Source organism: Eumetopias jubatus, unplaced genomic scaffold (assembly GCF_037043125.1).
Source record: "Eumetopias jubatus isolate StellerSeaLion01/CBP00866 unplaced genomic scaffold, mEumJub1_p1.0 scaffold_9, whole genome shotgun sequence".
Taxonomy (NCBI): Eukaryota; Metazoa; Chordata; class Mammalia; order Carnivora; family Otariidae; genus Eumetopias; species Eumetopias jubatus.
In genome coordinates this window covers 9045660-9188895 of record NW_028274815.1, presented here as the reverse complement: position 1 = coordinate 9188895, position 143236 = coordinate 9045660, and the positions used below count along the sequence as shown (strand labels likewise).

At 50.5% G+C, this 143236-nt stretch overlaps 2 protein-coding genes across 5 annotated transcripts; one reads left to right on the top strand and one right to left on the bottom strand.

Moving 5' to 3' along the window:
- The first annotated feature begins 39103 nt into the window (after window positions 1-39103).
- On the top strand, window positions 39104-46758 carry NTSR2 (neurotensin receptor 2). Its single transcript, XM_028099319.1, has 4 exons — window positions 39104-39727; window positions 43678-43927; window positions 45495-45585; window positions 46590-46758. The coding sequence occupies exons 1-4, from the start codon at window positions 39104-39106 to the stop codon at window positions 46756-46758; spliced, it is 1134 nt and encodes a 377-aa protein (XP_027955120.1).
- Window positions 46759-52471: 5713 nt separating this feature from the next.
- On the bottom strand, window positions 52472-124406 carry GREB1 (growth regulating estrogen receptor binding 1). 4 transcript variants are annotated; one of them, XM_088026161.1, is made up of 32 exons: window positions 124250-124406; window positions 119035-119154; window positions 116456-116632; window positions 109478-109660; window positions 107880-108023; window positions 106933-107061; window positions 103352-103465; window positions 102723-102866; window positions 100155-100340; window positions 96315-96665; window positions 95293-95421; window positions 94479-94607; window positions 93654-93851; window positions 92734-92914; window positions 91173-91368; window positions 89416-89552; window positions 81719-82058; window positions 80567-80682; window positions 78783-78996; window positions 77194-77302; window positions 73716-74344; window positions 71051-71153; window positions 68775-68933; window positions 67663-67805; window positions 64337-64498; window positions 62431-62635; window positions 61890-62064; window positions 59629-59847; window positions 58633-58768; window positions 55949-56149; window positions 55353-55491; window positions 52472-54200 (listed from the first exon to the last, which is right to left on the bottom strand). In XM_088026161.1, the coding sequence occupies exons 1-32, from the start codon at window positions 124404-124406 to the stop codon at window positions 54037-54039; spliced, it is 5889 nt and encodes a 1962-aa protein (XP_087882287.1). In that variant the 3' UTR covers window positions 52472-54036. The 4 variants fall into 4 exon arrangements, with proteins under 4 accessions (XP_087882287.1, XP_027955272.2, XP_087882288.1 ...); XM_028099471.2 differs by having other exon boundaries at window positions 77182-77283; window positions 78797-78996; XM_088026162.1 differs by having other exon boundaries at window positions 59629-59850; window positions 77194-77283; window positions 78797-78996.
- Between the last annotated feature and the right edge of the window lie 18830 nt (window positions 124407-143236).

The following is a 143236-nucleotide window of genomic DNA, read 5'->3' as shown; positions in this document are numbered from 1 at the left end:
TCTCTCTCAAATAAATAAATAAAATCTTTAAAATAAATCAATAAAGCGCCGACACAGTGCTACCTCCCCCAGGGCTGCTAGGAGAGTCTACTGAGAGGTGTACTTGGAGGTGACCAGCACGTACTATGTACTCAGTGAAGCTGAATTTGAATCTCAGTTGCGTCTTTATGAAGATCGAGATCCAAGTCCCTGGCTCAGTGCTCCACCCCTGGCCCACCATTTGCTGGAGTTCCCACTTATGGGACCCGGGTCCAAGTTCAGCTTCAGCTCTGCGTGGCTCCAGAGGTCTTGCTGCACTTGCACCGCTGGACAAACGCTTGGACAGTAGGTTCCCACAAGCGCAGAGGGGAAAAGGGCGGGGGTTGGGGGGAGTCTTCAGACAAAAATGCTTCCAGATTACCAGGTGGAGAGTCCACAGCGATGGTCCAGGCAGTTCCGAGTTTACAAATGGGGCATGTTGAAGTTCATTTGTGAACTTATTTTGGAGTAGAGAATAACATTTTCATCCTGAAACGGTCCTATCAAAGTGAGTTCACTTTTCCGGGGAAGGGAAGGCAGAGGAATGCACAGCACCCCTTACAGCTGGAGTCTTAGGGGCACCGAGTTCCATGTAGAAAGCCTACTTTTATGGGAAAAGTCATTCAAACTCCCACCGAAGTTTCCAGGAACACAAGGGACCCCCGTCCGGGATACAATGGAAGGCTGATTGCTCTGGGGCTCGGGCAATTCCGGCTTTAGTTCTGTTTCTCACCTGCAGAGGGGAGGTCAGAGAGGCTTGGGCGAGACACTTCCTTCTCTGGGTCTCAATTTTTCCAGCAGTCACAAGATGCAGTTGTACTAGGCGACTCTTATGCTCTTTTTTATCTCCAAAATTCTGTAAGTCCAAATGTGCCTGCCCTCCTACATCGTGATTCCAATGACAAATTCCCCTTTCTTTTCTCGGTCAGTACAACTTGAAGTAGAAGAAGATGGCCTTGTTCTGGTTGGGGGGGAGGGTCCGATGGGGTGAAGTGGATGACACTACAGGGAGTGCTGAAATTAGACCAAGTCAGGCCCCAACCTGCCCCCGGCCCCCCAGCAATGGTAAGAGTGTCTGTAGTCAAGGGGATTGGATCTAAGCCCTGGATACAATATTTAATAATGCTTGGTGTTGAGTAGGTCACTTTGTGTCTTCGAAATTCCTTTCCCCCTCAATTACAAAATGAGGGAAAGAATACTGCCTCCACCTTCAAAGTAGCAAGGGCATGTCAAGTGCTTCCGAAGTCCCGGCTCTCTGACCCACTCTCTGAGCTCCCGGGATTACACTGGGCCCACTCGGATAATCCAGGATAATCTCCCTATTTTAAGGTCAGTGATGAGTAACTTTAATTCCATCTGCAACCTTAGTTCTTTTTCTCCATGTAATTAATACATTCACAGTTCCAAGGCTTAGGACATGGATATCTTTGAGGGACCACTATTATCCTGCCTGGCACAGCCTCCTAATGGGATCGCCCACATTCCTGTTTGCCATCCTGCAGTTCAATCTCCATGCTGCAGCCATGGTCATCTTTTTGACAATCTGGTTCTGTCACGTAAAACCATTCAAGTAAATATATAAAACGTATACAACATTTTAAACCCTTCCTTAACTTGGTGAACAAAGTTCCCACCCGCCCGTCCAGTGTCATCTCCCACTTGCTCCCTGTGATCTCTCTGCCCCAGTCACACTGGCCTTTTAACCCCTCCTATTCAACCTACTCCCTCCAGCCCACAGGGCCTTTGCATGTGCCATTTCCTCTGCCTGAGACACATTTCAGCTGGTTAGCTACTACTCACTGCCAGAGCAGACCACAGACAAGTGTCACCTCCTCAGAGAGGCTGTCCCTGGCCTCCTCAACTTGATCACATCATCACTGCACCCCCTCACAGCACCCTTATCACTTCTCCATAGCAGTCAACGCCGTTTGTAAAGCTACGTTTGTTTGCCTAACTATTCAGCTAATGACAGCTTCCTCCATAAGGGGCAGTGCCTGATGTCCCTATCATATCCCCAGCAGTGTCTGGCACGTAGTAGCTACTCAATAAATACTTGCTGAATGGAAGAATAAAAGCATGATCTTCTCCATAGACACATGAGGACACTGGAGCCCAGAAGGTCAAGGGACTTAGCCAAGGTCACGGAGCTAGCAATCGAGGGTATGTGAGCGGGGATGTGACCCAGGTTTGACTGATTTCAAAGCCAGGGCATCATTCCATCCGCATTTCAGGCTACTGGTGTGGATGGGGGCTATGCGTGGCCCGATGTTTGTACTTTTCCTAAGGGAAAGAGGAAGGCGGTGTTGGTCCCTGAAGCTCTCCGGTGGCTTCGTGTCTTGGATCACTAAGAGGAAGTTTTCACCTGTTCCTGGCACATCCTCCTGGCCATGTGTGTGAGAGCTGAGCTCCCCCAGGCCTCACCACTGACCAGCAGTGGCTGCCCTGTCCCAGGGCTCAGTGTTCACCCAGACATTTAACACAGAGGTGCACCTGTCTCTGGAGGGTGCTCAGCCCCTGGGGCCCGGGCAGAGGAAACCACATGGATTACAGGCCTGCAATGGGGAGCCAGGGCTCAGAGGACCCAGGACTGTGGGACCCCAGCTGCGTGACCATGACCAGTTCGGCCCCTTCCATTGGCCTCAGTATCCCTGTGTGTACCACGAGGCGGCTGGAGCGGACAGGTTATGTCCCCTTCCTGCTCTGACATTCTGTGTTCTCCTGGGCATCCATGCTATGGTCTGTGACTCCAGACTCTGAGCACACCCCGTACAGGGACCTGAAAAGGGGACCCAATTTAACTTCCCAGATAGAAATCCCTCCCCAGAAGGACGTGACGCCGTCACAGGCTCTCCCCCAAGCCTCGCCCTCCATCACACCCACTGGAAAGACAAGCAAAGGAGGCGGCACACTGCCCAGCTCTGTCAAGGTCACGGCCCTCACCACCGCCACCACCCCCGGCCCAGATGCCACGCCCAGGAGGGTGCTCAGTAAGAAGGCTCCAGCCTCACTTGGGATGGGTAGGATGTGTCCGTGCACACTCGTGTGTGCGTCCGATTGCGGATGGCCTCGCATTCCCCCTGCCCTGCCCACCGCAGGCCCAGTCCAACAGCCCGGCCCTCCCATCTGGGCTAGCTTGAGTGCCCTGCGTGCTCAACAAGACACAGGACAGGTGAAGCTTTACAACTCCAGAGGCTGGGTCATGCGAAGACTTCCCGTGACCCCCTCAATCTTCCACAGGCTCTTTCTGGGGGATGTGGCTGCCACATAAAAGGTTGGCCGGCCCCGTCTGCAGTCCCACTGAGCCGGGCCTTCCAGCCGCGCGAAGGAAGCCTCCATCACCACCTGACCAGGCCACACACTTCAGGCTCCACTGGCTCGGCTCAGGAACACACGGGAGCCAAAGAATCATCCAACCAAGTCCTGCCCTAATCTGGACCCATGAACTCATTCAATCTGAGAAAGTAGTTGTTTTAAGCTGTTAGGCTTTGAGGCATTGTGGTTTGGAGGAATAAATGACCAGAACAGGGCATGTGCCTCGGGGGACAGGGGGTCTGTCTTGCACTTCTCTGCGTGTTTATGTATAAAATTGCATCTGCGTATCTGCGGCCAGCGAGGGATTGGGCCTGTTTATGCCAGCGTGTCTGTGCGTTTGCTTGTGTCTACACGGTTTGTGTTTCTGTGTGTTTGATGTGTGGGTGTGCGTTTATGAGGTGGACTCCTCCGCGTGAAATCTAATCCCATATTTAAGTGTGTCCTTGCCTGTTTATGAAAAGAACCCACACAGACCATAAATGTGTGCACACGTGTATGTGTTGCTACTAGGACAAGACTGATTGGAAAACAAGAAAGGAGCCTCTCATTAGAGGACTCTAATGGGAAAGTTAATTTAAATTAAATTGATATAAGCTATCACTGAGTACCCGCTGTTTGCCAGGCACTATGCCAGGAGCTAGGCATCCAGAAGCAAGGAAGAGCCAGTACAATGCTCTGGGCAGGGCCAGGGGCACAGGGGAGATGCCAGGGAGGGTCAGGCCAAGGTCAGACCCCAGGGTTCTCAGTGCAATCACACGAGGCTTCTTGAGCCCCCGAAGCCCTGGCCTCCCAAGTCTGGAAGATTGCTCACCCTGAGTCCGTGAGTGGGCAGCTCAGGGCCACGCCATCCCCCAGCCGGGCCACAGTCTCCAACAGCTTCTCAGGGGACGGTAGTGAGCGCGGCACAAAATCAGCTCCATGGTGGAGAGACAGACTTGGAAACATTAGAGAAAATTGAGATAAAAACAATCTTCCTTCAGAAGTGGGGCGCCTGGGTGGCTCAGTTGGTTGAGCGACTGCCTTCGGTTCAGGTCATGATCCCGGAGTCCCGGGGTCGAGTCCCGCATCGGGCTCCCTGCTCGGCGGGGAGTCTGCCTCTCCCTCTGACCCTCTTCCCTCCCGTGCTCTCTATCTCTCATTCTCTCTCTGTCAAATAAATAAATAAATAAAATCTTTTTAAAAAAAGGATTTTAGAAAACAATCTTCCTTCAGAGCTTCTCAGCGCCCTTACAACATCCCTGTACATCACCAGTCTCCACGAGGGAATTAGAGTGTAGCATTTCCCCAAACCACATAATCTTGAAACCCCCTTTTCACTGAACAAATGGTGGTTTTCGTAAGTCAGGTAACTTATTTTGGAGAAATGATGCTGCAGAAGTTACAGGTGTTGGGTCCAACCCTGGGGGTCATTCACCCACCCTTCCCAACTCCGTCGACCACCCCCCGCCCCCCCCCCCCCCGTGGTGGAGGTTACCGTAGCAGCTTCCAGAAATCCAAGTCTGAATGAGGAGACTCAGGGGAGGAGCGAGGGGAGGGAGGGGCGGGGGAAGGGGTAAAATAAACAGCAAAACAAGAGTGAATGTTTCTGAACTGAGGCCAAAGGGAGGGAGGCCGACCCAGCCGCCCCCCGATAGCCCCCCAGCATACTCCTCACACAGTTTTTCCTGCAGAGACGCTGGGCACCCACGAGGGTCCCCCTCCGAGCTAGGTTCAGCCAAGTAAGCCAAGGCCTGTCTTTCTCAAGCATCCGCATTCCTTGGTGTATTAACCATGTCTTTTATTTTCCGTATTTTGTTGCTTGAATATTTAGGGCCTTTCTGACCATGGGGAGACTGCCTCTCCAGGCTAGCCGAGGAGAGAAACCAGCACCATCCCCGTACCACAGAACACTTACTCTTAGGATTAGAAAGAAGTATCAGCAATTTTTATTTATTTTCTTAAGAATAAAAAACTTTGGGGGGCATCTAGTGGGGGTACAGTCGGTTAAGGATCTGATGCTTGGTTTTGGCTCAGGTCATGATCTCAGGGTGGTGAGATCGAGCCCCGCGAGTGGCTCCATGCTCAGCAGGGCGTCTGCTCGAGATCCTCTCCTTCTGCCCCACCCCCACTCACGTGGCGCACGAGTGCTCTCTCTCCCAAATAAATAAATATTTAAAAAAAAAGAATAAAAAACTCTTTACTAGTGACTCATGAAATCCTGCTTTCCATGGCTGGCTTCTCTGGGTCCCAGAGCTTGATGACATTTATGAGCAAGCCTTTCCTATACAAACCAACCGATCCAGAGCCCATAACTCAACCACCTCAGTGATGAGGCACTCACCCACTCAGTGGCCAGCCACCTGCCCTGTTCATGGCAGGGCCAGCTTCCAGACCACCAGGAACAGCCCTAAGGCCCAGAGCCTGCGGAAATCATTCACACTAGCCAGTCCTGCCTGTCGATTCCTTCCCTTGGAAACCACAGTAAAGGCTCCTGCCCACATTTTTCTCCTTGTTCTCTGGCTTCTTCACCCGCCTGGTGCTTCCACGGGAGGCCCTGTGGGGAGTGTCATGCTTCCTGTTTCTAGGGCTCTGTGAGTATTCTCAAATTCTTCCTTCATGCCAGTCATTTCCGTGTCCGTGTGTCTTGCCATACCTGAGTAAAACAGCTCTTGGGCACACTTAAAACATTTGTCATCCCAATGCCACAAAACCAGAAGGTGAAACTCAGCAGAAACAGCCCTGACAACCTCGAGGCATTGACATCTCGGTGGGGGATGGGGGGAGAGGGGAGGCTACACAAAATAGTTAAGGAACAGCTTTAGCACAGCCACTGATGAAAGCAGGCAGGCACATCAGCCCTGGATGCACCGATGAGTGATACAGGTAACTTTCCATCGGGGGACCACAATATAGAATCTACAATCTGACAGGCTTGAGCTCAAATCCTAGACCCCTCACGAACTAAATGTGTAGCCTTGATCTAGTCTTTTTTTTTATCTAGTCATTTAACTTTTATGTCCTTCAAGCTTTTCAGCTATAAAATGGGGATCAGAATACATTGTAATTATGAGGATGAAATATGGATGAAGTTAAACCACTTAACACAGAAACCTTTATATATTATGCATTCAATAAACACCGTATTTTATTATTATCATTATTATTACTACTACTACATATAAGCAAATGGTGTAACTAAAGGTATGATGCAGTTACTCATTTTTGAGATTTTGTTTATTTTTTTGTCAGAGAGAGAGCGAGCGAGCACACAAGCAGGGGGAGTGGGAGAGGGAGAAGCAGGGTCCCCGCTGAGCAAGGAGCCCGACGTGGGACTCGATCCCAGGACCCCAGGATCATGACCTGAGCCGAAGGCAGACGCTTAACCAACTGAACCACCCAGGTGTCCCACAGTTACTCATTCTTATCGAGAGTCCACTGTGTGCCACCTGGGCCAGGTGCTGTGGACGAACTTGAATGTAGAGAAACCAGTGAGGACTGGATTAGTCAAGTCCGCTCCTACATTAATTAAGCACCTGCTACATGCCATGCCCTGGGCTAAGTACTGAGCTCATCACTGGAGCAATTACAAAGATGGCTAAGACCTAATCACCTGAGTTATTCATAGTCTGGCGGAAAAACTGGTGCAGAAATCAATCTGAATAATCCAACCTAATGGGTGCTATCGTGGAGGCAGAAACCAAGCACTGGGGTAGCCCCAAGGGAGGACAATCTCCTAGGGAAAGATGAGGGAGGGTCGGGAGTCATCGCAGAAGAGCTGGGCATCGACGATCAAGCAGGAGTTCGCGACAAGGGAGGATGTGGCAAGCAGAAACAAAGTTGCGGGCACACAGACACACAAATACTGGCATTATTGTAAGCCAGTGGGGGGCCAAGAGCACAGAGCGAGCGTGGAGAGTGGAGCTAAGCAACAGCGCGGACTCTGGAATTCAGGAAGAGGAGCTGAGGACTGACACGGAAGGAAGCAGGGTGTCACTGAGGTGTTTGGCCCTAAGTGACCGTGTGAGACCAGCCGAGGCTACAGAGGGTCGGCCTGGACGCCCAGGAATGCGCAACGGCTCTGGGAGCAGGGAGTCGGCCCCTAAGGAGACCCACCCCCCCGGTGTGTGCCCACCCAGCGCTGAGAGCCGTGCTGGGTCTCGAAGCCTCACCAGCTCCCTGTGAGAGAGTTTCATCAGCATCAACCTAGAAATGAAGAAGCCGAGTCTCCAGCCAGCTTTCTATGACCTGCCCAAGGTCACACGCGATGGCAGTGGCCAACGGATGAATGAACCCAAGTCTGTCCAACCCCAAAGCCTCTGCTCTTCCCTCCCCTCCGAGTGCCTCCAGAGGGGCCGGGGAGCTGCTGCAGTGGCCCATGGGGAGGGCACGAAGGGGTGGCAGTGGGCCAGGCCAGAGAGAGCACACAATGGGACAGAGGTCAGGAGGAGAGCCTGGGAAGGCCACACAAGCAGGGAGAGACCCCCATGGGCACTATGCCACCTGGCGGAGGTCGGTCAAGCCTGAAGGGACCCCCCGATGCAGCGCTGTGTTTCTGTCCTTGGGCAGATGCTGGGGGCCACAGTTGGGGGAGAATGAATTGAACCGCAGGTGACCTCTAGACACCAAGCCCCCAGCACTCAAGTCACACCTGACACATGGTGACCCTTAGAAGCTACCCTTAGAGGGACTTCATCCTGTGCGTCAAGGTGATGGCCAGCAGCCACACCTTCAGGCTCCTCAGTGTGGAATAAGAATACTCACCCACCGTGTGCCTGGAGCTCCCATATTCAATCCCTATCATTCCCTATTGTTCCTCTCTCCTCGCTGTGGGTACTACCATCGTGGTTTGTATTGGAGACGCTGAGTTTCAGAAAGGTTGCATAATTTTCCCCAAGACCACACAGCTGACGTGCCCTTTCCACCCTAAACCCTCATCTGGCTGGCCGGCTCCTACTCACCCTGCATCTCCTTCGGGACACCCAGCCACCTCCCGCGGGTGCGACCAGTCAGGTCCTCATCAGCATCTCATATCACCTTGCTCACACCTCAGTGCTGGCGCTTGTCACACCGCCTGGCTGGCCTGTCCCCCACCACACTAGGGGATCCCCCAAGAGGGGCCACCAGCCTTATTCTTCCTGTTCTTTAGAGCCTGGCACACCGTGGCCGCTCAGTGACCAGTAGCTGAATGACAGGTGCATGAATGACAGAACGGGTGAGTAATGTGACGGCAGCATGGTCAGCCAGCAGGTAGACTACACTTAGAGCTTACAGACCATAAGCCTACAGTTTTTCAACGTGTCTGAGAGGGCCTACCTGAGGGCTCTGCATTTTACACGAGTCGGAGCTTCAGGTGAAGGTAAGAGGCAGCACCAGGAAGTGGCGTGAAGGTCTGGATCGTTTCCTCCCTATGCTGCCATCTTTCTCCTAAACACCCTCCAGGGACTCCAGACCCCCTTAAGTCAGGAAGGTGGCTGAGCCTGTGGTGTGGCCCAACCCTAACAGGACTTTCCCAAAGGCTTGGAAGCCACGTGGGCCATTAAGTCACATCTTAATTCACACCAAGTTGAACTTGGTAGAATAACGCACTTCATTCTTTTCAGCTACATATAATGACTTGGTCTCAGGAAGGAAGTTCTCCCTAAAAAGGTCTTTATGGATGCATTTTTAGAAAGAGATACAGACAACACAATATTTTGCATATACACAAGGGTTCAAAGCTGTCTGAGGACCACCTATTCATGAACGTGACTTAAAAGAGGCTCAGAGTGTGTGGGGAGAGTATGAACTTGGGCCGTGGACTGGAGCAATGGCCTTGGGCACGTAGTTGGTACTCCAAATTAGCAGCTCATATACAACATCTATAGTCGTGACAAAGCTCTGTGCACAAAATGTGCAAAGCCTTGGCAGTGTCCAGAATATCCCAGGTTTCACGTGACAAGGATCCTCATACACAAGGTTTATTCCCTTTAAAAAGAGCCAGCAGCCATCCCACTGAAGAGCACAGGGCATTTCCGAACAAGAGGAGAAAGGAATTCTGCCCATGTTCCAAGCTTTGGATGTAGAGCATCAGGCACATGAAGAGCTGAATTTCGAGCATGAATATCAGCCCCAAAGCGGGTGGGTTTCCCTACGGAAACAATAAACTTGAACATGAGGAAATTGCTGCATCTGGAGATAGATATCCGATCCACTCAATAGTGTTCTCGAATTTCTCAGAAGAGGAGGGTGTCTGGGAGCCAGTCACAGCGGCCTGGATTCTGGGAGGGACTTTTAAATAAAGAACTGAGGAAGCCCCTGACCTGGAGTACATCCAGTCCCTTCTACGAAAGCATCTGCCCTCCTGAGAGCTGCCGTGAAGCTGGACGCTGGCCAAGTTGGAGATCAGGCCGCAAACAAGAGGCCGTGACCTCAGAGGAATCAGGACTTGGCAGGACAGAGCGTGCCCCGACTCCTCCAGGCTCACCCCAACACCCCGGAGCTCAGCTGACCAGCCCACGGCCAGCCACGTCCCCACCGACTCAGGGTTGTGGGGAGGGGCATGTGAGAGGGACAGGTCATCTGTCACTGTGGTCAGTACTGAACACAGTGACACCCTCCGACCACCACCGGCCTGCCTTCAGTCAGCCAGGACGGCAAGCAAAGCCAGGAGCTCCTGGGTTGGCGAATCACCCAAAGCTGAGGGAAGCACGACAAGTCGGGCCTGCCCTCTCGTCTCACTGCCTCGTGGCGTGAGGTGGGGCTTGCTCCTGGCCTGGTGAGAGAGGCCTTGGTACCCAGGTCCGCCGGGACCCACAGCCAGCAAGGCCGACCTAATTAGGTGGGAGTCAGGTTTTCAGCCAGCACGGCAGCCAACCAGACCCTTCTCTACTCACCCCACCCCTGAACAGTGGCCTTTCCTTGTCCCCAGGCCTCAGCTCAAAGAAGGAAACACAAGTCCCCAAGGTTCAGCAAACACAGCTTGCCAGGACGGGGGAGGCAGGAGGAATTCCTGAGTCCTCATGCACCCTCTCAGGCCGGCTGCGAGCTTTCCGGACGAAGCCCATACTAGCCCAGAAGGGTCAGGGCTGCTCCTGCCTGGCCCCTGCGTCAGCCGCAGGCCTCCAGGGGCTACTGCTGCCCTATCCTGCCTTGGAGCAGGGCTCAGGGCTCAGGGCTGCCTCAAACACGTGAGCTGGGCGAGCTTTCTGGAAGAGGCAGGGGGCTGGCCTCCAGTTTCAGCGCTGCCTATGTGAATGACAGCACTGCTTAAAAAGCAAAGAAGGAATACGCCAGAGCTCCACAGAAACGGGCATCACCCTTCTTGGGACCCTAGGGGCCTCTGCGGCTGTTCCCACGAGACGCAGCTCCATTCTCGGGAGCAAACACCTTGTCAGGGCCAGAGGCTGGAGATGCTGACCTGGAGAACCTCAGGAAAGGGAGCACGGTGTAGCAGGAGCCCAGGGACGGTGGCCCAGGGGAGCACAGCAGAGCTCAGTTGGGAAGGCGAATCAGGATTCGGGAGGCTGCCCAGGGAAGGCAGCTGAATCGCTGGAGAGGGCCCCAGGGTGCCAAAGCTCAGAGTAGCAGCTCCTGGAGGCCTGGGACCCAAGGCAGGGCCAAGAAGAGGTGCCCTGGGGCCACTCTGGGCTAATGGTGGTGTGGATAAAGCTAGAAGTCGGGCTTGGTCCTCCTTCTCCCTCCTTTGGCCGGCGGGGATCTGTGTATCACGACTTAGAAATTCAGCCTGCCTTCCCAGCAGGAGGCATGGAGCGAAGCACTCTGTTCATCCCAGCTGACCTCTCAATACAGCACTGATTCGCCCCTCTCTACCGGACTAATCCAATCAACCACAAAATCCTCTTGCTTTGTTTTGTTTGTTGCATATCCCAGACCATCTCGTGACCTGATCCCCCATCCGCCTGTTGGCCTTTCCAGCAATCTCCTCTAAAGGGTCTTCTGCTCGATTTCATTTCTTCAATTCCGCTCTTCATGTTCCCTCTTGATTCCCCTCAGTCAGGGGTCTGCCCCGCCCCTGCCACCCCACCAGAACGGTCCCCAGCAACGTCACCAACAGCATCCATGTTGCTCAATCCAGTAGGAAATCCTCGGCGCACAATCTTGCTTTTGATCCATTTGACACAATTTCTCACTCCCTCTTTCTTGAAGGATTTTCTTCACCTGGCTTCCAGGATATCAGACTCTCTGGGTCTCCGTTCTTCTCCACCTACAGTGAGTCCTTGGCGATCTATCCAGTCTCATGGTTTTAAATACCCTCCAAAGGCTCATGACTTCCAAACATATACTTCCGTGTGTATGATTTCTCTCTGAACTCCAGATTCATGTACCCACAGCCTGTTTGACATCTCCATTTATGATATCTGGCAGGTGTCTCAAACTCAGTAAGTCCAAACCTCAGCTGACCCCCACACTGTTCTACCTGCAGGGTCCCCTCATCTTGGCTGATGGTAACTATATCCTTCCAGATGCTCAGGCCAAAAACCTTGGAGCAAATTCACTCCTTCTTTCACGCCAACGCCTAATTCCTCAGGAAATCTTGATGGCTCTGTCTTCAAGACATGTCCAGAATCTGGCCACTTATCACCACCTCCCCAGCTCTCACCTTAGGCTGACCCCCTTCTCTCTCTTCTGGTTTACTGCAATGGTTAACTGGTTAACCATTCTGGTTAACTGTAATTTACTTCTTGGTTTATTCCCAACTGGACTTCCTGCTTCTCGTCCTATAAACTATGCTCCACACTGTAGCCAAAGAGGTCAGAAAACATCATTGCTTGGCCCACACCCTGCAAGGGCTCAGAGTATAAGCCAAAGTCTTCACAATCGCCTGCAGAGCCCTATATGCTCCCTCCACCTCCAACCTTCATCCCCGGCTCCCCTCCCCTGATGCTCCTCTCAGCCATGCTCCACCACAGGGTCCTTGCACTGGTTTGTTATTCACTCTACCTGGAACATCTTTCCCTCAAAATCAAATGACCAGCTCCTCAACGCCTTCAAATCTTTGCTCAGATAATACCTTCTTACCAAGGCCATTCCTGACCACAGTCTGCCCTCCCACTTCAGAATCCCTGAGCCTTGTACCCAGTTTCATTGCACTTTTAACCTCTAACACATTATGTAACTGACATATTTATTATCCTTCTTGCTGATGGCCTGTCCAGAATGTGAACCCCATGAAGCCAGGGCTTTATTTTTTTATTTGCTTTGTTTTGGCCAGATTTGTTCACTGATGCGTCCCAAGTTTCTAGCCAGTACTTGCCACATGATAGGCTCTCAATAAATACTGAGCAACTGAATTGAATAAATTACATCCTCATGATTGCCTTGCACCTTGGTTTTAGGGTCCTTATTTTATGGGCAGGAACACCAAACAATGAAACTCCATGGTGTCACAGATGATGAGCTGCCATGGAAATTCACAGAGGCTGAGAAAATGACTGGAAAGTGGTACCTAGAACATTTCAACTATAATAATCTTTTTTTATTGATGAAGGAAGTAGTAGGGATGCAGGTCTTCATTACAGTAATCTCCATAACTTTTGTGTATATAAAAGGTTTCCTATTTTTAAAAACTTAATCGATATTCAAAAAGTTAACCATTCCTATTATGTGCTCATCCGTGTTAGATGCTGGGCTGGGAAGCAGATGGGGAGCACAGAGAGCCATGGTTCTGTCCTCCAAGAGCCTGATACGCACAGTGTGGGAACACCATAACTTCTAGAACAGTACACAGCAAGGATGGAGCATGGGAGGAAGCCAGTTCAGGATTCATGGCAGACGAGTGACACACACACTTGCTGGTATGGAAGTTCAGAGGACCCGGAGATGGCTGTGGTCTGAGGGGCTGGAGGACCTTCACAAAGACTGAGAGCTGAGCTCAGTTCCAAGGGTAGAAGGACCTCACAGAGAGTGGGAGCTGTCGCAGGGCACTGTCTCTGAATCCTCACGTGAACCCCTCGTGTAGGCTTATGCGAGGATAACAGAGCATCTTTTGAAAGGTCACTTGACCATAATTTCTTCACCCATTCACTGAGTGGTTCGTTCTAGACACTCTACAAAGTCTTTTCTGCTTCAAGGATTCTATAATTCTCTGTGCCAAAATGGTGAATTCATTCAATGCTCGGCGTTGGGCACGCAGAAATTTAGAAACTGTATGGCCCTTGCCTCAAAGAATTCACAATGTAATATGGGAGTCTGGCATGAGTTCCTCTGACAACCTTAAGAAGGGAATACAGCGAAGAGGAGGAAACAGGCTCAGAGAGGTATCAAGGATCAAACACAACCCCTGCCTCGGGACGCTCCCATTCCAGGGATGGAGCCAATGTGAACAAGGGGCACAGGTCTCACAACCTCTCACACTCCGAATCGCCTGAGTCAGCTGGGGGCGCCTGTTAAGAATGCAGATTCTCAGGCGCCCGGGTGCCTCAGTCGGTTAAGTGTCCCACTTTTGGTTTCAGCTCAGGTCATGATTTCAGGGTCATGGGATCGAGGCCCATGTTGGACTCCCCACTTAGTGCAGAGTCTGCCTGAGAGTCTCTCTCTCCCTCTGCCCCTCCCCCTGCTCTCTCTCCCTCTCTCTCTAATAGATAAACAAATAAAATCTTTTAAAAGAAAGACGGCAGATTCTGATTCAGTAGTCTTGGGTGGGGTCTGAAAGTTTGCATTTCTGATTAGCTCCCAGGTGATGCTGATGCAGATGCTGGTCTGAGGACCACACTTTGAAAAAGCACAGGACTCTAGATTCAAACTAGCTCAGACCGCTGACCAGATCATTCAGCAGAGAGCCTGGCTCACATTTAGATTATTCTAGAATCTCTAGATCAGTGCTTCCCAAACCTGACTGCACATCAGTCAGATGGGCAACGGGTTAAACGTGACCAAGGCTCAATGCCAGAAATTTTATTTCATAGGGATGGGATCTGGAATTCTGTAGTCTTGTTTGTTTGTTTGTTTGTTTGTTTGTTTGTTTGTTTCCAAACAAATTGCTCAGGGATTCTGGTGCACAGCCCTTTTGGAAGATGACTGCCTACCTGGCCTTCCTGAGACGCCCCAGGACAGGCTCTCTGCATTCTCTATTTCTCTGACTCTCTAGCTCCACCTACTGTACCCATCGTGACTTTATCTTCAACTGGACACTAGTCCTGAGAAAGCCTCTGGGGTTTGATTTGAAGTGTCTAAGGAAGGCTGGTCCCTGACCCAAAATAAGACTTCTCAAAACATTAATAAAATAAAATAAAATAGTCAAGTAAAGTAAATAAAATAAAATAAAGTAAAACAAAACAAAACAAAATAAAATATAAATAAGACTTGTCTCCCACGTTAGCCGGACTCGATGCCTTAAATTTCTCAGGCCGCGATATAACCCCAAGATCTCAAGGGCGGAGCCAGAGTCCTACTTGTCTATGTATCACGGGGCTTCATAAAGAGTACAAAGTACAGACCAAATCAGTGGTGGTGGAATTTAAATGAAAACTGAGTTAAGCATTGCCCTTCCCCCTGACTATTTGTATCAAAGGAAAACATCTGGAGGAGAGCAATTTAAACCATTTGTCCTGTGATTTTCCTCTGGGGCACCAAGTGGGCAACACCTGAGCGCTGTGGGCCTGAGGGGAGGAGAGGTGGAAATGTGGGAGAGGGGAAGCAACAGGGAGACCTCTGCAGAGCATTGGCTGTGTCCGAGAGCCGCTGCTGAGCGCTTTACAAACATTACGACTCAGGATCTAAGCCGGCATGCTGATCAGAATTGACCGGGGAGCTCACTAACATTACTTGGTCCCCGGCCCCACCCAACCCTGATGAGTCAGAATCTCTAGAGGCAGAACTCAGGAACTCTTCAGAGCTCCCCGGGGATTGGGGCATTTGGGAAGCCCTGCATTGCCCTCCCAGCGGGCCATTCAGGTACAGAGGGACTTACTGAGTCACGTCACGCGGCCTGTAGGCGCCAGAGCAAAAACAAAGAGAAGGAACTGGGACCCAACTTTCCAGTGGCATTTTCATAGGAAGTAAAAATATTCAAAATCCCCGGGGGGAGTAAGAGCTGGTGACTTTTTGCTTTGAATATGCCAGTGTTTCCTTGGGATACACAGTGAGGCAATATTCCCATTTAGGGCATGTTCACCGTGTGGCCTTGAACTTGCGTGCTCCAAGTGAGTCACTCTCAGTGTCGGGAAGCCAGGGACATTGACAACCTGTAAGACAGCAGCAGCCACCGCCAGAATTCCCAGGGAACAGCGCTGGTAAAGAAAATACATTTTATTTTCCCTAGGATAGTTAGGGTGGCAGATCAGGGGAATATCACACACACACACACACACACACACACCGGACATGTAATGGTTTCAACAAGGCATTTGATAAAATCTTTCATGATACCCTAAAGGATAGTTGGATAACTTGGGTTGGGTAATATTTTAATACGTACAGCTACTTACACTAACATTCCTAGGGAACGTGAAAATCAGCTTGGATGGAGACCGCGAACGTCGTGTGCCACCGGCTCTAGTCGTGCCCTTTCCTGCTTAAACATTTTATCGCTGTTGGGTTGAGACAGAAAGCATGTCTGTGATTTATAGTCAAGACAGTACGGTGAATTTGCACTGAGTGATCCCACCCTCTGATCCAAACCCAAGTATATAAAAGGATAAGGCAAAATCACACAGTGAGGCTCAAAAACAGTGTTTTCATGAATCACAGACAGACTAAAAAATGGAAAGCCGCAGGCCCAGGAGGCACTGGTCCTGAAGCAGAGGGTGTGGCCAGCACCTGCGAAGGGTCATGTGGGATGGGACACAGGAGCCCTGCTGAAGCCTGTCCTGGGACTCCGTCCCCGCTGTGGGCAAAAGAGACTTGAACATTTCTGTAGCCTAACTGCTTCGGGCCAAGGCTATGGAGGGCAGCGGGAGGACGATGACAGAACTTTTCAAACCGGAAGCAAACTGAGTGGCTCTCTGGCTCAGCCTCTGTCTAAAGTGAGCCCAGGAGCACCACGAGAAAGGAGATCTGCAGTGCTGTCGTGAGGCCTGGCTCTGGGCTGTGCCCCTGGGGCCTGGGAGAAAACTAGTCAAGGGTGTGTCCAGGGTGCCAGCCTGAGGGTGTGCCTCTCACATCACCCAGCCCTGATGCTGGAGAAAAAACTGGGGAGGGAGGCGGGTATGAGAGGAAAGAAAACAATAACAAATTTAAAAATGAAACAAAACCAAGGGTTTGTGGGGGGGATGGGCTAGCCCGGTGACGGGTATTAAAGAGGGCACGTACTGCGTGGAGCACTGGGTGTTACGCACAAACAATGAATCATGGAACATGACATCAAAAACTAATGATGTAATGTATGGTGATTAACAGAACATAATAATAAAAAAAGCAAAAAAATAAAAATTAAAAAAAATTAAAAATAAAAATGAAGTCATTCAAATTGAGCCCCAAACCAAAACTTCTGATACTTATGAAGAAATATAATGCTAAGAAAGACAGCCAAAAATACAAAAACAAACCAAAAATCATTAAGAATATGGATTCACACCAAATTCATTTCACTGAACAGCCTCACACTGACTTTAAATAAGCATAAGGCTTAAAGATACCAGTTGAGGAATAACTTGCATTAAGAAGAGAAATTATGAAACAGGAAGATATAAAAATTCAAACAAAACCAGTAGCTAGGACCAGTTAGAAGTCTTGGAAATGAAAAACATAGTCACTGGAATTAACATTAAAAGGGGCGCCTGGGTGGTGCAGTCAGTTAAGCATCTGACTCTTGGTTTCTGCCCAGGTCATGATCTCAGATCCTGGGACAGAGCCCAGAGTTGGGCTCCGCTCTCAGGAGGGAGTCAGCTTGAGACTCTCTCTTTCCCTCTCCCTCTGCTCCTCCCCCCAACTCACACGCTCTCATAAATAAATCAAATAAATCTTAAAAAGAAAAAGCCAGTAAAAGAGGGAAATAAGGAACTAGAATATAATAAGGAAGAACTCAACAAGCACTGCACATCAAAGAGAAAAAGAAAGAAAGAAAAGAGCAGGAAAGGGTTGAGGATACGGTGAGAGGCTACCGTTTGTGGCTAAGAAGTCTTCCAGAAAACAGAATAAGGAAATCACAGAGGAGAGGCTTTTGAAGAGATGTCTGGTATTCTTCCAAAATTGATGAAAGACCTGAGTGATGAATGACACTAGACTCTGAGCACTGAGAAAGACAGATAAAAATAATTCTACACATGTTGTCCTGACACAGCAGAACATATGAGGCAAAGGATAAACTTTAAAAGTCTCGTGGAAGACTAGTATTTTTTAAATACCATACTAAAGGAAAACAACTGTCAACGTATCAACACAGAATTTTATACTCAGCTAAACTACTATTCAAGCAAGACACCTTCAGTATACAAAAACTAAAGGAATTTATCTCCTATAAACCTGCACTAAAAGAACCGTCAAGTGATGTACACCAGCAAAAGGAAAAGTGAATCCAGATGGCAGGTGTGAGATACAAGAAATAGCAGGAAGCACACATATGGACCCAAGAGGTTGGAAATTTTCATTATTAAATTTTATACCGAAAAATAATTAAAATTTTTAGAATTTCTTTTAGGCCAAAACCAAAGATCTGAACAAAAGTAGCAAGAGAGGAATGCATTCAGTGGTGGTTAAAGTAAGGTAAGGTCTGGGTGATATTTGGCAGAATAGAAAGAACAAATAATTTTAGGGGCGCCTGGGTGCAGTCCGTTAAGTGACTGCCTTCGGCTCAGGTCATGGTCCCGGGGTCCTGGGATCGAGCCCCGCGTCGGGCTCCCTGCTCGGCGGGAAGCCTGCTTCTCCCTCTCTTTGTGCCCCTCCCCACACCTCATGCGTGTGTGCGTGCGCTCTCTCTCTCTCTCTCTCTCTCTCTCAAATAAATAACTAAAATCTTTTAAAAAAGAAGTAACAAATAATTTTAAACTATATTCAACAATAAGTTAAGTGGGTGTATCCAAAAATTAACGAGAATCACTAAAAGAATGGGAATTCAATCTACAGTCATGAAATCTTCTGAGGAAAAATGGAAAACGGAATGGAAAAAATATATTTTTTCAATTATCAATCCAATAGAAGTCAGGAAAGGAAAGCAGATTTTCAGATGTAATAAAATCAGTACGTTGGAGAACAAAATTAAAGCACAAAAGGACTTTCATAGGTCTAAAATTGGTGAAATGATATTTAAGGCAGATATAGTAAGTCTCAAAAAGTCAGCTGTGTAACTACTAGATAAGAAAGCCCTAGCCACCAGCAGTTAACTATGAATGATTTGATCTTAGAAAACAGAAAGAGATGTATGAGATCCAGAACAAGGAAGACCAGAGGCCATTCATTAGCCACTACACTGGTCAGACAAAGCTTTAGGAAGAACACTGAGCAGCTAGAGTCTTCCCAAAGAGTGCAAATGGATATCAATAGAACCAGAAATCTATCTCATGACAATTAGCCAGTAGAAGGAACTGGGCATATGTAGTTTGGAGAAGAAAAGACATAGTAGGGTCATGAATATTGTCTGCATATCTCAGAAGGACATAGTCACCTAAAAAAATTATATATATATACACATATAAATATATATTTCTGTTTATTATATAATGATATAATGTAAAAATTATATATAAGTATATTTTACATGTGTTTATGTATTTAGTATATTTACATATATTTTACTACAGGTATTTATTAGATATATTTATTTTATTAATATGCATTTTATGTATTAGAAAGAGAGAGAGAGAGCTGATCGTGGAGCATCAGAGGGTCCAGCTAAGATCATGGGTTGACGATGCTCAACCTCCCACTTCCATTTACTGAGCCTCTTCTCACACCCAGAACCTGTTAGGTGCTAGGAGACTAGAGATCTGCAAGGCACCGTTTCTGTTCTTCAGAAGTTCATACTCCAGTAGAGGAAAAAAAAAACAACTGTAGAATCAATCAATACAACGAAGGAAGTAAGCCCTTAGACTGACGGACACAAACGACAACAGGCAGCGGGGAACGTCAGCTTCATTTGGTCTCCAAAGGCAGAAGAGGAAATTGGACCTTGAAGGACAAGTAAGAACTCTCTGGACAAAGAGCTAGGGAGGGAACATCATGAACAAGGGGCAAAGGTGTGACCTGCCGGTGAAAGCCTGAGAGCCCAATGTGATGGGAATTATGTCTCAGCCCCCAGCACAATTACCAGCAGAACTTCTAAGAAAAACAGAGATGCCTGGACCCAACCCCATAGGTTCAGATTCTGTATTATTTGGGAAGTCCATGACTCTGATGTCCGGGACCGAGAGCAACTTAGAGACTCGTGTGAGGCCAGCTTTGCATGTGAGGCTAGATCAGATGACCAGCCAGCAAGGCCTCTTCCAATCCAACATTCGAGGCTCTTCTCATCAAAAAGTTTCCAAGGACGGGGCCCATGGAGAGCAGCGTCTCTCTGCCAGTCCCGCCCGCATCCGCCATCACATTGAAGAGGCACCGGGCACTAGGCTTCATTGGAAAGTGACCAGCCTTCAAGTGAGATGGTCCCTGCGGGAGAATCACGCTCCAGCCCGGGGCATCAGGGCTAAGCAGAGACATGCGGGCTGGGAGAACTGGCTCCCAAGACGGTGGGAGTTCATTCCTACAGATGTTCTCCCCAGGAAACCAGGGACGCAGCCTTCCTGGTGGAGAGACCACGGTCTTTTTAGCAGGATGCCCAGGCTGGAATTCCGGTTTCGCTGCTGGTTATCATCTCTCTAAGCTCCCCTGTGTATAAACTGAAGCTGATAACCCACTGATTATTATTATTATTAGGAGGAGGAGGAGGATTGATAAGACAAAAGGGAAAATGTCCCCCAGGTGCCCAGCATATAAAAAGCACTCAGTTAACACCACCAATACACCTGGACACTTACCACTGTGAAAGCACTTTCATTTATCTATAAACTGGGAATAACTCACGTTTGCAAAATGCTATTATACCAGGCAGCTCTTCAATGTTCACCATGCAAGACTTACTGTTCTCTCTCTTTCCATCTGGTGACCTCTAACCCATTAGGCATTTCTAACTGGATAAAAACCAGAAACCTGATCCCATCTTGCTTCACCATTAATTTTGAAGTGTCTATCAAACGGCTATTAATAAACTCAATTTCTGCTTAGGTCAAATCAGGGGAAGACGCCAACTCACCAAGTCCCCATTGCCTTTATTTTGAATGACTTTGAAATTCAAATCACCGTGTCCTTAGATAAAGAGAAATTCACTCAAGAATTTCAACAGAACTCTCCCATTGCTGGCAGAAAATGTTTTATGTAATAACTCATTTCTCATTTGCCGCCCCCACTTGAATGGGACAGAGGGGACCTGATCCTTGCCCAAGTGCCCGTCCCGGGACCCCAGTGTGACAGCGCCCTCTGGGGGAGTGGGTTCTTTCTGGGCCACCAGCTGACAGCAATTCAATGCTCCCTACAAAGGGCTGCTCTTTTCGGGGGGGTAAATTAGGAAAAAACAGGGCCTGAAGGATGTAACAGGGCATGAAAACAGGGTCCTCCCAGACAAGCCCATGCGGCAAGGCTTGGTCCACCAATCTGAAGCCTGCACACCGTTAGTCTAAGTTGCTCCGGAAAGAATTCCAGCCTGTGATGGGGTGCCTGGCTGGCTCAGTCGGTTAAGCAACCTACTCTCGAATCTCAGGTCAGGTCTCGATCTCCCGGTCATTGTGAGTTCAAGCCCTGTGCTGGGCTCCGTGGAGCTTACTTAAAAAAGAAAAGAAAAGAAAAGAAAAAAACAATTCCAGCCTGTGATTTCAGAGTGATCAAGCTGGTCTCCAGCATTTTCATGGAGCCCGGGGGTGGCCGTGGAGGGAGGGAGGGCGGGGCTGAGCAGGAGGCGGTTGGTGTGGGGAGAGGCCAGGGAACTTGAGATGGGAGGGCCCCAAGCTCACCATCTTTGCAGGCTCACCAGGTGCCCCATGTTTATTCCAAGTTCAGGGAGCCGTCTGCAGATATTCTCATTGCCCACAAGCGTTCCAGGTGAGGGAGTGCCGGTGCTGGAAATCATGGTCAGGCCGCTTCCCGGGCCACAGTGCACCTGAGCCCCTCGGCAGAGCCAACGAGAAGGACCCTTCTGGATGAACAGATTTCACAACGTTGTCCTTCCTCCCGACGGTGTCAGCCAGCCTCAATCCCAGAGCCCCGCAGGCTTGGGGAGCGAAGCGGAGGTTGGCTTTCAGCCTCCACGTGCCCCTCAGCCCGTGCTCCGGACAGCCCACAGACCCCAGGATACTCTGCGGCAGCCCTGCCTTGCCCTCGTTTTCCAAAAGTGCCTGATGAACGCAGCCTCCCCCGCGAACGACAGTCAGTGAGGCTACTGCCTTAGAGAGGGCACCCCATGCCTGCGATTGTGCACGCAACGCCTCCTGTGAGCTGCAGACAGCCCCCGGCACCGGGAGCGGGGGGTGTCATTGCCCTAAAATGAGAGCAGCCCTGCCCAGGGCCATACAGCGAGCCTAAAACCCGGACCCCTGGACTGTTCAAATTCTCAATGCTCCTCTCCTGCTGAATACGATTACCCTCTGTGTTCATTCCAGTAACAATAAAGTGTTCAGAAGTTCACGGGCAACCCCCTCCTGCCCCACCTGGCAGGGGCTGCTACAGGAGACATCACATCCTTCTGCCTCTCCTGAGCCCCGGCTCCAGACCCCCGACCAGGGACCTCAGCAGTCACGTCCCCATAACGTCCAGTAACAGCCTGCTTTCGTGTCAGTCCTGTCTAAATAAAATTTTAAAAAATAGGTATTTTTATTCCAAACTTTTGGTTATGAATGGCTTACATTTGTTATCAAATCCAAAAAGGATCTCGAGCAGCTTAGAAAGAAAAAAACATCAAGTCATAGAACTGTTTGAAAACAGATCAAAAGCAGTGAGATGGAGACGGATTTAGAAGAAGGGGAGCGAACAGAGAGAATTATTCCCGAAATCTAGACTCCACATAATCCTGCAGTTGAGCACTGAATGTAACTCGGCCCCTGGCCTCCAAGGGCCAAAGGGGAAAGATGAGTAACAAGGCTCTCTGTTACAAGAGCCATACCAGTTGGTCCGCACAGATGCAACTTCCAACCACACACCCCGTGAGGCCTGTATTTGAGGGGCCTCACACAGGGCAGACAATAACAGGAGGACGGCATCTGAGCCCATGGAGCCTCGGGCACAGGCATCTTCTTGTTCACCCACATGGGATGGGTATGCTCTTCCTGGTGGGCACGCGCTCTGCTCAGGGCGCCCGGGCGGTGATCATCCACCCCAATCCTATGCCCATAAATCAGACCAGCTCACCCATAAAACACACCATACAACACTTGTCCTCTGGCCAATATCCACCAGCCTCAGGAATTAGGGAGTAACTCATCTGGGCCAGACAATCCGGCACCAGCCTGCCTCTTTCCCAGAGTCTATCTGTCCTAACATTCTGGTCTTCAACTCCCATTTGGGACTAACTCCAGAGCCATCTCCGGGCTCCTCCTGGGGCCTATGTGAACTGTGTCTCCTCCCTCTCCAAGTGCAGCCCACCCACAATGGGCAGTGCGTCCCCAAAGGGCAGCCTGATGGCTGTGGACAATTTCAGAGCTAAAATGGGATAGGCGGTGGGGCGGGGGAGGGCGGGTAGGGTCTGGGCACATAAGTGAAGACCAGACCAGGCAAAAGCTCACCATCAAATGATAAGGACTCGGATGGGCTCACCTTGTCATTTCGTTCATTCACCTTCCTTCCACAAATGCCAAGCACTTGCTGGGGGGCGGGGGAGGGGGGGCGCCGCGGGGAACCAGTCTTGGATAACTCCAGTGAAAGTTAGTGCGTGCCAAGTTCCCAAAGGAAGCTGATGGTTGAGAATGGAAGCACCACTCCCAGCTGGGGTTTCAAGGCAAAGCTGCATTTGGACAAGACCTTGAAGGGTCAGGAGGCCACCAGTGGTGGTGATCCCTCCTCCAGGTTCTCTACTAGCTAAGCATAAACCGTGAATGAAGAAACAGGGTCAGATAAGCAGAGGCATGGGGAGAAAACTCAAGGAACGAAAGGAGTAAGGGAAGGGAAACATCTGGAAAGAGCAACAAGACCAAGTGTCTCCCAAATACAAGTGCAAAGAGAAGTTCAAAGTGAATTTATGTACTTCTCCTGCATGGAAGGTCAAGAAACTAGGATTTTAGTCTTAGAAAACATGCCAAGAGCCCTCGGAGGGTTCAGTTTCCCCATCTGCGAAATGAGGGACTGCACCAGCTCTGGGGTTCTTAAACTCTCTACTTCAAAGACTGAAATTACATTTCTAGCCTAGACCTTCCCTGGCTTCTACTCCAAACCCTTCTCACCCCTCCCCTGCAACTACTGCGATTACCACAACAGCCTCGGAACTGGTCCCACCAGCCAAGGGCCAGGAGCCTGGACCCCATCATGTGCACAGTCCAAGGCTGCCCCAAGTCCCCCACGACCTCCTGTCTCATTGGATCAAGCCCAACACCCTTCCGATGCTCGGCTGGGATGGGGGGAGGACCTCTGACATGAGCTCCTCCTTTCTGCTCCAACCACACTGGCTTCCTTGCAGTTCCTCAACCCGGCCTAGAAGCTTCCACCCCAGGGCCTGGACACCTACTGTGCGCTCCCCTCGCTCCCTCACCTGCTTCCAGGCTGTGCTCAAGTGTCACCTTCCCAGGGGGGTCGGCCCTAACCTCTCCCTTAAAGCCACATCCTTCTCCCATCTTGTCCCCCTCCCCCGTTCAAGTCCCCCCATCACCCCCTCTCCATCTGCTACATGTTTTACTTATTCTTTTCTCCTCCACCTGGAATGTCAGCTCCAAGAGGGCAGGGATATTTGTTCGTTCATCCACTGCTCCACCTCTAGTGCCTAGGAACATAGCAGAAACCTGCCATGGTAACGAATATTCATTACCAGAGTGAACAACGGAACAAAAAGACAATAATCTTATACACTATTATAATCTTTTTCATAAAAGAAAGATACCTTAACATCCCCCAAATAGGATATGCATTCTCTCATGATAAATAATAATCTTTCCCAAGAAAACGTCACATCAACATTGTCCTGCTCTTTCTTCACCGAGCATCACTGAAGACTTGGGCACCAGCACCCCCTCACCCGCCCCAGCTCTGCATCACAGTGGCTCTTCCCTGAGCAAAAAGACAAGACGGTCACGTGCCCCGACCGGCCCTTGCTCCCGCAGACGTGCCTGCTGACGTCAGAGGCATTCTTGGCTCTGGAAGAAGGCAGGAGTTCCAGCTCAGGACGCCGGCTCAGATCCAGGGCCACCACTCAGGTCCCTGAGGGCCAGCGTGACCCCAGCCTGTGGCTCACGAACCATTCCGTCCCCACTGAGTTGTCAGTGCATTTATACTTTCTGCACAGCTCCTTCCAATATCTTTGTCACGCAGCTGCTGAGAGAACACTAAGAAGATGGTCCAAACCCCACCCCCTCTACCCGCACAATAAGCTAGCAAAGCAGAGTTGTTAGCCCAAGGGTAAAAACGAAGAACCTTGTTCCCAGAGGTCCTTGCTCACGGCCACTTAGGGGTACCAATGGTCTCGCCTACCCCTCTGGCCAGGGCTGGACCTGGGTGGGGGCTCAGGGATGAGTGGGGAAGCTGAGAGCAGCTTCGTCAAGGCGGGAAGGGGCGGCGGGAAGGGGCGGTGGGGAGCAGGTGATGGGTACACTTGGAAGGGCGGCCCTGCCCAGGTCTTCCCTCCTCCGCAGAGCCAGACGTGTGCGCCTGTGGCTCCTTCTTTCTTCCCAGCCCCTATTCCCACCCCTGCGGCTCAGCCCCAGGCCCACCTGCCTCCACAAGCCGGCCTCCTGAGCTGCCTCGCTGCGGCGGCTCCCGGCTCTGCACGCACCAGCCCTCTGTGTCCCGACCTCATCATGTGGGGCGTGCTCGCTCAGCCCCTTCCCTCGGGCTTTAGGTCCCATCGTTTCACGTTTTAACGGATCAGAACACAAAAATAGACGTGATTCGCATAACATGATGCACATTAGTTCATGTAGTTCTCAGCTTGCTGCCTCGCCTTTAAATTCGACCCCATCTGCTCTTCTTCTATAGCGCGCACAGGGCCGAGAGCACGCATGGCAGACCCCCGATGGTTAAACCGTATTTGTAGGGGCTCCACAGTCTGCAACGTTCTGTGACTCACATAACTCATTGAGCCTCACAGGACCAGGCAGGGCGGGGAAACTGAGTCTCTAATCAAGTGACCTTGTCCAAGGTCACATACCTAGTCATTTGGAATGCTAGGGTTGCACCCCGGTTTTCCAAACTCTATGGCTCTTGGGCATCTCAGCATATTGCTTCTCAATAGTGCATATACATGGGCAAAAAAAATACACTTCTTTTTGGCAAAGAGTGGAGCCCTCATCATATATATACTTTCAATTTAAATGCATTTAGTTATTTATACCGTTGGCAACATAGAGAGGGAGGGAAAGAAAAATAGTAATAATTTCAAGAGTGCATGGCGATTCCTCTTTCACTCCAGGGGATAATTCCCCAGAAAGGTCTGGAATAGACAGTATAGAGCTGCTGTTTCCCCAACTGTCTCACTTCCCCGGTGGGTCTCATAGAGTAAACATCTCACCCTCCTGATGTGAGTATAACGCTCTAGGAGAGAGATCATGTTGTGCCAAAAAGCCCCCGTGCCAGGCTCCGCAGAAGGAACAGAAATCTGTTCCAAGGCTCCAGAAAACAGCCCCGTGTTGCATCTGATAAGCGACAACACCGGTTACGTGCATACTGAGTGCTTCACAGATTTTAACCCACTTAGTCTCAGGAAATCCATTTTGCAGATGAAGAAATGAGGCTACGGAAGGTCAGTCACCAGCCAGCAGGCTCAAGAGCTAGGCTGTGAACCCGAACAGGGAGTCCGTTTAATCTCCTCCCCCAAACATCATTGCTGACGTGCCCAGGGATGGCGGCTGCAGGGGACCCACATCCTAACAGACTTGGACCACGCACAGTTTCTGCCTGTCGCGCTGACTTGAGATCCTAATCTTTGCATGAAACACGTCGCCCACCATACAAAGCCCCCACCCACCTCCAGCCCTGACCAGAGGGGTGGGGCAGGCGACTGGGACCCCTGAGTGACCGTGAGCAAGGACTTTTCGGAACGAGCTGTGGGTTAAGGGACTGCACCAAAGCCAGGCACAGGTGTGGTCTTACATGTACGTGCCAGGCAGGGTGATCATTCCATTCCAGACACTTCTGAGAGCAAAAGGGGGTACAATACATAATTACATCAGAACAACAGATTCGAACCCGATTGACCCAGGCTGACACAGCTCTGCACTCGGTGCTGTGGGGACACCAAGACAGAGACACCCTCGCCGCCCTGGGGAGCTCCCAGCTCAGCGGGAAGGAGTGGGTAAGAGTGGGTAGGTAAGTACTGAACATAACCGGCAGAGAGGGGAAGGTTCTAGCTGCAGGCAGACTTTAAAAGCAATGTCTGGGGCCTGTCGCCCTGCGAATCCGATTTCATAAAGGGAAACAAATCAGTCTCCATCAGAAACATGCAGAACATGGGGTAAATAAAATGCGGGTGCTACCTAATGCAAGGGGGGCAGCCTCAATGGCTACATGAAGTTTTTCAGAGATCGTGGCATCGGCACTGGGCCTCAAAGGGTGAGTGGGACGGCAGGGGGCTGAGAAAGAGGAGGGGCGGTCCCTGTCTCTGTGTGAGATGCAGAGCGTGTGCTGACAGCAGTTTGCAGCAAGGAGTCAAATCACAAAAAAAAAAAAAAATGATGGTGAGGAATTCAGATTGGACCCAGTGATTGCTGGCTTTGTGCACCACTGAGTTACCATGTTCATCCTAACTTCTGAATGCTCACAAGTAAAAGTCACATGGGCCTCACGCCCGGCTGTTGGTGGTTTCGCTGTTTGTAATGGCAGAGTACTGCCTCCAGGGGGCGCTCCGAACCCCCCACCACTCCACCTGAAGGAGGGATGGAGGGGTGGCCCGGACCCTGAGAGGAGGGGAAAGGCGGCCAGAACTCTCCTTCCTAGGAGGGAGGGCCATGAGGATCGCTTCCTACAGTTTTTCTCTCTGCCCCTCTCCCCCATGAACACACACCAGGCTGGGAGGGTTCAGGCCCACCCGAGGCTCTTGAGTGGGTTAACAGGTGTGTCAGGTCAGCTGGGGCTTTGGGGAGAGGTGGACCCTTTCCCTGAGTCTGCCTTTCTATGCCCCCACCACGGTCAGGGGCTTGGGCCCCAGAAGTCCCGGAAAAAAGGGGGCCCTTGGGGGTACTGTCTGGCCTCTGCCTAGGCCTCCAATCAGCATTGCCAAAGAAGTCCAGGCAGCAAACATACTGTGGCAGTTGAAACCCAGATCCCAGCCCCAAGTCTATAGGGGCTGGAGGTGGCAGGATGGGTCTGGGTTCCTGATGATCACCTCCCTGAAGACCCAGCTAACTCCACTGGCTCAGCACCTCTGAAGAAAGGCACTTGGTGGGCAGCACTTGAGAACGGAGAACACAGCCAAGAGAAGGAAGGGGGGGCCAGCTTTGGGGAAGCCTTGAATGCCAAGCTAAAACACCTGGAATGAAGACTGCACTCCAGATTCTCCATATTAGGAGACAAAGTGTCTGGATTTGTGTACTTCCTCCTTACATTGCTTACTAAGACCAACGATCCAAGTGTAACTGATCTGATTTCTCTTCAACATGATACTTGCAGCCCAACCTATAACTACGGGCTATTTTTTTTCAGGCTTAGTGTCATTACTAGTAATAGCTCCATTTACCAAGTACCTGTGACTATTATATCATTAGGTCGCATACACCCCATTATACAGATGAGAAAACTAAGTCTCCAGGAAATCAAAACTTGTAAGTGGCAACACTGGGGCTTGAGCCCAGACCCTATGGCTCCTGTACAACCCACCCCCCCGCCATGGTTGCACATTGGGTCCCACATATTTGGCCACTGCTTGCTTACTTTCACAGCCTGGGTGCCTGACCAAGATGAAAAGCACCATGCACGCCCCTGCTAAGGAGTGATAAACTCCCCAATGGCCTGAGGAAAAAAACCTGCAGACTTAGCTTGAGGAGAACACCCTGTCCTCTCAAACCCAGCCTTCTTTTCACGCTCAGTCTAGAAGGCTCCACCCTCCCAGCCCCCCCCCCACCACCACCCCCTGTACTCTGTTTATTGCAACCCTACTCTCCTCCAAGGCTTGGCTCCAGTGTCAGCTTCTGAGGCGCCTTCCCTGGCCCTGCCAGTTGGACTTGCTCCTGATCTGCGCTCCTGTGAACTTGGCAGCTGGTGGAGAGCAGGCCCACCCACTCACATTCTGCCTTGACCTCCTGCCAGCAGAGACCAGGTCTCACCCATCCCTCTGTGCCCCATAGGGCTCTGCATATGCTCAGGGCCTGGAGATGAAGCCCACAGTCCCTGGGAATGCTAATGGCCAATGCCACAGGTAGGTGGTACCAAGCTAACAGGTGTCCCCGAGGGCTCAGACCTCTATCAGCTGCCCTTCTCCAGCCCTAGGAATGAAAGCACCCCACTATGGCTGGGTCACTTTTACCCTTTCCAGAAGCAGCCAGCCCAGCCTGGGCTCCCAGCCCTGGCAGCGACAGCTCCGGCCTCACCCGCCCTGCTTGGCCAGCTCTCCAGACAGCAGCCTCCTCCTCAGGCTTCCCACACTGCAGTCAGTCCACCTGAGTGTCCGCCTCAACCTCCTGCTTTGCGTTCCAGTTCTGCTTCGCTGCAGCCTGACTTTGGACTTGGCCCTCCCCTGCCCTCCACAGGCTAGTCCGGGACCAGTGCCCCCCACAGCAGCAGGAGGCCAGCCCGCTCACTGGCTAGCTTCCTGGCATCCCCATGCTGCAGCCGCCCTCCGCGCCGCAGGTCAGATTCTCCCAGACACCTGCACAGCCTGCGCCTGGGGCCCCTGCAGCCCCTGCGTTTGGGGGCAGAGACTCCGCAGGAGCCAGGGCAGTAGCTCCAGGGTCCACCGGCCCGTCACTCTCTCCCACCAGAGAGGCCTCCCCAGCTCCCCCCACCCCACCCCACCCCAGGCAGAAAGTCACACAGGAGGTGCCACACAGCTTGGGGCTTTGGCATCAAGTGCTCAGGGCAGGGTGGGGGCTAAGAGAGTTACAGAATAAAAAAGGAAAAGAGGTGGATTTGAAATCCTTTCTGTGGCTTAACTAGAATGAGCCTTTAGGGAACTGAAGCGTGACCTCTGTTTACAAAGTTCCTAGGCTCCCCGAGCTGTGGATGATTGGCATTTCGCTATCTTATTTACTATCCTATAATGAACATGCTTTTATAATCAGGAAATGTAACTAATAACCAAAACATACAAAGAACGGATACTGTCAAGAGCATCCCCAGATCACAGCGTCTATAGAGTGCCCAGGATTCGAGAACAGGGCCTGTGCTGGCCCCAGGGGACCCGCTTCCTCTCCCCACCTCCCAGGAGCCCCCGAGCTCCTGTGGGCAAGTCCCAGATTCACGGCTGGTTTCCTCGACTGTCAAATGGGAATGACAGTGTCTGCACGGCCCGTACAAGAGAGATGCCCACAATAATAAGACCTGTGACCCAGGGCGGCAGAGACTAGGTGTCCCCATCATGGACGTGGGCAAGCACTATGGGGAAGCAGTGCTGCCCTCGCACCTCGCAGAAGATGGGGCTGCTCTGGGTGAGAGAGCCATTCCAGGAATGGAAACAAGACCCGGCCATCTTGCTCTCCAACTACCCACAGAACCAGTCTAGTTAATCAGAGTGTGGGTGCTGTTGGTCTACACCCCACTCCTTGGGGTTGGCCCCATTCCTGTCCTCAGCCTGCCTCTTGAGAGAGGGTCAGTGATCAGCCTCGGGCTGTCTTCTGCCAGCATCTGTCCACTCTTGGATAGAAAATATTCACCAAAGGGGCCAGCTGCAAATGGTGTCCAAAGTGGGAGCAGAACCCGGGCCCCCTTTCTCGGTCCAGCACCCCCACTGCATTTCAGCCCGAGCACCCACAGCAACTTCCCAGCAGGGCCTGTTTCCCCTGGAGGGGAAGGAACCACCCTGAGGATGCACGTGACCAAAGTGACAGGTGCTTTGGGGAACCCACAGCCTCGTGCATGCCACACCCCTCACTCTATTTCCCTCAGAGGCAGAAAGCCCCAGTTCTCTCTGCTTCCAAGGCACGCAGAAACTTCCAGCACAACCCCAGCCTTGTGCGGCTAAAGACAAGAAGCAGAGAGTCATGGGTGTCCCAGATACCATTCTGGGTGGGGGGTGGGGTGTTCACACATTATCTTCACGGCCACCAAACCCCCCGGCCTCTGGAAGAAACAGCAAGTCATGAATTCTCACCAAAGCCACAGCCCCAGTGCCCACTTCTACTTGGGGTTATCTGAGCACCCTCTACTGCTTTGGGGCTTAAACTGAAAATAACTACTTCTGAACCGAAGCCCTGGCATCTAGGGTGAGCTCCAAGAGGGCAGGATGGTACTACCTCTGGCTTTGGAGGCCGGTGGGGGCCTACAGCACACACATCACAGCCTCTGGGACACCATGGTTACATGACTGCACGAGAGCAGGTCACTTCAACACTCGGGGCCTCTCCTCCTCGCCCGCACCCACACGGAAGACAGCATGAGTGCCCAGCTGTCTGCCTGGCGGGCAGGAAGCCCGCAAAACACCCTGCGCCCCTGTCTTGACAATCGAAGCAATCACTGTTCATTTTCCATCCAAGGCACAGAAAAAAAGCCTTTAAATTCTTGAGTAAATTCTAAAACCTCCTCTATAAATGCCGTCTCCATGTCACAGGATCCCCTGGGGAGCAGCTGGTCCCACCTCTTATTTGGAGAAATGTGACTGCCTCAATCCTAAGTGAGAGCCTCTGGGCACAGCCAGTCCCCCATGGCCCCACCAGTGCTCCCAGCGGGGGGTGCAGTGCAAAACTGGCCAAGCCCTGGCCCTTACCCACGACCAAGGTGATTCCGGGGAGCTCTTGCCCGGCGGGGGCTCCCAGGTAGACCCACCACGGTCCTGCTCCTCCATGGCCTGCCTGCAGGATGCCAGCTGTCTCCTCGCCCAGCTCCAGAGATCAGTGACCCAACGTGACTGATTTCACCCTCTCTCTGGAGCTGGGAGGCTGAGGGGGGGGGCGGGGGGGGGGCGGACGGAGCCCAGAGCAGGCGGCTTCCCTTTACAGCCAGGAGCCTGGCCAAGTCACAAGGCTCAAGAAAAGAGCAGAGTGTTGAATTGCAAATCCTCTCCCACCTGGGGACTGGCTAGCAAACAACCCGAGACACCTCCTGTTTCCTGAAGGATGCAGGGATTCCCAGCACACGCCAGTCTGCGTGAGCTTGGTGGAATAGGGGCGGGAGCCCTGACCCCGGCTCTGGTCAGTGAGATGGACTAAGTCCCCCCAGGGCACAGAGCTCTAAGGGGCCGAGGTGGGGGGCTGAGGGCAGCAGGTGCTGGCGAGACCACCTCCCGTGCTGCCCGAAGTGCAGGGAGCAGCGTGTTCACCTCCACCTCCACCACCGGGTCCCACCCCGCCCGGGGGATCCTTTCTCTCTGTTCCTCCAATCCTGTTCCTGTGAGTTGCCTGGGCACACCTCGGGGAATCAGGAAGGCTGGGTTCCTGGAACACCCGCCCCCCCAGAGGCCACGTCTGTCCCCTCCATCACACGCAGCAGCATCAGGCATGGCGACAGCTCACCTATTTTGAACACCTTCCCCCCTCCAAGCTAAGTACTCCAACCGCCTTCTGGTATATATTGTACACAGCCACCCTATAGGGTTACAGACACAACATGGGAGCTTGAAGAATGGCCGTGGGTCACAAAGTGGGCAGTGGCAAAGTAGAGCCAGCCTGACTTCAAATACGGTGCTGGAAGCGTAGTTCTAATCCTACCAGGAGCCCTGGATTCATGGTGATGGGCTGGGCTCACGGAAGCCCCGGGTTTAGCGGGACCTGCAGCAGGGTTCGAGGGCGGGCATATAATGGGGGCAGTTCCTGGACAAGGCCGGGGGCGGAGGGCGTGCTGCAGGAGCAGGTGCAGGGGCTTTGACCTGGTTTGACAAGCACCTCGAGATCCCACCCAGAGGGAGAGGGTGGCCCCCTGAGAGCACATCAGGGCAAAGGAAGGAACTTTGGAATAGTGACAAGTCAGGCTCCCTGACTCAACTCTTACGAGAGAGGACCTCGCCCTCCATGCTCTGCTCCTCCGCATGTCCCTGCAACGGGGGACGGGGGACCCTGACACTAAGGCCAACCACCTCCTGATGTCTTTCAACCCCACTTCTGCAACTCCTCCCAGGCCAAGCCTTCTCTGGTTTCACTTTCATGGCTCTTTCCCTCCAGAGAGGACCCTGACCCAGAGCCCGAGCCCACCTGGGCTGGGAGGGCAAGTGAGGTTTAGAACACAGGAAAGGTGTGTCCTATCTATTGCGAGGGGTGAAAGCGCCCCTCCCTTTACAGGTTCTGGGGGCAGTGGCTTCCCCAGGTGCTGCATCCGGGGAGGAGCAGGGAGGGACTCAATCCCAGGCCTCCTGAGTCCAGGTCACCATGGTCCCGGCCACCCTGGTGCCCCTGGCCCTGCTCACCCAGAGAAGCACAGAGAGTGCTAGCAAGGGACCAATGTGCACAGCCTCAGAGCTGGGTGCCCACCCCCACCCCCGCCCCTGCCACCTCCCATAGTCTGAACACTCCGAGTGTCATTAACTATAAGGGAGAGAATCACGCTTTAAGACACTTTTACTGAGCTGGGTCACCACCACTCTTACTATTTTTAATTCATCCTGTCAAGATATTTTAAGAACCTCATGACCAACGAGTGATAAGATTGGGAGTAATTATACCTGGTCGTGTTTAGCGTTTCGCCAGAAACCTCACGGAGGTACGGGACTGCACAGACTAGAAGTTACTCTGAACACGGCAGGCCTGTGTCACGGCATCAATTAGGAGGACGCAGCCCTGTGGACACTCCGGGAGGAACGAGCCAGGGCGGGGTCCTCAGAGCTCCGAGCCCAGGCAGGCTCACGCCCTGGCCGCTGGCCGCGCGGGTCAGCCACCAGAGATCCGGCTGACACGTGTCTTGCTGCAATGTCAGGCTGCTGAGAGCCAGCACCGGTTTGGCCAGTCCGCCTAGAACTGGAGACGTGAGCACTGATGGGATGCCCAGAAGCCACAGGTGACACGTAGACCTCACAACCTGAGTCACACAGACCTGGGCTCTGGCTCTGACCCTCCCCTTAGCAGCAGTTCTGACTCAAGGCAATTCCCTCAGCTTCTAAGAGCCTTTGTTTCTTTATCTGGGAAACACAGGGATAAAAATAGAGTGTCTCCTTCCTCGGGTTGTTGTGGGGACACTTGAGGCCATGTGCAGAGAGTCCTTGACACAATGCCTACCTAGAGTGGGTTAGACTCTCAAAAAAAAGTAGCAACTATTAATCCTCACAATAACGTTGAGGTAGGCATTAATAGCTCCATTTTACAGAAGAAGAAACTGAGCCTGTGTTTATTAGGGGCTTCCGTCAGCTGTTGACTCTCCATCATTTCCTGCCCTACAGCTCCTGAGACTCCATCAGTGCCCCAAGTGGCCGTGGCCAGGACCAAGCTGAATTTCCCCTGAGACACCTCCCCGGCTGTGTGCCCCCCAGCTATGAAGAATCCCCCAGCTGCCGGGCCAGAGTCTGCGAGGCACCTGCTAACCCCCCAAGAACACTGGATTTCTCCATTCCCATTTTCCCTTAGCTCATGCTCTGACCTCTTCCTGGAACGCCCTTCCCCTCCTCTCTTTCTTTTCAAATTTGTCCACTTTCTGGGCTCATGTCAGACCTCCTTCCTCCATGGAGCCTTCCCGGATCTGTCCACCCCATAATGAGTCTTCCATCCTTTGGTGTTTGAGGGAAAGGATGAAGTCAAAACGGACATTTCTGAGCCCTTTCCAGGTGCCTAATGTTTGCTCACACACGCCATCTCTAATCATCAAGGTTTGCTTTTTCCCAGAAGAGGAGACAGGCTCAGGGAAGCTCCCCTGGCCAGGAAGAAGTGGAGAGAGTCCTCCTCATCCAACACGTAGAGCGTGCCAGGGAGGTGACTTACCTGTGAGTCTGTGTCGCATCATCCCAACTACCGTGGGGACCCCTCGACAGGCCTTCCTCCTCTTTGGCTCCAATTAGTACTTCACACAGTGGCAAGGACACAGAAAAAAGTGTCATCAGGTAGGGTTTTTTTCTTTAATAAACTTAATTTTTCTAGAGTAGTTTAGGTTGATCTGCAAATTTGATCTGAAAGTATAGAGAGTTCTCATACACTGTGTTCCCCTATATGCACACCTTCATCATCTATCATCATCCTGGCACCTGAGTAGTACAATTCTTACAACTGATGAACCTGGACTACATCAGTATCGTTCGAAGTCCACGGTTGACATTAGGGTTCATTACTGGTGTGGTACGGTCTATGGTGGTTTCGACAAACGTGTACTACCATGTATCTACCTTTTTAGTATCACACAAGTGTTGCACTGCTCTAAAAATCCTCTGTGCCCCACCTATTCACCCCTCCTGCCCTCCGTGTCTTTTCTTGGTCTGATAGCTCATGTTTAGTTTTGTAAGAAACCTCCAAACCGTCTTCCAAAGTGGCTGCACCGTTCTGCATTCCCACCAGCAGTGAGTGTTCCTGCTGCTCCGCATCCTCGCCAGCATTGGGCATTGTCAGTATTCCAGATTTTCTCCATTCTAATAGGTGCATAGTGGTACCTCGTGGTTGTTTCAATTTGCATCTCCCTGATGCCTTATGATGTGGAGCATCTTTTCATATGTTTACTTGCCACCTGTGCGTCTTCTTTGTTGAGGTGTCTGCGAAGGTCTTTGGCTCATTTTTTAATCGAGTTCTTGGTTTTCTTATAGTTGAGCTTGAAGAGTTCTGTGTGTATTTTGGATTAAGAGTCCTTTATCATGTGCACACGAGATCCATCAAGGTCCCAGTAGAAAACAGATGGGACACCTGAGCTGAGTCCTTAAGGAAACCTATTAAAGAAACTGTTGACAGGCTATGGGCAGAGTTGAGGAAGACTGCCAGGGGGCTGTGACAAGACCAGCATCAGCCAGAGGAGGGGCCAAGGCCAGCCTGGGCTGGGGGAAAGAAGAGGGGGCAGTGGCCTGAGCCCAGGTGTAGGAGGCAGGGCATCAGCCCCCAAAGGTGTCCACATCCTAATCCCCAGAACCTGTGTCTATGTCACATCCTGGAGGTCACATTACACGGCAAAGGGAAATTAAGGCTGCAGTGGAATTAAGGTTGCTGGTTGGCTGGGCTTAAAACGGGGAGACTGTTCTGGATTATCTCCAATCACCTGAGTAGTCGCCCTGAACCCCCCTCCTGCTTTGCTGCTGCAAAGCTTGGAGCACGCCCATCACCACTGCCTGTCACTGCAGTCTCTATCCTTGCCGTGTGTATCAGGTGGGCCCGATAAAATCACAGGGTCTTTAAAAGAAGGAGGAGGAGGCAGGAGAGAAGCAGAAATGGCAGCATGGGAGTGATCTGGCACGACCTTGCTGACTTGGAGAAGGAGGAGACCATAAGGCAATGACACTGGCAGCCTGCAGCAATGGGAAGGCAAGGACACAGGTTCTCTGCTAGGGCTTCTAGAAGGAACACACCCTACCCTGCCAACACCTTGATGGTGGCCCCACCAGACCTGTACTTCTGACCTACTGAACTGTAAGGTACTTACTTTGCACTGTCTGCAGCCACCCAGTTTACTGTCACTTATGACAGCAGACATCGAAGGCTAGTTCACGAAGTAGCTGGAGGAGACCTCTGCAGGGGCTTTGGTGGAGGGTGCCAAGGATTGGAGCCAATCCATGGTAATCCAGCGGGGAGGAAGTGAAAGGAACAATACCTTCAACTGTCTCCTCCCACTTTCTCATTGTCCACCACGCGCTGAACCCATGTGGAAGCCAGAGAACCCAGGGCAGAGCAGAGAAGATTGAAGAACAGATATGGAAATGCATAATGAAGGGAAGATGTGTGTGTGTGCGTGCACATGCCTGCCTATCTCTCTCTCTCACACACACACACGCACACACACACACACTCTGTGGTTGCCGTGAAGGTAAACTCTGCTTATCTGAGTCAGAAATTCCTACCATAACTCAATCCTGGAGTGAGGGAAACAGGCATTAACTCTTTTTTTCAAGGTTCAAGTAGCAAATAATCTCTCCAGGTCTTCGGTTGGCACCAGGATCCAAAGCTGCATAGGGATTGGAAGCTGTGTTAGTGCAACAAAGTACCACGAACTGGGAGGCTCCAACAATAGAAATTCAGTTGCTCACAGTTTTGGAGGCTGGAAGTCCAAGATTAAGCGCCAGCTGATTTGGCTCCTGCTGAGAACTCTCTTCCTGATGGGCAGACAGTTTCCTTCTCACCGTGTCCTCAGATGGCAGAGAGAGAGGGAGCTCTCTGGTACCTCCACTTGTAAGGACACTAATCCTATGGGATCAGGGCCCCACCCTTCTGACCTCATTTAATCCTAATTACTTCCTTACTCCTAATACAACCACACTAGGGCATAGGCTTCAGCATACGAATTGGGGGAAGGGAGACACAAAGCAGTCCATAGCAGACGCCCTTTTGATTATATCTTGCATATAACAGGCAAGAAGGTCAGGAATCTGGGCACACAAAGCAAGCAAAAGGTCCTGGCCTCAGAGACCCCCTAACCTGGCCAGGATGCCTCGTTAATACTTTACCTGATTGACACAACAGCCCAAAACAGCATCTCTCCATCTCTGGCATCCCTGGACTCAGAACTGCTGTACTTCCACAGCTGCCCACACCTGGTGGATCCCTCTAGCACTGAGTGGTTCTGAGTTATATGCTGCATAATTAAGGTGGAATCATTTAGCCTGGCGTGTGGTTCAACAGGAGAGCCAAGATGTTGATTCTAACATAGACAGCGGAGGATGTCAGGGATCAGTCTTCCAATATAGACTGAAACCAGTCTTAACACAAGTGATGTTTTGTTTTTATTCTAAGGCAAAATTAGGCTCATATGGGGATGGAAGAAGCAAGCTCTAGGCCCAGAGCACCCAGAGAGTGGATACACTCTCTGAGTAGACTTTCAGGTTAGAAGGACCACAAATGAGATTTACAAACAGAAAGCACATCGGTCACTCCGCTGTGGTCCCCTAGGTGAAGAGAGAAATTGTGAGCCCTCTGACATGGTCACAGGGGGAACCCACGAGGTGAGTCAATGGGGCCGATTCTTCCTCACTTCCACAGTAACTGCATTTTACAGGCTGCCTCTGACCAGGCTGGAGAGGCTCATCCATCGAAGCCACCGAGGAAACTCTCCTCTTTCTACCTGACAGAGGATGCTTACGGAGAGCTGTCCTAAAAAGACAATACCTCCTTCACCTCTTGGGACACTCCCACAAGGGCCACAAGTGAAAAACCAGGAAATATTCCCTTTGTCTTTGAACTTCCCTACCAGGTAGGAGTTAAGGTTGAACTCCCGTAATGACAGCCCGGGGACTCCAGTCCGGAAGACTCCTATCTGCTCAGTGCTCTAACACACTAAAGTAAGAGGCTGATGGCTCGCTGGAGACATACAGCTGGTGAATGGCAGAGCCGAGGCTCCTACCACCTCTCCTGATCCCAAGCCCCCTGTCCTCTCCACCGTTCCAGCCTAGACCTTGGGAGACTGAGTACTTAGAGAAGTCTTCCAAAGGGAAGCAGCAACTTGCCTTTTTCCAGATCCTACAGGCCTTACTGAGCTACACGAAACCCAGTAAAGAGTTAAAAATTTATTAATGTAGGATTTTTGCTTCAAAGAAAATTTGTCTAAAACTCATGTATGGAATCCTTGTTGTGGACTGAATTGTGTTCCCCAAAAATCCACTTGTTGCATCCTTAGCCCACAATGTGACTGTAAGGTTATATATCTGGATGGAAGATTAAACTATCAGTGGGGCATAGCAACTTTGCCAAACACAAAAAATCAGGAGACCTGTATTTGGCTCTAGTAAGGATCAGGGGTTCTAAGTGCAAGATAATTAAGGGTCTTTTAACTCTAAAGTTCTGGCATTTACAAGGGCTAAGGAAAGAGACCAATAAAAGGTTTTAAAGCATGTTAACACACTTCTTTTCACCTCCTCACCCTGCTCCACGGGAATGACACCCTAAAAGCCTGGAAAGCCTGATACCCTGAGGATGCATCTACCAGTGACAAAGGAATCCCTGGAGGATGTTAGTGTGGTGTTCAAACAGCCCTTTAGCAAGCAGAGTAACAGCAAAGTGCCAAAGTTCTGGCAAGTCCCTGACCAGCTGTTTCTGGGACCACATGCACACAGCAGCACAGTGCAAGCGGGCCAGGTGCCTGGTACCCACGGCATGCCTATTTATGCTGAAGGTTTGGAGCTTTCTCACAGATTGGCTCATTTAATCTTCACGGAAATTCTGCAATGTAGATAATAGTTTTTAAATGCAGAAGTGGGTTGAGAGGTTAAAAAACTTGCCCAAGTTCACACAGCTGGTAAGTCAGGCCCAAACCCCTGTATCACCTTCCACCCAGCACCCAGCGCTTCCGTGGGTTGAACTGAACGGAGAAATGTAAACGCAGCCAACAGGCTTACGTTCGCTGTCCCATCCCGCCCGGCGTTTGCTCAGGGCCACCCTTGGGAGGGGGGTGGGAGGGCGGGTCCTCCCATCCTGGAGGTTCCCGGCGAGGAGGAGGCGCTCACTCTCCTCTCTGGGCAGCTCGCCCGGTCTCCGCGCAGTGAGAAGGAGGGAGCGCCGGCCGCAGGAGCGGGATGGAGAGCAGCAACCCGCGGCCCCCGAGGCCCAGCCCGGGCCCCGCGCTGAGCCTGGACGCCCGACTGGGCGTGGACACGCGCCTCTGGGCCAAGGTGCTGTTCACCGCTCTCTACGCGCTCATCTTCGCGCTGGGCACCGCGGGCAATGCGCTGTCCGCGCACGTGGTGCTGAAGGGGCGCGCCGGGCCCCCGGGGCGCCTGCGCTACCACGTGCTCAGCCTGGCGCTCTCCGGGCTGCTGCTGCTGCTGGTCAGCGTGCCCGTGGAGCTCTACAACTTCGTGTGGTTCCACTACCCCTGGGCGTTCGGCGACCTGGGCTGCCGCGCTTACTACTTCGTGCGCGAGCTGTGCGCCTACACCACGGTGCTCAGCGTAGCCAGCCTGAGCGCCGAGCGCTGCCTGGCCGTGTGCCAGCCCCTGCGCGCCCGTCGCCTGCTGTCGCCGCGCCGGACCCGCCGCCTGCTGTCTCTCGTCTGGGCCGCCTCGCTCGGCCTCGCCCTGCCCATGGCAATCATCATGGGGCAGAAGTACGAGCTGGAGACGGCTGGCGGGGAGCCGGAGCCCGCCTCGCGCGTGTGCACCGTGCTGGTGAGCCGCGCCACGCTCCAGGTCTTCATTCAGGTAAGGGGGCGGGGGCGGGGAGGGTAAAGGGCCGGTGTTTTCACTTCTAAAAACCGCGACCGCCCCCGACTCCGAAAATTTGGGTCTCACTGCCCCATTTTACAGAGGACTTGCGGAGAGGCTTGGCAAAGATGAGGTATTAAGAGAAGTCCAGATTTGAATTCAAAACTAATTCTGAAAGTCTGCGCTCTTCCCAGCGGTGCAAGAATGATGACCAAACATCACTGGGCATAAGAATTGTGGGGGAGGGGGGCTGTAAAAATATAGATTTCATAATCCACTCCAGCCTTCTACTTTTTTATCATCAAAACTAACCATCTTCATTCAGCCTCACTGCAGAAATATCCAGTTTAATGGGATTTTGTGGAGATATAAAAGAGAAGCCTGAATATTCAGTATTAATGATTTCAGAAGAAATACATATATTAATTGTAGCCTTAACAAGAATTTGGAAAAATATAAAGTTAAACCTGATTAGGAAACATTCCACTTGGCTTCAGAAGTTGCTTACTATGGTCACTATGGAGAATTACTCAGAAGCAACAAGGTAGGATCACTAATTTTTAAAAATCCACTTCCTATATGTTTGTGGGTTGTCACATTCCTTACCCAAATCTGGACCTGATGATAAAGAAGACAAAAACAAAAGCAGAAACACACCAGCAAGCAGAACAGTAATGATACTAATGAAACTGGTCATGCAGGGACTCCAGACCGCAGTCAGAAGGAGGGGCCCCATTGACAATAGTGGGCTGCTCCTCCTACCATGTCAGGTGGACTAGTCATGCCCTGAGACCCCATCGGTCCAGTCCGCACGTTGCCTCCCCCCATGCTGGCCCAAGCATATCACAGCCACAGAGCCACGTATCTAGAGCACCCATCAAGTCTCAGCAGCCTCCATGCAGGTTCTGAGTTGGACCAGAATGATCTAGCTGAATAGTCAGAGCACCACAGCTCCTGCCTTAGGTCTGACTGTGTAGCTCCCTTCTGCACCCTGGTATGGCCGTGGCAATGAACCAGGAACCACATGCTCAAAAGGCGTGGTAGCCAAGGTCCACCAGTTTTCACAGACTAGGGTGGTAGCTTCCAGGCTGCACCTATTTTGGAGTTGGGCTTAGGGCAGGGAGAGAGCCAAGCAAGGTCTGTGCTGTGAATACGCTGCTTGCATAGTTTACATTATGTGGTGCAAACTGACCAATGTGATAGAAACTGTGAAATGTGCCAGGGGCAAGCTTCTGACATTATGCATAGTGAATTCCTTCATGGTAACAGCATTATTCGACAAATGGTATATTAAAAAATATTTAACTTGAGACATACAGTCTATGTTAACACAACAAAATAACCAAACTCAAATTAGGATTATTTCACTAAAAAGTGTCTTATCGCTCGCTGTCCATATTTATCAGTGTTTTCTGACCACAAAAAAAAAATGCTCATAGTTTTTGAAAGTACAAAAAATCATCTAGTATTTCAAAGCTCCCAAAGATTAATTACTAACTGATGAATATATTTTTACCCTAGATGTCTGCCTTGATGGGCATCAAAGTTACAATTTGTTAATAAGTATGTTGTTGCTGATAAAACCCTGCTTGGTTCTGCAACAAACTAAAATGACTGTCACTTAGTGTTTTATTTTTCTCTTGGTGCTGCTGATTTGTAAGCATGTGTTATGAAAAAAGCATGAGTGATAATTCCTTAAAAAGTAATAACTCCAGATATTTTGTACTGATTTTAAAATGTTATTAAAATGTTCAGTTTAGGGGTGCCTGGGTGGCTCAGATAAGCATCTGCCTTCAGCTCAGGTCATGATCCCAGGGTCCTGGGATCAAGCCCTGCATCGGGCTCCTTGCTCAGCGGGGAGCCTGCTTCTCCCTCTCCCTCTGCCTCTCCCCCTGCTCATGCTCTCGCTCTCTCTCTCTCTCTATCTCTGTGTCTCAAATGAATAAATAAATAAATAATCTTTTTAAAAAACAGGAAAAAAGTAAAAGAATAAAATGTTTGGTTTAGGGGCACCTGGGTGGCTCAGTCGATTAAGGGTTGGACTCTCGATTTCGGCTCAGGTTGTGATCCTGGGGTCCTGGGATCAAGCCTCGTGTGGGGTCCTATACTCAGCACAAAATCTGCTTGAGGATTCTCTCTCTCCCCTCTCCCTCTGCCTCTACCCCTGCTCCCCCCCCAAATAAATAATCTTTTAAAACAATAAAAACTTAAAATGTTCTGTTTAAAACAAAATGTTTACACAGAACCAATAAGGAAAAACCCTATAACACACAGATTCTGAATATTTTTTAAGATTTTGTTTATTTATTTGAGAGAGAGAGAGCATGAGCAGAGGGAGGAGCAGAGGGGGAAGAATCTCAAGCTGACTCTGCACTCAGTGCAGAGCCTGACATGGGACCCGATCCCATGACCCCAAGATCATGACCTGAGCTGAAAACAAGAGTTGGACGTGCAACCGACTGAGCCACCCAGGCACCCCATATACCTAGAATCTTAAAAATTAAACACTTAAAAAAACAAGGTATTATATAATAAACTCGTTTCTCAAAAGTCAAAAAATACCAACTAATAATTACGTTACAAGGCTTGTAACATAAAACACTGTTCCGTTACCGCCCCTTCACTCTTTGATTTATATTCTCTCATTGAGGGGCAGCTACCGTCCACCCTTAATTTTGCTGCTCTTTGCCTACATATTTCTAAAGAACATACCTGCTTGATTTTGCAGTTTTTACACTTCAGGCAGAGTCTTCTACCTGGAGAGAAGGAGCATCCCGCTCTCTCGCACTGCATCCCTACCCTCCTCATCCCACATCCACACACACTTCTCACGGCTCCTCCAGTGCAATTACGGCAGGGTATAATAAGGTTCGTCTTACGCTCAGTACTTACGTACTGCGACTATGCTAAACGTTCTTCACAGATGAACCACGTCATATATTTTTATTATATTTCCTTTCCAATGTTACCTTTGCTTCCTTGCCATCAATAATGGTCTTTTTTCCAATTGGCTTAGGTTCCTGTGATCTATTTCTCAGGCATGTTTTACTCCTCTACTAGAAGCATAAATACTATTTCGGTGTGTCCAGACCCATCCGGTCAACTGTCAGTTGAATCCTCCAGTCGCCCCTGCAGCCCCCTCTCCTGCTCCAATCTAACTGGATGTGCAGCGGCATCTTCTATCACTCTGCTCTTCTGTCACGTACACTATTTTTGGATCCTGGGTCTCCCTCTTTATTGGTTTACCACCTTATCTTGATGGAATATATGCTCTCATAACCTCCTGTGACCTGAGAAAAGTTCTACAGAAGGTTAAAAAAAAGTGCAATTTTGCATGTCTGAAAATGTTCCAGATTATGGAACATAACATGGCCGGGCACAGAATTCCTCAGAAGTTGTAAAGCATCACTCCACGGTTTTCCAGCTCCCATGGTTGCCTTAACGAAGTCCAATGCCATTCTGGTTCCCATCCTTTGTATGTGCCCTGTCCTATCCCTCTGGAAGTTGTCAAGGTTTTCTTTACCCACAGCGTGCTAAAAGTCCTAAGAACAGGCCTCGATGTGGGCTTATTTTCATCCATGGTTCTGGGGTCCCAAGCAGCCTTTCAATCTGGAAGCTTCTATCTTTCACTCTTAGAAAAACTTTCTTCAATGTGGTTTATTTTGAAAAACTATTTCCTCCCCTCTGTTTTCTCTATTTGCTTTCTAGAACCCACTATTACGTAGACGATGAGTGCCCTCAACTAATCCCAAATGTTCTTGTAGTCTCTCCTATTTTTATTGCTCTTTCCCATCTTTCTGAGAAGCTTCTCAACCTTATCTTGTAGCCCTGCTGTCGCCCTCCCCCCTCCTGCTGCTGCAGATTCCTGGGCCCTGGGCACAGCCTGATGACCAGAGCATCACAGAGCCTTGGTGCCACCACCATAAGCCATGGAATTACCTTTACAGGTGAATGTGCTGGTATCCTTCGTGCTCCCCTTGGCATTAACTGCCTTCCTGAACGGGGTCACTGTGAGCCACCTGGTGGCCCTCTGCTCCCAGGTGCCGTCCACTTCTGCCCCGGGCAGCCCCACCCCCAGCCACGTGGAGCTAACGAGTGAGGAGAGGAGGACGCCCCCTCTGGGGGGCCAGGCCAGCCTGGTGAGACACAAGGACTCCAGCCGGCTCCGCCGTCTCCAGCACAGCGTCCAGGTTCTCAGTTAAGTACTCAGTAACACTGCCCTGAGTGGAAGAGTTGGGGCTCCAAGGATGCCTCCCCTAGCCCCTGGCCAAGTGACCTTGAGCAAGTTACTACCTCTCTCCAGGCCTCGTTTTTTTCTCTATGCCCCAGGGGAATTGTATGACCATAGGGTTTGGTGGTATGATTAAAGGCTAGAATGGGAATTCTGTACATGAAACCCCCATCTGCTCCAGGGAGTAATGCATAAAGGCAAGCAGATACCCAGTTACCTTTCAGGGAGTCCAGCCTATGGATGGGTACAAGGAGCAGCTATAGTTAGGGACCTGCTGCCCGGGATTGGAAGACTCAGACCAGCTGGGTCCCCAGCCCAGTTCCCCGCCAACTCCCTGCTTTCCCTGATACAACATTGAACGTTGGTTGGTTTTTCTAAGTATCTAGGTCAACTTGGCCTTGCAGGGGAAACATTAAGAGGCACAGGAAAACAGGTCTCTCCAAACGCCTGCACTAATGCAGGCACTCGCTAAGGTCTGGGAAGATTGAATAAGAGATCAGGGTCTCTCATCAATGCCCCCAGTGTCATCCAGAGGACAGCAATGCAAGAGCTAAGTGTCATGTGATGTGACAAGAACAGAGGCAGCCCATGACGTGCGTGGACTTTCGTCTATAGACAACGGGCAGCAGAGAGAGTCAATGCCCAAGAATGCAAGGAGATTTGCTTTGGAGATAGGTTTTACTCATCAGTCTCTGGAGTGTAGGCTATGCTTCTCCGCTTCTGTGTGCGTGAGAGCAGTGCGGAGAGTTGTAAAACACAGGCTACAGGGCCCCATCCAGAGATTCTGATTCAGTAGCTCTGGGTGGGCCCGAGACTCTGCATTTCTACCAAGTTCCCAGTTGATGTTGATGCCCTGGTCCAGAGGCCACACAGGATTACAGAATGGATTTGCCAAGCAGGGCAGGTGTAGGGGAGGGAAGGGTAGGGACAAAGGGGCCAATTCGGAAACTGCTGTCACAGTCCAGTGGACGGGAGATATGAGCCCCTAGGGTGGGGCAGTAGAGGTGAGGAGGGAGGAATCAAGGGATGCTAAGGAAGAGCTTTTTAACATTGCATCTGGGGGTGATGGAAAAATCAACAGACTATCTGGCTTATGACTTGAGAGCTAGATGGATTGTGGACCATCAGTCAATCAGAAAAAGGGAGAGAAGAGGCTTTATGAGGCAGAAGGACATTTAAGTTCAGTTGTCTCTGCCGTTAGACACCAATCAGGTGGGAACATCTAGCCCTGGTTTTTAGAGTATATTCTGGTGGTCAGGAGGAGGTTATAGAGGTTGTAGAAGTTTCTAGAAGCATGTTGGTGTACAGGTGGGGGTTAAAGTGGGCATTCACCCAGACATCAGAGTAACATCAGGTTTGGCTTCAGATTCAGATCAGAATGTCAGATAGCCTCGAAGTTTCCTCCCAACCCCTGGATTCTGGGAACAAGTTCCAGGGAAATGCTGTGGTCACCTTGGCATCTTCCTCCGTGGAGATGGCATAAGTGGGAACGTTTGCTCTCTGTCGCTCTGTCCCTCCCGACCTGTTCTGCAGGAGCCATTGTGGCTGTGTATGTCGTCTGCTGGATGCCGTATCACGTCCGCAGGCTCATGTACTGCTACGTTTCCGATGACGGGTGGACTGGGTAGGTGCAGCGGAGGGACCCAAGAACGTAGGCAAAGGGCCACTGGGTTGGGCCTGGGACTTTCTATGCTCTCCACAGGGATTCCCGGTTGCTGGGTCTTTTGGAACTCTGGCCTCCATTCTAGCTGGTCCTGCCCCATCTGTGCCCTCAAACTCTCAGAGCTGGGGGTGGGGAACAGGGCGTTTTCTAGCAACTTCACTGAACTGATAAGGTCATGTGAGTGAGAAGTCTCAGTGGTGACCAGGGCTATGGGCATCCTGACCACAGGATGGAGAGGCCCTCGGGTGGGGGAGCAGGGGGAGGGCCTTGCTATTGCAAGGAGAGGGAAGGAAGCCTCAGAGCCTCCCTGAGTCCATGAGCTAACAAGGGCCCCTTAGACAGAGACCAGACCATGTATGCCTTTTGGGACACAACTGGAAAAGAGGAGAGAATCTACTGTCTTCCATTGGGAAATCACTATGCCTCTGATCCAAAGTGGAAAGCAAACATCCAAGAGAAGAGAGGTCCATGCAGCCTCCAAGGAAATGGCTGTGTCAACAGATGCCTCATCCTCAAGGGCAACTAGCACCCCTTACATTCAAATGCATATGCAAAGCCCGCCCCACAGCTGAGAATCCTTGTGGCGAGGAACATGGCTTCTCAGGAAGACGTTCACTTCTTAGGGAAGCCACGTCTCCTGGACCACACCCAGCAGCACGAGGCTCCCAGCGTCCCAGCGGGCTAGGCGACGGCCCTGTGGATCAGCAGGTGCACCCTTCACTGTGCAGGGCACCGGGAACTGCGCGGGGAACAGGGAATCAGAGGCTGGGTGGAGCGCACCTGCCAAGGGCAGCTGGTGTTGATGGACCATTTATCGAATTCACACCATGCTTCCCAGTAGCAGAAAACAGGCCTTCCTCACCTGGCCCTTTGGAGGAGAGATGCTTTCTCTAGAAGAAAGGGGTGCACCCCTGTGAGGAGGTGCAGATGGGTCCTCTAACACACCTCCCGGGTTTCTCTTCCAGGACACTCTACAATTTCTATCACTACTTCTACCTGGTGACAAACACGCTTTTCTACGTCAGTTCAGCGGTGACCCCTGTCCTGTACAACGTCGTGTCCTCCTCCTTCAGAAAACTCTTCCTGAAAGCCCTAGTCTCCCTGTGTCGAGAGCACCACCGCATGGAGCCATGACCCCAGGGAGCCCCGGAGCACCCCCTGAATGGACCCAGCTTCGGGCTCCGGGGATCCCCCAGACACGCCGACCTGGATGAAACAGAAGAATGAACAAAGCAAACAGTGACTGACTGCTCAGTCATCTAGCATTCAGACAAGTCATGTTACCACAAGTAACTCAAGCTCTGCAGTCAGATGCACTCACCTGGACCCCCGGCCCCGCCACTTATCAGCTGTGCATCTGCAGGCGAGCCACTTACACGCTGAGCCTCGGTCTTCCCCTCTGTGTGACGGAGATGAACAGTACCCAGCTCTTAGAGTTGTTCGAAGATTAAAGTGCTTAGCACAGTGCCTAGTGCATAATAATTAATAAATGTTGGCTGGCATATTTTTGTCATCGTTGTTACTGTTCTTATTATTGCTGTTTTTCACTCTCCTGGATGTCCACCACATTCTCCTGTAGCTTTATGCTCATCAGTTGTGGGCTCAGATGTTCTAAGAATTTCCGCAAATGACAAAGGACAGTGCTCCAGAAGCTTACTGCATTGTCACATCACATGAGCTGTAGTAACCTTCTCCAGTCTTGCCCTGTAGGACTCCGTGAGCCGTGGGAGGGCCCGGGGGCACCCACTCCCCTCCCCTGGCCTCAGGCCGGCGTGACTGCCTGACGCCAGGCATTGGGACCACGCAGGGTGGGGGACAGATGTATGACTGACCCGGAAGCAGGAGGGTGCCAAACTACTATTTCTTTTGGGGATCCTGGGAATACGCTCATGACCACTGCCACCTTCTATGTGGGAAAACAAGAGCAAAGAGAAGTTAAGGAAGGTTCTTCTCCCCCTACTTAGTAACTCAGGGACCGAAGGCCAGGCTTGGGAGAGAGCAACAAGGCTCACCAGTGCATCCTGCTGCTTCCCAAGAGTCTGATGGCCAAAGAGCAACAGAAACAAAAGGCTCAACATGAAGGAACTGAGTGAATCACGATAATCCACTCCACAAATTCTATTTGTCAGGCCACCATTAAATAATAAGTATAAATCTTATTCAGCAACATAAACATTATGGTTGTACTATTAAAAAAGAACACAATACAAAGATACATGAGGATATTATGTAGAAATTATTCAGATGCAGAGAAAAGGTCTAGAATGAAGAAGCCCTTACTGAAAATGGTGGGTTTGCTAAGGAGGCACGAGTGACCCGAGGACAGGGGTGGTTTCTGTTCTCTTCATGCCAGGATCTGAGCCTAATGACACCTGGCACGCAGCAGACCCTCAGATGTCTGGTGAAGGGTGGGGAAACCTGGATTGTTTTCTTCTAATTTGTTGGTATAATATTGTTTGTATGATATCTAAATAACAAATTTCAAGTAGAAATTAAGTTCCCCCTATCGTCTAGAGAGCCCAGAGCATGGGATGGATCCTCCCTCTGTCACTTACTAGTTGTGTGACTTAAGTTCCTTCACCTGCTTGGGCCTCATGTCGAGTCCGTGAAATAAGACATTGTAGCAATTATCCCCTGGGTTTTAAGAATTAAACGGCATCATAAATATGACAAAATGCTTGAAAGTGTAGTACCTAGCACCCGAAAGAGCTCGGTTGGTAGTGGCTGTCATTAATTTAAAGGAAGCTCTTGGTCACCAAATGCAAATGATCTAATTCTGTACTTAAACAACTTAAGCTGTTTGTGTGGTTGGCTGGACCGCTGGCTTGCTTGGCTAAGATCAAGAGACCCCAAAGGTGTTCCTTTCATCAGCCTTAGTCTTACAGCCATGACTTCCCATCAGTGCCAGAATTTTAGGACGCTTCCACCAAACTTTGAAAGATGAAGGATGCACTGCCCACCTGTATGAGTTTCCTAGGGCTGCCGTAACAAAGCACTGCAAAGTATGTGGCTTAAAACAACAGAAATCTATTCTCTCACAGTTCTCAAAGCTACAAGTTCAAAATCAAGGTGTCAGCAGGACCAGGCTCCCCAAAGGCTTGAGAAAAGAATCCTTCCTCCCTTCTTCCAGCTTCTGGTGGTTCCCAGCAATCCTCGGCTTGCCGGTTCATCATTCCGATCTGTCTTGATGGTTACATGGCAGCCTTCCTCTGCTACTCACTCTCTTAAGACACCAGCCATACTGGATTAGGAGCCCACTTTATTCCAGTATGACTTCATCTCAACTAATTACATGAGCAACAACCTTATTTCCAAATAAGATCACATTCTTAAGTATCCGGGGTTAGGACCTGGATATATTTTCGGGGATGTGATTCAACCCAAAACAGCAACCAAACCCACCCTTCTTAGTAGGGTGGATTGCCACCCTTGGGAAAGATCCTTTTATAGAGCAAGAACCAGAGTCAGCGTGGCCAGAGATCCCAAGAGAGAGAAATTAGTGCTCGTCAGAGTTAAAGAAAGAAAGGCAAAGGAAAACTGGGACAGTATATTCAGTGAATGACAAATGTAGTCATGGATTCTTGTCTCTTCTCTAGACATGAAGGGCTTGAAAACTCTGCACTGGCTTTCCAACTGTTTTGTTAATTAAAATGCTAATTCCTTCTGAGCTGGGAAGTCTGCCTAAGCAAGAAGACTAAAAAAGAAACGAAAGCCATCGACACTGGACGTGCTCTTGGTTCGTAGTCTTCCTTAAAGAGCTGTTGCAGACTCTAAAGCCAGATGTGGAAGGTTTAATGCAAATCTTGTTATTAAAAGCATTTCTAAACATTAATGCTGAGATTGCCCAGACTCAGGATGATACATAATGTAATATATTGGCTATATGCTGGCATCCGGCACTACCTCCCACAGGCGACCCAACACCTCTCCCGATGAAAGAATTTTGGATCTATACTTTTATCGTAGGGAGAGCCTTTGGAGCCAACAGTGCCTTTCTAATATGTGACATTTGGTGGAAGTAAATTACTCAAGATGGAAAGCAGCTGTGATTTTAGTGGAACAATGCTTACACCTGTAGGCATGAATCTAGATTTGTTCTGTCACTTGATAGCTGGGTGATCTTAGACAAGTCATTCAAACTCACTGAGCCATAGCTTTTTCATCTGAAGATGTTCCCATTGGAATCTACTTCAGAGTCTTGTTGACTAAATAATAAGCAATCAGTCACCTAGTTAAATGCGTGGCACAGAGTAGGTGTTCAAAAATGTTTGCTACCGACTGTTACTCATTTCAGAGCTAACACATTCTCCAGGGGGCCAGGTGACCTGGCAAAGGAATCAAGGCATGAAACCAAGTCTCTGGGTTTCAAATTCCATGCCCTCTCTCTGCCACATCCGCCGGGAGAACTCTGACATCCACGTGAACGTTGCTCTTACAGCCCAATTTCTCTTCCTTTACTGCAAGAGTTCTCAAATTGCTGTAAGTATTCAGGAAACAAGAGCCACCGTCTCTGTATTTATTATTCTTATCTGGTTTGAGGGTGACTATTATTTCTGGTCTTGCAGAAGTACAGATTTCAGTAACTTCCAATGCTCTGGCATAGTTTTAATTTTGTTATGGCAAAATACATGTAAAATGTACCATTAGTGTCATTTAGCACATTCACAATGTAATGCAACCATCACCTCCGTCCGGTTCCAGGACACTTCCTGGAATTTCTATCCCACAGGAATTTTCTCCTCTTTGGAGGGTAATGACTTTAAATCACACATGTTACTGTGTCCGTCCACTCTCGTTTCTATTGGTCTTCTGTCTGTATTTCTGGAGAGATGCCCTAGTCTCCAATCATGGTTATTCAACTATTCCATTATTACCCTATTCTTTTCCTGTTCTGGCTTCCTAGACCTCACAGCAGTTCTGGCATAGCTACAAAGTTTTGTGACCATCATGGTCTCTTTGGGTTTAACTTGAACTTTAAAGTATCTCTTCACCCACTTAATTTTCTAAAAAAAAAAAAAAAAAAAAATTATCTTTCAAAAGGGATTTTTTAAAATTTTATTATGTTATGTTAATCACCATACAGTACATCATTAGTTTTTGATGTAGAGTTCCATGATTCATTGTTTGCGTATAACACAATTTTGAAGCCCATTCTGTTAGCTTTCCTAACCCAGTCTGGGAGCTTCCAGCTGCTATTAGGTGAATTTAATCCATTTATGTTTTTTGTGACGAGGGATACGTTTGGATGTGTTTCTGTCAACCACTTTATTTACCAGGCTTCTTCTCTCTCCCCTCCCCAGCCTGTTCTCCCCTTATACCACATACACTGGGTTTTTTTGGTGTCGCTCTCCATTTACTTTTTAGATGTTGGACATCCAAAGATTACTGTTTGTTTTTTTTAACATATATTTAAATGTTTCTTTTCTGCTAACATGTTAATCAATCCCACCCCATTAAATCAAGAATTTTAGCTCAATTTCACTCGTCAGCTCCTCCATCACCGGCCACTCCCACCCCCAGCTCCCATGTTGGAAGCACCTAAGACAGAAAAGAGTCCATCGATGGGCACAAGCGCTACCATTTGCTGGGCATATTCAAGTCTTCAAGGACACAGCAGTGAACTTGTCTTACAAAGTTCTTACTTTCATGGGGAAAGACAAATAAAACACTAAACAAAATGTATTCTATTGGGGATGACCTCATTAAGGAGGGGACCTTTGAGGGATCTGAGTGATGTGAAGGGAAGAAGCGTTCTGGGCAGAGGAAACAACAGGCCTGAGGTGGGTGCTTGCCTGGGAGTAGCCAAGTGGGCCAGGAAAGCCAGACGGCTGATGTGCAGTGAGCAAGGGGAACAGTCAAGTGTTAGCACAGACCACCAACATTCCTGTTTGCTGCCTTCTCAGAGACACGACCCCCACGCCTCAGCTGCACCTTCCGGCTACTTTACTCTTGAGCTTGTCTGGTTATGTCATCTGCCTACCGAGCTTTTAGTTTTGATTTCCAAGATCTGTAATCCATCCTTTTTGTTCTGGATACCATATAATTTCACTGTGTTCTGATCTTAATCACGCTTGTTTTATAGGATTCTGTTTGCTTTGTTGACTCTTTATTGAGGTTATCACCCTTCACTATATAACGTTTGCTTTTTCAGGAGTCTTAGTTTTTTGTTGATTTCCAGACTAGAGAGTTCCTGTTTGCTTATTTTGTTTAGTGTAAACTGCCCCCACATTACTGTGGGGGACAGGACAATGCCCTGGAGAGGGGTGTGACAAAAACTTGTCTTCACAAAAGTCTGGACCCCCATGCCCTCCTCCCTGAGGCTCCACACTCTGCCTTAGCAACGGCCACCTGCTCAGCCCAGGTTGGTGGCATCTCTAAGTGTCGCAGAAGAGCTGGAAGGAATCGAAGAGCCCAGCTGCCCTAAGCTAGAATCACCCTGACAAATGCACCAGGCCCCCTTCCAGCTTCCTCAGCCACTCCGAAGCACACAGCACCCCGACCCCATCTCCCCTGCAGGTTTCTCTGCACGGTCTGAGCTTGCTTTCCTTCATTTCTGTTCTTCTGTACACCTAATTTTGTCTGCTTTTCTCTTTCAGGGACTCCTCCACATGTGAATATATGCTTATTTTTATGGATTTATTATTTCCTTTCCAAAACTGTCTTTTCTGAGATTTTAAGCAGGGAGCCCCTGGAGATCACTGGCCACACTATCTCCTCTCAAAATAATGCAATTAATACTCACCAAAGAAACCGTACATGCACTCTATGTTTTATTTATAATGCTGGGACAAACAAGAATATTTTGGGGTTTTTTTTCAAGTTTAAATTAACTAATAAAAAGGGAAGAGTAGCACAGAAGCTGCTATTTACAAAAGACAAATATAACTAAAGAAGATAAGTTTTTATTCCAAGATAGGAATAATGGCATATACAAAGTGATCGTTTTATAAACATTGAACTAATCTTTTATACTCGTGGGCTTTTTTTCTTAGGGAAAAAAAAGATTAACTCTTTGGCATCATCTTTTAAAATAATTTCTTCTTGGACTGTTATCCGTTAGAGTGCTTAAAAATGTCTGAGATGGATGTGTCGGAATGCTTTCTGATGGTTCATTTCTAAATACCTTTAAATTCTTCCTTCAGTTAGGGACACTCCGAAAGCACTGTAGTGCAGGGCAAGACAGACTCTGGTCCAGGATGCAGGAGTCTACTCGTCCATCTCTCTGCTCCTCTCCTGCACTGTGATCTTAGAGAGGTATATGCTCTCTGCATCTGAACCTTCTCGTCTTCCAAGTGGAGAAATAACTGCACCCACGCGGGCTGTTGGAAGGACTAAGCAGGATCCTAACTGTAAAAGCACACGGTCCAATGCCTGGCCTGTGGTTGGAGACTCTAACACGCTGGCTTGATACACATTCCAGCAGACAAATGGACCGGTGAGCATCATGGAACATTCCTGCTGTCTTCTCTGCTCTGCCCCCTTCCACTCTGGTCAGGGCCAAGCACTCATAAGAGAAAACAAGCTATTTAAGGAACCAAAAACTGAGCTTCAATAAATTACAGTCAAAAGTTTAGCTCTTACCAGCTATTTTCTATGTCACTTTGGTTGTCGTCTTTGTTGTTTCAAAGCAAGCAATTTGGTCCTCTTTCCTTTGTAAGGCAAAGTCTGTCTCTTCGGGGTCAACCTCAGCAACCCTAATTTCCTTTCTGAAACCCTTTTTGTTTTAAAGAAAGTTTCTTTTCACTTTTGCCCTTTCTAAGAGGTAGGGTATGGACCCTATTTTATTTTAATAGAATCATATGTGCTCTGACGTCAAACCATTTGTTTTACTTTATTAGAGTTGATGCCTTTGGGCTAGCTTCTAGAAGAGCAAACTTGTAGGCAATTACATAATTCTTAGGAAATGACCTTAGTTTCTTCCTATCTCCGACCTTTGTACTTAAAATGTTCTTCTGGAATATTGCTTTGTAGCAGGTGATAAGGAAACCCACATAGCCAAAATCCTATCCTTCACCCAAAATACTGGCACCTCTGCGAGAAAATCCAAGAGCGATCCTTTAGCACTACGGGAAAAGTCAGGTTTGTCCATGGAAGCACATGGATGACATGACAGCAGGCAACAGTTTGTTCTTCATGAAACAGGCTTCAACAGAGCCCAGGGCCACGTGGTCTGGCCCTGTACCTGGGAGGCATGGGTTTGCACTCCTGCTGGCCACCAACTCCGCCTCGATGCTCTCGCTAAGACTCCGTGCACGTCTCGGCCCAGGGTTCCCAGCACGCAGCACAAGGGGGCGGCACACCAGTCCCGGGGCCGGTCCAGTTCAAGCACCCAGGGATCTCAGATCTCCTGCAGCCTCAAGCGCATGAGGTTCTGAAGGCTCCACTCTCGCAGACAGCCTGCTGCTGTCGCCCTCAGATGTGCCGCCCCGTCAGAAAGAAGAGCGGCCGGTCCTCCTTGGCGTTGGCGGTCTGGAATTCGTCCCTCAGCCGGAACTGCCACTCATCTTCCAGCTCGAGGCGGACCACTGTCTGTCGCAGGGAGTTCCGGTCCTGACAGATGACGCACAGGGTGGCACCTGCATGCACGAGCAACGGCAGAGGCGTTGAAGAAAACAGGTGAGTTTATCCAAATGCAAGCGATCGCCTGCACTCTGCTTGCAATAAGGAAATACGATGCTGCTTGGGAGGGAAGGACCAGACCACCAGGTGGCCTCCTGTGACTTTTGGAACGCTTCATAATCTTAACAGGACACACAGTGCGACTGTTAGCTGGGGAGGCCAGAAGAAAGGTCCGGAAAGAAGTAGGGGGAAGGAAGGGGAGAGAACCGGAAGCAGACACATGGGTTTGCTTCATGCAAACCAAGTGGTCCCAGCTCCAGCCCTGGGTGAACTGCCCTGTGCTAGCCCACCTCCCAGCGGGACCCCCCCCTTCTTATCCCATGCAAGCTGCCTGCCTCCAGGCCCGACGCAGCAACCCCCGCTCCCCGCCCAGCCTTGGGAATTCTCCCTCCTCCCCGCTTCTCGAATCATCAGTCCATGACTCTGGCTTGTTTATCCGTTCATTCTGTTGGTCTGTCTCCCTCCTACCCACACATCTTGTCCTCCTGTTACACAAAATGTTTCCCGAAGGCAAAGACTGTGTTAGAAACCTCTTATTACTTCCCAAGTCTTATAGAGCATTGGTGCTCAGGAAACACCTGCTTGACAGTCAGAGTGAAGACGCCCAAGGTTAAGTGCAGATCGGTGAGGGATACCAGCTGGCTGGAAACCATTTTTGTATGTCCTATAGAATCAATGTCACTCTCAACCACTCTAGCATGACAACAGCTACAGGAGCAGGAAGGTCAGAGTAAAAGGCATGGAGAGGCAGTACCCCGAACGAGGAGGAAGAACTCGGGCACCAGGAGGAAGGAACTGAGGGAACTGCGTGCTGATGTTAAGAATCTGGGCTGAAGAGGAACACAGAAGTTGAAACTCTCTCTTTGCCTAAAAGAAAGGGGATGTGTCTTGTCTCTACCCAGGCAGGTACAAGGGAATGAGAGTCACCGAGGGATTGCATCCCAGCCTTCTTGTACTTTCCTGGATAACTGGGGCCGTCATATTTCCTCTCTGAGCCTCAGGTTACCCATGGGCAAATAAGGATGAGGACCAGAAGTCACCTCCTCAGATGCACTGGGTAATGAAAGGCATTCAAATCAAGGTCCAGAGTAAAAGGTATGAGCAGTTACCTTTCAGAAAATGAAACTTTTTCAAAAAGCTAGCTCCCACAAAAGAATCACAGAGGTATAGCAGGAGTCCACTAAACATGAAGTCAGAGCAGCTGATGTTTCGAGAGTGGGGCCTGGAGCTCACATAGCACACGGAAATCTGAAAAAGAAGAAATCCAAGAGAAACCATTGTTTTCCCTGAAATTCTCAACCACATGACGCTAGGACTTTGCAACCAACAAAGACTAACTGCTTGGTCAAGCTCAAGGCTGCTGGCACGGGGGGAGGCGGGCAGGTGCAGAGACGATACTTAGTGTTATTTTCAAATCTAAATCCTAAAAATCAATTCCGGGAAATTGCTCCCGATTATCTACTCATTAATTCATCCGAGCCCCAGAAGTGTTTTGGCATCAGAGTGGCTTTCATTCCTAATTTATGATATCGGGGCCAAAGCATTTAAACTCTCTCAGCTATAAAGGGAGGTAAACACCAGAGGCAAAGGAACTGAGTAGCAGTTACAAGTCCAAGTCCTGGACGGTGGCGCATCTGTTTTAGGAATACGGCAGACTCGCGGGCTCAGCAGCCGGGGCGGGGGGGGGGGGGGCTCTGAAAGTCACCTGAGATCCCAGGTTAAGGTAGCAGTCCACCGAGAGCACAGGGTGGCTGTGGTTCTTCAGGGAGAGAGGGAAGAAGCGGTGGCTGTGGTGCTGCAGAAACTTCTCCAGCAGCAGCTGTGCGGGGGCCGCGAGGAACGTGTGCTTGCTGTCCGGGGCGCAGATGTACTGGGCCGGCACAATGGGCACGGCGTTGTCAGACACCTGCGCGGGGAGGCATGGTGTCAGCCGCTCCCAGCCACTCCCCCCAGCCAGGCTTCTGGGAAGGAGGGGGAGTGGCCCTGGCCCGGAAGACTCTGTCGCAGGGTAGGGCTGGCAGTGGAGAACCCAACCTTCAACCATAAAATTCTCTATTAAGAAAAATTAGGCTTTTCCTCAAGTGGGCCGTGTGAAACTAATGAATGTGATCAGGAAGAACTGTCACAGTGATCACTCCATGCAGAAAACCGGCCGTCTGGTCTAGAAAAATCAAGAGAGCCCACGGAGCTTGGGAACTCTCCCCCAAATCCAAGGATGCAAACTTCTGGGAAGGTTCGGCCTCCCCCTGCCCCCAGATTGTAACCACCTCCCACCTACCCCCACTGCACTTCCTGCTGACCCCTGCCAATCCTCTCCCACCACCTCCTACTCCAGAGCCAACAGGCTTTCCCGGCTGCAGCCAGACAGACCGTCGACATAAATCAAACTCATCAAATCCTCCGCTGGACACCCATCAGTGGTTTCTCATTACTCCTACAGAAAGTCCAGAACGTTCCCACGGCCGTTAAGGCCCCGCCTACTCTCTTCAGCCCATCTCTGCCACTCTCCCTGCCTGTTATGTTTCTTCCACACTCACCTCCTCGCCCCAGCTGCTCAGCTTCTTCACCCAGATTCTTCCCTGAACCTGGATACAAAGCCGTTTCTCACCGCCCCTGGGTCTCTGCTTTAATGTCACTTTCTCAGGGACACTCACACAGACTCCCACCCCCACCCTTCACACGGGGAGGTCTCCCTGTGACACACATCACCCTAGCAGTGCTTGTCACAAGGACACCTCGCTACCTACTTAACATCTGCCTCAGCTGCAAGGCTCTACACTCCTGAGTGAAGGGACGGTGTGCTCAGTAAATACTTAAAGAGCAAATGAAAATAAGTTATTTCATTCAGATGAATGATTACCAAATGTTCCCAGCTCTCCTATATATAATCAACATGCAACTAAACCCAATGGAAAAGAAGATGATGCTCAAAATAGGAATGAAGATAAAATATATAAGCTAAAAAATGATACTGAGGGATATAAAGAAAAATTAGTTTTACGAGCATAACAGGCTCCAGGTGCCTGGGTGGCTCAGTCAGTTAAGCGTCTGCCTTCAGCTCAGGTCATGATCTCAGGGTCCTGGGATCGAGCCCCGCATTAGGCTCCTTGCTCAGCAGGGAGTCTGCTTTTCCCTCTGCCGCTCCCCACTACTCGTGATCTTTCTGTCCATCTCTCTCAAATAAATAAAATCTTTAAAAAAAAGCACATCAGGGCGCCTGGGTGGCTCAGTTGGTTAAGCCACTGCCTTCGGCTCAGGTCATGATCCTGGAGTCCCGGGATCAAGTCCCGCATCGGGCTCCCTGCTCAGCAGGGAGTCTGCTTCTCCCTCTGACCCTCCCCCCTCTCATGTGCTCTCTCTCTCTCATTCTCTCTCTCTCTCAAATAAATAAATAAAATCTTTAAAAAAAAAAGCACATCAGGCTCTTTGATAGACTTAATGTGATAAAGATCAGAATTTTAAAAATTAAACTTATAAATCTAACACAATTTCAATACAAAATCTTAGTGGTGGGGGTGGGTAGGACTTAATGATTCTCAAGTTATTCTGGAGGTACGGACCTTTTATTTAAATGTCTTCCTACTTTTTAAGAGAAATGAGCATGGACTTTCCCTTTCAAAGAAGGCTTCACTCCCTGCTGATCGGAAGGGGCAGACAGGTAGGGGTTGGGGACTGGTATCCGAATTCAGACCTGGCCCAGCTCAGGATAAGTAAGCCACCACATAAGGAGTTAGTGAAGACAAGGAAGGACAGAGGCTGGGAGGAGGCAGGTGGCATTGGGACTGGCTGATGTCCAGCACCAGGGCAACATTCAAGGTAGATGGAAGGAGAAAGCAGAGAATGGGGCTCCAGCCCAGGGATCGGAGAGACATGCCAGCCCCATATGGCTTCCTGGAAGACAGAGACCTCTGAGGGTTTGCTGCGACTTTGCACCTCAAATTCTGCAGCTAGCACGGCCGTAATCAGACCATGTTTCTCCCCACCAGGAGGCTGGCTCATGCACAGACGGCTCAGCTCCCGAGCCAGCCTGTTGGTGCGCTCGGTTGTTTGGCCAGGCCCCGTCCGGGGGCCCAGAGATGAGCAGGGCGCCCCGCCCCCCCCCCCAAGGAGCTCTGCCCAGCAGGGAAGCCAGACCACTGAGCACAGAGCACAGCCAGAGGACAGCCAGGTCGGCGGCGGGAGCGTGGGCGGGATGGATACCAGGTGCTGACGAGAATCTGAGTTCAAGAGAAACCCGACAGCATGTTTCCCTTCCCGAGGCTCCCAATTAAAACCCTTTACTAACACCAGCCAGCGATCAAGCCCACCCCACGGACCGGCCTCCCCCCAGCTCCGAGCCTGTTTGCACACCACGACAGCCCCGGCAGCAGACTCGGCGGGCGCACTCACCTTGGACGTGATGTGGAAGGACCTGTGCCCACCCACGGCAATCTGCTTCTTCATCACACTGAAGCGGTTGAATCGGCAGAGCAGGAGGCCGGCGCTGTGCACGCGCAGGTTGAAGTCCACATCGTCACACATGAACCTGCTCAGAAGCAAAGTGGGGGAGCGGATAGGACTGGATGCGGCCGCCCACCCCCCACACGCCCCACCAGCCACATGGAGGGTGTGCCCCTGTCGGGGGGGGGTGCGGTCCAGTGGTGGGGTAGGCTGCTTCCTACCATACAGAGGCATGTGAATAAGGCCAAACAAACAAGGAGAGCAGGCCCAGCTGTAGCTTGTCTGCACCAGGGCAGGCAGCATAACCAAGGGTAACAAGACAGAAGCACGCCCATGGGCTGACCCGACGCTACAGGCCCTGCATGAGGGACTCCACAAACACTGGTTAAAGAGAAAACAACAAACTGCCCAGAATAAAAACAGGAGCCACTTTTTACAGCCGAGGAAAACAAGACTCAGAAATGGAAGGCCTGTGCCTAAATTGTAAAGCTGGTAAGTGGCAGAACCCAGATTCCCAGCAGGGCGACCTAGCTTCCAGACTGACGCTCCTACGAGGGCCATCTTGGCTGTGTGCCCACTGCCTGGCCTACAGGGATGCCTGATAAGTGTTAGCAAGTGGGTTATTCTTCAGATGTGAGCGCTTCTGTGACTAGACCTGGAGAGAGTATCACACAGAAGTTACTTTTTAGTTTTAAAGCAATGTGTTCCAAGAAGGAGACAAAAAAGCAAGAGAAACAATGTAGCACATATGTTGTCACTAAATAAAGTATCACGTGGACTGAGGAAGAAAATTGCATGATCTTATGCAAATCCCCCTCCACGAAATTATACAATGCAAAATTTTTTTTAAACCTGAGAGCTGAAAGCAGGGCCAGACCAATGCTATGGGCAGGAGGGCCCTGGGCCCGCGGGCTGTGCTGACGGCCGCAGCCGGGCAGGACTCACCGATTCTGGTTGTACTGCACATTCTGGGTCAGGTCCACGTTCAGGATGATGAAGTCGTGCACGTGGCAGCGGGAGAAAGGCTCACGCACCTCACCGCTCCCCGTCTTGCTGGACCACTTCCGCATGCCAATCAGGGCGTAGTGGGTGATGTTGGGGGACGCCTCGATATGTTGCATGATGTGCTTCAAAGACACGTTTCTTTCTGACCAGGAAAATTCCCTGCTCGAAAGAGGAAGATTGATGTCCCTGGGTTGAGGCGCAGAGAGCAGCAAGGCCCTCTGGCTCTGGCCTGGGGGCTGCTTTCCAATGGGAGCTTATGTGCCGGCAGGTAGGGTTGGTGTGGCTAGAATCTGTCACGACCACCCCTGAGTTCCAGGCGCCATGCCGGGCATGTCACATCTACTATCATTTATCCTCACGGCAATCTCATGCCATGGACTATCACCCCCGTTTTACCAATGAGGAAAAAGAGGCTCTGAGTAGCTTGCCCGGTGTGACAAACGGGACTTGGATTCAAACAATACTGTCTCCGAAGCCCTTCTTCCCAACCCGTGCTAAAACACTTTGCATTTCTGGTTTGCAGACCTGAAGGTCAAGCGGTGAGGAGAGCGCCAAGCTTTCCACGGTGCGTGCCAGGGAGGGGATGGGAAGGAAGAAGGTAGTGCACCAACCCCCACCCCAACTGGACTGCCAGTGTCTGTGGTCCGTGAAGAGAACAGGGACACCTGATGACCAGGGAGGGGGCTGACGGCAGGGGCACCAGGGAGAGGAGTTGGGCCCAGGCATGCGGCTCAACTGTTCTGGACCCAGCTTGCTTTTCCCCCACCAAGGAGCTTCAGTAAACTCCCCAGGGCCCTGGCCAGCCCCAAACCCCAGGACGTTAACTGCTGCTTCAGAATGGAATTCAGGAAAGCAGAATGAAAGCCAGTTCTCTCCCCGTCTCAGCCCTTGGCCACATTCTTGCCTTTGGAAGAATGTCTGGGAGAATATTGGAAGCAAAGAGGAATTGCTACTCCCATAAGCCACATGTAGCTCTATCATTCAGAAAACATCTTTTTCTAGAAAAACAGCAATCAGTGGTCATTGTTTCATTAGGATATCAGTAGCATAAAAGAAGTAAACGAACCTTATGTCTCTTAAAAACAACAACAACAACAAAGGGCACCTGGGTGGCTCGGTCGGTTAAGCGTCTGCCTTCGGCTCAGGTCATGATCCTGGGGTCCTGGGATCGAGCCCCTCGTTGGGCTCCCTTCTCGGGGGGGGGAGTTTGCTTCTCCCTCTCCCTCTGCTCCTTCCCCTGTTCCTTTTTCTCTTTCTCTCTCAAATAAATAAATAAAATCTTTAAAAACATTAAAAAAAAAGCCAAAAATAATCAGGCAACACTAAACTGAAACATTCGTGTGGCAAAATCACAAAAGGAACTATTTTACCAATGATGATGGGAGTCTATCTACCGAGCCTTTTCCATTTGTGCTGCTCTCCTGCCCACCTCCAGGCACGCCGTTCAGAGTCTAAGTTACCCTCATGACAAACCTCCAGTACAGGTCTTAGTGCCCCTTCAAAAGATGAGGAAACTAGAACCCAAAAGAGTTCAGTTGTTACCCTAATGTCACACAGCAAATGAAAATACACCTGGGTGTTAGGAGTTAGGCTAGGGTAGGGGACAGGGTCTGGAAGGCTACAGGAGGGAATTTCTAGGGCACTCGTGATGTTCCATTTCTTCAAACAGGAATTGGTTAGGTGGGTGTTCAGTGTGTGAAAATTTCTGGATATTCATCATAGTTTCATTTTTTGTGGATACTTTATTATTTTTTTTAAGATTTATTTATTTATTTGAGAGAGAGCGTGCTCGTGTGCCTGAAGAGGAGGGGAGGGGAGGAGCGGAGGGAGGAGCAGAGGGAGAGAAGCAGACTCCCCACTGAACGGGGAGCCCGTCATGGGGCTCGATCTCACGACCCTGAGATCGTGACCTGAGCTGAAATCGAGAGTCAGATGCTTAATGGACTGAGCTACCCAGGCAACCCTGTAGGTATATATAGTGACTATATATTGTGTAATTTTCTGTATTGATGATACAGCAACACAATTTTAACAAAATTAAAAACTCAAAATAAAGCTGGGCTTGGAACAGGAGCCTGCCCCATGCAGAGCCCTACCCACCACACACCATACCTTCTAAGATGAGGTGTCCCCCCGTGGTCCTCAGACAGTAGCTGAGATTCCCCCGCTGAAAAGGAACAGGGTCGGGGGAGGCATCTCACCTGCTTCTCTCCCCGCCACAGTCGACGTCCACCACGTTCCACATCACGCAGGAGTCGTCGGAGATCACGATGAAAGGCCAGATGTCCTGTGGCTTGATCCCAAGCTCCTCCTGCCGGTTCCGCTCCAGCTCCAGGTTGTGGTAAGACAGCTCCTTGATCAGGAAATGGGCGGCACCTGAAATGGGCAAAACCACTCCCACTCTCCGGTCTGTCCTCCGGGGACACCCACACAAGACCAGAGCCCCGGTGAGAATTAGAGCGGCTCATCAAGGCCCACCCCGAGACCAGCCAGCTCCCGATGGTTCTCATCTCCATCACCAACGTGCACACACACCTGTCTGCTTCTCCTTGCTGATCACAGAGAATGTGAATTAAGTCAATAACCAAACATCAAAGAAGAAAGAATATTCCAGCAGATCAAAGCAGCTTTAAAAATCAAAAAGCCTGATGAAAAATGTTAAGCATGCTCATCTCTAGAATATTCTCCCGAGCCTCCATTCACAGAAATTTTACCGAGTAGGGCAAGTTCAACAATGCCTACCAACTCCAGCACTGTTGAAGATACTGGGGAGCACCAGCATGATGTGGTTGGGCCAGTATTTCTTATAAATAGCCATTTCATACTCCTTGACAACCAGCACATGCAAATGGCTGGCACCATCCATTGCGTGGTACAGATTAAAGAGTCCATGTTCATGACGGCCAGTGGTTGGAGTGAATGTCGGACTTTTTATACATTCGTGACTCTGGAAAACACAGGAATAACAAGGGGAAGTGTTTGTAAATATGGTCACAATCACTCCCCTCCCTTTGAAATGTGACTCTGCAGCCTCTTCCATCAAATGATGGAGCCTAGAATCCAGCTTAGCCTCGGGACTTGCTTTTACGAATAAAAACAGTGAAAATGATGGTATGCCAGTTCCGAAACCGGCCTCCAGAGGACGGACACATTCTGCCCTCTCTTAGAACCCTCTCACGGATGAGCTGGGGCTGGCGGCTGGAGGAGGAGAGACCACAGGGAGCAGAGATGGGACAGGCACCCCATGGAGACCACCCTCCCCGGCCATCCCCCAGCCAACCTGGCAGCTAAGCACAGACATGAGTGAGCGCATCGAAGCCAGGGTCACCACACAGCAGGACCAAGCCCAAGCTGCTAGCCCAGAGATTCAGAAGCTAAGTAAGTACTCGTTTGGGAATGGTTTTCTTATGCAACCCAAACTAACCAGAAATCTATCAATTACCCAAATGCATTACCCTGCCAAATTAGCATCGACTGCGTGCTGAGTATATGTTATTCTGGATGATTTAAATCCCTCAATCCCTTATCCATACAGCCTAGCTCCTTATACACTCGGGTTGTGAATCTTTTATATAAATAACTAGGTTTTCTTCCATTTTGGCCGAGCGAGGTCTTCTACTCCTTCTGAGTTCCTCAGAGCACATGCTACAAGGCTGTGATGTAGCTGGTGCCCTTAAGTTCTGGTGGGCACTGGCTGGAAAAGTGACTGGGGTAACAGAGAAATCCTCCACCAGGGCAACAGTCCACCCCAGCCCAGGGAGTAGGAGACACCCTATAATAAATGCCCCATTGGTTGTTTACAAATGTTTTCAATGCTCGGTAGAAGGCTGCCGGGTCTGAAAGGCTATTCAACCCCATCATATTGGCCCTCTCACCCAGAGAAGGAAAAGCAGCATTCCACACAAGGCTGACACTGGCTGGGGCTGGCGGGAGGGCAGCAAGCTGACCCTGAGAGTGTCGGGCTGATCTGCCAAAGCAGGCGTCCCTAGGAGGAGCGTCCCTAAGGATGCTGGTCGCAGAGACAATGGGTTATGAAGAACACCCTCTTCAAAAGACAGAAAATTTATCTTTTATGGATGACGTGATGCACCATCTGGGATTCGCTTCCAAATAACAGAGGAAGGCAGAAGAAGACAGACGGATCGAGGCTGGCTGTGAGATACTAGGCTAGTAGTATCGGCTAGGTAACAGGCCTGCGGGGGTCACCACACTATTCTACTACCTTGGCCTGTTTCAAATGTTCTGTAACAGCAGTAAAGACAAGGTGGGGAAGGGATGAACATCTACGGAGCACCTGTCATTCATCATCCAGGCACTGTGCAGGTGTCCTACGTCGGTCATTCCAAATCATGCTCTCAGGAAGCTCCTGCAAGAGTTACTAGTGCCCAAGTTCACAGATACGGGAACTGAGGCCCAGCAGTATTCAGGGACAGGTTCAAATAACACAACTCAAAAATGGTAGAGCGAGGTTCGAACTGGAGTCGGAGTGACCCTAAAGCCCAAGCGCTCCCCAGCCTCCTCCAAGTTCAATCACCATATCCATCCCCACCTGCCCCACCTGCCCCTGACTCATCAGGCAGCTCCGGTGTCCTGCTCAACGGTCACTCGCAGCCACTGTAATGTCACCCCCTGGACTCAGAGCCAGTACCTTGTCTGTGACAAGGGGCAGCCGCATGCTCTCCAGCTGGCCTCCGGGTTGGCTGAAGACAAAGTGGTGCTCCTTGGACTTGGGGATGATGAAGTGGAGTTGGATTTCCTCTCCTAGCATGGAGTAAGAGAAGGCAAAGGCGTGCAGGGTGGACTCATAGAGCTGAGGTGTGAGGGGAAAGGACAGAGCTTGTCATCAGAGTCCGGTGTTACTTCCCAGAAGAACCCAGGCCCACTGTGGGCATGACAACACAAAGCTCATTGCCACCGCCCCACAGCACGAGAAACCCACCCACAGGTTGACTCCGGTACAAAGTGTGGACACCCAGGTCTCGTTCCTGGGCAGACACACTGGAGCCCACACCCACTCAGACGGAGACCTCCCCATCTTTAATTCTGATCGTGCTTCACCCAGTGACGGCCCTTTAGACGCCAACCCCTTCTGGACTCTGGATTTCACCCAGAGGCACGCTAGGTTACCAACAAAAGCTTTCACACCACAGACCTCATTTTTTGATTCTAATAAATGTATTTTCCATCACAGGCATGATGCATTGCATACACTTGTACACCCTTGTCACCCTCACTGTCTGGGCCCCCTTCCATCCCTTTGGTGCTGTAACGAACAATCCTATGAAGCAGGTACCGTCCCCATTCCCACTGTATGGATGTGGAAACTGAGTCAGAGATCTTGGTTCAGCCCTATCCCCGGGCCTACCCTCCCATCCCCTCATCCCTTGTCTGCCTGCACTGCCCCCTGGCGTGACACCCCCCCCCGCCCCCCGAGCCACATGGCTCTGCCCAAGCCTCCTTCCCTGACCCCTCTCTGCCTCCAGTGGACAGCCCCTCCCCAGACTGGCTGCTTGCATGTGTGCTGCCCTCCTGAGAACCCCTAAGGCCTGGAGAAGGCAGACCACACACAACACCCCAACCATAAACTCCCACTGTGGTTCCACTAGAACCACAGAGCCCGTTGGGAGCAGAGATGAGACAGAAATAGATTTTGACTTGGGGAGGGAGCAAAGGGGGACATAACTGAGGAAGCTTCATAAAAAAGATCAGGGAGGCTTGAGACAGGGGGAACTGAGGCTGGAAAGGCCAGCAGGGAGCGGGCGTGTGCCCTTCAGCACTCCTCACGTGGCCTGCTTCTGAGTCCCCTGCGACCGTGGCCCCCAGACCTGAGCGCCCCTGGACACGGGGGCACAGTCCAGCCGGAGTCCAGGGTCTCCAGAGCTCGGTTCTGTTAATTCACTGCAGACACCGACCGAAGTGACCGTGACTAAAATCCATGAGTCTCCTCCGGTTCTTTAAATTTCAAAATTAAAAGAGAACGTTTTCACTTATATTTTCTCTGCTTTGAAAGAAAAATTTCATCTCCAAGGAGGAAATGTTAGGAAAGCTTATCTGGAACAAACAGAATTACCGACTATTTTTAATGCTTTAAAAAACTGCTCATATGCATTTTCTAATTTTGTCTCCAGTACAACTGAATAGTTTTAAAAAAAATCAGTCTTGATGCTACTTCAGTGAGAGCTAAGCTCCAGGCCGGGTAGACTTGGGAAAATTAAAGCCACTATCTGCTTTTCCCCTCTGCAAAAGGGACAGAGCTGGCAAGCCCGTGCTCAGGCTGCCGCAGAGCCTTCGGGAAGCAGCCAAGGGCGTGAGCTATCCTGCACACCCCTGGGGGCTTCGTAGGTGTCTGACTGGCTCCCACCACCTCCAGCTGCCCCGGCTGCTACTTCCTCCCCTTTCCCTTACTTAGGTCCAAAATGAAACACTAACTGTAAAATCCTGCCTGCTGTCTGCTTCTTCATGACCGGCCTCACAGGCCCTCTGTGAACTTGCAAAATGCAGCTTTGCCTACATTAGGCCACTCCTTGGAGTTGTCCCTGAAAATGCCCCCATTCGGCCTTCCCCACAGCACCTGATGCCTTTTCTTAAAATGTTTTCTTCAAATTCAATTTAGTTAACATATAGAATGTATTATTAGTTTTGGGGGTAGAATTTAGTGATTTGCCCGGTGCGTACAATACCCAGGGCTCATTCCATCACGTGCCCTCCTTAATGCCCATCCCCCATAACGCCACCCCCCCACCCACCTCCCCTCCAGCAGCCCTCACTTTGTTTCCTAGAGTTAAGAGTCTCTCATGGTTTGCCTCCCTCTCTGTTTTTATTTTATTTTTCCTTCCCTCCCCCCACTACGTTCATCTGTTTTGTTTCTTAAATTCCACATAGGAGTGAGATCATATGTATTTGCCCTTCTCTGACTGAACCTGATGCCTTTTGTGGTGTACTCTCTGCCCCACCTTCCCAGGGTCCTCTCCTGGGACCACCCACCCCTTGCACTTTAGGGTCCAGCGATGCCCGACCAAAATCACTTCTAATTCCCCCAGAGACCCCACGTCTCCGCTCTACTGCAGACACGGTTCCCTCTCTTATCTGCCTTGGCCCCTTGGCAAATCCTTACTGATTCTTCAAAATGCTCTCCTCTGCTCCCCGCCCAAGACGGTATCTTCATTTATAAAATGGGGCTAATGTTATTGCCTTGCAGGGTTTTAGTGAGAATTAAGTAAGAAACCAGACAGGAGAGTTTCCTCTCCAGTGGGTGCTGAATGGGTGAAGGTGTAGCTTAAACACTGACACGTCCAGGTGACCAGCCAGAACTGGGGACAGCCAGAGCTCGGGGTCAGTAGCCTTATCCATTTACCCCAGTGTCTAAAGGAAGTATCATTTTCTAGCACGTAAAAAGGTTAGAGGAAGTACTGACATATCAAAAGTGCCTAGCACGTTGCCTGGTATGCAGTACGTGCTCAGTAAGTGCACACTGCTCTCCTTCTCTACATAATTTCTATGCTTCACCAGTACTGCCTTTCCTGCCAGCCCTCATTGTTCTGAGGTTTTATGCCCGTGCATCTCTCCGTCCCTAGACCGTGAGTCTTGACTGGGGACAGAGTTTATTCAGCTCTCTGACTGGTACATCAGCACTCAAGTGTCTGCTGTGCTGAACTCAATTCAGAAATTGCTAGAACGTCAAGAAAATGAAGACATGCACAGTCAGTTAACTCTGCCACTAGTAAACGTGTAATCCCAGGAGAATCACAGTTTCTATGCTGTTAGCAATAACTCTGGAGATTACTGAAGGGAACTGGAGGTACACGTAGACCAGGAAGCAAAGGCTTCCAGAACTTTCCACGTCCCGCTCTGGAATGAAAACTGAAAACATCAGGAGAAGAGAGAACCAAGGGTGTCGGCCAAGATGGAGCGTGCGGGAGAGGTGCCCGCTCCAGGGCTCCTGGAGACTGGGGAGCCCCGTGCCCCGCGGCCTACCTGGTAGCGGGGGTGGAAGCCCATGTACTGGTAGCACTGCTCACAGTGGTGGTATGTGTTGTACGCCGCGTACTTGGACAGCCTCATCCGCGCCGTCTGACGCCGCAGGTAGAGCTCCTCGGGCTTCCGGGACATGCCCCTGTCTGCAGGAAACGCCAGCGTCACAGGGCAGCTGCAAGCAGAACAAGCCTGCCCTCCGCGCTGCTCTTCCGATCGCAAGGAACGCAGGTGCTGTGGTAGGACTTCCTGTGACTGCACCCGCTGGAGCCCCGGGGTGACTCGGCTGATCAGAAATAGCCGAGGCTCCGCGGGAGAAGCCAACAGACTCTGTTCACAGGGGGTCTTCCTAACGGACATACAAATGTCTTAGACACAGATTCAAGGATTCGCTCCAGGACAACGCAAATGAATTGCCGACCTCGGATGCAGATACCATTTTGCAGACGAATCACCTCTGGTTTGCCAAAATGACTTAGCCAGATTAAGATGTTAACCCTAAACCTGGAGTAGAGGCTGGTCTATGTGAAGGACTGGTCAGTGAAAGCGCTTCAGATAGAAAGAAGACAGAATTCTTGGCGTGACATGGAGACTGGTGAGTATCCTCCTCCCCTTTCCACTCACCCGACTTTCCTAGCCTGCGCTTAAAATCACGCTAGCCCACTCATATCTGGTGCTTGCTGACGGTGACCCTGAAGCCCTGCGGGGTGTTAAGACCCTGCAAGTCAGTGGTCCCTGAAGGAGGAGGGCGAAAACAAGACACTGAGTCTAGAGAGGGAAATACGTGCATTTCATTAGGACAACCCCAATTCGCGCATTAATATCCGTGTCTCGTATCCCCTATGAACCAGAACCTTGAGGATAGTCTGACCGTGACACACTCCCAGGAGCGCACTCGTCACTGTCCGCATGTGTGGAGCCAGCAGCCTGCCTTCTCGGGAAGAGCCTGTCCTTTGTCCACGGAGGCAGCGACCTCAGTTCCCTCCCAGGCACCGCTGGTTACTTCCCACCACCAGACAACTAAGCTCATCGCCAACACAGTTCAGCGCAGCCCTCTAAGAGGCTCTTCCTACACCCTCTGGAAGAAGGTGGAGCAGGAGGTTTATGGGGCTGACCTTCGCTCTTTACGCTCTGAAGGTGGGAGCAAATCAGACTGGCGTCTTCATACTTCGGGTCATGAATAATGTAGTCGAAAGGCAACTTCTTGAACAGCTCCAGGTCTGGCCAGGGGTCACTGAGCTGGAGGTAATGCCAATCTGATTCCTCTCTGAGATCTGTAAGATTGGTAGAAACACAGGCGACAAACTAGGAAGTGAGAATGATTGATTTTTAAATGTGTACAAGGGTGATGCTTGCGGGAGAGCCGTTGCTGAGTCTATGGGCTACCAGGGGATGCTACTGTATCTTGAAGGCTCCTGGAACGTATCGCATTTTCAGGATTGTTCTAAGGAAGCAAGAGGTGCCTTTGGGTCTACCTCTTATCCATGGCCTGTGCTGTGTTTCCTGTGGGATGGGTTTGTGTTTCTGGCTCCCATGTTGACTTCAGCTCCTCCCAATATACGTACTGCTTGCTCTGCACGTCCCCCCAGCAAGCCCCACCCCATATGCAGCATACTGGTTCCCACCGCCAATGGAACCTAACATAGTTCTCGTTCTTGTCTTACATCTAAATGCTACACAGCCAATATCGCCAACTCCTCATGCACCTCTAGAAAGTCTAACTGTTCAAGCCCACTGGTTTCTCCCTTCTGAATGCTAACACTACTCATGGCCCAAATTCTATCTTACATCTTACATCATAACGTATAATCTATGATGCTCAATCAATGCTTGTTGGCTAAAAAAGTAAAAAAATCTAAATGGTCCAACTCAAATTACGTAACGTATTGATTTTTATAGCCATGGTACGTACACGTGGGCAGAGTGCATGTCCATAAGAGAAGAGACAAACAAAGAAGAGGGAGAGGCATGTTTACTGCATGTGTAGTAAGTGCTCAGCGCTTCGTATGTATCTTAATCTTCATAACACCTCTTAAAACGGCAATTATCCATGCTTTCCCAAAGAGAAAACCAAGGCAACAGGAGAGTTTCTGAGAAAATGGGCTTTGAAGTTGAACAAACTGGGCTCAAATCCTATCTTTGTCATTGGGATATCCAAGAAAGTGAAGACACAGACACTCAACAGGTCTGCTGATTGTCACCTGAAATTCAGTTCCAAACTGTGAGAGGGGAGGTGTGAAAGCTCAGAGCTCGGATGAAGAGCCTCCCTCCTCTTTCCTTCAAAGGAAAGACTACGGGATGGATGAGCTTCCTTGGTTCCAAATTTTCTCCATGTCAAAACTCAAACATAGTCAAGAACATCTAAAGAAGTGTGTTTGCAAATGGTAGGGCTTTCTTCTCTTTTAAGGCTGAACGATATTCCACTGGGCGTATATACCACGCTTTTCTTTATCCATCCATCTGCTAATGGACATTTATCCATCAACGGACAACACATGGTTGTTTGTGTATCGTGCCTACAGTGAATAACACTGCAGTCAACATGGTAACTATGAAGGTGTCAATTAGCTTCATTGTCGTGGTGATTTCACAATGTTATACACATATCAAATCAAGTTGTACACTTTAAACGTATACAATAAAAATAAATAAAGAGAAGCGCTATTTATATGCCAGTGCGATCTATCCATTCCCTTTCTTTGCAACACAGACAGGCCTCCTCACGCAAATTTTAATTCACAAAGCAACAGATTCGTTTACCAGACCAAGTGGATGAACCATTGGAGGCCACGTGAGGAGGTAATGGAGCATCAAACAGCTGTTCGAAGGGAGTCTTACCTTAATCAGGGCAAATTCTGTTCCCTGAATAAGGAGAAATGCCTTTTCCCCACATATTGTATACTTCCATTTTGCCCCAAGCTGTGGACCTATGCGCTCAGCTGCCTGAGTGGGAAATGCCCCGATGGATAACCCTGCTTTCTAGAAGCAGCCATCAAATCCGGTTCAGCCCCAGCTCTGCCGTCTCCCAGCTGGGCGCCTGAGCATGTTACTTACCAGGAAATAAGCAATTATTCTCACTGGGATGTGCAGAAAGTTAAATGCGGCAATTTATGTAAAGTATCCAGCACATGCCGGACACTTGGAAGATACGCAGTAAACAGCAGTTATTTTCAGTGTAGCAATTTTATCTCCAGGAAGGCCTCCCAGGCGCTATTCTGATATTGAGCAAAACAACGGCAAACAAGGGAGAGATAAAAGCACCCCTCAAGGCCCCCGGGATGAGTGGGATCACTGATCTGAAAATTCCATCTAGATGGTAAAAGACATCAAGTCACCCAAGAAACTGATTAAAGAGGATTCTAAGCCCACGTGTCACCACCGCATAACTCACTGATATTGATCTCCTCTTCATCATAAACATCCACTTCTGTCAGCCGGATGAGCATTCTGGACAAAATACTGAGGAACTGCAGGTAGGCACCTGTCTTCCCAATCTGTGAAGACATCAGAATTGGAGCCAAGTTGGCTCAGTACGCCCTGTCTACGTGCAGGCACCAGCTGGAGCACTGGACATGCTTTGTGTCACCTATCTCTTTCAAAGACCCCACCTCATTAAAGCAAGAGCCAGGGGGATGCAAAGCCATTTGAGGGGAAATGTGACCTAAAGAAGGATGGCAGGCCACAGGGGGACTCCCGTGAGCAGCAGACCTGCCTCCTTATAAATCATGGCAATGCATCTCTACTTTTAATTGGCCACATTTTCTAAGCTGTTAGAAATAGGACTTTAATAGCAAACTGAAGAAAGGTTGCTTCAAAAGATGAACTGACAATATAAAGCATAATAATGTCTTAGAAGAATCTTGTATGGGGGTGCCTGGGTGGCTCAGTCGGTGAAGAGTCCAACTCTTGATTTCAGTTCAGGTCAGGATCTCAGGGTCCTGAGATCAAGCCCCGCATCTGGCTCTGTGCGGGGTATGGAGCCTGCTTGAGATTTGCTCTCTCCCTCTCCTGCTGCCCCTCCCCCCCATGCACTTGCACTCTTTCTCTCAAAAAAAAAAAAAAAAAAAGAATCTTGCATAATTAGATTGCTATTCTTGTGTTAATCAATAGGTCTCTAATAAGAGAACAAAATCTGTTGTGCAAGACTTAAAAGTCTGGCATCTCATTTCTCTCCTCCTAAGGCCAGGAAAAGAAAATGATTTTTCTTCTCTTCCTGTTTTTCTTCTTGTATCATAGAGTCCCTCGCTCCCTCAGCCACACACCAGGCTAGGACACTATTGAGTCTTAGTTCACTTTGGTCACAGGTGGTTAAACGGGCACCTGTGGGCTAACCTCCCACCCTGTTACTCTGGGAATGTGCTTTCCAAGTTCTCAGCTCAATGCCTGGCTCATACTCTGTACTCAACAAATGTGGATGAACAGAAGTAACTAACTTTAGAAAAGAAAATATGAAATACAACCGGGTGAGCCTTCAGAGAAAATATCTGCCATACATGTAATAACAGACAAAGGATTAACATCTATAATCTCTAAAAGGCTCCTGCAAAGCCACAGGAAAAGGTCAAATGCCTAAAGGAGAAGTAAACAAGAGAAACACACCAGAAAAATCACTGTGAAAGTCGTAGCAGTGACCCCTAAGTATATAAAAATATATTCAACCTTAATAAAACTATAATATACTATTTTTCGCCTATCAAATGGGTGAAATTTTTTAAGATAACATTCAATAACATGACAGTATGGAGAAACCTGGGTCCCCTTTTTCAAATTTATAAAAAGTTAATATACGCTCACTCATTTAAACATTCAAGAAATACAGAGTGATGGAGAAGAAGAATGTTTACGAAGCCCGCGCCCTCTTCAGTGGCAATCCCGCCAGGAATTTTTTTTTTTTGGTATTTTCGCACAGAGACATACACATACACACCAATACTTATTTTCCTAATTGATATTACACTGTGTATATATTACTCTGTAACTTGATTTTTTTCAATTTCACTTTCAAATTTTTCATTTTAAAACCTTGGAGAAATTTCAGGGTCGGTGTGTAGAGACCTACCTCCACCCTTCTATGGCTGAACTGTGTGATCCAGTTGTGCCCAAATTTATTCAACCAACCTTGACCAATGGAACTTCAGTTGTTTCCAGTTTGGTTTTTGACTATTGTAAACAATTCTAAAATGAGAATTCTTGTACGTATTTTTGCGGGTTTGCATTTCTTGGAGCAGACTGTAAGGAAATTAACAGGCTAAGTCCGAAGGCAGCCACCTTGAAACGGGACAGGATGGTACTGATGGGGGTGAAGACAGCGGAAGCTGACCCCACATGCTCTCTATGGTCAGGCCGTACTCCAGGTGCCCTGCGGTTATTCTCTCGTTTACTGCTCACATCTCTGACTCAGGTGCTACTCTTTTCCTCATTCTCGGAGAGGACACTGAGGCACAAAGGCTGAATCCTGCCCAGGGTGCCAGGTGTTGTCTGAGGCAGAATTCGAGCCCACTCCGGAGCCCACCTCCCACCTCTGCACTGTTCTGACAAAGCCCCTTCCAAGACCTGACACGGTCAACTTCACATGCTCCCAGCACTTGGCAGCTGTCTCCCATTTTGACAACTGCAACGGTCTTCTGTTGTTAGGAAAATACAGTGAGGTGAGAGGTTGGGATAGGGACAGGCCTCCCGCCTCCCCGTTACATTTCACCAAAACCTTCCGGTGCAGAACCCCCGGTGGGGGTGGGAGGGGGGGTTCCAATTGGCACAGACTGGCCGTGGGGACCAAATGAACTAATGTGGGAAGAGCAGAGTCAGGGTCTAAAGAAGCACCCACAGAGAAGCTCTCCGCCCCCACATCCCGCGAGGCAAGCACCTGAGGTCCGAGGCTGGACGTAAGCCAGTCGTGGGTGGCAGGCAGGTCCCGACCTCCAACCCCCCGCCCACTGTGGGGTCAGCCATCGGAATGGCAAGATGTGACTAAGGGGATGCTGTCAGCCCCAAAACGGCCCTGTGGGCATGAACACGAGAACCCCCACGCAGCCCAGGCCCTGGCCGGCAGCACCCACCTGGGGGGGCCCGCTGAGCAGGAGCCTGCGCGGGTGGAAGCTGTCCACGCGGCCCTCGGCGCGGTTGCCGTAGTCCATGTGGCTGGGCCGGGGCACCGTCCACTGCCGGTAGTAGAGGGACTGCTCCGTGGACGTCATCGTCTTGCTGAGCAGGGGGCGGAAGGAGCTGGCCCACACGACCGAGTGGGAGGGCAGGAGTGAGGCGGCCTTGGGCAGGCCGCTGCTGTCGGTGGCCGTGACCATGTCATACACCAGCTTGGGCAGGAAGATGATGGGGGGCTGCCGGCAGGCCTTGGTCATGGAGCACTGCGAGGCCTGCAGGACGAGCGTGCCAGCCGCAGGGGTCATGGACGAGGAGGAGGAGCCCGAGGAGGAGAGCTGGGAGGACGACGAGGTGACCGACACCTGGACGCTCCTCTGGCTGGCTCTCGGGCCGGAGTCCGGCTGGGGGGCCAGCCCAGGGCTGTGCCTGCTGATGACCGACGGCGGCCCCCGACTCGCTTGGGGCCTCTGTCTCTCCCCGGGGGCCCTGCCCTCCTCCGAGGGGCCGCAGGGCTGTGGCGACCTGGCCCGCTCCCCCTGCGACGGTGGCCCGGGCTGAGCCGAGGACTCGCCGCACAGTGCCGAGCCTGGGGAGGGATGCACCTGTCAGTCGTGCCCCAGGAAGGACCCTCACCAAACCGCCCACCACTCCTGTTCCCGTGACACAAAGTACCCCTACTTCACGATCACTGGGAACTTCCACAAACAAAAACGAAATCCCCCCTCCGGGTACACAGAAACTTCTGTCTTAGGACAGAGCCACGGCTTGCTGATGAGAGAGAGCCTGTGCCATGGGGAGAGACTTCAACCCACACTCACCCCAGCACCCTGCACACGGCCTCAAAGCCTCTCCGTTGCAAGCCCCCAACCCAATCTGTTCCACAGCACCCTGCCTTCAGGGCTCAAGCTCCGCGCACGCCCCCTGCAGGTGTTCCCGGGACGCCGCTCCCTGCTGTCCCCCCGGGGAGCTCACATCTAGCCTCTGCACCAGCACAGTGGTGGCTTCTCGTGCAAACCGCCAGCAAGCCGCACGGGACTCAGAACTCAGGAGGCTTTAACCAAACGCTGGAATTATCTAGCTTTTCAAAGGATCCGGGGAGGAAACGCAGAGCGGCCAGCCGAACCCAGACTTCCTTCCGCCCCTCCCCCACGTGCACCACGTTGAGGCCTCGGGAAGTGTGGCCACACACCGGGCAGCACCCTGCTCTCTCATATCATCCCAGCCTTACGCACCAGGGCTCGCGTGGCAGCTCACAGCAGCCCTTGCAGACCTCGGGCCCGCAGAAAGCAGGGCAGATGGGATACTGCATCGTTGTCTTAACTCTGTCCTTTCCCAAGAGACGGTGGGGACAGAAGACAGACCCAGGGAGGCCTGCCTCAGAAAGGCCTTCCCGCCACCCTGCAGCACTTAGCCCAGCCTGCACCCCACGCACCACGCCGCTCAGGCAACCTCCCCTCTGGATCCGAGCTCCCCAGCAAGGGCCCTACCACTCGGCTCTATGGCCTGCATCTAGCACCCTTCCAGACAGCTCACGGAAGGAGGAAATGCAGCACTGGCCAGTCCCCCTCCGCTGGAGACTCCTGCTGAGATACCTCGCGCTCGGGCAAGGCACCTGAAGCGACTGGCTCAGTGTCAATGGACTAGCCCGAAGAGCACATACGGGGAGGCTGTGAGGGATCGGGGCACTGGCCTGGGACAAGGGGAACAGATGGGCCTGAAGGACATCAAAGAGGCACAAGATTCCAAAAGTAGACCGAGGGAACCCCAATGTCTTCATCCGCTTCCCTAGGTAGTGAGGCCCAGCCCGGTAGGACCCTGAGGACAGACACCCACACGGACGTTTCTCTCCATCCACCCCCAGACCTCAGTTGGTCTGTCCCCAGTTGAATCCAGGGAAACTGTCAGTCTATAAAGATGAGACCCACCCTCACCTAGGTCTCCACCCTGACTCGGGTGGCCGTGGCCAAGTCTCACCTCCCTGGGCCTCCATTCCCTCATCTCTGAAATGTATGGCAGCCAAGGCCATGAGAAGCATCTGGTCAGAGACCCCTAAGACCTCAGGACCTTCTTCTGAGGAGTCCTGGCTAACAAAGTCACCTCACCTAACTGAAGAACTCCAGAAGGACAGAGCCTGGCTCATAGCCTAGACATTCTACTCCTGAAGACACTGCACAGACCAGTGTGTCCCCAGAACCTTCTAGAAAGCTGTCCCACCAGGACTGGGGAAGAACAAAGCACCATTCCTCTCTATTCTGAATAGCACAGATTCATTCACTCACCCATTTGCCAGCTCCCTATATTGTTTGGGGCAGAGGACACCAGAGGCTACAGCATTTGGCTTTTCTGACTGCCCCGAGCCGAGGACTAGGTCTCCCTTCTGCCGCAGAGCTGCCGGCTGATGTGAAGGTGGCCTCGTTCTGACTCCCTCTGGGCACAACTGTGAGGGAGACCCCCCCACCTCAGCCTAGCTCACTGTCACCCGTGGGCTTCATGAGGACGGGGCAGAAGACAGGAAACCAAATCCCCCGGTGTGCTCTGACCTCCACAGCCAGGTGACCACCACGCCCTGTGCCCAAGCACCACATGCCCCTCCACAGCCCGAGCCTCCTCCATCCTGAGTATCTTCTCCTCCGAGACCCAAAGGCCCTCCTCTGAAGGACCGCAGGGCTGTGGCGACCTGGCCCACTCCCCTGCAGGGACCACACCCTACCCCTAAACCTGCCCCCACCGGAGGCAAAATTACCTCTCCATCCACGGAACTGTCCCACGTCATGTGTGCGTGTGCGTAAACAGCAACGCGGCCCCTGTCACGCTATCACACGGCTGACGAGGAACCATGAACTCCCTGAGAGCGGGTCTGTAGCTCATCTATCTTTCTGCCCGACTCAGATACCAAGTCGGTTCTCGGTAATGGCTGCACAGGAAGACCGCAGTGCTGTTTCATGTGGGCCAGTCCTGACTGCTCCCAGACACCAAGCATCCCTTAGGCAGAGACTGGGCATTTTACCCACATTTCCCTGCAGTCTGGGTCTGGGGCTCAGGGACCACCTGCTACCTTTTGTTGCTTTTCCCCCAGGGAATCGGTGTCCACTTCTCTCTGCCTTTAGACTCAATAAGAACACCTGACCCCAGCCCCTCTCCTCCCCCAAGGCACAATGATTCCCTAAACCAACACCTGCCTGGGACACAGCAAGGGGACACTGCCCAGCACAGGCCACCGAGGGAGACAGGGTCCATGATCTTCTCCCAGGAATTCTGAGGTCCTGCCCAAACTCCTCATGTCCCAGACCCCAATCCAGAATCACAACCTCTAAGAAGCTCCAGTTCTTCAAAGATTCAAAGATTCTTCAAAGATCTCAATAAAGATCTCTTTTCATTCTCTGAAATCTCAAAAGAAACATCCAGATGTGCACTGTTTCCCACCTGGAGACTTACTGGATGCTTTAGAGGAGAGGGACGAAGACACCGAATCGTGGGAGCAGGACCTCTCCCTCTTCACCGGGCTCCTCTTCTCCGAAGTGGAGCCTGTTTCAAGACACACATGCTGAAAATGCCTCATAATCATCTCGTATGTTCACCCAGCACTTCAGAGTTTGCAAAGTGTGTTCATACCTAGCATCCATCCATCCATGCATTCATCCATCCGTCCACGCATCCATCTATCCATGCATCCATCCATCCATCATCCATGCATCCATCCACCCATCCATGCATCCATCCATCCATCCATGCATCCATCCATCCATCCATCCATCCATCCATGCATCCATCCATCCATCCATCCATGCATCCATCCATCCATCCATCCATGCATCCATCCATCCATGCATCCATGCATCCATCCATCCACCCACCCAGCTACCATCTTGCAGGCGTCTGCCTCTGACAGAGCCCCGAGGAGACAGATGGGAGGTGACACAGGCCAATCAGGCATTCATGGCTCATGGGGGCTCCTTCTCACGAGCCACAGCTACAGGTGTAAGGAGCGCAGAGAGAGACCTGGGAGCCTGAAGGCCAGGCTCCCGCCAGGCACAGAAAGGCAAGAGCAGGTGACTTTCTGGAAGGAGTGACCCGACCTGAGCCCTGAAGGGCCAGCAGGGGTTTCTAAGTGAAGCACAAAGGAGGGGGAGCTCGAAGCCACGGGAGAGCCTCCGTGTGGCCCAGAGGTGATAAGAGCAGAGCACAGCCAGGGAAGCCCGATGAGCTGAATATGACTAACAGCATGGGGTACGGTGTGAGAAGCAGTGAGACTAGAGAGGTAGGCTGTAAAATGCCAGGAATGCGGATTCATCCCACGGGCAACAGGGAGATTGAGGCATCTTAATGTCAGGGTCACAATGACGTTTGTGCAAGGTCACTACAGCTCCAGCAGAGTCTGTCCCGGGGGCCTTTCCGTCTGTCTTACAGGTGAGCAATCTGAGGCCAGTAAAGGAAGCACGACGTGTCGCAAGTCACACAGCCAGCAGATGCAGCAGGAAGAGAAACCGGGTCTTCCAACCCTGCATCACACCCCACAAACGCTTCCCATGTTTTTATAAACAGCTTTGTCTTTATTCTTGCTGCACTGTTGACAACAGTCAGATGCCTTGCATTGCTCTGATTTATGTGTCCTATTAAAATATAGTGTTGGGTTTTCATGTCTTGGAATGAAACTGGCCTTTTCTCATCAATCTCCATAATAAACCCAACCTGTTGGTTCACACAGAGGAAATACGCGAGCAAAGCTTATATGGGGCAGTAAAGCCACTGACTAGTCAAAACAGAGTAGGAAATGGAGTCCTGAGAAATCGCAACTTTCCTTCCTATTCTCTAAGAATTCTAGAGCTAGGAAGAACCAATCGGGATTTCCATTTTCTCATACCACCAAAACGGGGAGGGGGGGGGCAAAATCTGAATGCCACCAGGGATGTGCCATCTCCTGCAAAGACATATCTAGATAGCGCTCATCGGAGCTGCTGCCCATGAGACGGGCCCCAGGGCCACACAAGGGCAGGCTGCCCCCAAGATGAGCAGGCGAGGTGGACCTGCCACCCCTCACCTTCCGTCACCGGCTCCTCATCCTCATTGTCTGTGCTGCTCAGCTTTTCCGCGTCGCTCTCTAAGGGCTCGTGCCGGGCCCCCTTCTCCAAAGGAACCTCATTGCTCACGAAGTAAGCAGCCAGGCCCAGCTCCTGTTCCAGGGCTGTTCTCACCAAGCAGGAGGAGTTTATCAGACGCAGGTCGCAGTACCTCAGAGACCTGGAGGGATCGAGAAGGTAGCTACTGAGTGTCTTCTACAATGAGGCATCACTCCCAGCGCTGGGGGGAATGGGGATCGGGACCAGCCCCCTGCCACCTCTTTAGGGCCCTAGGTCTTGTGCAAACGGAAAAGTAGATCGCAGTACAGTGAGCCCTTGGCAACCAAGTCAGTTTAACAGTAAGTCTCCTGGGGCACCTGCTATGGATTCAGCCCTGTCCTGCATGTCATTGAGAGAGCATTTTCAGGCCAGAAGAAAAGCAGACTTGAACCCCAACTCTGCTACTTCTTAGGGCCAGAGCTGGGCAACCTCTTGCAGGCTCAGATTTTCATCTAAAAGATGAGAATTAATATTAATAGCCATCTACGTGCACTGTTTGAAGACTATATGCAGTCAGTGGACATTTAATTATTCAACCAGCACTTAAAATGTGCCAGGACTGTGCTAGATGCTACGGACAGGGTGACAATCAAGTCACCTTTACCCGGCCTGCGAGGACGCCGTGTGCAGTAGTCCTCGTGTAAGTGTGGGGTCGCCCAGGGGAAGGATCCCCGGCTTTGGAGTTGGGCAGCCTAGAGTCCATGGTCCACCAGGCTTAATCTGTGTAAGTCCCATTTCTTCACTGCTCAAAGGGGACACTGAAATATTACCTTCCCCCAGGGTGAGAGCAGTGAGAGTAAAATGAAATACAGCACATGAGAAGAATCCAGTACAGTGCCAGCACATGACAGGAACCCGATAAATGTCAGTTCTTACTCTTTCGTTATACCCGGAAAGATGTGCATGGCCACCTGCTCTTCTCCATGGTATTAAGTAAATCTTTAGGAGCCAACCTGTTGCCACCCATTCAAGCAGCTGCCTTACTGGAGGCCCAGTGACCTTCTGTCCTGAGTGTCTACCTGTCCGTGTGACAGCCTAGCGACCCCAGGAGACACAAGCCCCCTCAGTGTCTCCTGGGGTCGCTAGGCTGTCACACGGACAGGTAGACACTCAGGACAGAAGGTCACTTCTCCGTGGCTGTGGTCTCCAAAGGAACACAGCCTTTGAGACAGTCAGCTGTGTGTGCGGAAACGAGCTCTTCCTAAGGGGCATCAGCTGCCTCCCCACTTCCCAGAACACCTCCTACACCGGGAGGGCCCCGCTCTCCCAGCAGCGAGATACCAGAAGTGGAGCCTTGACCCCCAAGATGATCAGATACTTTCCTACACAGAACAGCCATCCCCAATGCACATACATGGTGATCCTCACGGGAGAAACTGAGGGAGGCATCAAACCCTCACCCCAGCGGGAAGACCTCCACCCACCGGGCCCAGCCACAGCCATCCCACCCCCCGTGAGCCCAAATGGTGCCTATCTGAGAATTATGGAATGCTGCCCAGACCTCAAGACACGTTTCACTGCCATAGGCTGGAAAACTGTCATGATGAATGCACAACTCTATGATGACTCTGAATATAAAGACTCCACCTGCCACTGGGCACTGGAAGCCTGGCCCGACCACCCCCCAGAGCTGTGGGTACAGGCAGCTGGCTCTCCAAAGACCCCGGGGCCACACAGCCCCTTCCCCTCACCTCGGTAAGGACTCCCCATGAGGATCCATCCCACTGAAGATCAGGATGCACGGCAGGCCCTCCAACTCCAGGTAGGTCTGAGGCCTCCACTCCGCGTCCTCAATTTTCTGCCACATCTGCGGATAATTAAAAAGCAATAAGGCGGCGAGACTCCTTACTTTCAGACTAGCCCAGCTCTGACAGATCGATGGTGTCCTCCTCGTGACTGAAAGCGTTTCGTGAAAAGGACAGATAAGCACATCGTCTGCTTCACGGCTGCATTCCCAGCCACACTGCCCGGCACGTGTTAGCCATCTGCGGAATATCTGCTGCCTGATCCTTGGGAAGAAAAGTGCATATCCTCAATTGTGTCTAACCTTTTTACTGTGCCTTCTCAGCCACGCCTCTCCCTCATAGCTCCTGCTCACCTCTTCTCTCAGGATTCTTTGCAACCCTCCTGCTTTTTCCTTCACCTCTCTGTGGGTTCAGTGAGAAGCTGGGGGCCAGGCACTGTGCTAGTATGGGGGGGCCTGAGGGCTATGGGGGTGGTCCCCGCCCTCCACCGCCTGGAGAAAGAGCCAGGGGACAGGCAGGGAGCACCGCACCAGCCCCGCCCCCTGTGCGGAGGAGAACCTGGGGGCAGGGAGGGGCAGCTTCCCGAAAGAGGAAAAGACAGGAGCTGAGTTCTACAGGCCACTGGCTAAACCAAGGAGGAGGAGAAAAGCACTCCCAGGAAGAATGAAAGGCACGCTGCAGCCCAGAAGTTTAAAAGAGCAAGACAGGGGGCGCCTGGGTGGCTCAGTCGGTTAAGCGTCTTCCTTCGGCTCGGGGCATGGTCTCAGGGTCCTGGGAGCGAGCCCCCCGCATCGCATCGGGCTCCCTGCTCCGCGGGGAGTCTGCTTCTCCCTCCGCCCCTCCCCCTACTCATGCTCACTCGCTCTTTCTTTCTCTCAAATAAATAAAATCTTTAAAAAAGAAAAAGAGCAAGACAATGCATTGGGGGAGGGGGCAACATTTATAAATAGTTTAGTACTGCAGATAGGGACAGGGCAAGAGAGGCAGCCAGAGGGGTGGCCAAGCGTGGAGGGGGCCCGAGGTGTTTATCGCCACGCCATCACCCCTCCCCCCTACTCTCCCAGGCACCTTCCACCCCTCCCTGCCCCCAGCGCCCACCTTGAGCTGCTTCACGAAGTGCTTCCCGACAGTGATGCCAGAGCTGGGGTTGCCCAGGATGATCTCGAAGTGCTCCTCCAGGGCCAGGCGCGCCCGCACGTGGGCTAGCCGCTCGTAGGCCACGGCCGCGAGTGGCGAGCAGGGCACCCGCAGCAGGACCATGAGCCCGTGGCCGCAGGGGCACTGTTTGGGGGAGTTGATGAGGTTCTGGGTGATCTCCAGCGTCTCCACCGACGTGTAGTCCTTCATCTGCGAGAGGCCGCTCACAGCCATCATGGCGGCCGCGTAGTGCTGCACGAGAACAAAGGTCCTGATCACCGCGCTGTGCAGGCGGGGGAACCTGCAACAAACAGAGACACGGAGCCGTGACCGGGCTGCTGGCCACCTCCAGGACGCCCGGAGCGCTCCGGGAGGAGGAGCAGGGCATGCGCCCAGCAAACGAGGGTCCCAACACAGCCCCCCGACGCGGGCACGGCAACCCCCTGGGGGCATCCAGGTTGTGTTTCCTTTCGAAGCTGGTTGTTTCAAACCTGAAAGGGAAGCCTTCCTTAGAAGTCAAATCAAAAACTGCTCTGTTACTTCCAGCTAGGAAAGAAGCACATAGGTTTGCTGTTTTCTCTCTGCTTTCCAGCACCTGGTGCATGGTAGCGGCTCAATAAATATTTGTGCAATGAACGAAGAGAGGAGTGAATGAAACAAATGATTGTTTTGTCTCTCATCAGCTTAATTTGTAGAGTAATCTGCCCCCAGTTCCCACTGAAAACAGAACCACTAGCGATCAGCACGTAAGCGCAATGATCACATTCCCCAGATTGAGGGCGACCATCCTGAAGGCACGTCTCTGCATCTGTTTCAAGGACAATGAGTAATCAGAAATGTAACTAGATGTGATTTGACAGATGAATTACAAATCAGAACATACTCAGTCAAATCAAGAACCCCAGTTTGGGCTTCAGAAACTGTTACCATCTGTGTTTCCACACAAAAGTGGTGACCCCGCCAAGACCACATGCCCTGCAAGCACTCTTCTGACCCACGCATCAGAAACAGATCTGGAGGCCAGCCCTGGAGGCCACCACATTTCTCTGTAGGAACAAACTGACATCTGCTTTACACATGATGCTCTTGTGGGTTTATTTCGCTGGAATGTATCCCCTGACACAGTGGCTTTTTGGGGCAAAGATAAAAAAGTTTCTTGATCTACAAAGATTGGCCCCTTACCATGGCCATGCCACCCTGACAGTTCTATCAGGGCAATCAGTCACCTTCCACAGAGTTTCTGAGGTCTCCTCTTACCTACTATTCTCCTCCTTTCCTTCGTTCTTTGTCCTTAGCATTTCAACTACATCATGGATTCTATAAGTTGGAGAGCTGGCTTGCTGTCTCAGGAAGGCATGACTGATCTGCAGATTCTGGCACAAAGGGGACTCAGCAGTCCAAGGACTGCTTTGCCCTGCCCCTGGAGCACTGGCCAAATAGTGCCCAAGAAGAAAAGAAGAGAGCAGGGTGGAAAACGCATGGTCTCCCCTGTCCTACAGTACTGCCCCCACTGCGGTGGCCCCTTGTCACCCTGAGCAAGGTGGAATGAAGGGGGATGAAGAAGGGCAGGATGTCATTTGGGAGGAAGCATACTTTCTCCCAATCTCTGATATGGTGGGAAGTGCCTGCATTCAACTCTGTTCAAAGGACAAGGAGAGTCAGAACAGGAACCATATTTATCCATCTGAAATGACAAAAAAACTGGACAAATATATGAAACAAGAGTGTTTCAAGACATTGGGCATCAGGAAGTGAAAGACAGTGATCCTTAGAAATGGAAAAATTGGAGGAGCCCCCAGCTTCTTCCTTGAAAAAGTTTCTGGAATGTGCTCAGGAAAGGGAAACCCAGGCAGAGCATCAGCGGTCTCCCTGACGAGGAAAGGCACTGGAGTCCAGGGAAATCGAGTAGCAAGAGTTCACAGCGGAAAGCACCAGAGAGGAATAAGGTGCACAAACAGAGAACTCAGGAGAGCTACACAGTGTCCCCCAAGTCATCAGTTGAGTAGCGATCAGTGCATATAGGTGAGGAAACTACTCAAGGCCAAGAAAGAAATCATCCAAGAGAATTAAAGGGAACAATGCCTCAAGGTCACACAGGGTTTAAAATAATTCCTGTTCCCATTACCAGCATGGAAGACCTCAGAATTCGTGGAACATCATAGAATATTTAGAGGGTTTTGCCTTAGTAGTGGGACAGCCCTGTACTAAATACTGCTCTGGTCCTGTCTAACAAAGCTCAAAGCTTAAAGCAAGACCTGAAAGGATTAAACCATCTCCAAGTAACTTAACTATATCCCAGAACAAAGCTGAAGATTCATAGGAAAACAAATACATCCAGCCCCAACAAGGTGAAATTTACAATGTCTGGAATCCTCTCAAAAATTACCAGATATTTAAAGAAGAAAATAAAACCCATGATAAGGAGGGAGAAAAATCAATCAATAGAAAGTGACTCAGAAATAACACAAATGATAGAATTAGTAGATAAGAACATTAAAACAATTATTGTAACTATATTCCATACATTTAAGAAACTACAGGAAAGATTAAGAATGGTAAGTGGAAATATAAAAAAGACTCAAATTCTAGAGATCAAAGCTAAAAAGCCTGAGAGAGAAGATGAACTGGACCCTGAATTCCCAAGGAAGCTACCATCTTGGTCTTTGGACTTGCCCTGCCCTGCCAGCATTAATAGATACATTCAGGGATGGGTACCTGACCCAGGACAGGTCATCAATCTTTTCTTGGAATTTTTCAAACAATGTTTAAAACAATCAGTCTCCCTCTAGAAGCTGAAGACTGTGTAACTCAGCAGCAACGAGGAGTGATGTTTTCATGGAAAAAGCCAGTGCAATGAGATACAATACAGCCAACACAAAGAGAGGTACCAAAGACAAGACAACACAGTCATAGCAGCGTTTTAATACCTAAGTTGCTCCTGAAACCAGCTGCATCTCTGACATTCTGTGGTTTATTTATTCAACCTCTCCTTTTATTTCATGACTCACTACATTTCTCTCCTTTTCTTAAGGTAGTTCAAGTTGAGTTTCTGTCACTTGCAAGGTAGAATCCTGATTAATAAACAAATACAAGTAAGTGTTTATCATCAATTCATCAATGTGAATATACATTCATGCATGTGCTACCTGAAATTGTCTCTCTTCTTTTCTTAGAAGACAACTTCTTCTCTTAGGAGAAAAATTTCTTCTTGTCATATAAGACTCCTTTGCTTTTATAAAAAAAATATAAACAAACAAACTGGATATGACTGACAGCAGGAAAAAAAGATTAGTAAATGTGAAAACATAGCAATAGAAACTATCTACAATGAAACAAAGGGAAACAAAACAATGACTATAGCATCAGAGAGTTATGGAACAACTTCAAGCAGCTTAATGTATGTGTTATTGGATTACTCTAAAAGAGAGGAGGAGAACGTAGAAAATATATTTGAAGAAATAATGACTGAATTTTTCCTCAAACGTAATGAAAATTCAATTAACTTAAGTACAAGAAACATGAAGAAAATTATACCAAATCCTATCTTAAATTGCTTAAAACCAGTAACAAATTAAAATATTTTTTAAAGCAGCCTGGTCAGGGGATGGAAGGAGCTGGGAGGGGAGGGCACATTACAGAGAGAAACAAAGGTGAGGATGGTGGCAGATTTTGTTTGAAACAGTGCAAGTCAGAAGACGGTAGAGCAACATCTTTAATGTACTGAAAGAAAAAACTACCTAAATTTTATACCTAGGGAAAATATCTTTCAAAAATGAGTAAAAATAAAGACACACAAAAGCTTAAAGAATGCATCACCAGCAGACCTTCCCTACAGATGTTGAAAAAAAGTCCTTCAGAAAGGATAACAAAACCAGATAAATCCACACAAAGAAATGACGAGCACTGGAAGTAGTAACTATGTGCATAAATATAAAATATGTTTTTAAAAATTATTATTATTTAAATATCTGTAAAAGATAATTGACTATCTAAAGCAAAAGTAACTTATTGTGGAGTTTATAACGTATTTAAGTAAAATGTATGAGCCTGTGAGGTGAGAAATAGATATACTATTGTAAGATCCTTATCCACAAAATGGTATAATATCACTCGAAAGTAGAAAGTAGGTTAAAAATATATACCGTAAAGTCTACAGCAACACCTAAAAGAACATATGAGTTACAGCTAATGAGCAAGTGGTGGAGAGAATGAAATCATAAATGCTCAGTTCATCCAAAAGAAGACAGAAAAAGGGAGTCCACAGAACAGATGAAACAAATAGAAAAATTGTAAGATGGCAGATTTAAACACAACCACATCAATAATTACATTAAATGTAAATGGTCTAAACACCTCAATTAAAAGTCACAGACTGTCAGATGCAATAAATAAATAAGACCCCACTATAAGCTGGAAAACAGCTTTAAATATAGACACAAATGGGTTAAAAGTAAAAATACGGAAAATTATAAACTATGCTAACACTAATCAAATGAAAGCTGGAGTAGCTATATTAATTTCAGAAAAAGTAGATTTTAGAACAAAGAATAATATTCTTTGGGTCATTTCATAATGATAAAGGAGTCAATTCATCAAGAGACACTTCACCAAAGATGACATACAAATGACAAATAAACACATGAAAAGATGCTCAACATCATCAGTCGCTGGAGAAATGAGTGAACTATTGATATATACTGTATAATTTCATTTATATAAAACACCAGAAAAATGCAAATAGCCTACAGTGAGAAAGGGAAAGGAAGGAATAACTACCAAGGGGTAGGAGGAAACTCTTGTTCATTATCTTAATTGTGGTGAAGGTTTTGCCAGTGTTTACATATGTCAAAACTCACCAAATTGAACACTTTAAATATCTGCAGTTTACTGAATGTCAGTTATTCCTCACTAAAGCTATTGTTTAAAAAAAAAAAAGAACTACTGTGTGGGAGGCAGGGACTAGCCCAGCTCCAAACAATATGCCTAGCCCTAAGCCTTTGTGGTTGGCCCTATAGGAAGCTCCACAGAAAACATATTGGAATAAAATTGGGAGTTGTTAAATGTCTAAATCTCAGTAAGTTTGTGATCTTGCAAGCGGACTTCCCAGCCATATGCTAGGGTCTGTGTGCAACACAAGGCAAATCAACAGGCTGGCCATGCACATGGTGGCAAGAGGCAGTAACCACTGTGTTCTTACCTTTAGTGCCCTCTGTCCAAGCTGCCTGTTTCAAGAGATTTCCAGACAGAGGATTCCTGGGAAAGGCAGCACGGCACAGTGGAAAGAACATCAAACCTGGCTATAATCCAGGTTGCCACAAATAGGATATGTGACCTTGGCCAAATCACTTCCCCTCTCTGGGCCTCAATTCCCACAATTACAAGACGGGGTGGGGTGGTCGGGTTCAATGATTCCTAGGCAGTCCTATGAGTCTCCAGGACTCAACATTCCAGAGTTTTCTATCCTATTCTCACTTAGTGAAATGGAAATCTTAATCTCTGCGCAACACTCCCGGTTCAGCAGAGGGGGAGAGGGGCGAGAAAGGAAGAGGGCAGTGGTGAGGATGGTGACAGCGGTGATGGTGGGGACAAAGCTGTGTTGGTGGTGGCTGCAGCTGCCGTGAGCAGGTAACGTGCACCAGGTATGCTCTTAATGTTTCGTATGTATTAGGGGCGCCTGCGTGGCTCGGATGGTTAAGTGTCTGCCTTTGGCCTCAGGTCATGATCTCCAGGGTCCTGGGATCGAGCCCCACGTCGGGCTACCAGTTCATCAGGGAGCCTGCTTCTCCCTCTGCCTCTGCCTCTCCCCCTGCTTGTGCTCTCTCCGCCTCTCTCTCTCTCAAATGAATAAATAAAATCTTTAAAAAAAAATGTTTTGTATGTATTAATTCACTTAATCCTCATAACATCCCCGTCTGGTAGACATTATTGTCCCCGCAGAGGAATGAGAAACGTTCCTAAAGTCTCCTAGCTGGTAAGTGACAGACCCAGGACTTGAACCCAGGAAACGTGATTCTGGAGCCTGACCTCCCAGCACACAGCTATTCCTGAGTCTGCACATGTTCCCATTTCATCAAACTCTCATGAGAAGCCACTAGAAAAGTAGATTTGTTCATAGGTGAAGGTACGGAAGTTCAGATGGGTTCAGTGATTTGCCAAAGGTTAAAACTCATGTTTTCCTAAGTGTAAAGCCAGAAGGTATGGTCCCGCGGTCAGTCTGGCCTTCTGGCCATGAGACCTTGCTCCATATGGCTTGGTCGTTCTACTATTTTGGAGTCAAGTGACAAGAATTACATCTGGCTTCACTACAAACCCCCCATGTGACCTAGGACAGGGGACCGAACTTAAGTCCGTTCCTTCCTCTGCCACACAGGGATAACAGTACCTATTCCACTGTGCTGCCATGAGGATGTTTTAGGCAATAAACATCGAGTACTGGGCCCAAAGTGACAGCTCACCAAGCACCCAACAGAAGCTGCTGCGTGAGGAGAGCAGGGCAGAGAGGCAGAGGCAGAGGCAGGGCTCCTTCCCTGAGCAAGCGTATGAGCGCCCAGCTGCCCACGTGTGAGGTGAAGAGTGGATTAAGTCCACCAGCATCCCCGCACTGAAAGGGATTTAGCTTCTCAAAGGGCATTCTGGGGAACACTGATCCCAGAGCACACACCGGAGATGCCGCACATTCGAGCCTCCTCCTCGGGACTGACGGCATGCGTGGCAACAGAAGGCTCGGAGAACTCTCGTGGAAAAGCAAACCTTAAACGTAAGGTTTCTCAAACACATTTGACCATGGAACCCCTTTTGGCCTAAGAGATATTTGCATCCAGCCCAAGCAGTATAGCTTGGAACACAGCTTGAGAAGCCCACGTCTAATTTAATCCCTTCGTTGGCACAAGAGAACAGGGCGCCATGAGGGAAGGTGACAGAGCCCATGGCAGAACCACTCATTCTGTTTTGCAGTAGCCAGTCTGTAAACTTTGCCTGGCTTTATGGCGTATGAACTGGGTGATGATGGTAATCACTTAACCTCCCGGGCCTCGGTTTCCTCATCTGAGAAATGGCAACATTAAAATCTACCTCAGCGGTCTGCTATGACATGGGTCGGAGGGCGAGCTGTAGAGTCAGGCTGATGCCGGGTTCATGGCCAGTTCTGTCACTGGCCAGATGTGGGGCCCGGGAAGTCATGGGGGTCTCTGGGAGCCTCAGTTTACTTGCAAAATGGAAATAATAGCAGCAACTGGCTAAGAGAGATGGTCAGGCTCTTGGAACAGCAAACAGTACAAAATAAGCACTCGACAGATGATACACATGGGACATGAAAGGATGAAGCCAACTATGATTGTCACTATCACTTCCTTTAAATCTTTTGGTGTCTTACCTCCTCCCATTTACTTGGCTTCCCCGTGTCTCAAACACACCCTCCCACATTCCAACATATTACTGCCCATTCCCATCTCTAAAACATTCTGGAACAACAGCACGACAGATATCACTGGCCCCACAGGCAGGGCAAGAAATAAACCAGAATCCCTTTAGTGGAGGGACAGACAGAGTCACCCAAGAAAGGAGGATGGTGGCCCCCTTCCTGGAATTCTCTGGCTGCACACTCTTCAGCTCACACTTGACTCCTGAGCATTTTAGTAACTTCCAACAGAGACATGTACCTTTTTCCTAATGCCGTGACCATGGCCTCAAAGGAACTGTCGTATCTGAGCAAAGGGAGGCTGTGTCCCGAAAGGGTGGACTCAATGAACTCTGACAACCCGAAGTACTTCTTAGTCTCAGGATATAAGTCCACCCCCTAAAACAGAGAAGAACATCAGTCACACAAACACTGCATTTGCGGGGATGGAGAGACTCACACGCTGGGCACGTAGATGGCCGGCACAGGCATCTTGATCTAAACTGTGCTGACGTGGGGAGCCTCGATGGCTCAAGTCAGTTAAGTGTTCTACTCTTGATCTCGGCTCAGGTCATGATCCCAGGGTCAAGAGATCGAGCCCCATGTCAGGCTCCATGCTCATCGTGGAGCCTGCTTGAGATTTTCTCTCTCCCTCTTCCCCTCACCCAGCTCATGCGCATACACACGCACATGCTCACTCTCTAATAAATAAAATCTTGTAAAAAAAAATAAAAAATAAAAATAAATTGTGCTGCTGGGGCGCCTGGGTGGCTCAGTCGTTAAGCGTCTGCCTTCGGCTCGAGCCATGATCCCAGGGTCCTGGGATCGAGCCCCACATCGGGCTCTCTGCTCCGCGGGAAGCCTGCTTCTCCCTCTCTCTCTCCCCCTGCTTGTGTTCCCTCTCTCGCTGTGTCTCTCTTCTGTCAAATAAATAAATAAAATCTGTAAAAAAAAAAAATAGTTTTAAAAAAATAAATTGTGCTGACTGCAGTCCTGTAGCTGACATTTTATATATTACTTCCCTCTGCAGACCCAGAGCACAGAGCACTCTATACTTAAAGGATGGCGCATCCATATCGGTCAAGACTTTTCCATTCATCTGACCCTAGTGTCTCTGCCAAGAAAAACATCAGCCTTGTTTTTTTTTTTTTAAACCCACAACTTTCTTGGTTAAAACGACTTCTTTCCAACAATTTTAAGCTAGTTTTAGGAATAGGCCAATCAACCATCTTGTGTTCAGCTTGCTATTAAAATCAGCAGGAAGAAATGCATTTATCTAATCAATTTCACTCCCATTGACCTAACATTCCTAGTTCAACCCTCCTCTGCCTCATTTTCTCCATTTGTAAATCAGAAATCATCCTAGCCTCTGCCCCTTATAGGAGTTCATATGATAAAGCACTCAGAACAGTGCCTCCCTAGCTCACGGAGCTGCTACAGAAACACTCGGTATTACCACCACTGATTCCACGTCTGCTGGACTGAAGCCAAGCATCAGTATCTTTTTAAGTCCCTCAGATGAGTCTGGGACAGCCCCGAAAAGTCTAGAATTTGAGGTTTGCTTGTTACTTGTATAATTAAGTAGACTCCAACCACCCAGAATTCTCCAATTAGTCTCAGAAGTCTCAAATTATCAGCTGTAGCCTTCTATTTTGATGAGAAAAGGCAGGGGATAAACCAAAACCTCACCAGGTTTTACGGATGTTTGTTCCATTTGAGAAAGGAGATTTTGAGCCTTGCAGCTTAAAGATGTGGGGATGGGAAAAGCAGGAACCTTTCTAAGGCTTCTAGACTAAACATTACATGTCCTCAGATGGGGAAGATAACTAACGTCTTTTGGGAAAGTTCCTAAAGACCAGGAAGGGTTTAAGTCTAACTCTGGGTCACATCAAAGACCCAAGAAACAGGAGACCCTCTTGACCCCCAACTACACCAGTTAATCAGGGTTTTTACTAAACAGAATTTCTCCCAACTCAAGGGTCATGGGGACACCAGACCTAGCAGCCCCATGGCACTCACATTACTGTAGGATGCAGGCCAGTGGATCTCGTTGTAAGGGCTGATGAGGGTATGCTGTGTCTGCAGCGCGTAGGGGAAGGAAGTCACGTGGAGCGTCACGATGTTGGGGGCCTCCTTCACCTCTCTGCAATTGAGCAATCTGTCCACCAATCCCACGGCCGGGTCACTTTGTGAATAGAGATCATGAACAGTGCTACTGAGGGAGGAAAGGGGGGAGAGGGGGAGACACACTGAGTGGAATGATGAATACTGCTCTATAATTTCACAGGGATCAAGCAGTTGAATACATTTCTAACTAGCCCCACCCCCAAATGTGCAAGAAATCAAGGCTTCTGGCTCTGCCCATGACGAGGAAAATTTAAGAAAAAAAAAAAAATGACCACACTGCAGGCACCTGTCCGGGACTCCCCTGACCTTTGCTGCCTATTAAAAACCTAGCCAGGGGAACAGTATTTACAGAGGACTGCTTTCGGGATACACAATCCACCCACTCCTCTAGAGCAGGGCTTCTCACCCAGGAATGCTCCTTTGGCCCCATCTGAGCGTGCACTTGTCTCCTTAAATTCTTTCCCCTAAATTCCTTCTGACCTGAAATGATCCACAGAGAATATAAAATGGTACATTCCATATTAAATTTAAAGGTACAGGACCAGGAAGGGGAAGCATTTTAGACCAGGGGCCCAGGATACAAGCGCAGCTCAGCCGTTCCCTGCAGGCCATGGCCTCAGCCTTCCGTCCTAGCCACCCAGCAGAATAGAAAACTCTTCGGCTATTGGCTGGCAGGCGGCTACTCTGAGAAACCTACCCCCCAAATGAAGATTCACAAGATAGCTCTTTATACAACTCAGGACGTTCAAATACCTCCGAGCCCATGCACAGGGACCTTATATCGCATGCCCTGCGTATAGGTGATCTCTGAGGTTCTGGCCAGCCCTATGCTTCTGCATCCGTGAGAAATCAAAGCCTTCCTCTGCAATCTGACCCAGGATCTCCCTTCCCTCCTCACCCCTCCCGGGCCAGTCTAGGGAGATGACAGATCCTGGTAAATCAGGAATCCTGCCAGACTCTGAGCCTGACAGCATCTAAAAGGCACCTAGATTTACATTCATTTGAATGGAGTCCATAAAATCGCCCCTAAACAAGGGTGGCACCAGCTGTGACCCTCGGTACTGAAGCCAATGGGGCCTCCATCAGCAGGGGAGTTATTCCAGTCAGGATCCCCTCCTCGCACCAGGGGGCACCCTGTCGCCGGGTGGGGTACAGAAAAGGAGGCCCTAGTTCTAGACCGGCTCGGTACTAACACCCTCCTGCCCCCACCCCAGCCCTGTGACCCTGAGCCTTAGTTTCCATGATAGCACCTTTTAGAGGCTCCACTAGATGTCCCCTGAGAAAATCGCCAGCTCTAAGGTTCTGGAATACATCCATGGCATCTGCTTACAAATGCCAAAACCCCAACATCATTCATCTTCTCAAGGCTTGTACCCACAGGCCTGAGTGTCATCCACATATTAATTCAGGGAAGGAACCCGTCAACCCTGCCATATGCCAAAGCCGCTCTCACCTCACGAGATCCCAGTGGGCATGGTCATGGATTAGGACAAAGAGCGTATGTGGGTTCTGAAAGGAGTTTTGCAGGAAGGACTTAAATTTCGTCTGCGCTTCGGCATCAAGCTTCAAAACATACTGTTCGACCCTCTGCTTAGTCATGCGCTCCTTTTCCAAGCCAAGCTCCAGTAAAACCCCTGTAACGTGGTAAAAATACATCACGAGTAATCCATGACAAGTAAAACCCTTGTCACTAGTTTCTCATTCACTCAACAGACGTCTGGTGAGCACCTGCTATCTGGCTAGCATTCTGGCTGGCCCCAAGGCTATTGGGATGTGTGAGACGTGGGGGAGTCGGGGCAGCTGACCCCATGCCAACCGTGGTCACACGTATGTCTGTGCAGGAGTTGGGCGAAGAGGCGGGCCCGTTTCCTAGCAAGGTGTGTGCACGGTGGCCCACCCAGGGGGTACAGCAAAGCTGGCTTCATGAGGCTGGTGATCCTAGGCTCGGTGTGACCTCCCCACCCTCCCCAGCAAAATCACCTCCCAGCCTGAAGGCCGTGGAGCTATGGGTTATAGAACCCTAGAACAAATCCTTTCAGTGAAGACACTGACTCTTTGTGTATTTCATATTTCGTCCCCTTGAAAGCACAGGGAAAGTACGTGAAGTTGAAGCAGGATATCAACACATGGGTTGTTGACCTGAGTGGGGGAGAGTGGAAATTCAAGTCATGGTTCTTGCTTTAATGGATTATAAAATCTTGGGCAACCTGCTATCTCTGAGCATCTGTTTCATGATCTATAAAATGGGGGTATTAATCCCTGCCCTACCTACTTTAGAGGCAAAGACTGGTATTTCAATTCCGAATCTGAATTTAAGGGAATCAAAGCTTCTCCCACACAGACACCACAACCTGCCCCCCAAATGCCCCGTACCTGAATGCCAGACACGGAACAGGGTCTGCTGATAGGTCACTTCGGAGGGGGGAATACAAATCAGAAAGTCCACCTTCTCAAAGGATCCTAAGTCCAAATTTTGAGTGCTGGAATCCGCAATTGAACACACATGGGAGAGGAGCTTCTGAGCCACGGCCAGCTGGAAGGGCCGGATGTGGTGGGGCTCCAGACTGTAACCTGGAACCAGAGCCCCCATAAAGGTGAGATGCAGAGGGCCAACACCCTGGACGTCTGCTAGGGAATCCAGCAGCAGGGCCCTGCCTAGTGCACACAGTGACCAAAGGGGGATCACACCAACATTTATCAAGTGCCTACTCTGGGCTATGTACATTTCATACTTTTCAGAATTTAATAATAAAAGGATGAACAGTGCTCAGGGAGCACAGAGGCGGTGACCTTCTCTACCTAAAGGGGACAAAGACAGCATCCCAGGGAAGCTGACCCTGAGACAGGACTTTGGAAGAGGCTGTGAGTTCTCTGGAAGGGAGGGAGACCATCACAGCTCTTTGGGAACTCAAGATACATAACATATTTCAATGATGCACTGATAAGCTGGAAATCTACGCAGAGAAATATGCCATCTCTGGAAAAGTGTACAAGCATCCATTTCAGAGTAGGATGAGACTACTAGTGTTTTAAAGACTAAAATAAAAATTATGTATCAGTCCACTTTGATGCTAAGAAAATGCCCTGCCTTCTGGATGTGCCTCTAACGTTGCTTCCTCACAGCCCCCCTGGCGCCCCCTGGGTGCTGTCTTGCCAGCCCAGCCCAGACCCTGGCCGCAGGCTCCCCACATCACTCACTTGTGCATGCTGGAGCTCCGCCGACATCCAGGGATGCTGATTTGGTGACAGAGGAGGCGGTAAGTGAGGACGGAATATGGCCTTGATTTTCCTGATGAAATTTGTCCAGCAAAATGTCAATGTCACCCTCTGCCCAAAACAGAGAGAACAACAGAAATGGGTTTTCCATCCCAGTGAAACTCAGCAAACCTCCATGCGACACCTGTGTATGAGGCACTGTCCCAGGACTGGGGTAATGGAAATAGAGAAGACATGGCCCATCCAGTCGAGGAGCCCATAGCCTAGTAACGAAGGCGATTATGTCGGAGAAAATTGCATTGTGAGGTGGCAGGTGCCAGGACAGAAGGAAGAGCCAGGTGCTGAAGGACAGGAGGAAGGGGTCCGAGCCCATCCTAGGGAAGGAAGGGTCAGCAGAAGTTTCTGGGAGGAAATGGGGTGAGGAGCCAGGCAAAGAAGGGAGGAAGGCACAGAACTCACAGGAGAGAACACACAGACTCAAGAAATTCAGAGGGGGGGGTGGGTAGGGAGCCACAGTGCACAGGGTGGAGAGGTACAGGGCAACAGGCACAGGACCCTCGGGTGCCCCAAAAACCAGGAACCACAAGCCCCCCCCCAACCTAGGAGAACCCAGTCAGTGCAGGAAGATGGCCAGCCAGAGACCACCACAGAAAGGGTCGTAAACGCTAACCTGGAGAATGAAGGGCTCACCCTGCACATCCAAACCAAGGCCGGCCTCAGCAGGTCCCAGGGCACGGGCTCCGAGGGGACTGCCCCTCCCACTTGTGAATTTACACCTGTCTCACTACAAGCCTACCTGGACAGAGGGTGCTAAAAAAGGCCCCCAAGGAGTCCACTTTCCCCGTAACCAGCTCATAATTGACTTCTTTCTGGTACTCCGCTGGGGTGAGAAGGCTCTCAGAAAGAATTCGGGCTTGGTATTTTCCTGGAAAACAAACAACCTTCACTGGGCCCCTCCACTTAGAATGAGCACGTGAGCCCCTCGACGGCAGAGTCTGTGCTCACCGCTCTCTCTTTCTCTCCCTAGCCCCAGACCACAGCCCAGTGCCATCCTCTGCCCTGGCCTCCTGCTTCCCTACAACGTGCGAGGCACAGAGTGCTGCCACGTGGTCTTGCGGAGCCCCACAGCCGTCCCCAGTGGCAACATCGCCTGCCTCATTCCTCTCAGGCCCCTGCTCCAACGTCAGCTCTGTCAATAGGGTCTCCTGACCCCTCTTAATAGCCAGCTTCCCAAACGGGCTCCTCCATCCCCTGGCCCTTCCACCCGAGATGTTCTACGCTGTGTCTGGCGTCTGCTTCCCCGACCAGAATGTCCACTCCAGGGAAGCAGGGACCTCGGTGCCTTTGTGCCTGTGTCCCCAGCCCTTAGAACAGCAGCTGCACATAGTAGGGCTTCAGTAAGTACTTATATAATTTATTAGTTAACTGACTCATTAATCTACAGCATACAATAAAGGATCACTGTTGTTGCTGTTCGGCATTAGCTAGTTGAAGGAACGGAGGGCCAGAGTCAGGGAGGGACCAGTCACATCACCAGGCGCGTGCAGCCGGGCTTTCCACCCCGTCTATCTGGGCTCCAGAGTTGCCCAGGCTCTCTAGGGGGAAATGGGAATGCTCACCCTCCACTCGGAGGAGGAATGAATCCTAACTCGGCATGCTAGCCAGTGCACGCACCCCTCACACGGGAGGGCACTAACCGCAGTCCCTGACCGACTGCTGCTACAAACCCCGGCCACGAGAGGCAAACTGCGCGGATCTGCAAGGGAAGAGGACACAGCTGCTCTCCCTGCAGCCGCCACGCTCGGGCGCGGGGCTCACCGGTGACCGCGACGCAGGAGTCGATGGCGGGGCTGCGGCAGGCGCGGACGATCACCACGTAGTTGGTCTTGGCGAGCTTGCCCTCGATCAGCAGCCGGAACATCTCCGAGAGGCCCTCAGCCAGGGAGTAGGTGCACTCGATGATGTGCACGCTGTCGTTGCCGGAGCTAGCGGCCAGGCCGGCCAGCCAGGGCAGCTGCGCCGAGGTGACCGGGGCCGCGGCGCCGGGTGCGGGCGGGCAGCGCTGCGGCTGCGCCTGCTGGTACTGCCGGATCTCGGTCAGGTGCGACTCGCGCCACGAGCGCAGGAAGATCTGCTCCAGGTCCTCCATCAGGGGCACCTGGTCGGCTGCTGGCAATGACAAGACAAGACGGCCCGAGAGGCTTCAGCGCCCACCCACGAACACGGAGCGCGGGCCTGGGGAGACACGTGTGGGCGGGCTCGGCAGTAATCCAACCCGCATCACTCGGGCTCCCCTGTCTTACAGAGGCTGGGAGGCTGGGATGCAAGCGCCGGGAGGGCACGCGAGCAGCCACGCGCTCCCCAGCCTAACCGAGCCGCAACTCGTCCTGCCCGCCTCTCAGTCTGGTTTTCAGCGACAGGTTCTAAACCACTCTAAGGACTGAAGCCTCCGACTTCAGGGCTTGTCTCCTTTCCTGCCCCTGAACGCGGAGCCGGGTGTCACACTGTCTGCGGTCTCCGGAACCAGCACTGTCGCTGGGCACACCGGGTTCCCTCAAGCGAGGCACTGCCACTTAATCAGCAGTGTCTCCACTATTGATCGTTCTATTGCTTCCAAATAACCACTGCTATAAATACCTCCGCAACACACGTCTTCAGGGATGGAAACTACTAACTTCCTAAATTCTCACAACCGGGCTTCCAGAGCCAGCTAGTACACATGATCGGGCTCTTTCCAGGTGGTCCAAGCGTGCCAACCCACCATGACATTAAGGGCAGGTGAGGACACTGGGTTTACTGCACCCTTAGCTCCACTCGATACCATCGCTTGTGTTAATTTCACCGAAAAACATTACCTGATTCGTTCATTTGTGCTTCTCAGATGCCTAGTGAGACTGAATACTTCTAGCATTTCTTTCCTATAGACATTTTCTGGTGCATTTGTCCAAATTTTGTATCTGGGTGAGCTGGAGGAAAGAGCACCCCACTTCAATTCAGAAGACGTGCTCCTTCCCAGCTCCACCCTGCACCAGCTCGGACTGAGAGCTAGCTATCCTAGGATACTGGTTCCTGACCTGAACGACGGGGATCACACCACCTCCTCATCTGGATAGGCCACGATTTTATTAGATTAGCTGTTAGACCTCCCATCTCTAAAATCTTGCCCCTAAGCCCACACCCCCTTGTGGAATCACCGTCACCAAGCAAAGCTCTTGGGAGAGTTGTCTACCCTCACCACGCCTGTTTCCTCACCTCCTCTCTCCGACCCCCCACAGCACACGCACAGCTTCTGCCCCCACACTCCTCGTACACACTCATCATCAGAGGGGCCAGGGGGGCCGGTCGCTTCCAGACACCCAAACGCAATGGCCAATAATGAGCCCTCACTCCACTCCTGGCCTCACTGACTCAGGGGACTAGTCCCTCTCCTGAAATGCTTTCACGGGATTCTGCGTCCATGTCTACTGTTCGTTCAACACGTGCTGAGAGCCAACTTTACACGGCTGGTACCGCTGGACACACAGACGAGAACGAAATCGACAATCCTGATCTCACAGCCCTTACATCCTAAGCGGGGGACACGCACCTAAAGTAAACAAATACACACAGTGTGTAATTTCTGGGGGTGCTAGTGCTCTAAACACAAGACAGAGTAGACAGAGCCCCGGGGGCCTGGGCAGGGGGCGCTGTCTTAGATACGGTGATGAGAAGGCCTCTCTAGATGACATGTGAACCAAAACTCCGAGGCCATGAAGCACTAGTTATGCAAATGTCCTGGGCAGGTGCGTTTCTCGACAAAGGCACAGCCAGCGCAGGGGAGACTGGTGTGCCTCGGGGGACAGCAGGGCTGGAGGGACTGCGGGAGGCAGGCCGGTGTGGCCCCTGGCACCAGTATGGGTTGAGTGTGTGATAGGAAAGCTCGGCAGGCTCCAGCAGAAGACAGAGACGATCAGACTCACAATTGTAACAGATGCGGTAAGAGCAGCTCCCTGGCAAGGAAGGCCCAATGGGGACGGTGGACAAGGGCGGGTCTGGGACAAAGCAGGGCTCACCAAGGACTATGGATCATGAGGAAGAGCAAGACACACGCCATGTTTTCCCAGATTCCTGACTGTTCCAGGCAACACTCTCAAGGTTCCGCCCAACCGCATGCCTCCCCAGCTCTCCATCTACCTCCTCCTCCAGATCTCTGACTGCTGGGTCAACAGAGCTCAAACATCGGCGCCTTTCTCCCAGGGGCTCTTTTCCAGTCTCCCAGCTTCAATGCAGATCATCACTGGGCCAGTGTTCCCTAAACTGACACCTGTAGCTGCACCTTCTCCCTGGGGCTCAAGTCCTGTCCAGCCAAATCCTGCAACTGGCCCCTCGGTGGCCTCACAGGCATCTCAAACTCGAAACAGCCAGGGCAGAACTTATGCTCACCCTCTGGCTCCACCATTCACCTGGGGGCTCAGGGCAGAACCCAGGCTGCACCGTTCCTTCCCTTCCCTCAGACAGACAACCCACCGCCCTTACAGCTTCAGAAAAAAATCCAGCGCCACCCTCCCGTGACCCTTAGTGGTCAAAGCCACCTCCCACTTTCACTGGGACAACACAGCCCCTGCACCATCCAGCCCCACGCAGCAGCCGCTGTGGTCTTCTGGAAGTGAAGGTCAGATCATGTCCATTCCAGAGGTGCGGCAGATTGAATTGCGTGCCCCCTCCCCAATTCATATGTGGATGCCATAACCCTCACTGTGACTGTCTTCGGAGATAAGGCCTTTAAACAGGAATTGACGTTAAGTGAAGTCATAGGGTGAGGCCCTGGTCCAGTGGGACCGGTCGTGGTATGAAGAGAGACACCGGAACCTTCTGTCCCTCTCCCCACACGCATGCGCCCAGGAAGAGCCCGGGGGCACACAGAGGAGGTGCCGTCTGCAAGCCAGGAAGGGAAGCCTCCCCAGAACCCGCCCGTCTGGCACCCTGAATGTTGGGCATCCAGCCTCCAGACCGTGAAGCATAAATGTCTGCTGTTTAAGCCCGCAGGCTGAGGCACTCTGCTATGGCAGCCAGAGCTGACAGACACAGAGCTGTCTGTCAGTGTGTCTAAAGTGCAAACTCTTGGCTGTACCCCGAGGCCCTGCCCCTCTGCCGGCATCCCCTCCCCCACTGTGCTACAGCCACCAAGCCTGGCCCGCAGCCCTCACCGGCCTCTCCCTTGCCTCCCCCACCTCCTCACGGGTCCCTCCGGGCCCGCTTCCCACTCAGGCCCCCTCGAACACCATCTCCTCACAGAGGCCTTTCTCCGTGATGCTGAATCAATCCCCCACACACACAGCTCCCTCTCCCTGCTCAAACGGGCTCCTCTCCCACTAGAATATACTCTCCTGAGGGCAGAGCCTTTGTTTTATTCCCTGATCCCTCTGTGCATCTGGAATGGCAGGTGCATTGTTTTTGGATTATCTCCATAGGTTCTGACCCACTTTAAGCCCTGCCCAGGGCCTCAGGGCGCTGACCTGACTGCAGCGTCAGCATGTTCTCCGGGCTTCCATCCCCACGGGCCCCATGGCTTCACAAGGGCTCCGGGTGACGGGCCGCAATCAGGGCTTCCGCATTTCCCACTCCGCTGATTAGTCTACCAGTGACTCCCGCGCAACGTGCAACGGGAGGGAGACTCACCCAGCTGGACGAGATAGTAGACGGTGAGCAGGAGCTGTGTCTCCTCTGAGATAGGCTGTATGGTGGAGGCCCCATATTGCTCATACGCCCGAGAGATGGACTGTGAGTTCTGGTAGCACGCGTACAGGAGGGGGCTCACGACCACATCGTTCAGGTTCCCACATAGGTAAGGGAAGTTCCCGTGGCCTGCAAAAGAAGCCACGTCTGCTTGGCAGCCGGCATTGGGCACAGCATGTGGCCCCCACACGTGCGGCATCTCCAAACACAAGGGGGCCAAAGCGTGCAGGCCAGATGCCGCTGGGGTAACTCTCGTGCCCCGTTTTGGGGAGACCTCGGACTCCGGCCCTTGCTGAGCTGGCGCAGCGGCTCGGATAACAGACCAGGGCTGTGGCACGTGTTCACTGCCTTGTCTTTCACGTGAGCAAGTTGTGGCCCAGAGGGACGGGCCCGTGGCGGAAGCGTCACACCGGGCCGCTCCTCAGCATGGACTACAGAACGCTTCGTGGAAGCAGCACCTTCTGGCTCTCTGCCGACTGCCTGACAGCCAGCGCCCCCCGCCCCGACTCCCCTACGTGGGATGCTGATTCATATCCTCCCGGGGCTCTTGAGCAAGCTGGGTTAGGAAAATAAATCACCGTACAGGCCAGAGGCTCCAGGCCCTGACAGAACGTGACCAATGCTTTAGCGCACGTTATAGATTCACTCTGATGACAACCCCCAGAGGCGGAAGAGCCCGGCTGGGTTGGACTCTGCACCGTGCACCAGCTGGGGGGGCCCTGGGCAGGAAGTTTGACATCGCTAAGCCTCAGTCTCCACATCTGTACAATGGGGTGAACACATGCAGTCCCCATGGGGCTGCTGAGACGATCAGATGTGCTAAATGTGTGTGTGCTGTCCTGTACTCAGGCGGTCTGTAGACTTACGCACCAAACACACACTTACTGAACACCTGCTGTATGCTACATGCGGGCGTCGTGCTTGGCTCCAGGGAGAATCTGATGACTGAGCCAGTTCACACCCTCAAGGAATTGCTTCTCAAACCTGCGGGTGCATGAGGATCCCCTGAAAGGCAGCCTAAGACACAGATTGCTGGGCCCTACCACACAGCTTAGGATTCAGAAATGGGGCCTGACTGTGATTCTGGGATGCTCCTGGGAGTTCACGCCTCTAATAGGTCCTGGAGGGGGATGGTTCTCTGGACCAGGGACCACAAAGGAGGTGCCACTGCTCACCAACATGATTCAAGCTACATGGGGGCCCAGATGACAAAGAAACTAAGGCAGCCTCACAGAGAAGGCACGGGGGTGGATCTTAAAGCACAGGTGGGGTTTGGGCATGTGGTGGGTAGGGGCGGGAGGGGAGAGCCAGGGAAACAAGCATGTTACAAAGCGCTCATGGCTCGAACAGAGCAGCTGTGCCGGGAAGTGCAGTGAACTTGAGGAACAAGGAGGATGGTCTCCATCTGAGGTCGTTAGCCATTAGACACAGGTCTGCTGGACCCTCACCCCGACTCTCCTGGGGCTGCTGGCTTGGGGGAGGTGCAGGTGCAGGTCCTGCCCATATCACCGTGCTCTGTTTTCCCATCCCTGTGTTCTCAGGGCCTACCACAGACACGAGATGGCCATGTGAAGAACATAGGTAATGTTGCTGCATGCTGACCTCCACCTTAATCAGCTAATAGGGCCCAATGGGATACTGGCCCTGTCTCATGCCCAGTCCAAAACCCACATTTGCACCCTTCTTCTTAAATACCCTGTCCACTTTTGGTTTTTTAGGAAAAAGGAGTGCCTCTCTTAGTTCTTAACTGCCTGTAAGATCTCCCTCCCACTCTCCTACCACCCTCTCTCCTCTGTTCCTACAGACACGATACCAAATACAGTATTAACTTAATTAAGGATCAGAATGCACGCGTGTGCATTATCATAGGCCAGCATGAGGAACCAGAGAAAACCATCATCAAACAAGTCCCGCCCAAGCTTCACATTTCAAGATCTCCTGCTTCACTGGAGAGGGACTTCTTTAGCTGAGCCAAACATCTACCTCCACGCAGCATACGTTGGAGGCCAACTGTCACAAAACAGATCAAATCTAGTTTTCTTTTATGCTTCCACAGGGTGACCATAGACATTCCTTTCCCAAAGTCAGATTTCATAGTCTAAATATACCAGTGGCCCAGGGTGACAACAGGACCACCCGCCCGACCAGGGGTCCTTGAAGCAGGGGGCTGATGGATCCGTCTCCGATCCCTGGTGCTTCATACTGGGCCTGTTCACGGGACAGCAGCTCGGTGAGGTTGAATGAATGAATGTGTGAATGAACGAACAGATGGACATCGTGGAACTGAATCATTTCTCCCGGGCTTGTTGTGGAAGACCGTGACCAGCTCTAGAACTCTCGGCATCTGATCCGGGGCTACGCTAGTGACTGGTCCGCTTCGTTCTTTCGTTGCCCTGGGCGGGGTCTTAGAGCTTTCTCAGGAGGACACCCCCGGCCTCAGCCTGTTGCCTGTTCCTTGCGGACTCCTCCAGGCTCCCCGGCCTCCACCACTGGTCCCACTGCTATACTTGCCTTTAAATATCACCGGCTTGGCCTTGCATATTTTCAGCAAGTTGTCAGGAACGGACACTGGTTCTCCGGAGGCCACGACAGGAAATGTGACCGAAGCTGGTCCCACCAAGCCAACCTGGGGCACGCAGGACATGCTTGCACTCTCTAGAAACATGCCAAGAGTGTTAGGAAGACGCAAAGAACGGGGCCTCCCTCTCCGGCAGACCCGACATCAGGCTGGCCTACACATCTGCTACAGCCTGACATTCACCCCCACTTAGGGGAACACCTGAGTCTTGGAGTCACAGATTCCTGAGGTCAAAGCATCTTTAAGGTCGCCTGATCCACCCTTCCCCACCAAACAACACAGTCCCCTCTTCAATCTCTCTGCCACGTGACAGGCAAGCCCCTTTTAAATTTCTTCAGTGTCAAGGAGCTAGCTTACTGCTGTACAAGGACTCTGGGCTCTGCTGTGCAGCTCCAACATATGAAAGACCCTTCGGTCATACCCAAGTCTGCCCCCTAGAACATCCTCACCAATTCATACAAATTCACACAGTGTGCAAGTGCACACACACCCCCGGGTCTCACCGGCAGCACCACCACCAGCCCCCGAGTCTTGCATTTTTGGCAAGGCCGCTGTCACTTACCATACTTAGCTCTGTTCCCACCACCCTGGGAGTAGCCACCATCTGCAGCTGATGGAGATTCTGGAGACCACCCTTTGTGGCGTTTTTTGGGGGGCCCGGAGTTTGATAAGATACCTAGACAACGGAGTGTAGATTAGGCTGTCGCTGAGGACGAGCTTCAAAACATTCCCCTGATTTGGAGAACACTTGCCATTTTAAAACATCAGAGCTTTACAATCGTTCTTAGCTGTTTTAGTGAAGCATCTGGGCGTGAGGAAACATCCCGTCCCTTTCAGTAAACATTTCATTCCAAACCACCCAAGTGCTGAGCCTTATCTCTGAGCCTCGGCACCCTATTCTTTAAAATGGGATCATAAACCCGACCGTGAAAGGTGGTTTGATAAAGACTAAAGAGCATGCACATAAAGCACAGAGTCTGGGCCCACTGACTGGCAGCCGCCGAGACCACATCCTCCTCCGGGTCCTCGTCTGAACATTCCAGTGAATGAGACCAACCACTGAAGCCACCATCACAGCTTCACCACTGGGGGGCAGTACTGCTCCACCTGTGCTCCACTCCCACCCTAGCCTTGACCGTCAGCCTCAGACCAAAGAAATCAAGGGGGAGAGAAGCCGGTGCTGGCGCTCGGTGCTCGCCGCTGCTGTCGAGTCATTTCTGCCCACTCTAGATAACAGCATGTGCGTGACTCGTGCTTGATGTTCAAAACATCAAGAATCGGTTACCATATTTTTTTGACCAATCCGACACAAAATTTCCCTGACCTTTAGAGCTACACATTCAACTACAACTGCATGGTAAATTCACCTGGGGAAGCTTTAAATCTCTCTTGTGCCTGGACACAAGACTATCTATCCCAAGTAAACCAAAACCCAGCACCTGCGGGAGCCCGGGCATTGCGAGGGCCCCGAGCGCCCTGGTGACGCTAACTCACAACTGGGGTTGAAAACCATAGTTTAGAGCAATGTTTCTGTAAATGTGGTCTGAGAAGGAGCTGGACAGAAGTAACAGAGGCTTGTTAAAACTGCCCGCTCCTGGGCCCTGCCCTGACTATAGAACCGGATCTCTGGAAACAAGAGAAAACTGCCACTATTCCCAGGCACCCTGGCTATGCCTAAGTGCTCTGCAGTTTGAGGGTTATTGCTCTAGAGTCTCTTAAAGGTAATAAAGTTATTCTCACCTCTTCCTTAGACTGATCAGAAACGAAGAAAGTGAATAAAGAGTTAAAATGCAAGGTACTTTGTTTACACAGAGCTTTCAAGCAGGTGGGCTCCTTCGACCACCCCCCACCAGCAATGCGGGAGGCAGCCACGATTATGGCCGTTCTGTTCAGACCACAGCTTCTACTGCCCAAACATCTGTCCTCCAGTGCCAACAGACAGGAAGATGCCAGCGCCCTTGAAAACCACATTAAACTAGCAAGGAGGCACTGGGCCTCGACACTAAGGACGGAAGGTCTACAGATATTTTCCCCTTTGGGACACAAGCTCTAGCCGCCCCTAGTGTGGACTCAGCTCACCAGCTCTCCCAAAGTGACAGCCCCAGGAGCCGTCCCTGTGCTCCCAATGGGGACCATTTCTCGCGGTGGCTCCTGGTACTGGGGAGGGGGTCACTACTTGGCACTTGGGTGAGCAATTCTTCATTATGCAGTCCACTCACTGCGGGACACGGAGCACCGGGACCCCCGTGTGGGACCACCAAAGAAGGATCCTGGGCACCTGCTAACAGCCGCCACCAGGGGGCAGTACCTCTCCTCTGAGAACCAAGGAGCCACAGCCCTCAAGCCCATAGTCAAGACTTCTTGTAGTTTCAGAAACAGTTTCTTAAACCTGATTTCCTCTCTCCCCAGAGCAGGCGGGAAGGCCCAGGACCTGTGACATTTTGGCTATGCTGTTAAAGCAACTCCATTCAGTAAGCCTCCACGGCAGCCGGGCACCAGGGGCCCCGAGATGGGGAGCACACCGACGCTGCTCTCGGGAACTTCACTACCTGCAGGACACACACGGCCGGGAAGGGAGACAGACACCTGGGGCATCCCAGAGAGGGAGGGAGCCCTCCTGCAGGAGGGGACACCTGAGCTACGTCCTGAAAGGCACGGTCAGCCAAGGTGAGCCGCGGGGTGGGGAGAATGCTTTGAGGTCACGATGTATGGCCAGGGGGTGGGGACAGGACCTGGACGGCACTGAACCACCCCACACAGCCTGAGTGTGGAGGTCTCAAGCACGAACAGCAGGGAATGAATGAGGTTCTACGGGTTGGCTGGGGCCAGAGTCCAGCAGGGCTGGAGCGCTGCTAGGGATCTGGGGGCTTTCTCCTCCCACACCGCTCCTCATTCACCAGAGCAAGGCCCTCGTCCCCTGCTGCTTGGGTGAAGGTTGGGTGTGCACCTGCAGGCAGGGCAGGTGTGACAGGTCAGGCCTGCCGTCACCGTCCCAAAGGCTTGGTCCTTGGCCACCCTAAATTCAGCACCTCACAGTCCCAGGAAGAAAAGTGGGTGCCTGCCTGGGGCTCCTTCTGCAGGAGGAAGGACGAAAGGCTTGACCTTGGATCTGGTTAGGTCTGGGGAGTCTCAGGTCCAATTCAGAGAAGACACTGGTCCTTCAACTAAGAGGGAGACTCCCACCAGGGAAGTCCTCTGCTGGCCACGTAACAGAAGCAGGGAAGCCTGGGCGAGCCTGGGCTGCCTCTCTGTGTCTCATGTTCCTCTTCTACCAGAGTGTGGGGCGGGACAATTGCTACAGGCACTTCCAGTAGATAGTCTTGGATCCCCAAATCCACTTAGCTGTGTGCATGGAGGAGGAGAGAGGGCAGCCTGGCTCACTAAATGGCTCCCGCGGGCATGGAGGGGCAAGCACAGAGCCCAGAGTCAGACTCCATGGCCTCAACTCTAGCAAAAGGTCTGCTTAACCCCTTCGTTCATCTCCTGATCCTCCTCCACGCTCCCTCCCTTACCATCTCTCTTGCTCCCCCAACTGTAAGTGGTAGCTCAGCTGTCACCTCCTCCAGGAAGCCCTCCTTGAGAAGACCAGCTCAGGGATGATGATGATGATGTGGGTGGCATAATGGTGTCCACTAGTGAGCTGCCAGATGTGCCCTGAATTTCCATACAGCCCCCCCATCTGACCCTCTCAGCTGCCCTAAGAGCACAATTCTTATCTCCAGATGAGGCAACGATTTAGTCAGAAGGCTTGTCCAAGACCCCCCAACTACTAAGAGACACAGTTGAGTTTCGATTTCACATTTATCTGATTTGGGAGCCCACGTTCTTCCCTTGACACCACGCTGCCCCCTATTTCTCCAGAACTCTACAGCCCTCCTGATGCGTAGCCCACAGGCGACTGGCCGCCCACTGCTTCCTGGCGTACACCCATCACCCAAGTCGGTGGCCAAAGCTGCGGTCCCACCCAGCACTGGGGCCTGGATGGCCCCCAAGACTCGGGAGGCACCTGCTGGCCAGTCCTGACTCGCCCTCTATGCCACACCAACTCCAGGAGGCACCGTGGCCCCAGCATGGTGGCTCCCGCAACCCCCACGACAGCCCGGCCCGGAGGAAAGCGCGACCCCCCAGGACAGGCAATGGCACCTAGCGCCGAGGGCCGCGGCATGGCCGACAGGTCGTTCTTCACCAGCTGTTGGTGCTTTGGGGAATCTCTGCCATTGAGAACGGCTGGACCCACAGCTGCCGTTAGCGAGGGGTGCTCAGAGACTGGTCCTGGCAGCAGAGAGAGAGAAGGGGGGGCGCACAGTCAGTTTACAGGATGCTCCGTGAGCCCAGCTAGCGGGAAATTACTTTTCTTCCATTTTTATAAACGAGCTTTACGCCGACAAGTGAGTCTGCCTACTGAGAACACAAACACACACGCACACACTCCTGTTCCAATGAGCACGGCCTGGGTGAAAGTAGGACCAGGGAGACCTGAGGAGCCGCAAGACTCTTCCGCCTGCCTCCCCCTCCCCCTCCCGGCTCAGGCTTGTACCGAACATGCTCAGGAAACTTGTCAGGCTTGCAGTCGCCCAGCTCCGGGCTGCTCACGGGGCCTGGGGCTCCCTGGGCCTGAGGATAATGCTGGGGGAAGTTGGGGGTACTGCTCCTCCGAGCCTCACTGCACTGCTTAAATGCCCACATCAGCCAGAATGGTCTGGAAGGCACTCCAGAGTCGGGGGTAGCACAAAACGTTTCCTGTGGGTGAGGTGGCATGATGAGGGGGTTCAGAGCATGGTTTTGAAGCCAGCCACCCTGTGTCTGAATCATGCTGATCGGTCCACACCACCAATAAGGGGATCACCTTCCGTAGCCAACAGGAATGCAGGACACCTTTACAAATTAAAAACATAGCATGCTGTGCCAGAAACTACTACAAATTCAAGATGAAACACAAAGGTGCTGCAGGCAAAGAGGACTAAAGCACGTCTCTTATTTATCTTGAAGAATGTGTGGCTGCCTCATCGAGCCACCATGCCGGGGACACGCCAGGGACACGCCAGGCCCACGGATCCAGCACCACTGGTGCTTCACTGCCCGCCGCTCACCCGCCTGCTGGGCTCCCATCGGGATGCTTGGCGTCGTTCCAGGAACGGGCTCACTGGAGAAGGCAGCCAGAGGCCCGGGGCTCTCCGCGGGCGGGAAGAGGGAACTCGAGCATGTCCCGGCCAAGGTCTGGCGGCTTCTGAACTCTAAGGGGACAAGATGCACGGGTGAAAACCAATTCCCCACCGGTTCTGAAATGCTTTCTAGACTGGAGTTTGTCCCAGAAGAGAGCCAGATACCTAGATAACTCAAATGGTGCCAACACCTTCCTAGCTTTGCTTCAGGGTAGCTGGGGAAGGCGGGGGTGCTCCATGCCAAGGACAGGGGAATCCATCTGGGGGACAGCTCTGATTATCAGGAGTTCTGGGAGGCATCGTGAGCATTTGAGAAAAAGGGATGACACAAATGAGTCACCCCATCGCTGCCCTTCAAGTCCAAGGAAAGAACAGACTATTACTCAGAAGGAGAGGAATAGCCAACACCCGGCTCCCCCCGACTCCATCCTGAAAGTCACCCTCTGTTGGAAAGATGGACCCCCAGCAGTGCGGTGCATCTAGCTGATGAGGAACTTGGTCACAGCAAGTGATCACAGACTCTTATCTGGTCCCACAGTGGAAGAACCACTGCCTCCCAGGACCTAGAAAATGACTGACACACAGCAGGAGCTCAAGAAATACTCATCAAGTGATGTTAAGAAGACGAGAGGGGTGGGGAGGAACACCCAGAGCCAGCCCCTCCTGAAGCCCTTCCTTCTCTTCATAGCAGCTGGCTGGGGGAGGCCAGGCGACCAGAAGTAAGCCAACGCAGACAAGTGACGGATAAAAGGTTCTCCCTGAGACCCCTCCTGGGACATGTCCCTCTCCACAACTGGTTGGTGGGGGTGGGTATCTCAGGGACCAGGGACCACCTATGGCTGGGCCTCTGAAAATCCATCCCCCACCACTACCATCCTCTTCCCTCCGTAGATGACTTAGCCATGGGTGATACGGGGAGACAGGAGGGAGGAGAGAAGCCCAGGAACTTCTTCAAGGTCAGGACTGTAAGGCTGGCCTTTCTATTCTATTCACAGAGTTCAGGACAGAGAGAGGAGAGGCATTATTCAAGCCATTATTCCTCTAAATCGGGGTTTCTCAGCCTTGGCACCACTGATATTTTAGACTGGATAATTCTCTGGGGGGGGGGGGGCTGTCGTGCACGATGCAGGATTTCCGCAGTGTCCCTGGCCTGCACCTGCCAGATGACAGTTAGCACTCTCCAGTCATGAGGACAATAACGGTCTCCAGGCATTGCCAAATGTCCCACGGGGGACAAAATCACCCCCAGTGGAGAACCTCTGCCCCAAACACTTGCCACAAGAAGGCACAGGATGGTGTGGCCCTCTGTCAGCTTTTAAATGTCCCACACAATTTGGCAGGTACTAGACCCACCCATAACACATAGAGGCGTTGTGTCTTCACGGGGCTGACCTTTGGCCTGCAATCGTGCCTGTAGAGCCATCTCTCCTCAAAGTCCTGCTGCCTGGCATCTGGGCCCACTTGGAAGACCCCCACCCCACCCCCCGGTTCACCCACCCAATCCTGCTCAAAGCCCAAGTGCCCACCTGAGCCTTTCCAGCAAATGAGAGGTCCTTTGGTGAGAGTCCCTTGTGCATTGCGGACCAAGTAATACTTCAAGTGTTTCTGCTTCTTGGGCTGAGTGGTCAACTTAAGATTTATGTGATTAGAGAATTCCGTGAAGTAACAGAAGCCTTTCTTTCCACAGCCAACACAATTCCCAGAGAAACCTGGGGGAGGAAACAAACCATGGATGTCTCCAACTTACCTTCAATATCCTCTTCAAATAATACAGACCTCATGGAGGGGCGCCTCATGGAGGTGGCTCAGACAGTGAAGCGTCTGCCTTTGGCTCGGGTCATGATCCCAGGGTCCTAGGATCAAGCCCCGCATCTGGCTCCCTGCTGAGGAGGGAGTCTGCTTCTCCTCCCTCTCCCCCTGCTTGTACACTCTCTCTGTCCCTCTGTCAAAAATAAATAAAATCTTAAAAAAAAAAAAAAAATACAGACCTCATGGAAACTCTTATCTTCATTCTGTGCCACCAACCAGAAAATTCCACAAGGCAAAGGTCCCTGGCACCCTATGCTGGGCCAGGGGTCAGTATGACCTTGACTCAAACAGAAGAAGGACCAAGAAGACTTAGCCATGGACAAACCGCCCCCACTCCCCCGCCCCGCCGGCAAGCTTGGAAGACTGAACTTGCCCCAGGGGCAGATTTTAAAGCCTGTTACACAGAGCAAACTTTACAAGACAAGAACTGTTGTGTTCAACTGTCTACACTGATCAAGTACCTGTAACAAGGTGGTACGTCCCTATCTCCAGTCATAGAATCTCGATCCTAGGATGCACTGAGAGACCTCCCGGGAGCCCCAGATCGCACCCCGATCCCCTGAGTTGCTGAAAAGAAATGAGGAGAGCTCCACGGTGCAGGCAGAATGGCGGCAAGGGAATGCTGGGGGCCCGGCAGCCAGGGGAGCGGAGACCGTCTCCAAGAGCGTGGCTGTCACCGTGTCGGTGTCCCGCTGCTGAGGCCCGAATAGGCCTTCCTGGGGAGGGACAGAGGTTCCCACCAACTGTGAGGCTCCAGAAAGGCTGCCCCATGACAAAACTACCTCCTGTGAACAGTTAAAATCCAGACAGCACGCATGAGAAGAGCTTTATGAACTATCAAGTCCAATCAAACCATCCTCAGAACCGCTGGCTCACAGAGGAGAAATGGGCTGATTTGCCCTTCCCCCTACAGCTGCTGCCGTTCACACCCACCATCTCAAGAAAGCCTTCTTCAAGACCTCGCTTTGCCCACTGGTGCATCTGGTTTCTACGGTACAAAGTCCTTTGGTAGGGGAGCCCCTGAAGCTAAGACTAATCTATTTTGTCATATTCTCGGGCTGCAAGTGTACAAAGGTCACTCTGACTTTGCCCGTGGCCATGTGCACAAGCTCTCCTTTTTTAAACAGGGTATTCCTGAGGCCTCTGGCTAACGTTCAAAATAACATGTTAGTGAAGGTTCACCACATCTGCACGGGGAAACGAGACATCTACGTTACAGAAACTTACTGGATTTTCTGGTCTCTTTTATTCTAAGCAAATTTAATATTCCTTCAAAGGCCTTAGAAAGAAGGACAAGTCTCTTGGTCGAGCCACGGGACGGGTACAGGTTGGTTGAAACCTTCCAGAATCCTATTCTCTGGGCACCAGAGCAAAGAGACAAGGCATCAAGAAATGTCAAACACCGTGCTCTCCATTTACTTGTTTTTAAGGGGACAGGGAGGGAATGAACGTACACAGAGAACCAGGGACGTTCTGGTCATCTGCTGTCCTCTGGGCAGGTCACTCAGCTTTACTGGCATAACAACTAGTCAATCAGGACAGCAAAACCTTCTTTGGGGAAGCCTGAGAACCAGAGAGGTAATGTAAGAGTCCAAAGTGGATGCAGACAGTGTTATCACTCCATTCTAGCACAAGAACGGAGCGTAGACCCACAGACATGACATTCAAGGCCACCCCGAATTCTACCCAACCCCCATCTCCAGCTTCCGCTCCTGTTCCCCACTCTGCTCTGCCAAATCGCCAACTGGACCCCTCTGCCCACGCCCACCACCCTCCTGCCTCCAGGCTCATGCTCCTTCCCACGGAAGCCCCACCTCTGTGTGTCCCACTGTCACCCAAGGCCCAACTCAAATGTCGACTTCTTCAGAGCTTTCCTTGACCCAAAGGACTGAAGCTTGCTGTTCTCAACCCCCTACCACTCTTTATACTGCTCAGAGGACCATGGTAACTTCTTCTTTTGTGTTTATCGAAATTCACATCTTTTTCCCCCATTAACTCTCCCCGTGCTCCAAAGCACCGGCCTCATGGTGTGAGTGCACGTAGGTGGGGGCTGTGTGTGTACATGTAAGTTTATGTGCACAGACTAGCATCCAGCACATGGTAGACAGTCAGTAAATATCGGGAGGGAAGGCAGGAAAAACAAGGCAACGATCCATGTGAACACTTTAGGATTTCTGCATATTCTCTGAAATAATAACCTACTGTTTTTTATTTATGCCTTTGTCTCCAACCTGGATCCCTTAAGATACGCACAGCTCAACTGCCATCGAAGAATGAGGCCCCAAGAAATCTTCCAAGCTCTCAAGAAGGGATTCTGACACCAAGTGTTGAAGAGATGGATGGACAAGAATGACTGCCAGGCCGCGGGATGCCATGAGCGCCATGCCGAGGCCAGCACGGCCATCCAGAAGCAGCTACACAGATGTCAGGCCCTGGCTCCATGAGTAACGTGGGCTGTGGAACCGCGGCTCCCTTTCAGACGCAGGGCTGGGAAGCACAGACCGTCAGGAACGCCTCCTTGTGGTTCAGAAGGGGGAACACGGTCCTGCAAATATTTAGGGAGGCAGCAAGCAAGCTGCTCTCCTGCTTTGGCAACAATTTCTGGCCAGGAGAACAGGCTGCTCTTCAGAGAGGTGATCTGGGACCACGGAAGGGGCTGATCAAGAACACCACAGGACGGCTTCCCAACCAGTCCCAGCAGACCGAGGGAATGGCTGAAATCACCCCAGCTGAATACATGAGGTAATTCTAATTTTTCACGAAATTGTCTGCAAGGCAATAAAAGTTTTCACAAGGATGCATAAAATGAGCCATTCTCTTTGGAAATCTGCCTCAGGACTGGGGAGTTGATAATCTCTTGAGAAGACAGAGAACACGGGATGCAGCCCAAATCCTCAGACTCCCAGGCACAAATATCCAGAGTTGAGAGACACAGTTCCTTCGACGTCCTACAGCACAGGAGACAGTCCATAAAATCGAGTCTCTCGTGACCACACACGGCAGCACTATCGCTGGTCCCACAGGTCCCCGTCTAGCCGGGCTTGTCAGCCCAGGTGGCACCCGCTGTGCGTGCACACGGAGCCAGGCTCTCCCTTCTATGGGGAGACCTCCTGGCAAGGCAGGGCTCAACGGGGCCTCCAGGTGAGGTCGGACCTCGAGAGGGGCTCCAAGCTCTATTTCAGGATGGAGCCTTCAGGGCGCCTGGATGGCTCAGTTGGTTAAGCAACTGCCTCCGGCTCAGGTCATGATCCTGGAGTCCCGGGATCGAGTCCCGCATCGGGCTCCCTGCTCGGCAGGGAGTCTGCTTCTCCCTCTGACCCTCCCCTCCTCATGTGCTCTCTCTCATTCTCTCTTTCTTTCAAATAAACAAATAAAATCTTTAAAAAAAAAAAAAAGGATGGAGCCGTCATAGGCGGGCACGTGCCACACCCGAGAGGCAGGCAAAGCCTTACGGGCCAAGTCAGGGTTCAGAGGAGACAGGAACAGGACGGGGACAATGCGCATGGAAAGATGGGCTAACGCTGATGGTACATTAGCAGGCTTGGAACATAACCAACAAGAACCCGGGATTATCTAGAATGCTACAATAAAGCTAAGAACTACTTCCCCAGCCTCTAGTTCTCCCTTGGGAAGAGGGGGGGAAGAAATCAGTTGCTCATGTGAGCTCCAAGAGATCGTTCTAAAATGCAAGTTAAAAACACAGCAATCACCTTATCTGAACGCTTCCAAACATAGAAACTGTTAAGGGAAAACTAGGAAGGAGGGGCCTGTACAAGAAGAGAAAATTATCGACAGGTCAACCAAATGCTTTGGGAGAATCTTGTTTGGATCTTGGTTCAAACAAACCAACTGTAGAAACGAACAAACAAACAAACAAAAACTATAAGACAAAATTTGAACATCAAATTTGATATTTGATGTTATGGAATGACTGTTACACGTTTTAGATGTGATAATGGTACAAGATTTCTGACAAAAAGCCCTGACTTTTTAGAGATACACACTGAAATGCTTACAGATGAAATGACACGTCTGGGATTTGCTTCCTAATAATTCAGAAGGCAGAGAAGAAAGGAGCGAGATGCGACTGTGTTAGTAACTGCTGAAGAGACAAGACAGATACACTATCCTACCATAGTCTTCTCTCTACTTCGACAGTTTAAAAATGACTTGCTGGGGCGCCTGGGTGGCTCAGTTGGTTAAGCATCCAATTCTTGGTTTCGGCTCAAGTCATAATCTCAGGGTTGTGGGATCGAGCCCCATGTCGGGCTCCCTGCTCAGCACGGAGTCTGCCTGTCCCTTTCCCTCTGCTCCTCCCCCCTCTCCCCTCTCAAATAAATAAATAAAATCTTAAAAAAAAAAAAAAAAAAACTTCCCAGGCACCGTAGCCTTTCGCAAGCGGGGACCAAGCAGCCCCCATTCCCAGTCTCCACCCTGTTTCTCCAGCACACCATCCTCCTTCATCCACATGCCCCCGCTCCTGCCCGAGAGCACCCCGTCCTCTGGAGTATGAGACCAGGGCCAGAGCACCTGGGTTCAAATTCAGGACCTGCCATTTACTAGCTGGGTGACCCTGAGCAAGTCGCTTAACCTCTCTGTGCCTTTATTTCTTCATATACAAATGCCAGATAATAAGGTACCCAACTTGCCGGCTTATTTGATCCTACCAAGCGGTTTCTGACACACAGTCAGTGCTCAGTAAGGTGGCTGCTATTAATGTTTAGCTGCTGTCGTTGTTCTCCGACTGGCAAAACGGCACTGGTTTTTCAGGGCCGAGCTCAAAACACCACACCCTCGGAGACACCCTTCCCAACACCAGGGCTCAGGGCACCCTTCAGGAGCCCCCCAGCTACAACGTGCGGCATGGAGATGTAGTTTCAGCTTCATTTCTGCAGCTCCCTGAGCTGAGTCCCTGTCTGCCTGAGCTTTCCCACCAGGTGGCAAACCCCCAGGGAAGGACAGGGTTGGACTTGACTTTAGGGCCCCGGGGCTGAACTGAAAGCCCACCTGCCATCCGGGGTCTACATTCCATGAACGCTTAATGCTTTGCCTGCTGAATGAACACAGGACTCATTGACACCCAAAGGAAAAAAGTGAACATTCTAGCTCAGTGTTTTCTTCCGTCTTAGCTGTCAGCCAATTTTGATGAATTACCGTCAACAACTGGAAACACACACCTAGATCTTCATCTTCGCAGACAAAATCCCTTGGTTGATTCAAAGTCACTAAAACAAGATTCCCTTCGTTATAGATTGGGGGGAGGGATTATAAATTAGGAGCTAAAGCCATTCCTTCCCCCAAGATGCTTCACAGCTCCCATTTTATAGATCACTAAAAAGCACTGAGCCCAGGCCCCAGGAGGGCTGCAGGGCCACCCTGCCCTGTGCAGCCATCAGGGTTAATTGCAGGAAACCTAAACAGTGTTAAGTGTGCAAGCTGAGAGCATAAAGTTATTTTAAAAGAAGAAAGCATCGGTTATTACCAACCAGCCCTCGTTACCCACCTCCGATGGCTTTTTGGCGAGCAATTAACAAAGACCCCACTTCCTCTGCACTGGCCACCTGAGGAGCTGGAGCTGTTAGGGGGCTGGCGGCCAATGCACTGAAAGATTCTTGTCTCCACCTTTCAAGACCCAGAACCTCCTTGATTTACTGCCCTCACAATTCCTTTACAGTCACAAAGTGGTGGAATTCAGCTGGAGCCCCGGCTGCCGCCAGATCAAACACTGACCAAGTCACCAGCACCGTCCTACCAGCAGGCTGCATCCTGAGTGGGCTCGATGAGCAAATTAAACCTAAGACGGAAGGACGCCATGAGCTTCTTGGGCAGTGAATTTTCCGGGATTACTCTTGTTTTCAAGAACTACTGACGATAAGCCCACACCGGCCTGAACCTCTTCTCTCTCGGGTCACTGTCCCAGAGCTGCGTGTGTCCCTGCAGCCCACATTCACCTGCCTTGCTCCCCAGCGTTAACCCACTGCCGCATCTCCTCGAGGCAGTTTCCTTGTTTTCTCTGGCTCCGTTCTTGTCCCGCCCTTCTGTCTCTCCTCCCCTCCGGTCCTTTACGTGAGGCCTCAGACATAAACTGTGCTTAATAAACATCCGCTGACGTGCGTGTACCTACTCAGCTTTGCGGGCTGGATCAAGCGTGAAATTTAATGTTCCACAGTGAAGACTGTTCCTGATGCTACATCTGGACCAGATCATTACGGCCCGTCCGCCTGCCTGGTCCTCCTCCAAAGGAGACACCAGGCCCGGTGAAGGAGCCAGACTGCCGAACAGCCAAGAGCACATGTGGGAATCACTCCCTACTTCATGGAGAAGGTATGACTGTTTTGCAAGCAGGAACACACACTCGGCCCTGTCCTCCCTCCACCTCATGTCTGATGGCTTCTGAAACCACCCAGGACAGGTCTGTACCCTATTCTTGACACAGGTAGGCACTTAGAAAAGGTGTGACGAACACCCAAAAAAGTGAATTCTAAAGGACGGGTTCTCTATAGGAGGTTCGTCACATTTTAAAATAAATCTCATTTACATCCTAATTCCACACAGAAATAGCCAACTGAAAAACACAAACGGGACAGTAGGACCCGCTGAGGAAGAAGTCCCCAAAGGCGGCCTGCCCCTCCACCCCCAAAGGCCTCCCTTGTCCCTGCCCCGCATGCAGATGGAACCGCAAAGAAGGGACTTACCAAGAAGAGCGTTGTGCCCATTATCATCGGGCAAGAACCTTTTGTCAACGGCACACACCAGAAGATGGTCCGGCAGGCTGGGGGACTTGGCCCCCACGAGGAGAAAGCCTGCAGGGACGTCGATAGGCTCACTGGAAATGGAGACAAGACGCAGGTCCTTTCCCGCCTGGCAGAACCCTAGGAGGAATGGACAGGGCTCACGCGTGCGCCAAGGGGCTTGCCCAGAACCAGGCTCTGCATGGGCAAAGGGAGGACATTCCAGATCTCGTCAGGAACAAACCTCACCTCTGCGTGCGGCTGACTTTAAAATTAGTTCCAAGAGACAAAATACAACCATATGTACTCAGGACACTTGCTGCATGTTAATTCCTCTGAAGACTATCGTGTCACCATATAATATTCATGTACAAAGGAAACTCAGCAGGAAAACCAGCAGACAAGTGGCGGTCAATTAAAATGTATACAAGATACATCCATAAGAAATTGTGAGTAACGTGGTATTTTTTGCACCCTGCATTTTTCACATGTATGAGGAATAGGCAAATGTCACAAAGGAGGAGCCAGAGCCTGGTAATGCTGGCTGCCTCTGGGGAAGGGCCTGGGACCAGAACACAAGGAGAGTGATCATCAAGGAGGCTTGCACTCTATACCCTTTTGAACATTTTGTATTTTAGAGCTTTTAAACATATTTCCCATTCGAAAAATAAGTGCCCTAAAATATCTGGAAATAAAAGGAGAGAAACAGCTGAGATTTAGTTGGAGGGGTCCTCTCCCACGTCTTCCTGGATGAGGGCACATTCGGCCCCATCTCCTGGGTCAGTTCCATCCTTAGTTACCGACTGAGACAATGAGAGTTAACATGACCCTGACGGTCCCAAGGCTTTCTTGCCAAACTCTACAGCGTGAACAGACCCCTCCGGCGTGCACCTGCTTCACCACCTACAGCACCTGTGTCCAGAGTCTCCCACCTGCCCCCGGGAGAGGGCCACGAAGGGACCCTGAGGGGTGGGGAGGTTGGCAGGCCCGGAGCCAGTGCCCACTGTGCACCAGGCACTGGACCAGGTTAAGTTCTGCAAAAGCTCTCATTGGATCACCTCTGGGGAAGTGATTCAGCCCCCAGTTTGCAGAGATGGAAATCAAGGCTCACAGAGGTTCCATGATTTGCTCAGAGCTGCTGAGAGGTGGGCCGGTATGGAGCCAGGTCTGCCCCTCAGCTTGGGGTGGTTCCCCTTCATTGTCTTAGGGAAGCTAAGCAAAGTCCTGAGGCTGAGGTCAAGCACCCCACAGGCCTTCTACCTACATGGCCGGGGCCCTTCCTTCTGAAGAACTGGAGGAAGACAGGCCATGGACAGAGTATTTACTGTGTTGACTTGGAAATTCTCTGAAAATCACTATAATGACCACTGGACGGTTCACGGTTTCCTTCTTTAATTAGGTGACCTTTTAACATGTGGACACTAGAAGTCCTACCTCATGAAGAGCCATTGCGCTGGTTTCTCTCTCCCTGGAACAGTAGCCCTGGTGATGGCTGACTGTCTCCCCCGCCGCCATCCTGCACAAGGTCAAGTCCAGGCCCACACACAGGGTACCTGGGACCTCTACAGCCCATCTGACCACTGCACCAAGCCCTGCCCAGCCACACCTCAGACCCCTACCTAAATAAGCTGCTAGCAGCTCCCCAGATGGGCTATATTCTCAACCCTCCCGAGCCTTTGCACATGCTGTTCCTCCATCTGGAATGTCCAGTTTCCCCCAACCCTCTCACAGACTCCTGCTAATCCTCCAAAACCCAGATAACGGGTCACCTCCTCCAGGAAGCCTTCCCTAAACTCTCTACCCGCGTAAGGAAACTTTCCTGTGCTCCCAGGCACCCCTGCTTGCCCACCCTACCCTGTCGGCACTTTCCACGTCGTGTGCGCAAAGCGTCTGCTTACCTACATAGCTCCATTAAACTGGGGGCTCTTCTACCTTTAATCTCCATATTTCCAGAGTGGGGGGCCCAATCATTAGTGAATTAACTGACTGACTGACTAGTGACATCCCTCGACTGGTATGGGGACAGGGCAGATGAATGTACACCATTCAGAGAGTTTGTCCCACTAGTGAGTGACAGAGCCAGGGGTTTACTCCAAGTTTCTCTGAGTGCAGAGCACGAGCTCTTATCATCAGACCAAGGTGCCCCCCACCTGGCATTCCCGAGCCTTGGGTCCTCAACACCGCAACAGGAGTAACATGCTGATTCTACAGGGCTCCTGAGAGAACATGTATCTGCCTTCTTCAACAGTAAATCACAATCGCGGACAAAGATTATTCTTACTAATCAGTCTAAGGGAAACGTTAGCGCAAGCAGACCCGAACTGGGAGATATATTCTAGTTTCCAAACAACCAGTGTAGAAAAATGAACTGCTGGACCCAAAATCCATTCGTAAAGTTGAGCTGTCCAGAGAGTGCCGAGGGTCGGTGAGCCTGACAGTCCCCGGGTGGTGTAGCCAGGGGCCAGGAGCACAGGGGACGCAGCGGCGCACAGCCGTAGACTCTGGGCGTGGGGGGGGGCGGGGGGGCCAGGCGCCAGGCTTACCGTCCATGGTACAGCAGCCTTCGGGCGGAGGGTGCATCTGGTAGGGATTTGGGGGACAGTTGGGCTCCAGTCCCCCTTCCCCCTCTTCTTCCTCGTCCTCATGGTCTACTCGGCTACCACCTAGAAGTGGCAAAGGGGAGGGAGGAGACAGGCAGAAGCCAGGGGTCAGCAGGTCTCAGCCATTTAATAATTAAGCCATCCCTACAGACACGCTAGGAGTCGGGCATCGTGCCCCTTCTCTGCTCAGAGGGGACAGCTGCGGTCAGAGGACTTTCCCAAGGTCACGGACTCAGGCTCCAAGCCTGGGGACAGCTGCGGTCAGAGGACTTTCCCAAGGTCACGGACTCAGGCCCCAAGCCTGGGGACAGCTGCGGTCAGAGGACTTTCCCAAGGTCATGGACTCAGGCTCCAAGCCTGGGGACAGCTGCGGTCAGAGGACTTTCCCAAGGTCACGGACTCAGGCTCCAAGCCTGGGGACAGCTGCGGTCAGAGGACTTTCCCAAGGTCATGGACTCAGGCTCCAAGCCTGGGGACAGCTGCGGTCAGAGGACTTTCCCAAGGTCACGGACTCAGGCCCCAAGCCTGGGGACAGCCGCGGTCAGAGGACTTTCCCAAGGTCATGGACTCAGGCTCCAAGCCTGGCCTCACGACTTCAAATTCAGGTTCCTTCTCTTTCCATCCAGCAGAGCTGCCCGAGTCCGCTCACGCACGAGGGTTCAATACAGACATAACAGGTGGATAAGAATGGCACATGAAGCACTCCAAAAATCTTTCTGCGAGAGGTGCCCCAGATTAAGATATAGACCATTTTACAGAGAGGGACCCAATGACTGGCCCACAGCTCTTCGGTGACCTGCTAAGAAGCACAGTCGGCAGGTTCCCAGGTGCATGTGAGGCCCACGTTCTGCGGCTGATGTTCTGCCATTGACTATCCAGCCTCACTTAGAATACAAAATATAGTGTGAGCTGCCTCTCCCATCATATAAACTCTACGTGTTTGTTTATCCCCAAGGGAAGAGTGGATGCATAGACAGGACTAGAAATACAAACACACCCAAATCTGGCACATACACACAGAGCGCCATTCCAGAACAAGGCCAAGCATGTTATGACTTTAGGAAACTTTTTTTTTTTCAAGTCTTGCAGTCGCATTTTTGGAGTCCTGGCAAACATGGGACTGGCCAGAAGAGCCAGGGACTGGCCGTGGACACCCCACTGTCCCCTACTCCTCGTGGCAGTAAAAGAGCGTCTTGTCATTCCCCGCAGACTCTTGGCTCCCAGAGAGTGCAGTCCCCGCCCTCGCTCATCTCTGTGACCCAGGCACCCCACAAAATGCTTGTGCAGAGGCAGTGCCCAGGAGACGCACGCCCAGCTGATATGGGCATACACCCTCAGGCCCCGTTTACCCAGCCCTGCTCAGGAAGGGGTTTCATCTAAATGAATTTCCAAGGCTATGGAAGTATCATCCTAACTCCTCTTAATAGACATTTTTGGCCAAAATCCTTCTCAACTTGTCCAGGTTTAAATGTCATTTAGTAACTAGCATGCAACCTTCTTCATGGAATAGGGTCATTACAAGCATCCTTAAATGGGCTGGGCTGGAAGACAGTTTTTCTTCTTTTTTGTTTCTCTGCCTCCTGTTTTAGCGCTCGTTTCTGTGTTCCCATTTCTCCTACCTCCTCTTCCTCGGCTCTCGCACCCTCAGTCCATCCAGTGGGTAAGTGGTTCTAGGTTAATAATGGAATCGTGTGCAGCGGGGAAAGAGAGGGGCTGGGAATCAGGGAACTCAAGCTTCAGTTCTCAAGCTCGCCATTGTCTGTGTGGCCACAGGAAAGTTACTTAACCTCTCTGTGCATCAGATCCTGCATCTTTAAAATGAGGTGGTTCTATAGGGCCACTTTGAGCTGCTATAGTCTATGTGGGGGAATACGGCCCTCAGCATTGCACAGTCTTCCTCATGGGATTTAATCAGTACAGTGGCCAACATTTTAAAGGTGCCCATGAGACAAGAGGCAGAAGAAACTGAACGTTTTAAGCCAGCTCATGCCCGTGACCTTGGGTAGGTCAGAGCGGGAAGTGAAGAACCCTGGTGTCTCGTCTTTCTGAGCCTAGAGTACACCAAGGTGGCAGGAAGACCGTAAAAAGATTACTCAGGAAGCACACAAGCGGGGGGAGGTGGGGATAAACTCAGAGCCTCCTTCAGATGCTTTCTTCCTGCCATTAAATGCAGGCATGGAGTGGCTGTAGCCTAAGGGATAGAGTTCCGCCCAGACCCCAGGCGCCAGCTATGCAGCACAGGGCCCCACGGGGGCTGGGACTGTCCTGCGGCCACCTGCGGAGTGGGCGGCACAGAGCACTTGGCTGCACCATGCACTCTCCTCCCGGAGCCGGGGCTCCAGAGGCTGGGAGGGAAGGGCAAAGACCCCAACAGTCTGAGTAAGAAGAAGCGAGAACTCAGAGACCCTGGAGCTCTGAGGGCACACAGGAATGCCTGTCTGCAGTTATTCTGCTAAAGCCAAATGGAAGAAGAATTCAGACTCTCCGAAAGAATGAGAGAGGAGGTTCTTCAGCCTCAGAAAGTCAAAGAAAGAGCTCAGAATCCAGTGGATGAGAAAGCAGACCTCAAAGGTCAGAGGTCTACACCAGACATCCCAGGGCCTTTGATGGGATCAGTCAGGCAGTGGCGAGGGTGGGGAGACTTATTACAGCCAGGAGCAGACCAGACCAGACTGCTGGCCAAGGTCGGGGCGGGGAGGGGCGGCATTACCACTGCGTCAGACAAGACCAACCGGATTGGGAGCTGAGGACCTTCACAGGAAAACACAGACGCCCAGAGATGCTGTCCCCCTTCTTCACTCTGTAGAGCTACATTTTCTTTCCTTTCCACAAGAAGAAACCACATGACATTTTGAGGAGGGTGGGGATGCAAGAATTAACCGCATCTTGTTTAATTAGCTAATACTTATCTCAAAATGCTGGGGTGGGATTTGTTTTGTTTGGTCTTTCTCCAAAAATTAAAAAAAAAAAAACTAAATAGCCCATAAAAGCCTTTTCCCCTGGAAGGAGGTGGGGTAAGGCCTCTAATCCAGGGAACAAAGTCATAAGGCCAACGCTCGGGAACACGGAAGATGTTAACAGACCCAGGGGTGTCTAGGATGCCAGCAGCCTGGCCATAAAAACCATCTTTAATGTAATTGTCTGAGGAAGGACAGCAGTAAGAGACCCTGGCAGACAGACAGACAAAACAAGGTGTGGCCAGGACAAGCCATCGGCGCCAAGTTTTATGACGCAGAATCCACGGGGAGAGCTGTGTGTTCCATTCATGGTGACATCCAGCAAACTAAAAAAAGAGAGTGTTCCCCTTCCCACCAGACCCCTCCTTTGTCCTTCCTGCCCCTCGGGAGGATTTCTCTATTCTGTTCCCCGACGAACAGGAAAAGCTGGAGGGTCTGCTCTGGTTTTCGTACAGGGGGGCTGCACCGATAGCTGGTGGGGCGCCTGCAGCACTCAACATGAGAGGCATGAGACGGGGACGCCTCAAAGCTGTCCCCGGAAAGTGCCACCTGCCCAATGCCCTATCGGCAGGGGAGGGCATCCTAACAAGTCAGAATGTTCGAGATGCAGCCTCCCAGGTAGTCAGTAGAGATCTTAGGCAGGAGGAAAAGCTGGCAGGGAACCTCCTAGGGCTTGCTCCTCTCCCCCTCTCTCCCCCCAGGTGAGCACCACACCACCCCCACCCCCGCCTACTTAACCACCTGCTGCCCCCTTTCTATCACAGAGCTGCCAAAGCTAAGGGTGCAACTCCCTGACTCGGGCACTCCTTCAACACTGCAACCTGCAAGCAAACCCATCTCCCAGCGTCCCAAATCATGGGGTTTAATCACTTTAGTGGGTGCAGGTGGAAAGAACTTTGTAGATCTTAAGGTGCCATTCACATGGACTAAGTCATCATTGTCATCATAATTAATTTATCATTAGCAACAAAGCCTTTCAGTACTGAAAGTAGCTAAGGCTGACTGTTTAATGCATACATTTTACACAAGTCTGCCAGCTAGCCAAAAACACAGCCTGTATCCCCCACTCGTTTCTCATCTCCTCCCTGTGTTGCAGTGACGCTTCCCCTGCTGGAAAACGTGCGTACTTTCGATACGTACAGAGAATTCTTGGTTTTCCTAATTCATGCTTTTGAGCATGGTCCAGTTTCTCCCAGACCCTCCTCATCCAGCTCTTTTAGGTCCTTACTGTGGCTGTTTGTAAAGTTAACGTTGTATGGACATTTCAAAGATGGACACAAGGAACTGTGTGTCCCTGCTAGAATAAGGAACTATCAGATTCCACACAAGCAACTCTGTGCCTCATTTTCCCTTATGTGCAACCCTCCCAGCCAGCCATCCCCACACCCTGCCAACACACACACACACACACTGACCCACACACATGGTGACTACCCTAATACAGGATCTGTCATACTGCCTGCGTGCCTTCTTAATTGATTTATTTTTGTTTCAAACAATGGTCCTTTTTGCCTTCAGTATCAAAGTGAAGTCTGCAGGGAACTTCCAGTGGAAGGCATAAACTGACCAAAAGTCCCATGGACTGCTGTGGGGTTACTTCTGACATAAAAAACACATGGCTATTAAAGAGACACACTAAAGATTGGAAACACAACCATTTTACTCTCTGGATAGCTAAGTAAATCCTAAAGTTGTCCCCATGCCTGAATATAATTGATTCATTCATTCCTGGCACACGTTCAATTCATAAGGGTTTGTTCTTGGTTTTTTTCAAAGTTTCCGGAGGGCTCTTGTATCTGCAACCACAAAGAGAAACCACCTAGAGACTATTTTGCAAAGATATGGCCATGAATCCTGAGACAGAGAGAAAAAAATATCACCAAGGGCCAAAGCATGTTAAAATTTCTGACTTACCCAAGTGAGAAAGTCAAACCTTCTAATGAGAGCATCAGTAACAACCAGCTCACAACAATCCAACGCAGCCCTCTTCCTTCCCCCTGTTATCCAATGAATAACTGCATTCCTTGTAACTTTACGGCCGAAACTTAGTCTTAGGCAAGGAAAAAGGTAGGTGCACCTTTCTTTTTGCAATAATTCTTTTCTGCTAGACTCTTCCGCACAGAGGGGAGAGGAGCGAGTTCCCCATTCTGTTACAACAGGAGTTGCACCAGACGCAGGACCTACCCCAGAGCATCTCCTACCTTCCAGGGCAGAGAGCTGTGGCTCTGTTTCCAGATAGAGCTGGGAGAAGACCGGCCGGGGCACCAGGCTGCTGGACCGCAGGGATGCCTCAATGGAGTTGTGCAGGACCTCTTCGAAGCGCGTCGTCTTCAGCTGTCCGGCGTAAGAGTTTCCCATCTTCAGAAAGGACAGAGGATGCTGTTTAAAATGACATCTCAGCGTCAGCTGAAAAGACTGACGCTGCGCCCGAAGCCCAAAGGCAGACGTGAGCCAGTCACAAGGAGGGAAGGGCCAGGGAAGGGCCGTGGATCGCCCTGCTTGGCCGAGAGGAGAGGGCGGCTCTCAGCACCAGCTAGTGCTGGGCAATGACAGGAAGTTACCGGAGTAACAGCTTTCTCCAATCCAGCACTCAGAAAGCGGAGGCTGACACCTCTTCGCATATTGCACTGGAAACCGGCTCTTTCGTCATCCCTGGTTCCACAGACCGCGCCCCCCCACCCCGCCCCGCCTTTTCCCTGAGATGGGATCCGGCCCTCAAGAGAGCTCAGACAAATGATGGTTTATTTTCCTTGACTTTACAGAAGAATAGCCCAGCGCCACTTTATGTCTGGGACGGCGGCTCACAATTCCACCATCTCCAGATTGTAGGATTACAAGACCTCCCCACACCTTCTCAGAAGGTAGGCTAGCAGATTTCCCATCACTGCCTTTTCTGCTAAAAGGCCAAAAGTTAACATTCTTCCTTTAAAGTGTTTTTGTAGCTTATTACCATTTCCGTTATTCAAGTAACGTAGAATTACATCTGGAAAACGTGGAAATCTAGAAATTACAGAAGAGGGTGGACAAACAAAAGGAAAAATCACTGATAGTCCCATCCCCCCAAGATAACCACTGTGATTTTTTTTCTGGTAGCAGTTTAAGATACAGTTCACATACCATGCCATTCACCCACTTAAAAGTGCACAACTCAGTGGTTTTTAGTATATTCAGTGCTGTGCAGCCATCACACGTTCAATTTTAGAACATTTTCATCACCCCAAAAAGAAACTTCATACCCTTAAGCTGTCACTCCTTAATCCCCCAACCCCCCCCCACCCCCAGCCCCTGGCAACCACTAATTTACTTTCTGCCTTTGTAGATTTGCCGCCTCTGGAAATTTCCTATTAATGGAGTCCTATGATCTATGGTCTTTTGGTGACTGGCTTCTTCCAGATAAGCACAATGCTTTCAAGGTCCTTCTGTGTTGTCATGAGCATCAACACCTCATTTGCACCATGCTAGAGTGATGTATTCTTTCCAGACTTAATTTTCTTCACAACTTGGGGATAGGAGGGAGACGGGAGATTATATTCACATAATTATAATCATTCTATAAATGAAATTTTTGATTCTGCACTTTTCACTGGACATGAACATTTCACTCAAGTCCTCTTACAAATGCTTTTAAAATAACTGTCATGACCGCATCATATTCCGTTGAGTGGAGGTGCAGATCCTTGCTCAGATCTTCTCTCTGATCATACGTGGTAAACCTCTCTGTTTAGCACTTCCGAAGGAGCAGCACTTAAATTTATATTCCTAATGTTTTCCATTTATTTTCTATTTCATTAAAGTTAGCTTTCTGTTTCCTCTTGGCTTAATCTGTTGTACTTTTTCCAAACTTCTTAAAATCATCTTTATTTTCCACCTCCTTTAATAATGAAGCTATTTCAGGCTACATACTTTCCTCTGGATGTCTCTTTCACTATGGCACAGAGATTTGGTATAAAGTGTTTTCCTTTTCATTTCTTTTGAGACAGAAATCCCCCTTTTGATTCCCTCCTTAATCGGGTTAATTATCCAGGAATGCATTTTTAATTTCTAAATAGTCAAGATTGAAGGGCAGGAAGTTAGCCTTTTTTTTTTTTTTTAAAGTAGGCTCCACACCCAACGTGGAGCCCAAAGCAGGGCTCAAACTCATGACCCTGAGATCAACACCTGAGCTGAAATCAAGAGTGAGACACTTTTTTTTTTCCAGTCTTTTTTTTAATAATTTTTTATTGTTATGTTAATCACCATACATTACATCATTAGTTTTAAGAGTGAGACACTTAACCAACTGAGCCCATCCAGATGCCCTTAGTCTTATTTCTAGTTTGTATTGGGTTATAATCATGACTGTGGTCTTTAGAAACTCAGCTTTTAAAATATGAAGGGTTTCTTTTTGATGGATACCAGATGGATTTTCACAAAGAGCCTACCGATGTCAGAAAAGAGACGTATAAACTCTCTTCAAGGGAGGAAAGGAGATAGATCCTTCAGTACTTCCATATCCTTATGTATTTCTCATCTACCATACTGCTGATTTTCAAAGTAGCATTTGACTTAAAGAATCCCAGCAGATGCCAGTGCCAACATGACCACAGAGCAGTAGTAGCTGGTGCTACATTACAGTGACGCCCGCGGTCACACCAGCTGTGAGCCCGGCTTCACAAGCCAGCCATCACCTCACACACGCTCTGACTTAAGGCGCACGTAGGAAAGCCTCGTTTGGGCGACAGAGCCATTTCAAGATGGGCCCGCTGGTGCCCTGAGGGAGCTCTGGTTTCCCTCTTGACCGTAAAATGGGCCAAGTAGTCACGTTGTTTCTCTGCCTCTATTGTAAGGAAGGCCCAGCCTTTCCTCTTCCAAATACAAGTAAATGAAAACCATTAAACACTTGCTGCTGGGAGCAATAATCCCTGACCACAGGGCCCCTTCGCCAGCCCCTGCTTCCAGCCTGGGGAAATGAGCCTCCAGAATCAGCCTCGCACAGAGAAGGTGCTGGAGAAAGAGGTCAGCTGCCGGGAGCCCCCAGGAAGCCTGAGCCCCCCCAAACAGCCCAGGTCAGAAGGGGCTCCAGGGTCCTCATGTCTGCCTTTTTCCTTGACCTGATACAATGACCCCTTGACCCCTCAATACACAAATGAGGGGTTACTAGCCACATTTGGGGACCCTTGCATTACTTTTGGTTCAGGGTAGTCTATTTATAAAGTTGCTGCAAATTAGTAACATCACAAATGTCTATTTCTATAGATGTCTGTCTGAAGAGCTTAAGGCACACAGAAAGGAGCTTTAAGTCCATCCTGTTTTACATGGTGTCTCTACAGAATCATGCTCAATGATCAAAAGAAATGATGGAGGCATCCACACCCTACCTTCCCAAGGTCCTGTCCCACACACCTGACAGCTGATTGGCACCCTGAGCCCAGAGGGTTCCACCAGTTACAGGAGACAGTGCCTAATGTGCACGGAACAATAAAGAGGAAGAAAGAACTCGAACATTCACTGCCCAACTACTGTGTGCAAGGTTCTGTGCATGCTCCCTTGCCTAACACGTTTGGAGGTCAGGTGAGCGATATGATGAAGCCCATTCTAAAGATGACAAATTCAAGTCTTGGAGATGATAAGTAACCGGAAGGAACTCCTGTTCAAAGAAAAGAAATCGAATTGGGGTGAGGTGTGGGGAAGAAGGAGCAGTGAGGGAAGGCGGGGAGGGAATGGAGGGAGGGAGGAAGCCCGGGGGAGGGAGAGGAGAAACGCAGAAGGAACCAAGGCACAGAAGAGTCTTCACACTCAAAAAATGGAAAATTGTGCAACCCTAAGCAAACAGCGAAGCTTTAGGATCTATAAGCAAATACAGAGAAAAGGTACCCCACACCCTACCGAATGGTGCATCTGAAATCCTAACAAGGAAACACGGGTAAATAAGGAGGGAGAAGGAGCACTGAGAATCCCATGCAAATTCTGTGGCCCTTCTGTTAGTACCTGGGCGGGGCGAGCGCAGCACAACTGACCTGTGGCAACTTCCTACCTGCGGAACTCTAGCCTACAGACAAAACCACCTGTCAGGTGAGAGGCTCTGGGAGGGGGAGGGCAGAGCAGACTGAGGTGGAGGCACAGTTGGAGCCCTTGGACGTGTGAGAATCCCGCCCTCACCCTCATCAGAAGGGGAACAGGACAGCCTAACTCAGGGTCAAACCCGGAAGCTCCAATATCTCCCCCAAGGCCTCACGGAAGGAAGAGAACACCTGTGAAGGCCCAGGGCTGCAGTCTCCCCCTGCTCAGCTCTGACTGCGCCCTCCCTGCGCAGGTCTCTGCCAGCCTCCTGCTACAGCTGTTCTGGCCCGTGAGCTGCAGGGATTTCTTCCACACCCTGACACATCATCCCCCACTGCCTGTCTTCCAAGGCTAGTCCACTTCCTCCCGATGCTGGTGCACGATTATCTTCAACCCCAGAACCTGAACCACAAACTCTGCCATAACGCACGGCTGCACGAGACTGGAAAGAGCGTGTGTGACCCCAAGCGAAGTGCCTGACTCACTGGGCCTTCGTGTTCTCATCTGTAAAATGGGCACTCCGAAGGGCTGATATGGAGAGTAAAAGAGACAGAGTACATGGAAAGTGCCCAGCATAGCACCTGGCAGTCAGGGCATGATCGTTAATTTCTGGCGAAATCTGCATATTCACCTGAGAAGAATTTCCAATCATAAATGACAAGTGACACAAAGTGCTACAACGTAGAGGGCGCTGGGGGTAGCCAGGGAGAACCTGGGCCAAGGGGCCGGTACTCAAAGCGGGCCAGAAAGGAAAGGAGGGTATTTTGGTAGGATAGGTTTTGGAAGGATACTGAAGAAAGGGACAGGAGAGGACAAAGGAATGAAAGACCCATAAGGACAAACATACAGACATGCCCCAGAGAAAGGACACGCTTGTCTTTGGGAGCAGTCAATGGCTTATAAGATGGCACTGTGCTAGAGTAAAATCAAACTGAGGGTGAACCCCTACGCTGTTGGCGGGAAGGCAAGCTGGTGCAACCACTCTGGAAAACAGTATGGAGGTCCCTCAAACAGTTGAAAATAGAGCTACCCTATGACCCAGCAATTGCACTACTGGGTATTTACCCCAAGGATACAAATGTAGGGATCCGAAGGGGTACGTGCACCCCGATGTTTACAGCAATGTCCACAATAGCCAAACTGTCGAAAGAGCCAAGATGTCCATCAACAGATGAATGGATCGAGAAGAGGTGGTATATATACACAGTGGAATATTATGCAGCCGTCAAAAGGAATGAGATCTTGCCATTTGCAACGACGTGGATGGAACTGGAGGGTGTTATGCTGAGTGAAATAAGTCAATCAGAGAAAGACATGTATCCTATGACCTCACTGATATGAGGAATTCTTAATCTCAGGAAACAAACTGAGGGTTGCTGGAGTGGTGGGGTATGGGCGGGACGGGGTGGCTGGGTGATAGACATTGGGGAGGGTATGTGCTATGGTGAGCGCTGTGAATTGTGCAAGACTGTTGTATCACAGATCTGTACCTCTGAAACAAATAATACATATGTTAAAAAAATAGAGGAAGATAGTAGGAAGGGAAAAATGAAGGGGGGGAAATCAGAGGGGGAGACGAACCATGAGAGACTATGGACTCTGAGAAACAAACCGAGGGTTCTAGAGAGGAGGGGGGTGGGGGATGGGTTAGCCTGGTGATGGGTATTAAATAATGAGGGCACATTCTGCATGGAGCACTGGGTGTTATACGCAAACAATGAATCATGGAACACTACATCAAAAACTAATGATGTAATGTATGGTGATTAACATAATAAAATAAAATTAAAAAACTGAGGGTGAAAATCAGACACTGTTTTAGTAGGTAACAGTCCCTGAAGCTTCGAAGCTAGGGATTTACAGAGATAAAGGTGGTATTTTAGGCAGGTCAATCAGACAGGTGTTTGGGATTAAAACTGAGGGCGTGGTGGATGCAGTTTCAATAGGACCCTTGTATATCTGCTTGTTTTTAAGACTGAAGCACAAAAAGTTGCTTGAAAACTCTATACCTAGGAATGCAGGGGATGCCTGGTAGGCCCACAGGAGATCATCAGATGTGGGCCTATTTCATCAAAGCAACCTCAAATATAGGTCTATGTCAGTACTACACCTCCGCTGGCTTGTCTGACCCCAGAAGCACCTACAAACTTGACCAGACAAAGCAGCCTGATCCCAGGGGAGTTTGGAGTCACCAAGGCCGGCTATCTCAGCAGGCTCTCGATGGCTGGGACATCCAGCGCAAGCCAGTCTCCTCCCGTGGCACCAGTAAATCAAGCTCTGTCCTTTAGAGCATTCCGTTAGAAAGAGCAGCAAGCTCTAGGTTGGGTTGAAGTTCAATTCGAATAAGCGTGGGGCATGCACTTCAAGGAAGATCAAGGATGGTCACAAGCGGAGACCAAGGAGAGAGAGGAGGCTCCGGGGGGGACAGATGGAGTATGTGCGTTAGCTCTACGCCCTCCCAAAGGGCACTCGGAGGACAGGGAGGAATACATGGATATATACACACATGCACAGAGCGAGCAGACAACATCAGACAAGACGGGCCCAAGCAATCTGGAAGATGCAAAGCAGAAGGAGAAGTGGTGATAGATTTTGAAAGAGTAAGAACTAAGGCATCCTCTAGGAAGCAAACCAATTCAAACCACAACTGAAGCCAGAAAAGGCTTAATTAAGAACTGCAGGCAACACAGTGAAAAGTGGGGCTGAAGACCTAAGGGTCCAGTCCCTCCGCACTCTTCCCCCCCCCCCCAGCAGCCTCTTCCCTGTCTCCACCGAAGCCTGGAGGCTTTCTTAAGAAAAAATCACAGAGAATCTGGACTCAGGGATATAGCTGACAACCAGGGTGCAGGACTGAAAACAGAGGAACGCGTTCATGATTGATGAAGTGTCTTCCCCTCTCATTCCTTTTCCCTGTTTGGTTCCCTGAGAATGCTGACACCCAGGCTCAAGGATGGGCAGACACTGAAAACTGGGGGTACCCCAGTGCCACAGATCCACATCTAACCGCATCCCATGAGGGAGCCCCCTACCACCTACATCTTATGTATGGCGCCTCTCACAAAACCTTCCTTAACAAGCAGACATCCAAAGATCATCAGCATCACAAAGGCTTTTAACATAAAAGGTGGAGATGAAAAAAAAAAAACAAAACAGATGAAAGAGAGTGCCCAAAAACTGCAAGGGTAACACCCACCATCATTCCCATCCTCGGAGGAATACTGTATCCACAAAACAAGAACAGAACGCTATAAAGGTCAACAAGGAACGTGTCAGGCACAGGCTGCATGGGAACGCTCTGTATTTTCCTCCCAAATTTGCTGCGAACCTAAAACTGCTCTGTAAAAGATACAGTCTTCAAAGAAGAAAATGTAAACCTGCAGAAAACAAAAATGAACACTTATAAACTGTTTAAATGATAATAGAAAACTTAAACTTTACTGGAAGGGCTAGAAGACAGAGTTGAAGATAAAGACACAAGAGAGGAAAGGTAAGAAAATTAGATCAATCCATGGTCCAACAGCAGTTCCAGGAAAAGAGAACAGGAAAAAGGAGGGAATAATACTCCCAAAGAAATAATCCAAACAAATTTCCAGGACCAAACAACTTAAGTTTCTGGATTTAAATAACCCAAGGGCCCAGCAAAATAAATGAAAAAGGAAATTTTAGAACACCAAGGATAAAGAGAGGATTCCAAAGAAAGATCCAGAAAGAAAAAAATGGCACATTCTCAAGTTGAAAATAATCAGAATGACTCTGGATTTCTCAACAGTGATCCTGGGAAACAATGAAACAATGCCCTCAAAAATTCTGAGGGAAAGTGATGTGCTACCTAGAATTCTATACCCAACTAAAATAACAATCCAAAGTAAGAGTCGAATAAAACCATTTTCAGAAATTCAAGATCTAAAAAACAAAACAACAAAACCATATCCCCCAACTATTCTTTCTGCAGAGAATATTGACAACTCTGAAAACATGAGACCCCAGGACAGGGGATCCAGCGTAAGGAGAGAAAGGGGTTCCAAAGGTGATAAGGACAACAGCTCAGGAAAGGATGTCTCCAAGAAGAAAACAATGTAACAGATCGGACTCTCTGATTTGTTGAACTACGTAGAAAGGAGTTTTGTAAGTTCTATTGGAATATTGAGATGAATTATTAATACGTCCATAAAAACTCAAGTAAACAAAACAAGTAGAGACAATTCGTAGCTGCAGGAAAAATAAGATGTACAGGAACTGAAAATTTAAGTTAATTGTAGCTGTAAGTCTATGCTGAATATGGATTCAAGCAAAGTTTGTGATAGAACTATTTCGGAAGGAGGGGGAAAGGGAAGTGGAGTGTGCATGTATGTGTGTCTGGGTATGTGCACCGAAGAGTGTGTTTTGGAGACAGGGGGAAGGAAACGCGAGAAAGCTAAATTCTCATATGCCACAGACAACTGAAAAGATGATCTAGAAATTAACAGCTGCAGCACACGTTATTTGTAAATTAAGTGGTAAATTCCAGAAAAGAACTAAAAAACTAAAAAATTAAAAGACAGCTGCCTTTCTAGGTAGCAGGACCTGCAGTAGAAATAGGTATTTTTCATTTTAAAGGTTCTAATTATGACTTTTTAGACTGTGTTCATAGTCACGCTTATTAAAAACTGAAGGTTATGTTTAAAAAATAAATAAAATGCAGGCATAAAAAGACATGCAGAGCCTCAGCAGAAAGGCACCTGAAGATGGTGGCAGGCGACAGCCCAAGAGCAAAGGCAAGCCAGCCTGCCAAGCACTCCCTCACGATTCTCTCATTTAGTCCTAGCAACAACCCCATCTGGCCATTATTTCTATCCCTACTTTTACTGCTATTTTACAGACGAAGAAACTGAAGCTCAGAAAGGTTGGGAGTCGTGCCTGACACACAGCTACTGCCCCTCCTGGAACTGAAAGCCCACCTGCAAAGAACGTCTCCCATGCAAAGCTGCGGGAAGAAGTTTCAATTTGAAGACTAGGACATCTCAGACACCCTGTTTAAGGGTTACAAACCTGTATTACCATTCCCTTCCAGTGCTTTTTCCAGTAGTGACAAGACATTTCCCAATTTCACAGAAAGCTATGGCATTCCTCTAAACTTCTAAAGGACAAAGCCAGGATTGGCCTCGCAGGACGAAGCATGCACACACATCAGAACCTCTGGGAGCCCATAACCTCCTGCAGTTTACTCAGAGAAGGTTCTACCTGTACTCACAGAACCACGTGACCGAGCTTGGAAGGTCCCCATTATAGTTCCTACAGATCTCAGCATTAGATCCACAAGGAGCACAGAAAAAGAAAATAGCAACACTTCTGTTTATATCTATTTTATCTAATAATTTTAATAAGTTTTTGGTATCTGTTTTAGAAATGTAAATAATATATACTATATACTGCGGTCCACATGCACAATTTGTAAATCAACAAACAAACATATACATGGAGAGAGACCCAAGTTTGAATGGAAGAGCAAGAAAACCGGTATTTGTCTAGCAGCTACTGTGCGTTAGCACCTCTGTGACAAAAGGATTATCTTCATTTTGCAGAGGAAGACACGGAGTCTGGGATTTAAAGCATGTGTTGTTATCATCTCTTTATTACTTCCTTTAGCAATGTAAACCCCAAGAACATATTAAAATCCAAATACAACTATCATTTATTAGGGCCACTTTGTGCAGCCCCTTTACTCCACTTATACCTGTCATTTTAGATCCTCTTCACCACGGCTCTAAACTGCACGGAGCACGGTTCTCATTTCACTTTAGGAAACCGAGGCAGGGGGCGATTAAGTGACTTGTCCAAGGTCCCATGCAAAGCAGCAGGAAGAAGTTTCAATTCGAAGAATAGGACATCTCAGACACCCTGTTTAAGGGTTACAAACCTGTATTACCATTCCCTTCCAGTGCTTTTTCCAGTAGTGACAATTTCGGGTAATTTTAGAATGTCCAATAACGGCCCGAAGCAGGAGAGTCTTTGCTTTCAAGAACGTTTTTAAAATTGCTGGGTTTTTCTCACAATGTTCACTTGTCCAGCCAGCTGAAACTTTTGCTTAGGAAAAAAAAAAAAATCGCCTTAGGCTCTTCCTGAAAGGTGCTTTACCAAAAAGGGGGCGGCCAGGGATAAGAAAATAAAGCCTCTGTAAATGAAAAGCCCCATTTAAAAAGACACATTTCTGGCCAGACAACGGAAACCGGGAGCATTCTAAGAATGTTGCCTAAGACAGGTCTGCAGGAGGGAGGAGGGGGGCAGGCCGACCACCACTCCGAGAGGAAGCAGGCAAAGCGGGGACCTGGACAGTGTCCGCCTCTCTGTCAGCCCGACCGGCCATTCCCTGGAGATTAAAGCAGGAAACTCAGACTCCAGCCCATTCAAAGAAAAATATTCCAGCTCAGCCTCTGCTTGAAAAGCGACTTTGTCTTCTTTCTTTCTTTCTGAATAGAAGATCAAAAGTTTTGCCCAAGAGGCAGAAGAATCCGTTTATCTTAAAAGGCTCACTGACACTTGCTGGGGAATCTGAAGACTTATGTGTCCAGCTGACCTCTGGGCCCACAATTACTCTCCAGTTCCTTTCTGAGCACTTTTCACTTTGCTTTTATCAGTTAAGTAATGGGGCACCTCTGCCTAAACCCAGGGCTCAAATCTGTCAACAGTTAACAGAGTTCACCGAAGATTCTAGAACACCCTTCCTAAGACCACACCCAGCTCCGCGTACCCCTGGGTGCTGCACACGCGTTGTTCCACTCCTTATATAAAGCCACCACGTCTCCAGCTGCACGCTCGTCCAAGCCAGCTCTTCTCCCAAACGCCCAGGACACACATTGTTGGCTCAGTCCCTCTGCACAGAGACGGGAGGCCCACGATGTGCCAAGAACAAGCTCTTCAGTCCTTTGTCATGGTGTCCAGTTAGATCAAAACCAGAGGGACTCTCAGAGAAGGCCTCGCAGCTCCCTTCCAGTTATAATAAGCCTCTCGGTCAAGTTGAACTTTACCAACTTCAAACGAATTTCAAAGTTGGGCCTTGCAAAACATTCATAATCTACCTGCTAGGTGGTTTTTACCACCTATTTAGCATGTACTTTGGAGGAAGACTACCGGGGGCTTAATTCATAGTTAGGCTATTTTCAAGCTGCGTGGCCTTGGACAAGTTACCTAACCTCTCTGAACCATCCCTCCCTCATTTGTAACAGGAGGCTAAGCATTACCTTTCGGAGTTGTAGAGAGAGCCAAATCAACTAACATATGGAGGGCGGTTATTAATTATTCTATTCCATTCTAAATATCTATTAACACAGATATTAATAAACTCTAGTTTCTTCTCTAAATTTGGAATTAACTGCTCATAATTCCAATTTCTAGATGCTAACCAGAGACTCTTGACTTAATTTCCACTCCAGCAGAAATCATTCAACTTCTGGCACCGACTGAAATGTGCCAACCCAAGCAGAGACTTGATTTCTACGTCTCAAAGCCTGAAGCTCCTGGACAGCGGGAACAATTCTAGTCACCTCTTCATTTCCCCGGGACGCCGCAGGGAGGGCCCCAGAAAATACTTCCTAGAAGGAGGGAGCGGGGAAGGACCAGTGGGAGGTTACAGTGAGGACGCGATGAAAATGGAGCGCAGTCCTGCCTGAAAGCATTCAGGTGCTGGATGAAAACGCCAGCTCTACCAAGTAAACAAGGCTGAGGTTTTAATTTGGGCCCCCGGGGATGCCGTTGCTGCCACAGTTCCAGAAAGCCTATTCGCTCCTGCCCCCCCTACCACGGGGTGCGGTGCATCACCTGAACTGACCTCGCTGTACCCTATTCCAAGCAGGGTCAGAAGGAAGCCCTCTCCGCTGAACATCAAAGTACAAGACGTGCACTTTTGTTCTTTTGTTGTTTGTGCTTCGTCTTCCTGCAGCTTCCACTTAAGCCAAACGCGTGACTCCCTCTTCTGTCCCCCACCCCCACCCCCGGGACTTTGCTGCTGCCCCCACTAGGCTCCGGGGGGCTTTTCCCCCTAAGAACACAGAGTGCGCGTCTCCCACCTCCTAGGGGGTTTGAACTGCTGGAGACAGCAACCGAGTCCAGAGCAGTTTCTTACAGAGAGCAGATCTGGCAGACAAATGGCTGTTGACTCGGCTAATCGTCCCAGGCTGTTGGAGAGCCTCCGACCTCCACCCAGGCCACCACGCCAAGCTCCAAGAGAAGACACAGCTGAAGGCCTCCTGGGGCTCAGCCCCAACTTGAGACAGCTGGGTCTGTAAATTGACAACTTCTGGCCCGTCCTATGCCTCCTCTGTGAAAAAGTGAACTTTCCCCTTCCAGGATCATGGTTTAGCCTCAAAATGAAAGGCTTAAATAGTCTAATTTGGATATATAGCAGAAATACTTCCTTCCCACTTGGAGCTAAGGGTGAAGGTGAACCAGACAGGGTCCCTGACCTGAAGACACTCCCAGTTGTGTAGGAAAAGCAGGTAAACACTACGGCGCAAAGTACAGGGTGGTGGTTGCCTTGGCGAGGACACAGGCAAGGAGGGGGCTCGGAAGGAGACGGAAGAGCGTAGAAGTTTCTATCTCAGGTCAATCTCAGAGGGCCTCCTCAAAAAGCTGAATCAGGAAGGCTGAGCATCGGTTTGCTGCAAAGAAGAAAGGGCATTCTGCGTGGAAGGCGGACAATGCACCCAGGCTTGGCCCAGTGGGACCTAGTCGTTGACTGGAGAAGGCAGGTCCTTCCAGATGCTGGCGCAGATCTGGATGGTCGTGGTGGATCAGGGGAGGAGGGTGGCGAGGGGCCAGTTCAGACTATGCCCTGCCGACATGTTTAGAATCAGCCCTGAAGAACCAGGAAGAGGACTCTCCACAGACCTGCACAGGCTGCACTTCAGAGATCACGGAGCCTTCCTCAGGAAGGTCTATAGGACAATCCTGCAGGACACTGCAACTCAGACTGGCCCCCCGTGGAGGATGCAGGATGAGGGAGGCGGGCCGACTTCAATGCAGAAAACAGGAGCTTGGTGAGCCCAGCGCTCAGGATCCTCCAGCCATGCTGTGACCGGCCGCCTGTTCCCTCATGAACACCTGCTGGGCCCCTCCCATGAGCAGAGGCTCCTTGGTCTGGTACCCACTTGTCTGTGTCCTCTGTCTCTCATCCTCAACTAGAGAAGTGACCGTGGCAGAGAAGAACGAGGCCGTGCTCTGGAGTTCAAGGCCTCAAGAGAGAAAACCCTTCCACAGCTGCCTGCCAGGCCCCTCTCTCCTTCCCTTTCGCCACCTGCCTCCAACTCCGAATCACACCCACAACACACCTGCAGACCTCAGACGCTCTGGCCTCGGCTTCCCCGTCCTTGCAGGTGACGGCCTTCCCCTTGAATCCTGCGGCCCTTTCGGGGCCTCACGGGAAGGGGTGAGACATGCCCCAGCCGGCCACAGCGACACGGGGCCCCACCCCAAAGTCGCACCAGCACCCCCCCAAACTCCAGCTCCAATCTGAGCCGCCACAAATCCCTGTTCCTTCCTCCCCCAACCTCTCCACAGCAAAACTTAAGAATCCTTTAGCCACCACACAACCATGGGGACCTTTCCGGTGAGTCCAAAGTTTCACACACACACAAAAACAACAAAACAACAAAAACTAAGCGCAGCCCTCTCCAGCCGGTGTTTTCAGCCTCATTCTGTAATTTCCACAGGCGCGCTGGGGCCCTCCCCCGAGAAGAATGGGGGTGTAGGAACAGTGCGCCCTGAATATATGATATGGCCATAAACGCATTCAGACGGCAGAATGGTCTCCTATAAACTCTTTGACAGTCCTCCGGGCAGGAAATGGCATTCTAATGTAGATTTCTCCGATTTTCCCTGGAGGAACTCATAAACTCCACAGGTGCTGTTTAAGGAAGAAAAGCCGGGCGAGGGGCTGACTTCTGTCTAATCCTCTGGCTCTCCATCTGAGGCTGTCCTCCCCACGGTGCCTGACCACCAAGATGCCACGAAGACATCTGTTCGCGACGCGGGAGCACTTCATCCGTCCTAAGCTCTCTCCCCTGGAATTCCAAAGCAGTGGGGTGGCCCCTCCAGCTGGGGGAGAAGCACCTTCAGAAGAAAGCCAGGGAAGATTTTCAGGAAAGAAGAGACTACTGAGAAACTCTTCTCCAGAAACAACCAGGCAGGATCCAGAAAGGGTTGTAGATCTCCTTAGCATATCACTCATAATTATACTCACTGCTGCTTTTGTGTCCACCCTGTGCGGAACTAATTATTCACAACCCCTCTAGATACCATGGCAAACAATAAAAATAAGAAGACTAATTCATCCGGTGGACTTCAGCGGTGCATTGCTCCCTGGCACTTTCCTGAAAGCTAATGCTCTGCCACTGTTCTCCTTGACACAGACCAATGCTGTCTTTATAATAAGCAAAAAGCCAACACAAATCTTTCCAACCCCCATAGTGGGTGCTCCACTCCCAAAGTCAAATGCACCGTACCTTACAAAAAAGCTGGTCATTTCAGGCAGCCCATAAACAAACCAGCCAAGAGCAGGCTCAACTCGGCAAAGTGGGAGCGCCTTCAGAGGCTGCTGCCTCCCCAGGGCTGTGCCTTTGATCGCGTGGGGAGCCCTTAATGCCCCTGAGAGCAGGGCTCGGTCAGCCTGACACCCTGGCTCCCCGGCCCCAGCCCAGAAAAGCAGAGGCAGTCAAGCCAGACAAGGGAAGGGTTTCAAAGCCAGTATCTGCTCCCGGGGCTACAACAACAACTAGGGAAAAAAAAAAAGAAAAAAAAAAAAACTTCAGCTGCAGACCTTCCGAGTCGAGCTCCATCTGCCCCGGGCTCCCACTGGGTCAGATGGCAAATGCCAGGGTTCTCTGTCTTCTTAGCGCTGAAATGTTTTGCTGGGTCAGAGTGCTCTCCACGCAGGTACATACCAATCTGTCAGTCTAACCGCCAGCAGTCAAACCGACTCTTTTTAAACATGAAAGTTTTGTACTTGGAGTGGAACCGCGTACTCTTGCACAGAGAACAAAGGGTCAGGAGAGGAGCACGGGCTTTGCCACGGGGAGCTGGCCCTCCAGTTTGCTGCAGGTGCCGCGCTGACCCCAGGAAGCACGCGCCCCTGAACAGAATCTCCGCGAACACCAGGAACATACCCCACCAGGGAAACCTCCCCAGAGAGCCACAGATGCACATCCTTAAACTTCTTTTATTTAAATCATTTCCACTATGGAAATCAAGAAAAACCAGCTCTTGGCCAGAGCTTCCTACACAATCCTGTTGTAACTGACTCTAAAGTCCAGGAATCCCGATCAAATCCTAATTGAAAAAGAAAAGGAGGGGCGCCTGGGTGGCTCTGTCGGTTAAGTCTGCCTTCGGCTCAGGTCATGGTCCCAGGGTCCTGGGCTCGAGCCCCACATCGGGCTCCCGGCTCGGCGGGAAGCCTGCTTCTCCCTCTCCTCCTGCTGCTCCCCCTGCTTGTGCTCTCTAGCCCCGTCAAATAAATAAAATCTTTAAAAAAGAAAAAGGAATGGGAGCTCACTTTATTTGTGCTAAATACCTTTAATGCTTATTTCTAGCTTCTTGTCAGTATCTTTTATCGGCCCCACAAAGATGACTTGGATATGACCAGGGGTTTTCATGTCATCTACCTTTTGTGACAAAGGCCAAAGTGCTAGATTATTCTTGTTAGCGCTCCAGTCAGCAAAAAGAGTTCTCAGCTGTTTCTAGGCCCAGTTCCCAAAAGTACCAGGAGCTCCAGGGTGGAAGGAAGAACCCCACACCGCAGAGCTATTCCTTCCCCGGCTGAGCAGTGTCTCCCTAGAAAGGGCCAGAGGAGACCCCACTCATCCTAGACCTTCCCAGCAAGGGTAGGGGCAGCGCCCCCTGGTGGTTCTGCTTGAGCGAGGCTCCGGGAGTCCAAGCAAACTCCTGGCACCCAGGGCTTTGTCCATCTGGGGAGGCCGGCGGGTTTGCGAAGGACCCACGGGGCCGGCGACCACACACAGAGTGCCTGCTGCAGTGTCTGCCACACAGAGCACAGTCTGGAATGGCGGGATATCGGATGCTTCAGGAATGAACAAGAAAGGGATGCTCAATGCACTCTCCAATACCCACATGCACCAAAGCTATGTGCATGTAGAGTTTTTAAATGATGCAGATGTACGTGGGATATAACACGCAGCAACAAAAAGATTTTAAATTGTTATATATATGTACACATTTTTACGTAATATATATTATATGTTATACGTATTTGTATTTATATATTAGTAACATTGTGTTATTATGTTAACATATTAAACAATATTATATAACATATATCATGTGTTACTATATATTACATATAACATGATACACTATACACTACATACAATTTACATATTACATTTATGTTTATATATTGAAAAATGTCTACAGTGATTGCCTCTAAATGAAAGAATTCAAGATTTTTGTGATGCTTCTTTAAGCTTTCCTATAATGTTTTAACTTTATAAACTGTATTAAGTTGTCATCATCCTGAGGAGAAAAGTAGCCAAGAAAAATGTGTCTTCGTTAGGTCTGATTTCCAATGCCTTTGAATTGACTATGCTTTTCTGTTACCGTCAAAATAGGCTTTTGACGTGAAAAGGCACTGAGATATGTAAGGAGGAAAGAGCTCAAAACATCGGCTCCGTAAGGATGTTTCTGGTGTGAGTCTCCCTTCTGAACAGAGCTCTGCAAATCCCATAGATCTCAATGCCAACATTATCTCCCTGCCATAAACCCCTTCCTTCTGTTCCACCTCAAATGCTATTCTCCCCCAGCCAAATCCCCTGCACATGAACTATGACGAGCATAGATGTATTCACCACACCCGGCCGCCAACACTGACATCTGAGACTGTGAAGTGTTGGCTATATTTTTCTTTCTGACCACAAAGGCTAGATGCGATAACTTTCAAAAAGCAGAAGAGCCTTCACCTGTCCAACAAAGTGCCCTGGAGGGCATGATAACACCATTAACAAATAAATAGGCCTCGGCTCTTACAAAAGGTTTCCCTGAGAGTTTTTCCCGTCGCTTTAGATCTGCTTTACAAACTGTGAAGTGTTGGTACGGCTGCCGCTGCCAAACACTGACTGCTCAGTTCCTGCAGTCTCCCTGCCTTGTCATGCCTCCCCGTCCTTTGTGCATACTGTATGTTCCGTCTGCCTGGAAAGCCCTTGTCCCTCATTTGTGATATGAACTCCTACTCATCCTTCAAAACCCAGTTCTGGCATCTCTTCTATTGTGTGGTGGCCCTGACCTCCCCGAACAGACCTGAGCACTACACTTACTTTGTTTAGGTTTAACAAACTTCCAGAAGCCAGACTAGAGAGACAGAACTTGTGGGCTGATGCCGAAGAAGGGTACTGCGGTATGATGCATACCCGGGGGGAAGCCGAATGGTCCTACAAAAAATCAGAGACTTGGTACTCTGGCATGTGTTAAGTGGAGAAGCAATGCCGAAAATAGGAAGCTTCTTTGAAATACTGTCTACAGAGCTCTTGGTCCCCCCCACTCCCACCCTATGGCCACCTGCAGGATGCCAGCACACAGGCATTCACCCCCCACCCAGCAAAACACCCCAGGGTTCCTCCTGACATAAACTGAATCAACTGAGGAGACCTAGGCCCACTAGTATAGACACAGTCTTGCATTTAGAAACCTCCAGAATACCAGCTGATTCTGTCCTGGGCACCCAAAAAGCAACACCTGCCAGGCTACAAGCTCCCCCCAGAGGACACAAGGCTCCCAGTCGACCTTCTCTCTCATTCTTACACACACATCTTGAAAATCCAAGGGTCACAGCATCTGAAGAAGGACTGAAGCGTGAAAAGAATATCCAGGAGAAGAAAAGACACTAAAGCAGTCAGAGAAAAACCAGGGACACAAAGAGAATTTAAAAAAACAAAACAAAACAAAAAAAGATTTTATTATCCTCTGAGAGACTGGAGGGCCATGCTTTGTCACCAGCCCATTCAACAAGAGACCCAAAAATTACGGAGAAGGAGCCCTTCGAGGTGACCCAGGCCGTCCCCTGGTTTTGGAGCTGAGGGATGGTCTTGGGCCATTCGGGCCACTATTAACAAAAATATCATACACAGAGGGGCTTCAACAGAAAGCATTTCTTTCTCATAGTTCTGGAAGCTGGAAGTCCAAGATCAAGGTGCCCACAGATTCGGTGACCATGAGGAATGGCTCCCTGGTTCCGTCTTCTTGTTGTGTCCTCACGTGGAGGAAGGGGCAAGGGAGCTCTCTGGGGGTCTCTTGTAAGGGCGCTAATCCTATTCGCGAGCCCCCCACCAGGACCTGATTACCTCCCAAAGGCCCCACCTCCTAACCCCATCACACTGGGGCTTAGCCTTCAACATATGAGTTCGGGGAGGACACGAACATGCAGTCTGTAGCAGGGACTTACGGCTACTGAGTGGACAGGCTGGGGATGTGAAAGCCACACATTTCCACGTGAACGAGTTTTAGACATTCTGTTATGCTGTTCCTATATACAGTCAGTTCTGCTGTCACACTTGTTTCTAAACTGCAAATTCGTACTAACAGATTGATGTATTACAGAACAACTTGAACACTCTGTGAATTTTCTGTGGGCCTAGGAGTGATTTCTTGTGCAAGAAACACTATGGTGAGTGCAGAAGAATGGTGCCCAGCTAAACTGAGCTGCTTAGCAATTCACAGAATGCACATCCTTCAAATATCTACCAGCTACCTCCATCACCACGTGCGTGCTGAGGCACGCCCATCCACATCTGATGCTAGAACTTTCCATACGATTCCACACCTCCCTCCTTCCCCTACTTCATAATCACTCACAAGCTGCAACCCTTCCAACGCCCACTTCCAAACACAAAGCTTCAATTCGTTTATCTTGCACTTCACAGTAAAGTTCCATATTTATGGCAGTATTTATGTACTTCTTAACCATTTTGCATGTGTAAAACCATGCTTTCCTTTTCTAAGAAGACTGTATCTTTCTTTCTCCAGTGTGTCACTGATGAAGTTTCTGAGGGCGTGCCTGTAACCCCGATTTTCCCATAAGCCCTGTGGTTCTTACCGTGCAATTTTGCACGATGCTGTGATTTTTAGGAACACGTATGTCTCATTATAGCAGAAGAGACTATAATGTATTACTA

Excerpts from the sequence above, each read along its gene's own strand:
- NTSR2 (XM_028099319.1), top strand. The coding sequence starts at position 39,104 with ATGGAGAGCAGCAACCCGCGGCCCCCGAGGCCCAGCCCGGGCCCCGCG. Across the intron at positions 39,728-43,677 it reads CGCTCCAGGTCTTCATTCAG|GTGAATGTGCTGGTATCCTT; the intron begins GTAAGGGGGCGG and ends TTACCTTTACAG. Across the intron at positions 43,928-45,494 it reads GCACAGCGTCCAGGTTCTCA|GAGCCATTGTGGCTGTGTAT; the intron begins GTTAAGTACTCA and ends CCTGTTCTGCAG.
- GREB1 (XM_088026161.1), bottom strand. The coding sequence starts at position 124,406 with ATGGGAAACTCTTACGCCGGACAGCTGAAGACGACGCGCTTCGAAGAG. Across the intron at positions 116,633-119,034 it reads AGGCTGCTGTACCATGGACG|GGTTCTGCCAGGCGGGAAAG; the intron begins GTAAGCCTGGCG and ends CATTCCTCCTAG. Across the intron at positions 103,466-106,932 it reads GCCGCGGCCCTCGGCGCTAG|GTATCTTATCAAACTCCGGG; the intron begins GTGCCATTGCCT and ends TCCGTTGTCTAG.